This window comes from Haemaphysalis longicornis, unplaced genomic scaffold, assembly GCF_048455015.1.
Source record: "Haemaphysalis longicornis isolate Haplotype H1 unplaced genomic scaffold, Haemaphysalis longicornis Haplotype H1 scaffold_2, whole genome shotgun sequence".
Taxonomy (NCBI): domain Eukaryota; kingdom Metazoa; phylum Arthropoda; class Arachnida; order Ixodida; family Ixodidae; genus Haemaphysalis; species Haemaphysalis longicornis.
The window spans coordinates 126,819,012-126,960,653 of NW_027526295.1; the positions used below are offsets into that span (position 1 = coordinate 126,819,012).

A 141,642-nucleotide genomic window follows, 5' to 3' on the forward strand; every position below is an offset into this window, starting at 1 on the left:
AAGACAAAGCATAAATAAACAAACCCATTGCATGGTTCGTAGCAATATGAATCGATAACTTACCATACATTTCTTTATAGGCATCCATATACTACTTTTCTGTGGGAATCTACAGATGAAACGATACCTGCCTGAATGAATAAATTTTAAAGTCGTGAGTACAGCTCTTCCATCTCCAGTATCTGCAAAAACAACCGGTGTTTTCTTACCCAGCATTACTTTAGGTGAGGATGCTGTGACGGAGCCAGCTACAACGCAAATTTCTTCAAAGAACAGAGTTTATGGTGGCGAATTGGTGCTCCTCTAACAACGGAAAGAATATACACACGGGGAAAGAGCAGTTAGAAAAGTGACTTGCGCAGGGGAGTGTCGGCGAAATCCATGCGGCAATGCTTTCCTTGCGAGCATTTATCTTTAGGCGTTAATGCTTCGAGAACGATCGAATCAGAACTACAGCACTGGCGATCAAAGACGAACATCGCATTCTAGTGATGTTAGGAGACACACCCTTGATATCAAATGAGATAGTCTGCGCGCCATACAAAAGAAAGGGAACGAAACGCACGCCTCCCTTCAAACTCGGTGACGCAGCTGTGTCGGGCCACACCTCTGACAACAAAACGCTCAATTAAACAAAATCCCGTGGTATGTTTCGCGCCCATACAACGCACTCTTTCTAGCAGAATAAAGTGATGTAGCGAGCTCCGACTTGAAGATTTTGACATTTAGAAAGCAAACAGCAGGCGTGCAGCTTTTGTAGTGGAAAACCAGCGCAGGAAATTTGAATAAAAGGCAAGTCTGTCGTAGGTTGGCCGGAATTAGTGCACCCTAAACGAATATTCAAATGCTATGCTTCACAACTTTGGAAACGTTTCAGGAGCCCACAAAGGTAAGCCACCACGCCGTTTGTTCCCAATGGTGCGTCTCTGCTGTGGAGGCAGGAAATATAGACTAGGGTACAATAGGCGAGGTTTCTGATATTGATTACAGCACCCAGTAAAATCACTCGAGATATTATCGTCAATATCATTCAGCACAAGAAAGGTAGCCATCAAAGGAGGATTTCAGTGTTGACGCATGTGTAGTTCGCATTTTACGCCAGAACAATTGCATTGCTGAACGAGTAAACATTTCCCTGTTTGAATCTCAAAGTTTTTCCAGTCCATATCGTGTTATTTAGAAGTTATTGGCAACAGACTTCAATAGTTTCAAAAGAGTAATTTCGTGCTTTGAGTTGCCACGTAGAATCCATTGTAAACGCATAAAACAGTGGTGTTCTGCTGCTCAACTGCTTTTCGGGTGCTCCTGAATCCTGATAAGGCCGAAATACCACAAACCGGGCTTCAATAACCTCCACTCCAACAATATTGGAAATGTATGCATGTCGAAAATTATATAGAAAAGGTTTAAACAGTGTTGTCGGTGATATTGAGGTCGCAACTACATGTGTTTGCCCTTGTAATAGAGGCCGGCATTACATTCACAGGTCTAGTTTTTAGTGCGAAAACTCCTCAGCACCCGCTCCTATGGTTAATCCCAAACGGCAAGTTGTTTAAACTTATGCTGATGCAGTTTTGGCTAGAGCTACTCCACTGCACGAGCCCTAAATATAAGGCCGCACTGTAAAAAAAAGGTTCGTTTCGCGTCGGCGTCGCCCCTAGATGTAACCAAGCGGACGAAGAAGGCACCGAAGGAGGAAAGCGGGGAGGAAAGTATGGAGAATCTTTGACGGCAGGGTAGTATGCCACAACGCGCAAGACGTGTGTGACAGCTGCGCCTTCGCTAACAGTGGTGGTCGAGGGAAGGACAGAGAGAAAACATTTTTAAGGCGTTTAATATGGCTCAGGGATCGGTTGTGGCCGCTGGCTTGTTCCGGGCGGCGAGATCAGCAGCTGTGGTAACCAAGCACGTTTGTGCCTCGAGGTCTGAGCTCCCCAGCGCCTGTTCCCACTGATCATCACAGGAAATTAGAGGTAAGGGGTAGGTATGAAAGCATACGCAAATCCAGACATCAATGAAAGCAAGCTTCTTGTCTGTCCAGTTCACAAAAAGAAGAGAAGCCCAGCACGGGCGGCGTGCGGCACGTACAGGGTTCGCCCATAAGTTAACGGAGCCGGCCAGCGGTGGCCGAATAGCATCGCGACGCCATCCAGGAACGCCGACGAGAAGGAACTAGTGTCGTGCCGGGGATGCTTGCGCCTTGTAGCGGCCACTTTATTTGATATATTCAATCGCCGCTCTGCTTCCGTGTCTCAGTGGGCGTGACATCTTAGAAAATGCGGAGCACAATGGCGCTGGTTAAATTATCGCTCGCAGCAGTCAGCGGCGACCGCTTCCACCGCTTGTGAATTCGAGGAGGTATGCGCGTCGAAAGGTGCACTGTTACAAGAAATAAAGCGCAACAATCAATATATTGCTCAAGGGCAGGATATTAAAAAAATAAACCAACAACAAACTGCGCCTGCGGAAGACGCCCAGGGCAATGAAGAAAAATGACCATTTTACCAATTAATTCCGCTTCAGATATTGCGTCTTTGTTCGGGCGTATCTCGGTTGCGCTTAGGTATTTGCTGTAAATACTTAACTCAGGAGTGTTCCCTCGAAAGGTACACAATAAACGCGCGTACCCTAGAAAACTACGGGCCGTGAGCAGGAAGGACATGGGTATTTGAGCTTTATAGCGCGCCACAAGGCACGTTTTTAAGCATGGAACCTTCTCTAGCTCAAAACAAGAACACCATAAAGCCCCTCTCATAAGACAAAGAGGATTAAAATGAAACTCTCGCCCATAGAACCTAAGTCAAACTCAAAGTTCAGTATCCACTCTACCAAAGTCCAAAATTCCAAATGCCAAAGTTCAAATCCAAAATCCACTTCAGCTCAGCCAAATTGCAAAGGAAAAATTCAACCCTGCTTAGAATATGTATTTCATCGTCCCCATCATTACAATGGCTAGCCGCATGTGCTGCCAAACTACAATTTGCGTATTACTAGAGGTCTGTTAGGTGTGCACTATCCAATTCTTATGATGTGGAGTGTACGATTTACGTACGCTTTGTGAAATCCATTGTGTAAATTTGGCTTTCCTGCAGCGGGTTTTCCTCGAACGTAAACGCCATGAGTGCTGCCAGGAAGACAGCTGCAGATGAAGGCTGGGAGGAGCAACTTAACGAACGCGATTTTGCAGCTAAGCGCTGTGTTTTGAGAAATGTTTCACCCAGTCAGGCGTGACGCTAAAGCGACGATTAAGAATATGAGATAGGGCGGTGGAGCAGTACGCACTGAACGCCAGAACGCCGCTCTTTGCTTTTTGTCGGTGTTTCTAGGCGGCGGCGTGATACTATTCGACTACCGCTCCCATGCTCCGTTTACTTCTGCGGGGAATGGTACATCGATCCTTTCTCTTTCTCTTCGTTCAGTGGCTTATTCGAACCACGTGACATTTGGGCGAGAGGTTCAAACACGATTTAGAACAACATCCTCGGCGGCAGTGACGCGCTGTGAGGTAACGCCAGAGAAGCGCGAGTTGTCATGCATTTGCTGACCACGCGATCACTTCCTTAGACAAAGCAGCTATGACCGAAAAGTATAGGTCGGCTAAACAGAAAGAACCCGCTCAAGCTCATTTTTTTCATTAACGCTGTGATCTTATACTAAGAATAAATAACTCGTCTGTTCTCAAAATCACTCGTACTCACTCATCATATGCTAATTTGTAATCGTGCTTGCTTCTACTCAACTCATTTGTCCTCACGAGTATTTGTACTCAATCTGTACTCATGAGTACTCAATCTGTACTCATGGGTACTCAATGTTCTGTACTCATGAGTACGCAATGTTCTCTACTCGTCCGTACTCAATGTTCTGTACTCATAAATACTCAATATTTTGTACTCATGATTATACAGTGTTGTGTAATCATGCGCACTGAATGTTATGTACTCAAGAGTACTCAGTCTGTACTCATGAGTACTGAATCTTCTGTACTGATGAGTGCTCAATCTCCTGTACTCCTGAGTACTCAATATTCTGTAGTCATGAGTGCCATTGAGTAGTCAATTTGTGTTAATCACGAATACTCAACTTATCTGCAATGCTAGGCCTTGGCTCGAATGAAAGAATAAATAGAAGAATTAAAATATTTAAATAATCGGTAAAGCTGAGGTCACATATTGATCAGAACAGAGGAGCACGGGAAGAAAACGTCGGACGCGGTGCACTGTTGTAGGGCGACTCACTGCGCGAAGGCACATACACGTGAGAAAACAGAACGAAAGGTAAGCCCTCGCGTTGTGTCTTGGGTCTCCTCTTGTTCTCACGAATAATGAAACGAAATCTGGGCCTGGTGGGGCTCTCGGGTAGCTCGAGGCTTCTCGGTGCGGCCGTGGCCGTATATTGCGGTTGTCGGCCAGTCGTTCGGGTGGCAGCTTTTGTTGTCTGTTTTTATTTTCGGGCACGCTGATACTTTCCGAATCGTGCTCGGAATCGTGCTCCAAACAAGACCAAACCGCCGGCGCCCGACAGGCTGAAACATGCAGCGCCGCAGAGTCGCCTCTCCTCTTGCGTCGCGGTGGCTCGGTCGAATCATGCATTGGGTGAATGACCGGCAACTAATATGCTGCCACTTCCTCTTTACTACAACAACTGGCAATGTCACTCTCTGGTTGTTGCAGTGGACGACTACTTCACACTGTCCCTTAAGCTGCAGCTTCTCCACCGTATACGTGCGTAACGATACTTGAGACGGCGTGCACCTGACGTGGAGAACTATCGTCACAGCTGCGCCTGTGTAAATTTACATCTGTAGGGGTCTGCCTTCTACCACCACGCTGACCTCGTAACAGGAATGCGTTATGTTGACAAAATGATATAGTTCCCGCTCACTTTCTTTCTCGATTTGATTGATTGTGGGGTTTAACGCGCCGACGCAACGCAGGCGATGAGGCGCGCCGTAGTGGAGGGCTCCGGATTAATTTTGACCACCTGGGGATCTTTATCGTGCGCCGAAATCTCGTACACACGGGCGTTTTTGCTTTTCGCCTCCATCAGAAAAGCGGCCGCCGCGGCCGGGAATCGACTCACTTTCTTTCTCAGAACGTTCTACCGCATTAGGTCGTTTGTTTCATCTAGGCTCATTTCAACACATTTTCTGCAAATGCCCTAGCTTGTCGCACTGGCGGCACCTAAACTCTTTATACCAGCACTTACTTGCAGCCGGGTTCTTGCCCCACCGCTCGCCCTGCTTGTTCGGATGAGACTGACAGGGTGACTAGAAGTGTCGTAGCCCTTCCTTTTCACCCTTTGCCGGCTCTTCAGTACATGTATGTTGCCATCCGAATATTCGATAATGCCGAGTCTCGGGCTGCTAACTCTCGGCCGAAAGCAATTTTGCATGCATTATCAATCGTCAAGTTTTCCTCTCCGAATAGCTCACGCTTGGTGTCCTCATTTTTTACCCCTGCCACCAGCCTGTCCTGCAAAGCATCGTTCAAGAACTCGCCAGTGTCGTATTGCCTAGTTAGGTGCTTCGGTTCTACAATAAAATCTTCGACACTTTCTCGTTCAAGTTGAACACGCCTATTGAATTTGCAACGTTCAGCTATCACTGAACTCGAAGGACTGTAATGCCCTTGAAGCAACTGTTTAACCTCGGCAAATGTTTTGTTCGCAGTCATGCAAGCACAACCAAACTTTCGAGCACTTCATACGTTTCTGCACCAATTGCAGTTAAAAACACGGGCAAAACTTTTCCCTTTTTTTACGTCATTTGCAAATATAAAAAGCTCGAAGTGCTCAAGGTACAAGTCAAAGTTCTCAGTTCTCGGATCAAACTCCCTCAACTAGCACAAATGCGACATTTTGTAGATGCAAGGCACTCAACAAGTCTCCGTTTGATGGCGGGGTTTACGAAGTTACATCATGGTGGCGTTGGGGCTGTGATGTAACAAGGGCGATTCTTGATGGTCCATCGAAGATCCCGAGCCGGAGTGCAGGCGTAATCCCAAAGAAGGTGCAGCATTTCCTCCGTCGATAGGTCAATTCGCGGTGCCTGGCGGAGCCTGCTCAGTAGTTGCTTGGACACTTTCTTCTTAGACTACGCGGGCCGTCGACCATCCTCGTCGCCACATGAGATAACTTTGACACCGGTAGTCCCGACGAAGGATCAGCTTTTGTTCGGTGCTGACCATCTTATATGTATAGGACCGGCGTGACGTCACCGGACAGAACTGATAACAGCCAGATGGCTAAGCACACAGGCAAACCAACAGCGGCCGGCGCTATCAGCGCTCCTTGGCCGTCGCAATCACGTTACCACATATCACGTTACCACACTCCGGCATGTTACAAAGCATTTTTTTGCTACAAAGATTTGCAAACACAACAACCGGTTTACTTGCTGGAAGGAGCATTGCCACCTGATTTCAAATCGGTACTTCAAAACTATACCGTCCTCTCATCAGATGAAGTGAAGCTTGTTTTGCTTTCTTCCTACTAGAGACAAGGATAAACGTTCGTCGGTGAGTTACTCTCCGGACGAAGGATGTTTTTTACACTTTCAGCTTCTGCTGATGTTCACTGTGAGCGAACGTATACCACGAAGGTGGCAACGTTATGCTTTGAAGATCCTCAAACACCTGGCAATGTGCGCAATGGAGAACGTTCCTCTCTATGTGCTATGGCTTCTAAGCTATCCAGAACTTTTGCAGCGCATTTATTTCCTCGCTGACATCCGTGGCGAAGGTGAAAGTTGGTGCTGGCCGAAAAATGTTTCCTCCGTGTGCAGCCCAGCTGGAACCCAAGTGTTCAAATTCACACGTCTGTAAATGACCCAGGTAGGGGTGTTGGATTTTACAATAACAACATACGACCGCGTGTGCGTGTGACAACAAGATTTGAAGGGCTGCGTTTGTTGTCCAGCTGTGTTTGAAACAGAAATATAAACAATGAAAACAGTTAAACACTATGTACCCTAACGGCCCCGTGCAACCATGAAAATTGTATAACTCAACGTTGTTAAGAATAGATAACAGAATTGAACAGACGTGTTATCATCAGTGTTCACTTTCAGACATTGCACATCTTGTATTCCCCTACCATTTCGACAGACGCTATAGGGCTCTAAAAAGTTTTAATTAAGGGGTTTACGTGTTTGGGGAGGAAGTGAGTGCGTTTCCACACAACATTGCAGTATGCTTCTAGTGAGCCTGTATTCGGCTCCAATCATTGCGAAAGGCCTATCAAGGTAATCTTGATCGATTTGCAAGAGCATGAGCCGACCTTCAAACAAGCAATCACCGAGAAAAATTCCTTCACTAGTTTTCCCAGGCCAGTGTTTCAAAAGAAGGATTTTGCGGTCATCGTGCACAAAACCATATATCTCTACCCAGACGTAGGTTTAGGAAGAGTAAATGTAAATAGTTTGAAACAGTTCACCAAAAATAGCAAGGTAAACTAATTTTTCTCCCTGTAGCTACTTTTAATTTATAGTGTAATGTCTTGCCATTGTATTTTTGTTTATAATAAACATAATCATGAATAAATAATTAAAATTAAATAATAAATATAATAAACATAATCATGAATAAATAAAACCCACAGAACATTTCAGTATCTGTGAGCTGTATACAATTTTGCGATTGCTTGCGCCATATTTGTATGGGAACATTGTGTTGTATGCATATAATTTTTTTACCGGTGAGTTTTTCTGTTGCATGGTTTTCGCCTCCTGCAGACCAAGGCAAGGATTTAACGGCAGGCGGATATTTTGCGGTGCGTTCAGGTGGTACATTTGGTGCGGGACCGTCGGGCGATACTTCCCTCACGGCTACGTGTTCATTGGTGTACGAAGAACGAGAAGTGTAGTAGCACTTAAGCCTTCTGTGCTCAAATACGGAAAGCGCGGATGCTTTCGAGCTGTTGTGCGGCCGGGTTGGACTGACTCGTTCCCACCAACTTCGTTTTTAAGACCTTGCCAGTGATCCTGTAAACAAAACAAAGCGAGTGTACAACAAACTTGATTTAGAATATGGCCCATCAGTGTCAGAGTAAATAAAAACCATACCAAGGCGAGCGCAGAAGAGTTGATAGAACCCTGTTCTACTGGAAGGAATAGCCGATAGGCAGCAGGCAGGGAGTTGGCAGCGGAAGTTGCCATGGAAACAATTTTGTACATCCAGCAGACATGCAATGATACACTGCTAAAACTCGGTTACAAGTTTTGTTTGAATAAAAGGTTTACAGAAGACCGATATCCGTTTCTCGTTTTCATAAAATCTGCGTATGTTTAAATGGGGTGTGTTTGCCCAAGGAAGCAGAGGAATAGAGACCGTTAACACGAAGAAACTGCTTACACCAGCGACCCTCAAAACTTGATAAAAAGGAGCTTCACGCACTTCTTGTTGTGTGTTTGATTTTTGGATTTTTGGAGATAGCCCGGCACTTTGAGAAATCCAAGAATGAAACTGTGTTTTGAAACTTTGGGAGGTAAACATGTTACAAGGTATTTACTCACGACATTGTACTGCGGGTGTTATAGAAACATTATAAATAAGATTTCACGAAATCTAGCCTAGGAAATGAAGTGAATGTGTTCAAAGTATATGTCCGTTGCGCGAGTTGCCTTGTTTGAAAAGGTGAAGTATAAATGTCACGTATCATTTGACTACAAATAAATGCCTGACAACTGTTGCAAAATGCACCGGTCCTATTATACGTTTGCTACTGTGTGCTTAGGTCACATTCTATTCAGAACCCGTTTCAACTTCTACTGTCCAATTAAAGCACACGTATTTCGCTTGCTAACGACATAATAATTGACGGCATGCTATTGAAAGTTATTTGACTACAAGGTGCTGTAAACAACGTTTGTGCGTGCATGAATACTATAACGCCGCTTACGACTACATCTGCCGCTTTGCGTTCAGAACAGATTTTTATGCTCACATCAAAACCCCGTATGGCGAACAAACACAACTAACAGTAAGAAGACACAAAGCAATGGCCTCTTTTCTATCCCTTTATGTCTCGTGCCAGTGGCGTTCGGAAACCCCTTTTAATGAGGCTCTGAAAGAGGCTTCACCGACACATGGGTGTTCACATTTTCAGGTAAATAAATATTGTAGTAATCACCTGCCTAAAACATTTTGCTAAAGCGACAAGTATTAGTGGAGTTATTGCAAATCAAAGAGCGCATTTTCACCTGCGCCGTCATCCTCCGTAGTTTCGTCCCCCTCCCCGAGCCGCGCAAGCGTGACTGCCCAAAATGCCTCGCTTCTCGTGATGACCGCAAGAACATCCGGTGGCGCGCGTCGTCTGCTACTGCTAGAGTTCCCCTAGGGGAGCAGAGTTGCGCGTCCATCCGCCATCTTGAGTTCCAGGTCGTGCGGGAAGCCACCCTTCTCGAGTGAAAAAGCTAGCTACTGCGATGCTCTCCACCGCAGCGCCGCTTTCGACTGGGGCCCTCGGACTTTCTGCATTCTGCTTGGGCCGATTTTTATCATTATGCTTATGAATCCTGCACTCCGCTCACGTCTGGAAAAGCTGATGGAAGAAGTGGGGCGGGACTTTTACGCTTCCATACCGCACCGAAAGATCACGCGGAAAGAGAGCAATCCTGAAAACGCGCGTTCGCGGCGACGGCATATGGTAGAGTCAAGGTGAGAGAGAGAGAAAAGACCTTTATTCGGCCGAAGTTACAGACCGAGCATGTCCACCGCCTGGGCGACCAGTCTGCGCTGTTCTTCTTTTCCTTCAGAGCCAAGCCAGTCGGTCCAGGTGGTGATGGAAAGGGATGGGGAGGGATAGGAGTCGGATAGCTGAGCCACCGGGCAGTAGAATAAGCAATGAGGTAAATCAGCGTAGGCAGTGGGGCAGTTGGGACAACAGGGGTCAGACCTATAGCGATAGAGGAAAAGGCGGGAGAGAGTGATCAGGGCATTCATTTGGATGTGCCGGAGGAGTCGAGCCTCCGTTACGGTGAGTGATGGGTGAGGAGGCGGGTAGAGGCGTTTGTCAAGACGGAGATGGAGGTAGACCTCTTTGATGGTACGTCGAAGGGAGAGCCTCGCACCGTCCTCCGAGGGCCCGGGCCAGGGGATCAACGGTGCCCGATGAAGAGTTTCGCAGGCGAGTTGATGCGCCAACTCATTGCCGTCAATCCCGGAATGTCCCAGGACCCAACGGAGGAAAACGATGGATGGCTGTAGAGCGGAGACCGCTCGTTCGACCTCCTGTTGAAGGATAGAAGGTAGTGAGCAATTTTGTATCTGTATAATAGCGGCGTGAGAGTCAGAAAAGACTGTGTATTCGGGGACGGGGGGGAGAGAAGCAAAGGACTGAAGGGCATGGGCAATGGCGAGAACCTCAAGAGACTTTGCTTCCGGAGGGGGGAAGGTACGGGCCGCTAGTGTTGGTTTCTACTTCAGCAAGGTGAAGGTGGTACAGAATGTAACCACGCGAGCCTCGAGGCGCCACAAAGGAGGCATCTGTGTAAGCAATTCCCTGGGTTGCGAAAAGAAGAGAAGGATGCTGCGCGGCCGCATGACGACGACCTGCATGAAGGACAGGGGACATGTTTGACGGGAGAGGGAGAATACGAAGGTTGGGCGCCGAATTTGCGTCGGGAGGGGTAATGGGGGAGACGGGAATCGGAGATATACCCGCCTGAACCAGTAACCATTGACCTTGACGGGTAAGGGAGAGCCGAGAAATCTGGGAATCTCGATGGAGATTGAGGAGAGAGTGAAGGGAATGAAAGAGGCCCGTGGCAAAAAGTTTATCTGTAGAATTGGTGATAGGGAGGTTCAGTGCTGCTTTGTAGAGTCCCACCAAGGCGGTCTCAAGGGTATTGACTTGAGTGTTGGTGAAGGAGATGTAAGGGATAAAGTATAAGAACTTGTTGAGCGCGAGGGCGTGAGCAACCCTGCAGGCATTAGCTTCGTGAAGACCCGCCCGTCGAGTGACCACACGACGTAGAAGGTGGGTTACCGAGTGGCAGGTCGCGACGGCGCTGTGTAGGGCTTGTATGTTCTTGGCTGCATACAAATGAAAACCAAGAACCTTGCATTTGGTGACGACAGGAATGGGAGAACCAGAAATATGGAGAGAGATGAGGGAATTGTGGGCACGCTGGTAAGAGGAACGGTTGAGAAGGAGAAGCTCGGACTTTTCCGGAGCAGGGGAAAGGCCAACAGCGGTGAGAACCGAGTCGATGAGATCCAAGCCACGTTGCAGGGTGCTCTGCACATGGCCCGGAGAGCCAGATGAACGCCAAAGGGTGATGTCGTCGGCGTAAGAAATGTGATGAAGATCAGGGATTTTAGATAGTTGGGAAGCCAGAGGAGTCATAGCAATATTGAAAAGGGTGAGGGAAAGAACAGCACCCTGAGGAGTGCCTCGAGTGATGTGGGGGGGGGGGGGGTCGGATAGATGAGAGTCGACTTGAAAGCGAGCCACTCGGTGAGAGAGGAAGGAGCGGAGATAGGAGTACATGCGGGAGCCGCAAGACAATGCGGCAAGCTGTCCCAGAATTTGGTCATGGAACACACCGTCAAAGGCTTTACGGACATCGACGGTCACCAGAGCGTGGATTCGGGTGGGGGTGGAAGAGAGAAAGGTGTGCTGGAGAAGCAAAAACATATCCTGAGCACCGACACGGCGACGGAATCCGATGAGAGAATGAGGCAAGAAGTCCCTCTTTTCGAGAAATTCAGAGAGGCTAGTCAGAGCCATACGCTCAAGGGTTTTACCAACGCATGACGTTGATGATATAGGCCGAAGGTTAGCGATGGAAGGAGGTTTTCCAGGTTTGGAAATCATGGTAATAAGGGAAGACGTCCAGGAGCTAGGTAGGCTGCCACTGTCCCAAGCTTGATTAAAAATCTGGAGGAGCAACTCTTTCGCATTGTCGGGGAGGTTGCGGAGAGCCGTATATGTGATGGTGTCTTCTCCAGGAGCAGAACGCTTAGCATTTCCAACCAGGGCCGCCTCGAGTTCCCGGAGAGTGAAATGGCGGTCCAGATCAGAACTAGGTTCACCTGAGTAGTACATATAGCTAGGAGTAAGAGGGGGCGGGAGATAAAGAGAGGCTAGTTGGTTGAAGAGGTCGGAGGCTGTTCCTTGAGCAAGAGCTTTAGCTAAAGTTGGAGCAAGCGTGGGCTTAGTGCCTAGGAGAGATTTAAAAAGAGACCATTTCGATTGTGAGTGCAAAGCAGAGTCAAGATTTTCGCATAGAGCACTCCATCGAGAATGTTCGAGGGAAGCGCAGTGGGCAACAATCTCGTCTCGTAGAGCAGCGATTCTGGAAGCGAGCTGAGTATTTTGGGGTTGGGAACGGAAGGAGCGCTGCAGTCGTTTACGCCGGCGCCATAAACGGAGAAAGTGAGGGTCAGGGTCTTGGATTGGATGACGGATGCGAGCACGATGACTGCTGCTCGAAAGCGCAGCGACAATGCCGGACGTCCAGTTCTCATACGACTCAAAAGAGTGGGAGGCCAGAGCCGTGCGGAAGGCGTCCCAGTCAATGGGAGTGACGAGGCGACGTCGCGGGATGTGGGAAACGGATATGGAAAGATGAATCAGAAAATGGTCCCTGAGGAGGTTTTGTGACCCGCCACTGAACTGAAAGGGGCCCCCGAGAGAAAGTAAGGTCGGGTGTCATGGGCCGCTGTGAGGTAGTTCTGGCTCTGGTAGGGGAGCCCGGAGTATTAAGAAGGGTTAAGTGGCGTTCCTGTACAAGACAGTGGAGAAGGCGGCCAGGTTTGAGGGTCTGCGGGTAGCCCCAAAGAGTGTGAGGTGCATCGAAGTCACCCCCAAGGATTAAATTGGTGGTGGACGGAAGTGAGTGCAGGAACTTGCCTAGCGCACTGAATAAAGAGGAAGTTACAGGCGGGTTGTAGAAAGAGAGAAGGGCCAGTGAGATTTTAGAAGGATCATAATAGACCACGCCGACTAAATATTTGAGAAGGGTACAGGGTATGTCCAGTGGTTCCACGAGCATGTCACCACGCACATAAATGGATGCTAGCGGCGTGCTTGTAGCGGCATGATGGGCGCGGTAACCTGGGATGGCACTAGTGGCACGGGCCTCTAGTATCAAAAGAAAATGAGGGAGAAAATGGCGGTTAAGGAGGTACTGATGGAGAGGCGTCTTATTATTGCGTAAGTTTCGGCAGTTCCACTGCACTACCTCCACACCCTCAGCACTGGACATCTAGGTAGCGGTGGATGTAGAAGGACGGTCCTTTTTCTTAGCCGGGGGGGGGGAGTGATTCTTGTAAAGAAATAGCAATGGAACCAAAGGACTTAAGTTGCTCGGATTGGGCATTCAGCGCGGTAAGAACTTTGAGGATAGAGGTTTCGAGCTTAACCAATCGAGTGTGCTGGGCGGTGGACGTGCTTTCGACTAAGTCTGCCAAAGGCATGAGTTGGGTTGCAGAGGGAGCTGTGGTGAACGTGGCAAGGTGCTGATTGAGCTGCGCAAGTTGGGAGGTAAGACAGGTGGTGGTTGCTTGGAGTGTTTTGGTGAGAGACTGAATCTGCTGTTGCAATTCCTGGGAAACGCGCTGCTGCTCACGCAGCTGGCGTTCGAGCATCCCGAGTCGGAGGTCGAAAGAGTGACGGTTCTCCTCATTCAAGGACGGTGAGGGTGTAGCATTTGAGGAAGCGGGCGGTGGCACCGACGGTCCTTTCAGTTTAGCAGCGTACGAGCCCGGTTGGGATGTGACCGGTGAGTCAGATGCAGGTTTAGAGGACGGAAGGAAAGGGGTGTCCTGCGTGACCCGGAGCAAAGCTTTGCGGCGTTCAAACGCAGCTTTAGCACATGCACGTTGCTTTTCGAGGAGGAAGGGGCAGGTAGGGTCAAGAGAGGGGTGAGTGTTCACCTTGCAATGAATGCACCAGGGCTGAAAGCATACGTGGGTGCTAGGGTCAGGTGGTAGAGGGGCAGCACAACGGCTGCACTTGGCGGGAGCACAATGCTGCGGGCACTGGTGAGCCCGGTGTCCCAGAGCGAGACAGCAGGTGCATGTGGGAGGTTTAGGCTTGTGGGGACGACACCGAAAAGCAACACGTTTGAAATATACGAAGCGGGGGATTACGGTGCCAGCAAAAGTAATGAGAACTGATTGGGTGCTACCCATCATGCGTGCAGCAAGAATATCAGTGGTATACGACTCTATTCCTGCATAATCTGAGGAGGAGTGAAATGGCCGCCGACGTTATGGATGACACCAAGGCACGAGATGGGAGGGCTGCGAGCATAAGGTTTGATGGTGATGGTCTTACCATGAAGCCGAACGTGAGAGAGAGAGAGAGTAGGAGGTGAGCGGTAAGGGGGGAGTGAGTTTTAAGAAACACAAGGCTCTGAGTGGGCTTCGCCTGGAGGGTGACTTCTTCACTTGTCTGGGAGGAAAGTTGTGCAGCGGAGGCAATAGCGGTGAGCAAGTAGTACAGAGGTAGCTTGGGAGTAAGGGTGCCTGGAGGAAGTTGGATGCCGACAGTGATCAGTTCGGTGCGGGATCGGGCGGTGGAAGCGGGTTTACGGCCGGAGCCAACAGTGGTCCAGGCGTTTTCCGAAGATTGCGTTGTAGCGTCATCTCCTGGCGGCTGAGTGAGATCCATTTCGGCCGACGCGTCTTCAGTCGGAGGCACGGCGGGCTTAATGGAATGTTCTCGTCTATCATAGGAGGAGGCAGCACTACGTAAGGACTGGGTAACGGAACACACGGTAGAAGGTGTAGCTATGAAAGGTCCAGTACCAGCGGCAGCGTCCAGCGGCGACGCGGTTGTTGGGGGAGGAGGGCTCATGACTTGTTCCGCGGCCAAGGTCATCGTCGGAGACGCTATGGCGATGCAATCTGCTGTGAGGAACGCAGACGCCCACAACGGGGCCGTCGGCCCTGCGCTGTCGGCGCCACTCACAGCGTTCGGAGCAGGCATCGCGGCGTTTGCAGAGACGACTTCAAGATTTTGGCTTGCGGGGTCGGCCATAGGACTGAGTGCGATGGGAGAAGGTGCAGCAGCATCGGATGCCGGAGGTTGGAAGAACGGCGAAGCGTCGGTGGTGATCGGCTGTAGGGGCCTGGTGCTGTCTTGCATTCCCGGAGTGCCAGGGCGACGCTGTAGTCTTAGCGAGGCGACGCGGTGCTTCGGACTTTTGAATGGGCCTGGGTGGCCACCCCGTCGTCGGACCGGGACCCCGATGGTGGCTGGATGATCCTGAAGGCTTCGTGAAACGAAGGGTAATAACTGCGCTGGCGTGCAAGACCCTCAGCAAAAGCCGGGGCAAAGAAAAACGGAGCACGATATGCGGCTATAAAACCTGGACTGCGCCACCTAGCGGCCAGAGTCAAGGACAATTGAAATACGAATCGTGGAACGCACGGCCAAAGATACCCGTGCCATCACCTGACGGCGCCCGTCGAAAAGAGACCGACATCCGCAGTAGGGGTTTCGGGAGAAAGGGTGCGTGTCCCACGGCGATATGTTGCCCTCTCCTCGCTCGCACGTTTGCCTTGTCACGCTTGCGCACTTGACTGTTGCGAGTTACCGCCGTGTCGTCTATGTTTTCTCTACTTTCATCCCTGTTTTGTGAGAGCTTCCACCTTCAAGATGAATCGCTTCAACGTTGTTAGTGTGAGCATGTACATGCGTTCCGAACCGACGTCAGTTTATGCGCTCGTTCGCGCCAATGTCAAGCGTGGTGGTGTTTTGGTAGCGTCATTCATGCACGTCCACAGGCAGTTGTAGCATTCGATTCCACTTTTCCGAATGGTTCGAAACATTTATAACTGTAAAAAAAGCTGCCGAAGGGTTGCACGGTACGTAACAAGGACTATTTCATAGGGCGTTGTGCATTGCTTCCTTCGCGCTCCTGCCGCCCTCCCTACTCTTTCGTTCCGGGAAGCTTATACGTGACCCTATGTTTACACAACTACTACGCAAGTACACCATAACAGATAATACGGGCGGTATCGGAAGAGTAGTCCGACTTTTGGGGCCCTGTGTGCTTGCCCCCTTTTTCAATTGTGTATATGATTACGCAAAAAATTATTCCCGCATGTTTTCCCCCTGATAGACTGGAGCCCATTTTTGCCCTATAAAACCTGTTCGTTCATTTTTTACGTACTAATTTCTCTAAATTTCGATATGTCGATGGTTTGATTTCTGGCCGTGGCCGTACATCCCCCCACCCCAATCGTACCTTGTGTGTTGTTTAAGTGGTTGGGATAAAACTACGCTTACTCTATATAGAGACGTACCAGCTCTGTGAAATACCGACATCCTTTGTGAAATACGCACACTGCGCGGGATTTGAACCCGCGACTTTGATTTAGTTAGCGTGAGGCTTTAGTTCACTGCGTTACGACACAACCGGAGATCCTTTTGAAATAACCTGTATAGTACTACATTTATACCCAACCTTTGTGTCACATTTATGTTTCCATCTGATTTCAAGGATTCTTGGCTGGTTAAACGAACATTTCTTGAATAAGAGTGGCGAAGTAGGGTTTCATGAAGCCTCCCGTATAGCTGACCTTCAGGAAGCTGTTTCGGCTGCGGCTCTGATTTCACCCTGTGTGAATAGTGATCACCGTGTTCTTGTTTTACTCGTTACGCTAGAAACTTTCATCGAAACTGATTCTTGATTTCTTATTAAACATTCTGTAACTCCTCTTCTTGCTTTAACTGAGCTCATAATTTCTGCAAGCATTCCAGGTCCCACAGGAATATGCAGGTTGCAATTTCGGGAAACTGATTATCGCCAAAGCGAACGGCTGAAGCATGGCAAGCCGAATTACGGATTGCATAAACGCTAGTGTTAATTTATACGAATTTCACGAACCTTAATATGTTTATTACACTCTGGGAATTCCAAAAAGAGAGATGCATTCATTACGGCACGAATGTTGTTGGGGTGCGCCTGTTTTCGCTTCTAGATCGGTTCCCGGCGTCCGTTCGCCCAATCGGTATTGTCGGCTTCTGCGGCCAGCGAGCCAGTCGCACCACGCGGACTTTGGACGGGCCGACATGTTTGTGTCGCCGTGGGCGTCTAGTGACAAGGCGCTCTGCGAACTCGCAAGTCGGCGTTGCCGTCACATCGTCGTTGTGTTGGCCTAGCCAATGCGCCTAAACGAGAAGCGTGGTAATATATTAAAAAAGATAATTATGGACGAACAGCGTTAAGCGTTAAGGAGAATAGATGACGTGCATTCGGGTAGATGGCGGAGCCCAAAAAACTGTAGGAAAGGGTGGGCACGCTGCAAAAAACTTGCCAACGAGAGCGTGAGCTTTCCGTTGCCCTTAAAAATGGTATACTTGGCACAGATGACGCTGAACACCCAACCTAAAGATTGGGCTAGTTCATTTAGTGTGCTCAAAACGCCTTTCAGGGCCCCTTTAACAGCGAAGCCGTTCTTGGTCGACCCTGAATGGGACAAAATGTGGCAACACGGTCGAAGCGACGTGGGGAGGGTATAGGCAGTGGGGAGGACAGCAAGCTCCAAACACACATGCAGCAAGTTTACAGAATGTGTCAAGGAGACACGTATGCAGGCAACGCTTTTCTAAACTAATATATCTGCTGGCAATGTTTATACTTGGGAACATTTTTAAGCAAATGAAAACATTACACATTTTTGAGGTGATACATCAACGCACAAGCGATATTTGGATTGTTGTTTTATTTAAACATACATGGCTGCTTGATCTTTATTAAAAATAAAAACATATGCGGTAAAAATCACTCACGGCGCCTTCTGGCGGCAGTCTCTAAGCACAAAAATAAAAAGAAGTTCCAGCATATGGCGCGAGCAGTGCAACACGGCAAAAATGAATTGGAGTTAATGGGAGTCAATCTGCAGGCTTTGAGGAATGTATAAACTTTAGCCTTGCAATTAGGGAATGCCAGGAAGCTTCGCGGTTAACTTAAATGTTCGAAGGGTTACTTCCGTCAAGCTGGGTGAGTTTGTCTGTACGAATTCGGTGGCTTAAGATACACTTGCTTCCCTCTACTTTGTGGCAAATCTCTATTTCGTTTGCCCGGGTAAAAGCAATGGCGAAAGTTGACGCCGCAGTTGGCACCCCTGGCAAAGTTCGCTGGCCTAGTTCATGAAACTTAATTCCAATGTGCGTAAAGGCTGATGAGAGTGCGCCTTTGAAGAATTCCCGCTTTCTCTACCGCCCCAATAACTGATGGCGGCTACGTTCAGCGCACGATAACTCCTAACTGACAACAATCGCTCGACACTCGTTTGAAAGCCTTGACGCCGCACTGCATCTAAAACTGGAAATAGAATTCTAGCTTCAGTCAGTGACTGCCTTCAAGTTTAGTATGATTACCTTCTGTAGAGTCAGCATTAACGTTATTCAACCAATACTTTTCCATTACGGATTGATCAGTATTATTACTTTGCTTTTTCCCTGGGGGTATGTTAATTCCGAGTGTGTCGGTTTGCGACCCTGATCATTTTAAAACCAGGTTTATAAGGGATAATAGCTTCACTGTTCATCACTATGGGGAAAACGCATTTCTATAGCCGGCGAGATATAGCTACATGTTTCCGACCCCACAGGCTCGTAGCTGTATATTGCTCCGTAGCCAACTCAAGTAGAATTTATTGCTGTGGGTCTCCAGCTTCTGCTCACAACGATTTTTAACGGCAGGCTTAATTTGGCAAAATAATCCCACGTGTAACAGTAAACTATTGTATACGGCTGTACACAAGAGCGTTTGCGGCTGCCTATCTTAGCTCTATGGCAAACACTTTCCTATAGCTGACGAAAAGCAGCTGAATGGTCTGAAGTATACAGAAATAACAGCCAGCTATAGTTAGCCGAGCAAGTTTTTGTCGGGCTGGCGTACAAAATGTTTGACGCACGCGTTTATTTTGCCGTCTTGTGTGATGCAAATGTCCGTTCTTCAGCCATCTGAAGAGAATAATGCAGTTAAAAGGTCTAGCCTGCGATACATGAAAGACTTCAATAGCTTGCTATAGCATATTTATGCATTTATGCATTTATGTATGTTTCTGCATGGGTGCCCGTAGACCTTTCTTCTGTGGGAAGGAACAGAGCACATCAAACCTGCATGAATAAACATATCGTTGAAAACTGTGATCTAGCTTCCATCTTCCTTTTGGGCGACTTTTCTATGAAATCCATTGGATGACACGTGATCGCTTACCCATGTTTCTAACGATAACAATACAATGCGGAATTTTTGGCAGAATAATGTGATGGTTCGGGCCCCGAACGCAGTATTTTGACATTTAAAAAGCACACAGCAGGCGTGCAGCTGTAACAGAATAACCCATCGAATGAAGGCTGGTTAAAAGCAACGTCTACAGTTTGATAGCGCGGGAATATTGCTTCCTAAACAAATATTCAATCGCTATGCTGTACATGTCGAGAAACGGTTTCAGAGCCCACAACGGTAAGTCACGCCTTCCTGGCTTCCCAAGGATGCGTCCCCTTACTCCCTTGACAGGAATTATAGACAACTGTGTTATCACTACATCTTCCCATATTTCTTCATGCATCTAGTAAAGACAATCCAGATATTGTGCCTCAATGTTACTCAGCCCAAAAAAGTAAGCCAATACCGCAGGAATTTCGCACTGAATTAAGTGCAGTTCACCATTCTACACCAGGCCCATGCCACTCCTGAACCAGCAATTACGCGGTTAATTATATCTCAAAGTTGCTTTAGTTTATATTACGCTATAAATTTAGGCTAAAACACGAACGGCTGTGTTCAAACTGTATAATCTCACTGGGAATCTCCAAGTACAGTATAAATACAACAATATTGGAAACAAATACCTATCTACTGCTTAACTCGGAAATTTTAAGGAATTGTTAAAAAAACGTATAAGATTTCTGTCTCTCGTAGCGGTCAGCTTTGCACATATAATTCGCCTGTTTCTCATAATATGGAATGCCTTGACAACCCTGTCAGCGCTTTGGTTGTGTAATTGTATATACATTTGCACTCTGCAAACACATCACCTCCCTGCTTCTGGAAAAGCGTAGGAACACACATTTGCTCTCTGTTTGCTATAATTTGTATTCCCATGGCGAAGGGCTTTGGCGATCCGCAGACCGTCTGCGAGAAAACGTATCCAAACAGAAATATTTCCCGTCTTGCATATATAAACGTGATTTCTGTGTGTAGAATAAAAGTTTTTATCTGGAGAAGATAGAAAATGTGGTTTCTTAAACAATAGAGCATTCCCAAAGAAGACGATCAACCAGAAGCTGCCATGAAATTAATTGTTTAAGTTATGACAGACTTTTCTTCGCCAATTGTGCATCGCTTAGGAGAGTGTCCTACAGAATGCGCCACGAAATGTATATCTCCTGTATAACAAAAAGATACACTGTTAATGCGGACGAGAAACTACGCTGTGTCTTGTCTTCCTTCATTTGTCACTTTGTGTATGTAACGACAACTTATATAGGTACTGCACCCACTGTCTTGCATAGGCTGTCCAGGGAGGTTGAAAATAAAAACATTTGTGTTATTGACCCGATATTTTAGGAACTGAATCGCACATATGTGAAATGGGTATTGTTGAATACAGTTAAACAGCTACCGGCTGTACATCAACGCTTTTGAAAAATCTTCACATCTACACAAACATGCACCGCTGTGAGAGGGGGTGGCGTATAAAAAGTCAGAAACCAAATTACGAAGTTTTTACGGTGAAAGAGAGAGAGAGAAAGCGAGACAAGGCTCTTTATTCGAGGAGTGAGCCGAGATGTGAGCCGGAATTTCGACACCGAAATACTGATTGACTGATTGTAGGGTTTAGCGCGCCGACGCAACGCAGGCGATGAGGTGCACCTTGGTGGAGGGTTCGGGAGTAATTTTGACCACCTGGGGATCTTTACCGTGCTCCGAAATCGCGTGCACATGGGTGCTTTTGCTTTTCGCTTCCATTAGAAAAGCGTCCGCCACGGCCGGGGATCCAACCCGCGACCTTGTGCTGAGCAGCGCAACGTCTTAGCCACTCAGCCACCGCGGAGGGTACACCGAGGTACTACTCATTGCGGGAAGGGGGAAGAGAGGAAATAACAGGTCCGATAGATTACAAGGAAAAAAGTCGATATGTATATCCGCCGCAGCTGGTGTCCTCCCTTGCTGGTGGATGAGCGCAGCTCACCCGGCGAAACACGGAACTGCTGCGCCGCACACTTCACAGCCGAAATTCTAGAATCTGGGTGTCCGGCACTGCACAGCACTCCGCGACAAAGGTTTTAGTATACCACACTGCAGACGCCGCATCAGCCAGTTATTTCCAGAAAGATGAGAAGGTGGCGGAAGGACTCCAGGTGGATGAAGGCGCGCCCTTGGAAAACAGGAAAGCCTCCGGGCCCGCCCTAGGGAGCACCAGCTGCTGGTAATCAATCGCAATTTTGCAACTGAGCCAACGTGGGGTGAGCAAAAGCATAGAAGGGGTTCCATAGTCTCCGGTTGTGGGCATTTCGCTCAGACGGGCGACTCCGTGCGTTCTTCTGGTAACGCCGGAATGGTGCGTCACAGCTTTTATCGTGTTTTTCTAAGGCGCGAACTATCCACAGGGACAAGACAAAGAAGGAGACGGCGACACAAAGAGCTTCTTTTCATCTGTGTCATTGTCCATAATTCGCCCTTTCCACAGCCGTGATGTCTCGTAACCTCTCCCAAAAGCACCCCTTGCTCTTCTCGCACAGGAGCTGAAGCCTTTCTGCACCCTTTTTATTGCTTTGGGTCTTTTCACTCTCTCGTAAAATCCAGCCCAACGTGTGTTCACAAAGGGGTATTGAAGACAAAACACCCCCTGGGGAGCTCACTCGGCTAAATTACAGCCACGAAAGGAGGTTTTGATAAAATAAACGCGACACTTACTGAACATTTAGACTTGCATGCTACGGTGACATAATCTAGCGATTAGTTACGTGATAGGGGCCAGGAGGAAAAACCTAATTCTTAGTGCGTTAACTGCAAATTAGAATTCAAGTGATGCTACCAAATAGACCTAGAAGTTCCACTTCAATACTCCAGGGATGTTTCTTGGCCGTGTCTTTGGTAGCTCGCCGCCAATTGCACACCCAAGACGCTGTGGCATCCTTAAAATATGCAGAAATGACTGAAGAACAGACACTACATGTTTCTTTAATATATATATAATAATAACAGCAGAGTGGCTTAGGGCAAGCTTTGTCCATCCCTCGCACGAAAAGAAAACAAAGCCTCAAGAAAAAAACGTCCTTAGTGAGGTCCCGGTAATCGAACGCGGGACATTTACGGCGTGAATCCTCCAACTTAACCACTGGACCCGACTGGTACGTGGTTATAAGTGGCGGGGAATAATAACATGTGGAGCTAATTGGACAGAAAAAAAAACGCATCCTGTTGTCAGAATAGAACCTGGGTCCCTTGCAGAACGAAACGGGCGCCTACCGAATTGAGCTTTGGTCTCTTGGCGGGTGCTAAGCATATCCTTCGAGTTCGCAGCGCGGGCGTTGGCTTTGGACATGGCTTCGGGTTCAAGCACGGGCTAACGCGGTCCACCTTGTGGGAGATATGAAAGCCTGCTGACAAAACCACCCGGGCCTGCCGGCCATGGAGAACATTCAGCGGCAAGTTCGGAAATAAACGTGGGCTGCAACAGCCGGATCTCCGACGAAAGGAGGGGGGCAACCAGCTCTGTTGTTTCTTCACCCATGCACCATTAGTGCAAGCAGCGGCAAATTTTTTTTTGAGTTTGTGCTAAAATTGCTATCATCGTCGTAGTGAAAAAAACAGTTTATATTGTGAGCTCGTTTCGCTTCTCAATGTCCTCGTTAAATGAAAAAAGGCCGGCGCCCTAGGGCTACGTTTTGCTTACGTTTCTTTTAAAGCTGCCTGGCATTTCTTTAGCGCTTGATAATGTGTACATGTAAGACATATGCGAGCTACGCTTCTTCGTTTACAATTGTTCTGAGGAAGTGCTTCAACTATAGGTGAGAACACTGAACGAAAGATTGATGCAGAGAGATAACCAGACATAGAAAAAAAATGTGTGGGTTCATGAAGGCCTATATAGAATATCGTCGTTTTAAAGTACACCAAAAACCCACAACAAGGCCATCGACGGAGCGTCCGAGGAGGCATCCACTACTGAGGATCATATGTCCCCCTCTGAGAGGCGAGGTATCTTGTCAGGCCTCGGGAGAGAGTAGCCATGCATCCAACCGAGGTCTGTCCCCGGTGGCGACGGGAGCTTGGAATGCGTAGCACCACTCTTGGACATCAGGCGTGACCGGGGCGTGCATCGCCGCTGGCCAGGAGTTTGCTTCGGTAGCTGGAGGAGCTATGGGTCCCTGCAGTATAAAAAGACTTACTGTGTCTCTTTTCCGTTGTTTAAACTCTTCTCCCTGTTTTCTCGCGCTGTACTGCAGCTACAGCTACTCATTTGGTATTCTCATGTGTACTTCCCTTTTTTACTTTCGTTTTGGGTTTGGGTAGCGTAAATGCAGCGTCTCGTAGGAGTTTTTTTCTTGGTTAACTTTGTAAGATTCTTACACACACGGACTTTATATGCTATTTTTGTTAACGTAACGACATTTTCTGGCACTGTATGTTTCCATTACGCTTTGTGCAAAATTAGTCTTTGCGGCCCGCTACAATAAAACAAATTCTTTACCAGGGACAAACCGCATGTTCTGTTTGCATTGAGTACACGGAATAATTTCGGTGGCTCAAAAAATATATTATTCAGGAGAAAACAAGTCAAAACGAACAAACAATAATTGTATGTAAAAGACATCACATTGCAGCCATGCAAACAATTTCAACCTTAGCCTTGCTTGCATAAAAAAATAAATGTTTAAAATCACGAGCCAACAACATTCATCTATATTCCTGCTCCGCATTTTTGTCAGATACAGAATACGAACCGTGGTTGCTGTACTGACATTTCTGGTGTGAAGTACAATGGAGGGAACAGCATAAAAAATGTGTGTGCGGAATTGCAACTTTGTACTTCGAGATATTTTAGCGCACAGAAGGTCTTCAGCTGTTATTCGAGCGAACTGTTTCAGGAGTGTTAGTAAAATGCAAAATCGGCAGTCCAGCAGACCTCGTTTAGTGCAATCTTAAGTGAAAAATAAGGGCTTGGCTTGACAACAACAGAAACTATTCAAGAACCCGCAGCTGTGAGTTAGAGCCTCCTGTTTTCGCAAGGATGTCACTTTTTACTTTGAGAGCATAAATTATAGACGACAAAAATTGAATCCAGCACTTACCAAGTTCACACTTGATAGTATTCCTTAATATTGGTGGCTGCTTCAAGGTTACCAATCCTAGCTGTACTGCAGGGTTCAAGACTGTCCAGCACTCACTTCCACACCCGGACTGCTACATTTCTCAATGAGGAAAGGCTAGGGAGACTGAAACGGAACGCTTCTCAAGGTGATGTCTGTTTATAAGAAGTTAAGCGCGCAGAACAACAGGACGAGTGGTGGACGAGTAGATGCCCGCGTGGACCGCCCCGTAGGATTCGTTTAAAACGGACAAGCACATGGTGTATTTTTCATCTTATCATGATTTGGCATGTTACTGATGTTGCACAAATCAGCAATAAATTGCAGAAATATTCGCCAGCCTGGCAGTTTTATTAACATATAATACTTCATACACATACCCACTCTCTTACTTAAAAAAAACACATAGCATTGCTCAGGGAAACATGCTTTTTGTGATATAGAAATATGCGTTGCACACAATTCGCCTTTTTATTCTCTAGAAAGGCTACGCCATAATCTCGGTACTTCGGCCCTAGGGTTTGCGAGCACACTTGCAACTCCGCAAATGGATTAACTGCTGTACTGGTGGCAATCGACAAGAGGGCAGTTGCGCGATCATTGCTTGCGCCAGTTAAAGTACTCATGGAGGGGTGCTTCGACAATGCACCACCTGATCGGCGAACAAACCTCTCCAACGAAAAACGCTTGAGGCTACACAAAAATGCAAAAGCGGTTGGGAATAGAAAAAAACTTTGTTTTTAACAGATTGCTTAAGCGCAACCTTACACGTGCCAATTTACAATTATGCTCAGCACGATTGAAAATCTGTCGTGTAAGTGACATCATTCGATGTACCCGGAATGTATTGAACAATAAACTGGTACGTAGGCGGCGGCTTGCTGCTTTGAAAATTGGTTTTAAGTGCATTGAGGTATGTGTTGGATCACCTATGCCGGGCACGTAATTAGATATTCGTGCGGGTATCTCGGGTTTTTTATTGCCAGCCCACTATTGTCGATGATGATAATTAAAGGCTCCCAACGTACGCAGTCAGTGCTCTTGATGGTGTTGAGAGAGTTAAAACTCCGTTCAATACGAAGGGTTGAGCGCCAACCAAAGACCCACCTGCATTCTTTCTACTGACTGCCGCTAGCAATATCAAATCATCGTTTCAACGTAGATGCCCCCCCCCCCCTTAGCCAAAGTGCCAAGTTGTACCACATAACCGGGTCCAATGTTCGCTTCGCCTTCAAGCAAGCATTAGCCGAAATTATATTTCTTCAAGAATTTGCATTAACGAATACACAGTTTTGTACAGTTTAAATTACCGGTTTTAACTCACTCCTCCCCCCCACACACACGAACACGCACACGCACATGCGCACACGCACTCACGTACGCACACACACACGCACACGCGCATGCACGCACATACACACACACATGCACACAAACACACACACGCACACACAGGAACTGTCACATCAAATATAAATGGCAGCGTCTGGATATGAGCCGACAAACATTTATTCGTGGGTCTGTAGAAGTATGGAAACAAATGGTCCGTAAACTTAATGCACTCCAGTGAGACACGTTGTACTTAATACCCAGGGATTATTTTTGTTCTGGCGCCATGGCCATTCGTACAGGGCTAGCCCGGCATCGCAGCCGGAGATGCGCTTTCAAGCAACCTTCCTTCCTCCCCGTGCGTGAGCAATGAGCAAGCGGCGTTGTTATGGTGCTGGTTGAAACAGGGTGGCTGTACGCACTGCCCTTCACCGTAACCACACTACCGACCACGCTATGAATCCGTGGACTCAGCCACCACTCCGGGAATTTTGGTGTCATTGCAGCCAGAACCCTTCACCTGAGCATACTGACAAGAATTGGCAGAAGGTCGTTTCTGGTTGCTCCAGTATTTGGGAACATGCCGTCCGACATAATCCTGGGAGCAGACTAGAACCTTTCGAATGACGTGCGGGTACGCATCGAACATGCTGGAAGTTTGAAGCCGTCCACCTATTTTCGGAGAGCTATTTTCTGCTATCATTGAGGTTGGACCAGCCTATCTCAATGCTTTGTCGCGTTCGCTCGATCACCACAAAACACGATTCGCAGATGACATGAGCCCTGGCCTTTATTTTGATGAGTGATAATTCGATTTTCCTAAAATGTTTCTTGTAAAGTTTTAAAAGCACTTCGCCATGCGAAGGTCCTGGATAAATTAAAAGTACGAACGTGTGCAACGACGGGTGGCCTAAATAAATTGACAAGGCGATAGCTGCAGAGGCTGTTCTTAAACAATACGTCTGAAATCCTTAAGGTCTATGTTACTTTTTCTTCTAATTTAATTGCAAGTGCCTAGTTCGGATAGACCTCTGTCATTTTTTGCCAAAAATGCTGAACACAAGGCTTTGCTGGAACCAGAATTTACCACTGATAAACTTGTGACGTATTGATCAAGCGAGTTTTCAGCCATTTTGGCACAACTTATTTGTTCAATATAATAAAAATTGGCTCAAAGCTCACCCTCATGGTGAACGCAGCGCCGTTGTTGAAGGGTGCCCCTACTCAACTTTCTTGGGTGGTCGATAACACGGTCTATATTAGACAACTGCAGCAATGGAGTTTATTGGCACTGAGCTTATTGCTTCCACTTGCCTGTGGTCAATAATTTGAGTTGCACACTTGGTCTTGCACCAGATATTTTGTGTTCAAACTGCCTTAAATGTACAAAAATAATATCCTCGAACACATTTCAAATGTTACTTCATGCATCGGTGGAACTTTGACTACCATTCAATGCAGTGAACAACACCACTTTTCGTGCAAAAACAATTTTTACGGAGCAATTACAAAAGTCTTCTAGATACAATATTAAGGTATCAGTTCCTTAGGAGATATCAAATATGTTATCACACGATATCAAATATGTTTTGTTAGAACCACAGCTGTATTATACAAGGCCTGTTTTTTTCTGAACCCACTATAGTGCAAAAAATTACACCTAACGCAGTCATTCACGGGAAAATTTCGTTCTATCACCCTTGTGTTCTGGTTGCTTCTGTTTAGATTACAATTGGTCTTATTTACGTGCAAATACGTGTGCGTTTGCATAATAAGACTAATCGGGCCGAGTAAATTTTAAACACTTTTAATGACTTCGCCAAGGGAAAATACTTTTTGCTTTTCATTGTGCGGCAGATGCACGGTGTAAATGGCAGCACTTCTTTTGAAGCATATATATGTTCTGAAGCACGACGCTGAACACAGCTTTAAATAAAAAGCTGGTGACATAAAATTGACACTTGCAAGTAACAATTGCTATGCGCTGACCACACCCAATATGTCATAATTAAAAATCATACACTGGTATTGCATTAAATACATATTTAGTACGCGCTGCATATTGTCACGAAGACAAGGACGATGCAGTTGTCTTGAATGAGAAACACGTTTATTGGAGCGAACTTGTGCTCCCCTAACAACTCAAAAGAATACACAGGCGGCGAAGCAGCGGTCAACAAAGTGACTTGCACAGGCGAGTGTCGTCGAATCGAATGCTCCGGCGTCCGCACTGCAGGCTTTTTATCTTTCGGCGCGCGTGGTTCTCGAAACGTCGATTCACATCGAGAACATAGTAGAGCCAAGAAGATTATTCTGGGCTGTTCACGTTAGATCAGAATGCTCTCCCTATCACAACAGATAGCACATGCGGCACAGAAAGAAAGAATGCAACACGTGCTTCCCTTGGCGCAGAGATAACACAGACCGGCGCAGCCGGGCGGTAAAAGCAAAACACAAATAAACAAACCCAATGTATGGTTCGCGGCAATATTCACCGCTAGGACTAGTTCCAGAGCAAGCCTTCGTGTTTATTCCGTTTATGTTGCAAAGGGGCACATCAAAATGATACAGACTCCTTACATCTGCAGGGCTGCAATTTCAGTGTTGAACTTCAGGAACATGAACGCAACAAGCAATTGAACGCCATCAGCTTTAGCCATCAACCTTTGTAGTGAAAGGGCTAGGCCCGCTATCTTCTTGGGCAGCCACTACAGCTGCAGTTCCGCACGACTTTGGTTCACTGCCTTCGAACCACGTACATTGTTTGGGACCTCTTTTGCGCACCTATATAGATATTTGCCTTCTTTTAAAATGACATGCGGTATATAACCAATAAGGTTTCACGCCTTGCCAAGTATTTGTATAGTGCAAACTCAGCCTGCCTAATACATCAGTATGGGTTTCGCTGTTGTGTGAGTACCTAGTGTTCGAACTGGGCATCCCACCGCCGTCACCAAGGTTATCCCAGCATCCCAGCTTGTCACCGATGTTGCGAATCGGCGATCTTGACGCTGTCACCGCTGTCGGGACTGGGCCCTCTCACCGCAGCCACCACTCTTGCGACAGGCCATCCGGGCGCAGTCACCGCTGTAGCGGCGTTTCCTTGCTCCGTCCGCTATCAACGCGACGCAGAGCAGAGGGATGAAGTTCTCGAGCCAACAAAAGTTGAAGTAAGATCTATATACAGTATGTACAAGGGTAAGCAAACGTTACATGCCTCGCCAAAAGGCGACAGCACCTCTCCACTCGGTGCCTCTGAATAGTGCTGCCGGAAAATGCCGACGACACCGCCACCGGGCGGGTTTTATACCCCCGGAAGTTCGTTGGAAGCCCGAGAAGGTTGAATCGCTCCAGTCAGGACTCTAGCTGGCCGAAGTTTTAAATCCGACGAATCGAAGGGAAGCGGTTGCGTCAGCCGAGCCGGCACGATGGGGAAAGGGAGGGCGACGCCCATGCTGTCTCCGCGACACCACCTCCAGGCAAGCAGCAGCATGTCGGTCGCTGGTCATTCACCCGATGCATGATTTGGCCGAGTCACCGTGACGCAAAAGGAGAGGTGACTCTGCCCCGCTGCATGTTTGAGCCCGTTGGTCAGGGGTGGTTTGGTCTTGTTTGGACGTGGCGTGAATCCGCCCGGCTGTCGGCGCGTCGCCCCGTGCAACGAATTTGGGCCGGGCGCTCTGGCACAACACTAGCTAGCCATTACTTAAGTGTGCTGACAAATGTTGTGAAGCACGACGCTGAACACAGCTTCAAATAAAAAGCTGCTGACATAAAATTGACACTTGCAAGTAACAATTGCTATGCGCTGACCACACCCATTATGTCATAATTAAAAATAATACACTGGTATTGCATTAAATACATATTTAGTACGCGCTGCATATTCACCGCTAGGACTAGTTTCAGAGCAAGCCTTCGTATTTATCCCGTTTTTGTTGCAAAGCGGTACATCAAAATGATAGACTCCTTACATCTGCAGTGCTGCAACCTTACAGTTCATGCAACCTGTTGTTAAAGTTGTACAAAAAGTACCTTGGCTTGTCGTGAAATGAAAACTTGCGGTATCCAGTACACAGCTAAAAATAAGAGGTTTTGGAATGTCAAAATTACGAAAATATTCGTAGAAAATTCAGAGGATTTTCTAGTAATTCATAGTATTTTTATGCCGCTTGTGCAGATTGTGAGTTCATTACTGACAGAGTTGGCTATGAGGTGTCAATGACGTTGAGTTTTTGTATTGTTGTTAAGTTTCCGTTTGTTTCTTTTCGAAAACAATATAATTCATATACTATCATATCAATTCGGTGCCGTTTTGTGGGTACTTATGTTTTCCTGCAGATTGAAGGCGGAGTGCAGCGTTACCGTATTTTTGCTTTTTTTTATTCCTATTTTCACGGTTCTTTGCCGGGGTTTTTAAGTTAAAGGGGCACTGACACAAATTTTTGAAGGCGAGATAACTTCGGAGATAGATTGGTGGGAACACATTTACATCATCTGCAAAATATCAGCGACGAATACAGCCTAGAACATATTTAAAATCAATTTTAAAGTGTGCGAAACGCAACCGAGCAGCCAGCAGAGGACCACGCGCAATCGACATCCCGAGGATATATTGTAAATAAACAACGTCCAAACACGTCACGAGTTTGTGTTTGCCGCTTTCGCACTGTCGGCGTTTTCCGCCGGCTCGCCCGGCTCGCCGCTCCAATCGGAGGGCCGGAGGGCGGAGCTTCTGCTCTCGAGAACGAACGACCCGATCGTTGGCGGCGGAGGCGCCGTGATTTCGTCAGCTCATCGGGCAGCTGGCCGTGAACAAAGTTCTACAGCGATTCCAGGCACTCTGTTTCTATTACTGTTTATTACCATTGGATGCGAAAACGCGCCGGAGGCACGAAAAGCCCACTGAGCTAACCGCACGGTCGCTGTGCAGACGGCGGCCACGGCCTCGAAGTGGCCCAGGCCGGCGCAGGTAACTCGAGTGATAGCTTGTTACCGCTGCACGAAATTGTCGCCAAGTCCCGACCATGGTGGCTTACATAAGAAAGGAGTTAATGATGCGATGGCGGGTTGCATTAAAAATTGTCATCTGCGCCGCTTACGAGAGCGGCACTCGAATATCCGCCGCAGTGCTAAGCCGAACACATCTGTAGGCGGACCTGTAGGCATACCGGCCGGCTGCTCCCAGCGCGCGTCTTGCCACCCACCGTCTCGAGCGTCGCGCGTCGTTCTTTAGCCGCGGTAGCATTTGCACTCGCAGCGCCTGCGTCACATCCCCGGTAGCTTTTTAATTAAGCGCCTCACGAGATCAGTACGTGGGGGCATTCGCAGAAACTGCCGTCGATTCGACAGTGCTACGGTGGCTCTGCTCTGTGATATCCCTCCGACGGTCACGTGGTCAGCTTTGTTCACACAAAATCCACAAAATCCATCGTTTCGCGGCACTCGCTGAAACCGAAACTGCGACTGGCCGCATTGAAAATGCCTCTAATTAAACAACCGTCGCACGCTGAAGCAAATGAGGTTTCTACAGGTTATAAGTAGGTCACTAGCTACTTATCGCAACTAAAAAAACAAGATGCAAAATTTTTGTGTCAGTGCCCCTTTAATTCTTCAGTGTGTGGAGGATATGTAAAGATGATTATTAGTTTTTTTTTTATTTTGCAATTCTTTTGTCAAATTTCAGTTTTTCTATTTTCCGAGTTCTGTTTACAAACTCTGTTCGGTTCTCCATTTACGCGATTATAAGGATTAAAGGCGTTACTTCCGCCAGTTATGCATTCCTTGCGAATGCACGGCGGTGCCGGGTTTCCTCATTTTTTTGTTATTCTTATTTATATTAGAACGTTCTTTAGTGGGATTTCTGCTTAGTATTTTGTTTAAGCAGAAGTTGTAAAACGTGCACATTTTTATTTCAAATACCAGTGTGTTTTTTCTATTTTTCTTGTTTTATATTTTCTGAAAACGTTGTTGTGCGAATTATCTCTGTTGACGTTATTATAATTGTTGAATGCGTTACCTCCACCAGATACCCATTTCTTTGGAATGCCATGATGTGCACAGTTCGCTCATTGTTTGTTATTTTTTCTTGTATCGAATGTTATTTCGCGGAAATTTTCATTTACCCTTCTGTTTTCGGAGGAGACCTACAAGATTCATATTTTCGATTTCGTGATACAATTTTCGTACATTCTCTTCTTCTTTTTCTTATTTGGTTGTTCTTCGAAAATTTGCTCTATCAAGTACATCCTTTTACGCTACTACAGATATTGCGCTTGTTGCTGCGCCAGTTATAGATTTTTTGTGGGATTTCAGTGCGTTACATGCAGCTGGCTGTTGAGGGCTCGGTAAAGATTGCTATTCATTTAAATGTATAACTTTTACTACCCAAACTGAATTAGGAACTATTACTTCTTAAAAGACTCATAACTACAAATATTCAACTCTCCTCAACACTGAATTTCATAGAAACATATTCAGAGTAAACTAGCATATTTTTCCCCTTATTATTCGAACGCTGCTTTATGAGGGCGTATACGCTTGGACTAAAAAAAAACCTGAAATAAAAAAAAATGAACTATAAGGTGGTGTTTTACGCTTCCTTCTTGCTATTGTGTCATATGGGCGATGTTGCAACCTGCACAACTCAGTCAGCCTGTATATAAGTCAGTCAGTCAGTCAATAAATCAATCAATCAATAAATCGATCAATCAATCAATCAATTATTCAACGCCCTCTCGAAATCACTTTTGCAGCTCAGAAGTTGCGAAAATATTTTCAGACAGCCAAGGACGCAGGTTTTCTTGAAAGAACGAACGTTTATTGGAGGGAACGTGTGCTCGGTAAATACTCACTTATAAATACAAGCGGTGAAGGAGCACTCGACGACGTGACGCGAGCAGACTGGCGTCAGCGAATTGCGCGCCGTGGCGTCTGCTTTGCGGGCATTCATATTTCGGACTGATTGCGTCTCGAAGCGCCGAATTACATCGAGGACAATGAAGATCAAAGAAGATTATTCTACTCTAGTAAGAACAGGGCAAAACACTCTCCCTGTCAAATGAGATAACCCATGCGGCATATAAATAAAGAATCGAACACGTGCTTCACATTGCACACAGATAACACAGCCGAGTGCGCCAGGTGGTAAAAACAAACAGGTAAGTAAAGAAACCAATTGTATGGTTCATAACAATGTTATTCTGTAGCTATCAGATTGTAAACCCTAAAATGTCTTTGTCGGTAAAATAAAACTTTTAATATACTTCAGCAAACTATTTTCCGAAACTTCATTTGTTACGTTGCAAGTATACCGACAGCCGCTAAGAATAAAAGAAACGCAACAAAAGGTTTTGTATAATTGAAAATTTCTCCGTGCTTGTCTTCGGACTAGTCATCGACATGTCTAAAAACGCGCTTCACGCTCGAACCAGCTACACACTCACTGAATATATGAATGTTTGAAGAGTAAAAAAAATTAAAAATCTTAATGCATGAACCACCAATGCTAATCCCGTTTTATTATAAAAACACTCCTTTGCTAAGTAACCTACCTTGACGCCAAAAAAAACGTAGAGATTTTAGTTCTGTTCATAAAGTGTCCCACACGGTGCCCGTCAGTGGTGTTTTTGGTGCAGTTTAATAACAATTTCACAGGGAGTGAGCATACACAATAGAGAACGTTAAGAGGGCTTCTGTATTTTAAAGAATTTTTTCCTGCAGGTTACTTAAACCAAATGTCTTTGTTTTAGATACGGGCGTTGTAACGTACAGAAAATAGGTGTAAAAAGTTGGGGCTGAGGTCCGATTGAGTACGAGCCGGGATCGCACGCCGGGAAGAAGAAATAGCAGTGGAGTTGGGGGTATCGAGGAGGCCTTTGCGAACAAGGGTCGCCGCGCGAGTGAAAAAAAAAAAAAAACATCTTTACGAAATGAGGTTTATCCACTGACGACCATAATGTACCAGCGAATATAAAAGGTGAAGGTGCGATGGGGCAAACAGGACGCTCCTGGCCAGTGGCGAGGTAGCGGAACAAGCTTTGACGGGTGGCGTCTACTCGGATTTTCAAGTGGGGGGAGGCGCGGCCGACAAGTTTTTCAAAAGCTCAACGGCAGATTAACAGAAGTTCCAACAACGCTTTCAAGAATGATGGAGCCCTGTATATTGCTTTACTTTGTGAATAAGTAGTGGGCCTTTTATATTTTGAGGTTTTGTTTCCTCAAGACATCGCACGGCGCTTCTGCCAAGCCCCGTTAGAATACACGTGAACAAAAGAGGTTCGTTTTTTGTTGAAGCGGGCACAATCACGAATGACTTTTTTTTATCTTTTGTCAAAGGCGGCAGCGTTTGCAGCTTCAAACGGTCGCAGAAGCGTGGAACACTTTTACTCTATTGAGCTTTAAAAAGCGTACGAACACTCTTTTTTCTTAAAAGGAAGTCTTGTCCCACTCTCGCTGACGTTTTAGAGAAGCCGTTGGAAATTTGCATGAACATACTACCAATTTTGTTACAATTTGTTACAACGCTAATACCACGGTAAAATATAATAAGATTAGCTTCTGCTCGGTTAGTAAAGAAACATTGGGAAAAACAGATATTCTAACCGCAATGTTTGCGCCAACACATAAAGAAAATTACAGCATCCACGGCTTGAGCTTTTAAAAATAAACTTGGCAACGACGAAAAGCGCTCATGTACATTACACAGTGGTTCTTCCACTTCGTAAAAAAAAGCATGTCAACGTGAGTTTGGGCTCAAGTCATGTTCGCTACTAACTGTTAAGTCCTGTCTTTGAGGAGCAGAAAGGACGTAAAACTCTATATACAAGAAGTGGTAATCCTGATCTCCGAATATGGTAATGGTTAGAGAAGGGACGGCTCGTGTACTAACCTCCGTAGACTGAAAGTTTTACTGCAAGAGACCCGAAAGCTAAATGCAATGCGACGTTTGAATTTTCTGAATCTGAATTTTTAAGCTTGTAAGTGTGACACCCGTTAATCGGTTAGTCATAAACTTATATTGAGGTGTGTCCACGCAGGTCTTGAAGGAAATGATACACACTGAGGCTGGCGAAAAACGTTAACAATACGTTTAATGGGGTGCCTCATTGGCGCCGACTTCCTCACCAGGTTGGGCAGAATTGTTCGGGTTGCAGGGGTGGTAAAACGTCGACGGGACGTCGACGGGCCAAGTGGGTCTCGGCGCCAGATGGAGGCAGTGCAGGGCCGGTGACTCGAAAGGTCTGCGCTCTGAATCCGAGGGCAGAAACGGGAGGCAATACCGGACCGGTAGTTCGGCGAGCTCGAGCTGTAGGCCGCGGTAAGGAAGAGGAGTCCGGGAAGTACCGGTAGCTCGGCGGGCTCGAGGTGTAGACGGGTAAGGAAACGCTGGCAGCGTGCGGGCTCCCGGGTGGGACGTGCTTTCGGATTGCTCCTACAGCTGCGTCCGAACAGCAAGACGGTCGCCCGAAGTCCAACCATGATCCTCTCCGTTCACTCATCTTTATCTCCTCCTCCTCATACGTCCGAGCAGCGGCGGGGAGAAGGGAGAGAAGGGCCGGCCACAAGCCGTGGTGGACGATGCGGCTGTCCGCGACCCCGCCAAGGACGCTTCAAGGAAGGGGAGCTCGGCTCGCCCCGAGGCAAAACGGAAACATGTGTCCTTTGCGATGCGGCCGCGCTTTCCCACGGGAAAACTTCCTGCGGCCAAAGTTTTTCCATCTGCTCGGAGAAGTCTGGACACGCGTACGACAGTCACATCAGAAAACTTTGCATGTTGCAAAAATGCAACTCCAATAATGTATAATCCTTATCCAACCTTTATAAATATTGAAGTGTGCAAAAAAACAACTAATTGAGTCTTTTTTCTGCTTCTTAACGATTACCTCAAAGAATTGATTGATTGATTGTAGGAATTACCGCGCCAACACAACACAGGCGATAAGGCGCGTGGTAATGGAGGGCTCCGGATTAATTCTGACCACCTGGGGATATTAAACGTGCGTCGAAATCTCGTATACTCAGGCTTTTTTGCGTTTTGCCTCAATCAGAAAAGCAGCCGCTGCGGCCGGGAATCGAACCCGCGACTTCGTGCCCAGCACCACAATGCCTGAGCCACTGTGCCACTGTGGCGTGTGATTACCTCAATGTAGCTTTGCGGAATAAAATGTACACGCGTACGGTTTTCTAAAATTAGAAAAATATAAAGATAATTAAAACCTATATCTACTGAGCGCTTTCGGCAATTAACTTTCATTTCGAAAGCAAACCATCTATGTCATTCTTTACGCGATGACAACGCTATTGCCGCGTCGGCTCAGCCAGCGCCACCACGGAGCTGACTTGAGCTTTCCATTGCGTCGTCTTCCGTTTAGTTCTGTTGGGAAGATATTAAGCTAGGTTCAGACTGTTGTCGCAAATTTTGTAATATCTTTAAACAAATAATACTGCGTAAAACGCCGTTTTTTTACGTCCATAGCTCACGATTCGGCTGTTACGTCGGTAGTCTGAACATAGCATTGCAGTCTGCACGAGCGTATATTCTGCTTAGAGCACTGCATTCCAACACCGGCACGTGAAAAAATTTTTTAGGCTGGTTAAAGGAGCAGAAATTGTTTGAATAAGATATTCTCGTTCGAAACATGCAAAGCGTCTCAAATGAAGTAAACCCTTTTTCCACTTCTCACGTACGGAGTAGGGATTTAAACGGTGTTGGTACCAGCGTGTGGACATATCCCGCGGACATTTGAAAACCGTATGAAACGGCAGCACAAAGTGATATACGAGTGCGCCATTTATACTAATTCCTGCTGGTAATGTTAGCTGGCAAGAATTTAATCGGTGCAAAGCCTATATGTTCGTTTTTTATCTGCGTAAGGTTGAGGTAATATAGAGTTTCTTTGTCTTCTAGACTTTTGCTACATCAGTCATTTATGGCGTGATATTGTGTTTCAGGAATTATAAAAATGAATGCGAGGGAGTGTTTTCTGCGTGGAGCAGCAGTTTTTGTTGGATACGTCCTGTGCACTCTTCTACTATATTACATCTGTACAACTACTTCATTTGACAACCTTTTTGAAGGTGTACACAATGCAAGCCAAGGTAAAGCACGTAGCTCTACTTCTGATAAGACGTTAGTGATTTAATACTACTCCGTTAGTCAAGGATCGGTTACTAACAATTACTCGGTTACTTGCGGTTACTAAAGTTTTTTTTTTCTTCCTAACTATGCATGCGTTATTCTATAACTGATGAAACACGTGAAAGTTTTATCAGCTTTGCTAAATTTCCGCTATCTCTTTAACCAACAGGTCTTTCAACACACGAATCTATTGAGTATTGGTCGGACGACGCACTGCCACCCGCTTTCAAAATGGCCCTTGACGACTATGCCGCTCTGCCCCCTGACGATGTGAAAATTGTTCTGTTAGTTGCCTACTACAGATCAGGATCGACTTTCGTTGGTGAGCTCCTCTCTGCGGGAGCGAGGAGTTTTTTTCACTTTGAGCCTCTCCTAATGTTTACGATCAGCGGCCGCATTCAGCGTAGGTGGCAGCGTTACGCCTTCGAGTTGCTCGATGACCTAGCCATGTGCCGAATGTGGAACGTTCCTCTATACATGCTATGGTTTCAGAACCATCCCGAGTATCTGCATCACAACCATTTCCTTGCTGACATCTGCGGCGGAGGTGAATCTTGCTACTCGCCAACAAGTGTTGCCTCACTGTGCGCTCGAGCTGATACACAAGTGTTCAAGTTCACACGTCTGGACGTCCAGCAGGTTGGAATGTGCTTATTTACTATGAATAACTCGTATTGACATGTGAATGTAACAACGTTGCTGAATATGTGTCGTACTTGAGCCGTTTTTTTTTTCTTAATGAGCAATATAACCAAACAGAATTGGAGGAAACAGCGAAACTTAGCTAAGGGTCCTAATTGCAACGCAGTCAAAGCTACCACCAGAAGAAATTAAAAATGATGTTGTAAAAAACTATTATACTTATTTTAATGAACAATTTATATTATCCTAAGTAGTAAATTCATCCCGCCTGACAGTCCGAGCTATCAGACGGGAAGTCGCCAGCAGGCTACCGTGTTGCTTATATGATGGAAAACCAAACGCTAACTTCCATCAAGAAAAAGGGTTTGGTTCATTCTGATCCGTGAAACAACAGAAACTGGCTTATTTTCGATACGGGAAGTGATCTGCATACACCTTCACCCGCCGTTATCTCAGCTGTTTGTGTGACAGCCTGTCTTGTAGAGGAAAGGTGCCGAATTTTTCTTGTCACTGGGGTTTTATATAATTTAGGTTATGTTTCTGGATTTGGTTCATTTCAGCAATAAAACTCATTTGCCTAGCATTGCTTAAAAATAGCTGTAAACGGGAATTATTACAAAAAATGTGTTTCCTATCAGTACTGACAGAAACCTAAAAACCAGTTGTATACCCTAAAGTGGTCATTTATAACATAAAACAAAATTAACAAAAGCATTATCTACATCGAAAACTTCGCGATTTACGCACATTTTTATGTACACGCAGATCTTAGTAACATTTACTTTAATAAAAATTATGCGAAGTTTAAAAGTTTCCTAATTGCCACAGGTATGAAAAACACAGTCTAAACATTCCATGCAGGGTCCTGCATTGTGAAAGTCAACAAGAATCAACAACTTTAAATCTCCTTTTTGGGCTAAAACACCCCTTGAAAACTAGAGTTATTGCCGGCAAATAGCGGCTCTCTGATTTGCTTGTAGGAGCAAACACTTATTGCGATGAATTCCTTTACGAATGCGTTGAAACTGGCCATGAATGCGTTCCTGGCTGCGAATGAAACGACGGCGGCCAAGAGCCGCCGCATCTTTCAAATGACGTCGTTTGAGCGCGCATACAGTGGCTAAAACGTTAACGAGAGAAAAATTTTGTGAGCAAAATTCACAGTTCTCTCGTGGGTTTAGCAGACCAATTTGTGGCTGATGCTTCGTGGCCCCGTAACCTAAGTAGTGACAGCGCTCCATAAGTGCGTTCTGAACACATTTTATTCTCGCAAAAATGTTGAGAAACAAGTAGGTGGGTCCATTGGTCTTTAGTTGAGGCGCAGTGGTACTTCTTGCACCATACCAGTGTTATGAGTTATAGCATGAAGCAGTATGTAAAGGAAGTCAGCAAAGCCATGGCTTTCTGCGAGCGAAAAAACACGCTTAGAAAGTTGTAAATTTTAAGCTGACTGTTTCTGACCGTCCGCTGTGCTCCAATAGCAAACGTGAGCGTCATTGCGCACGGGTTGCGCGCTAGGGCTCTAACGGGGATGCCGGAGCGGGGCACCGCTCTTCTAGCCATTCCTCTTAGCGGACCGTAGCGGCAGCTTACGCTACCGCGCGGAATTCTAACATGGCTGCCCTCCGCGAAGGGAGCGCGCTACGGTGAACTCCGTTTCTTCAGTTGAAACACGAGCGATGAAAGCGCGAAAGCGCTTCCGAATAGGCAAAGGCGCCACGCACCTCAACTAGCCTTAGAGCGGAAGCAAAAACACCGACCCAAGCCCGAGCCAACTTGTACGCAGCACCGAGTAAGGCAGCCTTGTCTCGGCTACTTGAACGTTGTACGGATTGTTCTAAATTTTTTATGACTATTATACCACCTCACCGGCTACATTGTATTAGAAAGATGAAATAAGACACTAAACACGGTATTTTACTGTATCTCAGTGACCAAAGCACCGATTCTAATCTTTACTTTGGGATGACGCTTTGTTTACACTTGCACTAGTGACGCGAATGATTCCCCGTCGAGGGAGATACGGTTGTCATTTCGATAAAAGCCTTTCTCTTGCTCACGCTCCGTTTGTGCTGAGAGGGCCGCCGGGAGCATAGCGAACCGCCAAAAAACGGTCTGGTAAAACCCTATTATATTCGTTTTACACTTTTAACATGCGTGCGTAAATACTGTTAGAAATATATCCGATCTAATCGACTTTATTTTGGGATCAAATTACATTAAACTCAAGGCTGGAATTGAAGTGACACTAGAGATTGCGAGGTCAGGCTGGAGACGAGTGAAGGCGCCACTGCAAAATCGCCTATATTTTGCTTAGGTGGACCCATGCGGTAGCTCGGAACAAAGTGTTTTAAAGTTTGTGAACAGGCCCTGTGTTTTCTTGAACATATTGCCGCGAGCGAGTCTTGCTCATATTTTGATAACCGCGCACTGCCCCGCCCCCCTATCTTAATACTTCTAGTCAGATGCGTTTTCTAGTTTACCCGCGGAGTTGTATGTCGATCGTTTCGTCCCCATGGTAAAGTAATACAGAACGCAGGGGTAAGCGCAGGTTACCCAACCAACCGAGGGCCTCTATCGTTCGGTATGGGAACCAGACCGTGGCAGTTTCCAGACCCTATGACAGAGTGTGTTGCGAAAAGGAAGAAGACCGCTTGCAAATGTACAGATCATCATCATAAGTTAGTAGAGAAGGTAGATTAAACGGGTGATCTTAGCAGAGCTATGGCGCAGGTCTAGTTCGTCAACATGTTTGGTGCTGTGAAACCCGGGAGGAACGTCCTGGTGGACACCAGATGACGGCGCACAGCGACTTCGAGGCACGCGAGGCCCGGCAAACTGTTTGATGTCCTGATCCTGTGGGCCTTGCCCTCAAAGGGCGCCCCCAATGGCTGGCTCCTCTACGCACCACACCGACCACTGGGAACCCGGGAGTGTCCAGCAGCAGCACCGTATCCAGGACATTCATCCTATTGAGGACTGGGAGGCCGTGAGTGAACTGAAATGGCTGAGGGAAACTCTCCGGGCGAAGATATCAGAATTCGTCAGAACAACAGGCAACCTTTTTGACTCACCAACACCAAGAATAAGTACCCTTAAAATCCTCCTCGAATCTTTTACCGAAGTGCTGGACGACATAAATAATCTTGACAGACAGATACGAGATCTCCTAGATGTCGAAGATTACGAAAAGGATATCGAAGAGTCTGACAAATACTTATACATTATTTTCAGCGTGAAGTGGCTGCTTAATGACGAGATATCCAAGATGGGCTTGTTCCGGAAAAACATAATCACGCAGCTTCTCACGAAGGACCATCTTTCACGGAGACCTTCAGCCAGAACTGAAGTCGCACCCGTCCAAACATCATGGAGCTCCTTGGTGCCCTCTACAGCTGCCTGAATTAAGGTATCTGAGGGAGCAGACTCGTCACTGATAACGAATGCGACAACGGCGGAAACCATCCCACTGCCAGCAGGCGACTTAAGCGTGTCGACAAATGCTACGCTGTGGTCACGTAAAGACTGCGCCAAGAATGAAGAACTCTTAGTACAACCAACTGACTACGCTCCCCATCTTCACGAGCCTGCTTCAATTCCTCTGATCACGAACAGTAATGCCATAAGCGCTGACATGAACCGGCGGAAGGGGCAAAGACTTCGGGACAAGCCAAAAAAAAACAGAAAAAGAAGGGCAAACTAAAGACGAGTCACAGAGTTTTTTGGAAATTCCCCGAAACTACGAACCCATTTTGTCAGGCGAAGTGCAACTACGTCCTCCACATTTACAAGGCGTGTTCAGACAAAGGAGGTTCGGTCGAAACGACTGTGATCCCGGCCAAGACGATGTGAGAGACGACGCGACACAAACCGAACTTTCTTCCCTGCGGCATAACAGAGAGCATCGGTACCTTCATCGCCGATCCTAACGAAGACCGCCATTAAAAAGCGGCATCAGGCGTCAAAGCACCGATGGAAATTTATGCTGCTGACGAACGGTGACCGAACGGCTAGACGGATTCGAACCAGGCTACTGAACTGAGTAGAATTTTATTAAAGACGATAGTCTTTCTTGGGCTACTTAAACCCAGAAATTTTGGTCTGTCTGTATGTCTGTATGTCTGTCCGTCGGTCTGTCTGTTTTTTTCTTTATTACCAGTCTTCAACACACACTTACAACACAAAAAATAACCACACTGCATTTGGTACAACACACACCGACATTAACATACCAGCCGTGTCTCCGGCTAGGCTTTGTCATTTAATCATCACGTCAGAGAAATTAACGGCTCTAGAAAATCCAACCAATCTGGTACTGGCTGCTGGACTCTCAGCCCCTCAACGAACTGCGTGACACCCTCCCGCAGAAACTGCCGGGCCGGCCGGGCATCCACGTCGCCATGGAGCCACGCCATGCGCGCCCTCCATATGCTGTGAAGGCCCAGGAGCATTATTAAATCGTAGGGGACTCCTTCGTTATTCTCTATAGGTAAATACCGTATATAATGTGGGGTAAGTGGGAAGTCTTTGTGTAAAGTTCGCTGCATAACATTCCAAAAGTGAACCGCCATCCAGCAGTGTATAAAAACGTGGTCTATGTTATCCGGTTGTTTACAAATTGTACAGTCAGTACCCCACGGTGTATCTAACCCCTTTTCTTTTAACCATGTTTGCACAGTAAGTGTCTCCGAATGAAGTTTGAAAAAAAAGGACTTCACCCCCGGTTTTACAGCCATACGCTTAACTCTTTTCAGTACATCCTGCCCTGGGCCTTCTTTGTACAGTTCTCTATATCGCGGTATCGGGAACAGACTGTCGCAAACATCTTTATATAATTTTCAACGTGACACTGTACTCAAATATTCCATCGAAAAACGAGTTGACAGAAACCTAAATGACATGACAACTTCTTTAAAATATCCTGAAATCCTTCCCTGTATGTGCAAACTGGATACGACAAATTCCGGCTGTGCTTGAGACAGCCTCACCTGGCAAACTGTTCGCAAAAAAGGATCGCTTGTATCGCGACGAAAAAGGAACCTATTCACCAACTGTCGGACAAACAGGTGCGACAACCCAAGACCGCCCTCCTTGACGCGTAGAAAAAGGTTATCTCTACTGCACCTTTCCCATGTAGATCACCAAATAAACACAGCAAATGCACGATGCATTTTCTGTACATTCAAACGCGAGCAGTGCAACACTTGCATAACGTACCAAACTTTGGCAATAAAAAATAAATTACGAACAGTCGCTTTAGCAAACATTGAAAGAAAAACCCCTTTCCACTTTTCTGCCCTGTCGCGTATGTTCTCGTTCGGGCACGCCAATACGGTTCGCTGTCCTGGTAGCACTCCAGTGGCGTCCCTAGATACTTAACGGGACTGGTTTCCCAGCTCACGTTGGCAAAAAATTCCGGTGTCAAAGACCAGTCACCATGCCAGAATCCCAAACATTTCCCCCAGTTTACCCCACTACCTGTTATTGACCCAAAACGTTTAACAATGTCCACCGCTTTTGTAACACTATCCTTGGTCGTACAGGAAAGAGCAATGTCGTCTGCGTAGGCCAGAAGTTTTACCTCTGCCTCGCATAGCTTAAACCCGCGAATGTGTTCACTTTCAATTATATTTAAGCAGAGCGTTTCGATATACAGGCAGAAAAGAAGTGGGCTCAGAGGGCAGCCCTGGCGCACCGACCGTTCCATGCTAATGGGGGCCCCCAGCGTCTTGTTTACAATTAACCTCGTGGTGCACTTCCGGTACGCCAGAGCCACCCCCTCCTTGATGACTGTTCCAACGTTCACATGATCTAAAATCAGCAACAATAATTCATGGGACACACAGTCAAACGCCTTCTCCAAATCAAGCTGGAGAACAGCCACGCGAACTCGGGCAGCGTCGCAGCATTCCAGCACACATCTCGCCTTGTGTGTGTTTGAAAAAATAGTGCGTCCTTTTATGCCACACGTCTGGTGTGGCCCTACAATCTGCTTTATGACTGTTTGAATTCTTTGTGCAAGCACCTTCATAAAAATTTTGTAATCTACATTTGTCAAGGATATAGGCCGATATGCTGTAACCTGTTTAAGTTTGTCCGTGTCCTCTGTTTTAGGTATGAGTATCGTGTGCGCTTCTCCGTAAGAGAGTGGCAATGCCTTTAGTTCGAAGGCCTCGTTAAATAGTGCTGCCAAAAGTGGCGATAATTCGTTTTTGAAGGCCTTGTAAAAGGCTGCAGTTAATCCATCTGTACCCGGTGACTTTCCGTTGTTCAAACTATCGATTGCACATTCAACTTCTGCAACTGCAATAGGCTGGCTTAAACTTTCTTTGTAGTCTTCATCAATCCTTGGGAAAGCACTGATAAACTCGGTTTTAAAGGCCTCCACCTCAGCCCTGCGGTAGGCAAACAAATCTTCGTAGTAGTGATGAAAAGCCCGTTCAATCTCTTGCTGATCACCCGTCACCCGTCCTTCCCACTCTATCTCCCTTATATGATTACGTCGAGTGTTCGCCCGTTCTAAACCCAGCGCACGCTTGGTAGGGGCCTCTCCACCGGCTAATCGGTCCACTCTCGCTCTCACGAGGGCTCCCCGGTAGCGTTCATCGTCAAGCGCCTCAAGTTTCTGTTTCATTTTTCTGATATCCTCACTAAACACCCCAGGAGCATTGCACTCTTCACGGATAAGTTTTCTTAGTGTCTTTTCTATAATTTTCTGTTCGTATCGTACGACAGTGGACCTCTCAATGGCCCTTATTTTTACCTCCTGTTTACACCATTCCCACTGTTCACCGATTTTATCCCCTTCTATTTTCCGAATCAAACCACTCGCTTTTTCAAAAAAGATTTCATCTTTTAGTAACTTATCATTTAATTTCCAGAGCTCCCACGTGAAAGGATTGGTCCGTTTCTTGTACCCTAGATTAGACACCACCAGGCAGTGATCTGAAAATGGTACAGGCTTTACTTCGTACCCTTCACATTTTTCAATTAGATCACACGATACATACACTCTATCCAGTCTAGCGTGACTGACTCCTTGAAAATTAGTAAATTGCACCTCCCGTCCTCCCTCTAGACCTTCACCCACATCTACTAGCCCACAAGTATTTATTATTTCCTGCAGCACAGCCGTGCTCTCGTCACGAAATGGCCGATTACTAATCTTATCTCGCGTGGATAAGACGCAATTAAAATCCCCTAGTACGACAAGACGCTTGTCTGTCAACAGATACGGCCTAATGTTATCATAAAATTCAGCCCTTTATCTAACTTCATTCGGCGCGTGCAAGCACACAATTCGCCACTCTTCACCACTCAATACTACATCGCATACAACGAGTCGCCCTGACAAGCCAGAGCACACCTCTCGCACTCCAAGCCCCGGCAACTTTTTCACCAATAACATGCAGCCAGCAGTAAAGCCAACTGCGTGGCTGACGCGCACATAATACCGCGACGTGAAACGTTGCACCATGCCCCCGGTCTCCTCCTCCCCCTCTACCTTTGTGTCCTGAACCGCTAAGACGTCTACGTCTAGATCTGTTAGCAGGCGGTGCACGTGACTCTGCCGTCTTTTACTCGAAAGACCGCGGACGTTTAGGGTAGCTAGGTTCAGAGAAGACATTTCCCCGTGAAGAAATAGAAACCGGGGGCATAATATTCACCGCTCACATCCAGCGCGTCGCTCAGCGACGCGTTTGGGCCCTGGGTCGTCGAGCTGTTTTTGAGACGCTCCCGACGCCTCTATACTCCTGCGTTCCACCGCGACGCTTGGCATAAGCCGCGTCGTCGAGTGGCGTCCCGGCGTCGTCTTCATCGGCGGCTCGTCGGCCTGAAGTGCAGGGTCACTGACGCCACCCTCGGCAACGTCGATGTGGCACCGTTTGGTGACCGGGTTCCCGAGCACGTCCATGGCGTCGGAAGCGTAGTTGACCGTTGCCTGGGCGTTCGTTCGGGTGTCATCGTCTTTCGACAGGTCATCCGTGGGAGCCGAAGCTTGCTCCGGCACGTCGTTGTCTCCTCCGCCTGCTGTCGCTATGGCCTCGCAAGCGTTCGTTGACGTGGTGGCCTCTTCCTCCGTCTTTTCTTGATCCCCCGTGCCCTTGGCTGCTTCTTCGGCCTCCTCGGCATCCATGAGGTGTTCGGACTCATCGTCGTGACCCGGTGGCCCAACCGCGCTCGCGTACGAAATCGTGCACTGGGCCTCAGCATGGCCAAAGCGTCGACACAGGGAACACCCAGGCACCTTGCACTCCCGTCTCACGTGCCCTTCGCCGTTGCAGCGAAGGCACAGCATGGGCCGGCCGGGCACCACGACGAGAGCCAGTTCTCAGGCAACACGAATTTGGTGAGGTAGGTCACCGATCTTGACTCCTGACTTGAGCTTGAGAAGCACAGTCCTCGTAGCAGAAGTCTTTTCGTTGACGCCGGCGACCCGCCAGCGTTCCCTCGTAACCTCGCTGACTCTGCCGTAGGGCACGAACGCTGAACGGATGTCCTCGTCTGCCACCCCGTGCAAAAGCCAGTGGAGCTTCAACTTCACCTCCTGATTCTGTGGGTCGATGACGAGGCAGCGACGCCCCTTCACCTGCAGCTCCGTCGTGGTCAGCATTTTCTTTGTCGCTTCTGCAGTCCTAAAAGTTACAGCCCAAACATGATTGATTTGATAGGCACCCAAGGAAATTACCTCGGGCAGTGCACCAAGTTTGGCCAGAGCGTCCCTGAAGTCTTCGACTCGGTACGGTCGTCCCTTTACATCGGCGTGAAAAACACGGTGTTGAGCACAATGCGTCCGGTAGGCAGCGTCGGCAAGATAATCTGAAAATCCTGGGTTTCCTTTCCTTCGGTCCTGTTTCCGCGGTCGGCGTCGACCGCGGTTGCCGCTCGAAACGAGCTCATGATTTCACGACCGTTCGCCTCGGTGACCGGAGTCCGTCTGTCTGTCTGTGGCTCGATTCAGCCACCCGGCCAAAGCAAAACAATGTTTGCGCAATAGTCTTATATAGTCACAGCTAAATCTACCCGTCTATGTCCGGTGTAATGTTCATACTTGTCAACATTGTTGAAGAAGAACAACACATTACGCAAATATGAGACAACAAATCAATACAGAAGTGATATTTGCAGTGTTTCTTTATAAAAAATCAAACATGCTTGTCTTTTGCGAAATTAAATACTTCATCAACTGCAGAAAAAGAATTCACTCCGCCATCGCCTGCTGTCGCCCGCGCCACTATAGCTTCTGGCGCCATTTTAAAAAATCAACCGGCGACAGTTACGCAAAGTTCCACTAGATAGGTTTCACGTTCTGCTTGCAACGCACGTGGAGCAGGGAAACGCGGTTCTATAAACGTTGAAGTAGGGCGCCTCGATTAACGCTCGTCTTCGCCGTACGGCAGCGTTCGCATCGAGACACCCAGTTTGGAGCAGTGGAACGCGGGAAATTTAAAATGATTTAAGCAAACATTTGGCGTCTTTACCTTGGGAGGAGCGCGACGCAAGAGGAACAACATGAGAGCTGAGCGGGAAAGCGAAGGGAGGCATTTACTTCGCAAAAGCCGATAAAGACTATCGTCTTTTGACGGCATTTGCAACGAAAGGAGCAGATACGCCGCCAATTTTTTTTTTGAAAGTTTTTTCATTTCGTCTTTTTTATTCGTAGATGCAGCCCTATCGCGCGCGGGAGGACGTTGCGAAAAGGAAGAAGACCTCTTGCCAATGTACAGATCATCATCATGAGTTAGTAGAGAAACAAGATTAAACGGGTGGACTCAGCAGAGCCATGGCGCGGGTCTAATTCCTCAACAGAGGGTGCAGTTCTGGCACGCAGGAGCGTCTTCCTCTCCCTACAGCTTTACGAGGGAGAGAGAAAGGAGCATTCCGCGATTTGGATTTAGCTGATTGATTGTAGAGTTTAACGCGTCGACGCAACGAAGGCGATGAGGCGCGCCGTAATGTAGGGCTCCCGAATAATTTTCACCACCTGGGGATCTTTAACGTGCGCCGAAATATCGTACACACGGGCGTTTTTGCTTTTTGCCTCCATCAGAAAAAGCGGCCGCCGCGGCCGGGAATTGACCCCGTGACGCCGTGCGTTTAGATTTAGCTGCTAATTCCGTTTCGCATCCCGTAGATTTTGCTGGGCGACGGCGCCGCCGTTCTACAGCGAGCAACCATTGATGTTCCAGCCAACACAAGGGAAATACAGCATGGCTGTTTCAACATATTTCGCTCTGGGTGAAACTGGGGTTAATTGTTGGCCGTGGTAGCACTAAGCAATCTTATTTGATGGGGCGAATGTTCGATCGTGTCATCGCCAGCATACAGTCTTATTCTGTGACCGGATAGAATAGGGCGGTAAGAATAATGCTGGGGGAGGAAGGAGGGGGGAGGGGGGGCGTAAACGCCATGGCAATCCATCCGCCTACGCTCGACTGTTGGTGGCAGTTTGTTCACCGCTTCTTCCTCGCCTGTATTTGCATCTTTGTTACAAAGCGATAATTCGCTAAAATATACATTGTTTACTAAAGACAGCCTACACTGTCTTAGGCTATGTAGCAAAATCAAGGCTTTGTTAGAGGGGCCTCAGCAAGTTTTGCAGTTTTTAGAAACTTCTGGATTCCTCTGAGAATCTTTATTTGGGGGTCTGCACAGACGGTAGTTGTTGGTAACTGAGCTGCTCAGGTCAGAAGAGGCATGATTGACGCTAATTTGCAGTTGAAGCGCAGAAAATTCAAAGGGATTAGAAGAAAACTACAAAGATCCGTCATTGTGCTAGGCTTTGAGTATGCGGCCACGACGCCCAATCTGGCAGGGTCGGGGTGGGCACCTTATATATGGCACACCGTGGCCGAGGTTGGTCAACCCACCAGGCAGCAAAATGTGTTTTATTGACATTCCATTAGAGTACGAAAGGGGTTAGGCAGGTCAAAATTTTCAAATAGCGCTTATTTTACTTAAAATAATGGGAAGGTAACCATGTCATCCATGTAGCATAGGGCCCGTCTTCCACTTCAGGCGAAGCCGAATAGTATCCCTCACTCATTGCAATGTGGCAGGCGGGTCGCGGAGGCTGAATAGCATAACGTTAAATTCGTACAGGATATATATACTGGCAAAACCCCTTTTTTTCTGGATCGGCCTCTACGATGTACCTTTTCCAATGACCAAATCACAGGGTGCGGGAACAAAATCACTGTGGCTTGCAGGCAATCGAGAGTGTTCTGTATTTCTGGTAAAGCGTTCACGTCATCACGAGGCACCTTGTATAAACTTTTCCACCCGTTAATCTTACATGAGATCAAAGCATGTTCTGGTCTGTGTTCCGCATGCGCCGTTGCATTTTCCTGTCGACTGCGCCAACTCTCGGGCCGCTAGCACAGCGCACTAATAATATGCTGCTCCCAGGACGAAAAAAATAAAAAGGTCTGTAACCGGCGATTTCCAACGCAAAATGTCGCACAACCGTTTTTTACGGGAATAACAATGACGCAAAATGGCTACTGGAAAGCCGAACAGCGCCTTAAGAATTTTGTCCAATTATTTGTCAATTATGCGCCATTCAGTTCGCCAGAAAACATATGGTCACTGCCCAAAATGGTCTTTCGGGCGATACTTGATACGGTGTATGTGGTAGGGGTGCATGACAGCTAGTGTGGAAGCTGTCATGTCCGTAATTGTGCGCCCCAAAGAAGTGGGTGGACGGCCGGAGATCGAAAGATCGATTTCAATGAAGTAGTGTACGTTTCTCTCGGCCGCGTGGAAACCGGTGCCATTAACAGCTCAGCCGCAGACGGCAGAAAATGCTGGGTTAGTTAGGCTAATAGTCCATTGATCTCGTCTTTTGGCTGTTCGTCCAATGCACTAACACAATCAACATTTCGAACGCTACCAATACACTGAAACGTAGCAACTAAGAGGGACCCGAACCAGGGTAAAACAATTGGGTCTGTGAGGCCGTCATAAACGCTGAGCCCGGAGAAGTGCTGCAGGAAACAGTTACGTTTGTTGAACAGGTGGGAAGGCGTACACACGATATTTGTGTCAGTAGTAGAAAACCACAATAGCGTTAGGACAGCATACTCTTGAGGTAACTTCAAATTGTCCGCAATAACCACTTTTCCAAAAACGGCACCGGGCTTCTTTTAAAACGTTGGCATACACTAGGGGAGAGCTTTACGTCGGCGAAGGAGGAATTGGTGGCAGCTCTTTGTTGTGACACGAAAGTCCCCCAGTATTTCGTCATGCTCAGCACGATGCTCACCACAATATATTCAATGCTACGAAAATTGCCCTCACGGTAATGCGAGCTGTGCATGAACACACAGGTAACTGTGGTGCGTCGTTGCTTTAGGTAACAGTAGTACTTCGTGAGGCACCGTTACTCTTCAGGCACGTCGTCAAATGTATGCGCCACTAACAGGAACGGCGCCTCTGGCGTCAACAGGGGCAAACATTGCTACGTTTCAACGGTATTATCAATGATATTTCGGCGGAAGAAAGCCGTTCGGGAGCAGGTCTACGGAGGCAGAATTTTGCTTCCGGAAATGCGGAGCTGAGGTCCCTTTTTATCGGTGGTAGCAAGATCGCGTATCGGAGTCAGTGAATGGTGCTTCGGAGAGGTCGAGTGACCACGGGCGAACTCTCCGCTGTCAGGAGAGACAGGTGCTGTCACCGATGGCGCTGGGGCGTGCTGTGTGGGCTCCGAAACAATGTGGGAAAGGCCACGACGAGTCCTTCGTTCGCATTATGACGGGATGGCAATCCCGAGCTTGTCCATAGTGCGCCATGTACTGCCGAATGGAGACCCTGAATGTGTCGCTGCAGGCATGAGCCGGATGGGTGTGGCCCCCACATATCTAGAATTTACACAGACTACACCAGACGCATCGCAAGGTCTCTTCAGGGCAATAAGAAATTATATTGTCACAGTATTCTCGTAGGCTAGTAGAAAAAGCGGGACCTGCGCTGCAGTAACTGGTAAACGTCTTACACACTCTGGCGCCATTTTGAGATGATGGAATAAATTTCGCACCAGTTTATATATAATTTAAATTCAACCTACGTAGTCTTGATGAGCGTTGAAAAATGGAAATAGAAATTTGTGCCTCCACGCTGTCTAAGTGTTGCGAACTTCTTCGATCGTATTTGTACTCGAACTTCGTGTTTTGCACATCTAAATATTTAATTCACAATTTTCACGTGCCGTTGTTCTCCTACTCTACAGGTGAAACTTTGGATGACGCGACGGCCGGATATTGCCCGGCGCGTTCGGGTGGTGCATTTGGTGCGAGACCCCCGTGCCATATATGCCTCGCGCCGGGGTCTGCGTTGGTGCACGAAGAACCAGGACTGCAACAACCCCGAAGCTCTATGTGCTCAACTGCGCAATGACCTCGATGCTTTTGAGGAGTTGGCCCGGTGGGTTGGACCGAACCGTTCTCATCAACTTCGTTTTGAAGACCTCACCGGTGATGTGGTGAACGAGACGATGCTACTATACAGCAAACTTGGTTTAGAATATGGCCCATCGGTGTATGAATACCTCAAAATCCATACCAAAGCGAGGCCAAAGGATTTGAAGAACGACCATTCTACAATAAGAAATACCCAATTAGTAGCACACACATGGAAGAGGAAGTTGGCAATGAAAACAATTTTGTCAATCCAGCGGACATGCAATCACACGCTCGTCAGACTTGGTTACAAGTTGTTGTCGGACGAAGAGGTGCACTGATGCAGGTGTCATTTTCTAACCTCTTTCAATGTTTAATTGTTTTACTTGAGATGGAATGTTGCCCGGTGAGCAGGGGAAAGGATAGGAGTCTGTAACCACCAGTAAACTGCCATAGGTAAGCTGCCTAGAATACTAATTACAATATTGTTTCAGACATTTAGGGTTGTGTGTTCTATCTGAGATATCCTGAGGTTCCCACGTGCCTTGAGAAAAGCAAGAAGAAGCCTCCTTTAAAACTCTTCGGAATTGTAGTTTTGTTGTACATTAGTTGTTAAGCAAATAGTATAAAAGAATAAACAATTATAGTAACATCTACCAGAAAGTGAAGGAGTGAATGCGCTTGGAATATTGTTTTCCCGCCTTTATGTGCCTTCTTTGGTAAAGTCGAGCTTAAATGTCCAAAATATTTTCATCACGAGAACTACAGGAAAGATGTATGAAAGGAGGGACCCAAGAATGGATATATTTTTTCCAGTAAACTGTACGCCACATTTTAATAAGCGGCTCGGCTGAAAGTTACATCGCCGGCAAAGACTAAACTTCATATGCAGGTTAGAGAAGTATTTCAACTGGCACGCCGATCGTTTTTGACTGCGGCGGTAAAGCTGTACAGTGTTTTCTACGAAACAAAAAATGGTCATCGCATTCCTCCATCATTTCATTGATCTTTCTTCAGATGACGAAGCAAATCATCCAGACTTCAGCAAAAATAGGCCATTTATTACTTTTTAAATACACAATAAAGAAAACGGTACAAACTGGGCACAGTATAAAATGTGGGTAAGTGGCGTAGGGTCACAAAAATATGGTTTTAGTGATAGCATTGACGGAGCACCATATTTTATACTTGTACAATTTCGAACGGTATGCTGCAAGATTTGCGATATCTCATGTAAAGCTCGCCGCGTAGGCCCAACAAGTAGAAAATTCATACAAATACTTCAAACAATTTAAGATCATTACACTTGATATCCTTTGTGGCTCTAACGTGCCGGCCAAGTATAAGAGCATCGTGATTGCACATGTGGGCACAACATACAGTTTATTTGTATGAGTGCATGGCAACGTTCTGACAGCAGCAATTGTCGACACTTGCAAACTCCTGTCTTTGCATGCATGCTCTTACCAGTATGCCTGCTCTGACCACACCTCATTCTGTGAGCGATGCCACAAGCGCCGAGCTGAAAGCCGCAGGGCGGCCGTCTGCGTTGGTCCCCGCTAATGGCGTCACCATACCTATCCAGGGTGTTGAGAACACCGAGAGCTGCGGCCCGGCAGCCGCGTCGCCTGTGGACGCTCCCGTTTCTGGCGCCATACCTACGCCTTCTGTAGTGCCATCTAGTGAAAGTTTCGTGCCCCCCAGATCTTCCACCAGTGCTCTCACCTTCTATGTTTCTCCCGACCATTCCATTGTGCTCACGGCATGTCAGGGGAGCGGCGACTGCCAGAACGAAATAGCTCTTACTCCATCGCCGAGAGACATGTCGAATTAAACAAATAATCCAGGAAACTCAAACTAACGCTTACGACTTCAAGGTAGCGACGATGTACGCAACATTCCCAACCATCACGGTGGTTTAATGCCGCGATTGCAGCCGATTTACTTCTTCTTCGCTGCCGCAACGACACTTACTCCAGCTTTGTTGCGATCACGGTGAAGAAGCAAATCGGCTGCAATTGAGAAGAGTGTGTTTTACGAACACACGAACGGAACGCACGTCCCTTAACTAGGCGCCGCAGGTGAAGCGTGTCCCGCATTACGTGTTCTGGCTCGAAGGGGTGGCGTGATTACCCTCCCCGCAGTCGCGGCCGAGTAAGTAGGCCGTTTGACTATCGCGTATTAACCCACTGTCGTGGCAGATTGGCAAGTTGGCTGACTGAGCTGACCTCTCCAGCCCACATTAAAGAGCTCTCTCTCTCTCTGCCGAGCCGATTCTTACGTCCTGATCGTCGTTGGAGTTCAACTCTGTGCCGTCTGGGCCTTTGACGTTTCAGTCTTTCGCACATAGATTTACGGACATCTTTTCTGCAACTCCAAGTCTCACGCCTGGTGGGAAGATTTTTTTTTGGCCAATGTTGGCCAGTCTCCCTAAGTGGGTATGCTAGGATTGACGAACGGACGTTCCAGGAACGCGGCGAACAGTCCAGTTTTTTGGACAATATTAGCCAATCTCTCTTAGTGGGTATGCTTAGCTTGACGGACGTCGTTAGAGGCGCGAGTGCTCGAGAACTCAGCAAATAATTGTGGGTATTTTCAATCGCGACAAAAACACACAAAAAATTTGGTCAACAGCTTCGGTGATAAAATAACATCTAGAGTTCCGTTGGTCCCAGCCCTAAACCTGCCTCACCCACCCGCGCCATCCTTGCAGTAATCATTGCGGTAATTCAACTGCCTCCCGGCAACATCACTCATTAAGCTACCCTTTACGAATTGCGCACCGCCATCGGCTTTGCTGCCTCGTTATCCTCCAATACCACTGAAGAGCTCTGTCGTCTTGGACTGAGGAGCTACCCACCAACCAGCTTGATTTTACAGTTAAAGTTTTCTCCTGTCCGCGTAACATGCACCCCGAGTACAACTCCTGCAGCCATACAGAAAAACTCGCGGCCTACTCGGGATGACATTACATGGATTGAGCACAATTACTATTACTCTGTCGTCTTGGACTGAGGAGCCACCCACTAACCAAATCGAGTTTACTGTTGAATAAAGTTTTCTTCGGTCCACGTAACATGAACCCCGAGTACAACGAGAGCAAACGAAAAACGAGGGCCAAGGCGCTGGCGGAAATAGACACATGAGACGCGGGAGCCCGCTACGTAAACGCAACCCCGTACGAGAATCGAAGCAGTTTCGCCTTAACCGTGGTCTACGCCGAAGCAACGTCAGGGTGGCGGCCAGTACGAAGAGCGGCAAACCCGAAGAAGCTGAGGAAGCAGCCATGGCACTAACCTTTAAAGACCTAGGGTGCAGCACAACGCTCAGCGACTCAAGGCAAACGGTAAGGCTGTAGGCGGCCGATGAGGTGGTGCGGCCGAGCCCATGTTTATTCTGGTTGAGTTGGCTGTGCCATGGTCGGAACGAGGCGCATAGAACGAGGGGGCCCTTCTGAGACCGCGTGCTGAGTGCCGCGTGTCAGCTGGCCAATCTGCTGATGATGATCGTCGCGCTGAAGAAGATGATAGCGGCGCTACAGGGCTCCCCCCCTAGCACGTAGCGCGTTATGAGAAATGTGTGAAAACGATGTACTATGTACAGGTATGTACAATTTGTCCGTAGTCAGGAAGAGAGTCCGTGGGCAGTCAGTGGTCTAGTGGCCGGGGTTGAGTAAAGGGCACGGTCCTGGTCGTCGGCGAGGTAGCGTTCGGGTAAGGGGCAACCTCTGGTGGTCGAGGCTGGGAGTGCGGCCGCGGACGCATTGCGGGGTGCGAAGCGGCTGCTGCCATTGATGGTAGAGCGAGCGGCAGGCGTAACTTGAAGGACAGCGACAAGGTGAAGCGTGGTGCAGCAGAATGACGAGCGGAGTGCGGGCTGGACTGTGCTGTCGTGTGAGCTCTGGGGATGTGTTGCTGTCTGGGCAACGTGCGCATGCGCCGTGCGAGACGGAGCAGCGGAGGGCGCCAACGACAAGCGTCTCTCGAACTAGCGGTGGGTCGGGTTCTTGTCGTGCAGTGCACTCGCGCTGATTTCAACCGGGGTCGCAGAGCAGAGCGCCTGTCAAACCGTAAACCGAATGCGCTCCTGTAGCATGGAATCGGCCGAGGTGGGGTTAGCAGTTTGCGGCGCTTCTGACTGCATGGGGACACGAGATTGTTCTTTCGGTGACATTTGTTGGGACGTTTGTCCCGCAATTGCTTCTCCGGTGTCTCCGTCGTAGCCAGGGTGTCAGGTCTGTCGGAGGCAGTCTGAGCAGTTTCGAGTGAGGATCTCGAGCTGTTGTCGACTGCTGGAAGCTGTTCCACCACTGACGGGGGAGAGGGCTCGCATGTGCGGGGAGGAGAAGGGTCTGAAAGTTCATTCTCAGCCGTGCCGTGCGGAGAAGGCGGTGAAGTGTCCCAGTTGTTAGCGGCACAGCAGTCCACACCCGGGTGGGTTTGGGCAGGAGACGCAACAACGTGTGGGACTGCGCCATGGTGTGGAGTCGAGTTGACTAAGTGCAACGCCAACTCGGAAGCCCCGCAAGTCGAAGTCGGGGCTCGCGTTTGTTGGTCATGCGAGGGTGGACAGACCGGCGACGTGCAATCCACTGATGCCGTTGAAAGGCGTGGTGGTGTGGACGAAGGCGGTGCTATACCATAGTGGTTTAGGACCGCAGCCTTGAGATCGTCGTATGCACGTGGGCCTGGGGCCGGCAGCTGGATGCGCCCAGTGAGGTCAGCAGGTAGCTTCTCTAAAGTGACGCGGTACCTGGTCTCCTGGGACTGGATGTCGTGAACATAAAAATGGCTCTCCAGGATGACGAACCATGCAGCGTGGTTTCTGATGGCGCCAAACGGAATCAGCAAAGGAAGGTCTGGGAGGGCGGGGAACGTTCTTCGCGGGCCGTCGTCCGCGTTCTGGCTGGGGAAGCAGCGTTGCGAAGCCATGGCGAAGCCGCTCGTTCGGGTCACCAAATTGTAGGCGGCCGATGAGGTGGTGCGGCCGATGAGGTGGTGCGGCCGAGCCCACGTTTATTCTGGTTGAGTTGGCTGTGCCATGGTCGGAACGAGGCGCATAGAACGAGGGGGCCCTTCTGAGACCGCATGCTGAGTGCCGCGTGTCAGCTGGCCAATCTGCTGATGATGATCGTCGCGCTGAAGAAGATGATAGCGGCGCTACAAGGCACTTCGGACTGAGTGGTCACCAACGCTGCAGAGAAAATCCGTGAGAGTAGCGCCAAGAATTTTGGAAAAGAAGAAAATCAAGTAATTCCCGGCACACGCAGGAGAGCTGTCGGACGTCAGTGTAAACTACAACGAAAGCGCACACACCCGGGCGCGCGAAATACGAGGCCGCGCCGGGCCGAGGGAGAAATGGCCGTGGCCAAGCACGAGTGACCGAATGGCCAGGTACAAAGACGTAGGCTCTTGCCGCCCTGCAAAGGACTCGGCAGAGAGCAGGCAGTCATGTACATTCAGCTCCAGACGGGAATAGTCATGAGCACGTGCCTATTACACAAGATTTACCCGGAGACGCACACACACGACTGTCATAAAGAGACTGTATAGTTTTGGAATAAACGGCGGTGCTCAGCCTACCCCGAAGCTAGACGAAATGACACTCAAAGGAAAATGTACATTTCCACATCGGCTTTTTATGGACACTGCCGACACCGCGACCCTCATCACATCGCCTGGGACTGTCTCAACTTCTCGGAAGAATCCACGACAGGACCGCCGCCCGCCTTTGAGGAGGCCGAAGACCAAGACCTATAAATTTAGGCCGTCCAGTGGGTCATCGTAGCGCTAACCAGGCCCTAGCGACCTTATGACCGGAACCGAGGCTCAGTCCTGGCGGCGTCGGCGAGGGCGACTCCGGCGAAGTCTGAAGTCTTCGTGTAAGGCTTTAACCACCGGCCCAATAAAAAATTTTTTCAATCCAATCCAAATCATGCTCTTCTGCCTCCTCCTCTTAATTGCGGTTTTACTATAAGGCATATCTGAATATTGGGAGGATAAGGCTGTGGGAAATGTACCGAAATATCCCTCCAAGTCTGAACAAACATACTCGTGACTCGTTTTGCGCAATAGGACTCCATTTCGGTTAGGAGCTTGGTATAAAACCAGCACGCGCCTACACAGGTAGTAGCTATGGTATTTAGTACTCAACCTACATTTTTTGCGGCCCATAGTGCATGTCGGCATACGTTTATGCCAGGACAACGTAAAGTGATGAGACAGAGTACTTTGGAGCGTTGAACAAGATTGCAAAATCGATTATAGCTCATGCACGATTACCAGAAATCGTAATGCGTTTTACCAAAGCCGACAGCCCCGAAGGCATAGAAATGTTTTGTTCTTGCATCTTCGCGGTTGTCGGTTATTAGACTATGACTGTTCTCTTTGTTCGAAAGATTGCTGAATACAGAAGCTGGCACCTAGGTTCAACTCTTCGCGCTCCGCAATGCACCAGCTTCGCAGGAATTGCGTGAAGCCTGCACTGTTTCTTCCGGAGCTGTATCACAAACTGGACTTTAAATCACACCTTGCTCTAGCGTGTGCGTTTTGAAGTCTTTTATTGTGATAAAAAGTTCCGCATACGGAAAATATAGTGCGGAAAAGCATCGAAAGCCGCCTGACAGCAAAGAAACAGCAGGGAGAGCGAGCCCCAGTAAAGCAGGCAACAAATGCGATAATCCCCATGCCGACTTTACAGAGACGCGTTGTGCAGCGCCGCCCTCGGTTGCTCTCAGCTCCGATAGCCGTAAAGGCTACGGTGGCTGCATTGTGTGAGCTAAGATTCGTAGCAACCTAAACCGCAGGGGGAACAAAACCCCACAGCTGGTACGTGCAGCTCTGTAGTTGTTAAATTCTGTTTGAGAATTGTCACTTGCACATAAAAAAGTCTTAGAGGCTGATCTTTCGTCAACGCACCTGCTCAAGTATGGAGTGACACTCTTGTTGTAGTTAACATTACTTAACTCTATCCTTGCCGCATGGAGCAAGAATATATCTAGACGCCGAAACCGCGCATTGCGGCAAGCGCACGTGAGTGAATATAGATGTTTAGCTGACCGTTTTGCGCGGTCCGCTACACACCGATAGCAAGCGGGAGCGCCCTTGCTCACGCGTGGCGAGCTCCGGGGCGAGCGGCGCTAGCCGAGCGCGGCACCGCTTTACTCGCAGAGTTCGCGGAGGAGACCGCCGCAGCAGCTTGTGTTACCGCGCCGAATTCCATGATGGTTGGCCCCCGCGAGGCAAGCGCGCACCAGCGCACTCAGTTTATCCAATTCAAACGTGAGCAAGAGAAGGTGAAAGCGCTCCCTAATACATAGCTTGCATATTACGTCATCACAACCACTTCTTGTGACCCACTTCCAGCTTTTTCAGCGCACCCAAAGATAAGAGCACCAGATAAGTGCGCAGCCTTTCGCCGTGCTTGTGGGTCACAAACATGGCACCTACGCTAGCGTGAGTGCAAACCATCTATAGGCGAAGATGTCACACATCTCAGCGACGTCTATAGAACGCATGCTAAAAGTGTCAATCGATGCTCAGGCCCCCACATATGCAGCTCTGAGAAAGTCTTGTCTAGGCTATTCGAAAGTTGAACGGCTTTTTTTAAATCTAAGTAGGTCCATTAAAGCGTGTCAGTGACTTCTATAAAAATGAAATAAGGCAATAAACACAGCATTTTGCTGCATTTGAGTGCAAAAATTATCAATTGTTATAATTCTTTTCGATGAAGTTTTGGTTTACTCACGTACAAGGCAAGAAAACTGACTCAAATTATACCCCGTCGATGGAGATACGGTTATCGCTTAGCTACGAGTGTTTGTGCTGCTGACGCTCCGGAAGCGCAGAGCGGGCCGCCGGGAGGGTGCGGACGTCAAAAAGGGTCAGCTAAAATCTCACAATCCAAACCAAAGCGCACTCCAAACCTTCGTATTGGGGACGGCAAAGTAGCGAGGAGCGGAACTTTAAACACAAAATGATAGCGGCCAAAATTTATTGCGGGGCTGCGCAGTGAAACAATGCTCGAGGATGCCGCGCAGTTTTATCACCTGCGGCAAATTCGGCTAGTTTAACCTATAGGTGACCGCTGGTGACGTTATTTGGCCGCGCTATGAAGCCTTGGTTCACCTCCTTTCTTGTACTTACTCCGTCCTTCCGGTTAAAAACGTGCCATGAAACTCATTGCGACTCGTTTGGATATCTCACTACTTCATCTGGACCACGAAGCGCGAATCCAGGACTGATATTAAAGCGTTGGTCAATAAACCACAAGCGATATGTGCTTCTCTGGGTTGTATTATACATCGACACGAACGACGCCCCGAAAAATTCTTCGGGGCGCTTAAGACTGCTGATGTGCTTCGATGCCCAAAGCATGGCGCTGTTTATCAATCTCTTCTAAATTAGCCACTTGGTAATTTCGGGCATTTGTTCGATTTCGTTGCTACCTTTATCCTACTGCGACAATACATTCAATTTTTTGTCTTTTGGGGAAAATACTTTAACAGGAAGGCTGGCGACACTTCTCGCCATAGCTTCTTGAGAATCAGTTCTCTGTGGCTGGGTTGCACATGTTGGTTGCCGTCATGTGCGCCAATATGCTCCGCGTGGTATACAAACTTCTGTTGCTCCGCGTACAACGTTGTGAGTTGGCGCGGCGGTATGTAGTGAGCTCCGGCTCTGGGAACCTGGTTTTGATCAATGCAATCTAAACTTCGTCCCTCTTTTGCTCTTTCCACCCCGGGCCGTTTTTCTACCTAACAACCCGCACAACGATGGTTTTTGGCACAAAAGGAAATGAAATACTTTGAGTCTGAAAATCCAGACCAACTTGACGATAACAGCACCATTTGTATATGTAATAATGCTGTTTTATTGGTTTACTGAATGTTTATGGGAAGGCCTTAAACGCATCAAAAGAACTTATTGCCCTTTTGAACGTTCACATAATTTCGAAAAGGTTCAACCGATTTGCAGACATTCACCTATTGTTTGGTACTTGGAACATCGGTGTAGTCTTCTTTGGGATACAGCAGCGCTGCCGCGGCCGAGTGTGCATAAACTGGGTTAGACGGCTCGAATCCTTCGAATAGGCGTGGTGCCAACAAAAAAGAAGGCCCCTAGTGGGAGGTGTGTGAATGGCGCCACAAATAGACGCTGTGTTAGTGTCAGGGATGTAAGTGGGTAATAAGAAAAAAAAAACGGCCCCAAATCGCAAGGGGAAGTTCAAAGCACAGCCTGTCGAGATTCCGCTCTAATAAATACAATGGACGCGGTTCCTCCGCAATAAAACATACTTCGACAAAAAGGTCAGGTCTCCTCACTTCTACACTCACAACTGTGCATGCACCTGTATATATCAGTCATAGACATTTACAAAGCACACACATCCGTTGTGCATTTAGGCTACGGGCCCAGATGACAGCTGTGCCAGCTTATTAAAGCGGTAAGAATGCTATTCTATGCAGCCACGTAAACCGAGATAGTCTCTTATCGGGCCTGCGCCATATGCTACCCTCGCATAGCGATAGGAGGAGTTTTAACTGCTTCATTTCATTGCCCACTGAGAAAAGAGCCATGCCGTGGAGAAAAAGCGCGAGGAAATGCACTAGCCCTTTACAAAAAGTACAAAAACTGACACAGCAGTTGTCACAAACCTTAACAACTAAGTAGAAACTGTAGCTGCGTACGAATTCCAAAAGGCTGTCATATTTAGTGTGAGATTGTGCTCCGTTTTGTACGTGACGTTGGTGCTTACTGACTCCATCAGGCAAGTGGCTGACGCCGAAGCGAATTTTCAACACGAAGGAATAACGTATATTCCGTGGTTATGAACTGCCATACTTTGTAATCTTAAGGGCAAATCTGTTAAGCTAAACCTACTCATCTTGAAACTGCTTTTCGCGCGAAACAACTCAAGCAAAGGGTCGCCGTTTCCTCAAAAGTTCTGCAACCTGTTTGATGGCATGAAGCTGTATATAGTTACTTTTAAGGGGGTTAAACTTTCCGGCCATTTTTGATCCGTTTCTCCTTCCAAGAGGAACTCTGGAGCTACTGGCGTAGTCGTGGAGAAACTTTATTTTCTACTCTCCGTCACAACATTTGTCGATTCGATGTGCTAGGGATTGTATTAGAAGTTATATAGTCTAGTTGGCTTCATTAAGTGGTTGTAGAATCAAGGTAGAGCAGTTTTATGATTTCGTGAGCTTTTACCATACCAGCATAGTAGTTGAATTTAGAGACAAAATCGATGTGCAATGATCTGGATAATGTATTGCGTCGAAGGTTAGTCCCGTACTAAGCAATTGCTTTTTACGAAGGTGGACCTTGAACTGAAGCTTGGTTTGCAAAAGACTGCCGTGATGGTGTTCTCGTATGACAGCAATACTTTGGCTTTCGCGCACAGCTCAGAAATCGAGTCTACCGCACTTTTCAAGACTATGCATCGTGATGAATTTAAGGCGAGCAGCGCAGCTTGGAATTTCAACGGCAAGGTGCCCGTTGACGACAGTAATTATCTTTCACCATATCTGGGATTATTCTGCTTAACCTGTGTCCTGCCAGTACGTGCAGCAAAAACCAAGCTGCTGATAAGTTTCAGGTATTTCCAAGAAAAAGTGGTCGTCAACATACGAGTAGTCGGTCGGTAAGCCAGAATATATTTGTAGAAACCGAAAGCAACGTTTTGCCTTCACTGTACAGGCCGACCGACAATTAATATAATAAGTTTGATGTTCCTTCGACGGGCAACCATCGGCCGCTTGCACATTCTATTGCCGTTAATTTATTCTTTTCATCGGGATTGTCCACATGGGAAAACAATGAACAAACAACATATTCAGACTACTTCAAATGTTTTTTTTTTCGTTCAAACTACAACTTTTTTTTTTGGCTTAAGAGAAAACGTTGCCGTTTTAATGTCGGTTAGCCCGCAGTGGCGCCTCGCGCCAACGACATGCTCCTCTGTTCGTGTACTCACGCCATCTGAAACCTGCTACATAAGCACAAACGCCGTTTGACGTTTCTGACACGACTGTCCGCTTAGTATTTAAGCCAGTATATCCTACACACTTGAGCGTTCATAACAGAGATTGCGTAACTCGTTTCTTAACGAGGAAAAATTTCGTGCCGCGGTGAACACTTTACTAACCCCTAGCAGACACACTTGGTGTGTTGCTGCAGCTCCGACGGTAGTGTTGCCATTATCGCGAACGCTTTCCTCACGTAGAGCACGGTAAACACACTGTAAAATTGCCGCGACAGCGACCAGCGACACCACGTAATTACGAAACACCGCCCCAATGGCCACAACACAAAGGACGCGTCACCGGCAGAGCCTACAGCCAAGTGAAAAAATTCCACTGCACTTGCACGTCGACGACACGACACCTGCGCGCGCAAGACACGAAATTCCCTACATAACACCAGCGGCGGCCAATAAGAGCGGCATCTTTCGTTCTTGTTTTTTTTCTCTTCTAGTATCAGACCCTCTCTCCAACAAAGTTTTGCCTCGAATGGAGTCGGAAAAGAGTCGCACAAACGGGGACTGTCTTGTGTGACTTTCTGCCGGGACTCTTTACTGGCGCCCTTTTTTCTTAGAGTGCAATTGCGTGTCTGTGGTCGATTTTTGTTTTTTGGCAGAGTTTTCAAAGGTAAGACTTGCCACATTTCACAGTGCTCCACGTCGCTGGCGCACCTATTCTACTCACGTCTCATCAACTTTACCCGTACTCGAGGCCCCCTAAAGCAACCTTTGTTCCGCTGCTTACAACGTCAAAAAACGGCGCGGTGGTTATTAACTCGGCTCGTTACTAGAGACCAGGTTTCACGCCCTTACAACCCCCCCCCACCCCAGCCAGGATCGTGTAACGCCCTGCATTCCAACGAAAATGCAGACATCGCCGAAGTTGCACCTGTTTTTTTTTTAAGTGAAAGCTTATGTTTTCCAAGCTCTACTCCATAACTGTGTGAATATTTATTGTGTGTGTTTTTGAGTGCAACGCTGCGCTATCATTTTCGATCATTGTTAATAAATACCCTGCTTGTCAGCTGTAGTTAGGTGCAATGGCCCTTGTCAGGCTGTATGTAGAGCCTATATCTTCCGCTCCCGTCCCTGTAAAGACTCAGGACAAATAAATTCTTTCTTTCTTTCTACTCGCTATAATAGCGTAAATGGAGACAACTTGTCGCACGAAATTAAACAAAAATAAAAAAATAAAAAATACGGAAAATGGCCGAACGTGTTGCTTTATTTCCACAATAATGCACATTTCGGGAAAGTTCTACCTGCAATCGATTTAATATCGTAAATTGATCCAATGGGCAACATAAAATTCTGAAAAATTTTAAAAATAGAAAAACAAAATAATAACGGAAACTGGCGAACCAACGAGCGCCCTGCATTTCCAAAATAATGCATATTTTGCGAAAGTTACATATGTAATCGTTATATCAACGTAAATGGAGATAATCGGTCACACGAAATTTAAAAAAACTAGAAAATAAGAAAAATAATAAAATGACAGAAAATGTCAAAACATTTACGGCTGACATTTACAAAATAATGCAGGTTTCTCGAGAATTTCACCTGCAATCGCTATATTGCGGAAAACGAAATAAGTGGTCGAAGGAAATTTTGAAAAAATAGAGAAATAACAAAACTGTAAAATTCTAAAGGAAAATGGCGAACGGTGTATGCCTGCCTTTCAACAATAATGCAGATTTCGGGAAACTTCGAAATATAATTGTTATAATAACGTGAATGGAGATAATTTTGATAAACTAGAAAATAAAAAAATATCAAGAATTACTAATAGAAAAATGTATAACGCAAGGCATTTCCACATCAATGCATATTTCGCGAAAGTTCTACCCGTAATCGTATTAATAGCGTAAATGGAGATACCTTGATCGCACAAAAGTTTCAAAAAGTAAAAACCTCGAAAATATAATACAATAATGAAAAAAAACTACGAACCGTGTAACGCCCTGCATTTCCACAATATTGCACATTTCGCAAAAAGTCGTAATGTAATCGTTATATTAACGTAAATGGAAATAAGTGGTAGGATAATATTTTGAAAAACTACTGAATAAAAAATATAGAAAATTACGCCCAATGACAAAACGTATAACCCATGGCATTTCATAAAATGCAGATTTTGCGAAGGTTCTACCTGTAATTGTTGTAATATCGTAAATGAAGATAACTGATCGAACGAAATTCTTGGGGAATAAAAGATATATATAAAAATACGGAAATTGGTGAACCCTGTAACGCCCTCTTTTTTCACAGTAACGCATATTTCGCAAATGTTCCAATTCCAATCCTTATAATAGCGCAAATGGACATAATGTTTCTAACAAGATATAGAAAAACCAACAAATTTCAGTGTAAAAACTCACAGGAAGACAAGCGACATAAGAATGCTACCCATTAGTAGATAATTCTTTATTTTCTGCAGAATTGTTTGTACGTAAGGCTTTGCACACAAAAACCCAGTCCACTAGAGGCTAACGGCATACATGCTAATGTTTGTTGGTGCTGCCATTTGCAAACCCGCGATTTGTTTTGGTAAGATCGCACGTGCACTAACATATATTTATTTAACTTTTTAACCTGCTGATAACATTCCAACAAAATGAATAAATTTGTTCAAATTATGTTACTTTTGGTACGTGTAACGTAATTATGTTTTTCTTTTGGCTAGAGCAGCCCGGTTGTGGCTCTGCGCGTTTAGCCTGGCTTAGACACATCCAGAGATTTGAATGGTCGCGCTGCAAATACAAGAATGAGCGTGTACTGGGCGGAAAGTGAAGGGTGTCCCTACTTGATGCACTGTTATGATTGGTAGAACAAAACTTGCCCCATTCTCGATAGGAAGTGCCAAAGGAAGATGGTCGAGATTCCGCTCGAAGAGACACCGGATGCTGTTATCCGGTCATAAAACCTGCACCGACAAACAAGTTCAACGCTCCTCACTACCCCACTCACGACTGTACATGCACCTGTACCCATGCTTCCAAAGCGAATGTGTGCTGGCGGCAACGGCGACAGGTGTGTCAGGTTATAATGCTCGTACCAGGCTCTCCTATACCGCCACGGAAACAAGATAGTCCTTTGTTGGGCCTTCGCCATGTGATCACGTCAAATAGCGATCGGATGAGTTCGAAATCCTTTGTTTTATCGTCCACTAATAGCACAGCCATGCAGTGAAAAGAAAACGCAAGAAACCACACCTGCCCTCTTGAAAAGAAAAACGACTACAAAAGTACAGAGAGTGTACTTGTCATCAACCTTAACGACAAAGTGGAAAGTGTGCCTGCGTTGGACAGCGCCCAAGTTTCAGATCGCCTACATTTTGCTGCGTGCAGTTGATGCTTACTCACTCGATCAGGCAAGTGGCTGACTTGGAAGCGAATATTTAGCACAAACGTATACGATATTGACCTTGTATAGGTATGCTACCTATTCTAAATCTCAAGGGCAAACCTGTTAATGAAGAGCCACTGGGTTTTCAGCTGCTTGTTACAGAAAATCCCGCAACCGGATGGTCCCGGTCCTCTCTAATAATTTGAATAACGGCAGCTCGCTGTATGTAGATTTTTACCAACCCAATTTTGGTGTTTCGCTTTCTGTTTCGTTTTTTTTTGTTCGAAAAAAAAACTCTGACGCGGTTTTTGAATCTGTCTCCTCAATATAGTGGGAACTTCCTAATTATTCGCCCAGATTAAACTTTCAACTCTGTGCCACAAAATGCACCGGTTTGGTATGCAAATATTGGTACGGAATAATGATAAGTTAGCTTTATTAAAGGGATCCGGAATCAAGGTGGACAAATTTGAGCAATTGCTGAGCTTGTACCATGAAACAGTTTTGGTAGGAATGATAATAAATTTGCAGCTACAAACAACGGGAGGGTGCGTTTAGTTGAAATTTCGTCCCGTCCTGAGCGATTGTTCTTGAAGAAGGTCAATGTGAGCTGTAGGTTGGTTTTGGAAAGGTTGTAGTAAAGATGATGATGAAGACATTGATTGTGCAGAGAGGAAGGTTTTATGGCCGCTCGCCGGTGGCTGGACTCCTTAGTCCAGGAATCCTTCCCTACAGCTGCCAGACGCGCTCTGGCGACCAGGCTCTTCTGGTCTACGCTCACGCTGGTCAGCAGAATTTCGCATTGTGGTAAAGGTATTTCAGCATGGCGGCAATTTTTATGCTAGGACGCAGGACTAAACAGAATGCTCAGTGATGTCCTTAAGGAGTACTCAAACCAAATTCTGCCTTTTTGGTTTTTATGCAGCAGACAGCATCTCTTCTCCCACTAATAATGAATATCGAGCAAAACCGGCCAGCTAAGAGCGTACAAATAGTAACAATTCATTTGGCGTAACCAGCTTCGGTTTCGGTCGCAGGTAGCACAGACGGCAGTTGTAAGCCGTGCTGATGGTACTACGTCACGCTATTTTGGGCGCGTAATTGAAGGTCGTGACGTCAATCAAAAACCAGTGATGTCAATCGCGTTTTCCGCATCGTCTGCGGTGGTCTTACGTGGTCTGCTTTGCCCCGCCTGAGCTTGCGGCAGAAACCTCGCCGCAGGAAATTTGTAAATAATTTGTACATTTCTGTAATTAGACGTTGTTTACTGGTTTTAATTCTTAATTTGGACACATTTTGGTTCGCTCTTCGTCAAAATGTTGTATTTACAATAGTTTTTGAAAGCATACCCTGAATTTTTTGCCGGTTTGCCAAAGTTGATGATGCCGTCCAAGAGACCTGACCGTGCGAAACGAGACCACCAACAACAGCAGCACAAGAAGTGTTATCGGTTTAGGAAAGGGTTAACTGTTATCGGTTTAGGAAAGGGCTAACCGAAGTCGCACAAAATCGGCCGATTTTGGCCAAATCGGCCAAAATCGGATGGTGTTTTGTGACGCTGATGGCGATTTCACTGACACTGGCAATTATCAGATGGCTCTCGAGCTGGCAAAGTAAAATCGATTTTCTGTGTATTTTTCGACGCTGCTTGCTGCAAAAATTACTTGAAGGCGTCTTTACAAACTACTGAAGTGAATAATATCATTTTTTTAATTCTGAATTTTGTGTCAGTATTTCTTTAAAACGACAGACGGTGGTTGGTATTTCACCACAGAAGTCTCTGCGCTTTAAATGTTTTACCTTAACCTGAATTTCTCTGTAAAATATCTGTTCTGGCAGTACATCAAACGATGGGGCAAGCTGTTTATAATTGTTAAATATTCCTACACAAAGATTTTTGTATAAGTGTAGTGAATGAGCCAATAAATACTCTAGGCTACTAAAAACAATGTTTTGGGCTCCGCTTTACAATTCGACCGAAAACAACTACCTACACGTGTTTGAGGTTCGTCCAACGGGCATCCTTTGGATACCTTGCAAATTTTACTCCACAATCTGGTTTTCATCGGGATTGTCTACACAGGAAACCACAAAAGCAGAATACCCAGTCTTGTTCTGACGTTCTTTTAAACCGAAGATGAAAGGGTCACCCTGATGGCGGTGTCGTAGCCAAAATGCACAGCAGGAAAGCCAACTGCACACAATTGGAGGTCACATTCAATCAATCAATCAATCAATCAATCAATCAATCAATCAATCAATCAATCAATCAATCAATCAATCAATCAAAAAATATTTATTCCAGATAAAAACTGGAAAGGCTCCCAGTGCTAAAAGCTGCGTCACGCAGCTTGACGGGGCCCCAGAGGCCATTACAAGACATGTAGGTGACAGTAGGCAGTTATATATCATGGAACACAGCAATTAATATAGACACTGCAGTTGAACCAAACATTTACATTGTAACAATATGAAACACGTTGAGAGAAATACCAATTTTTCATGAGTAAACATACTCACGATCTATGTCGACAAACAGGATTGCAGAGGTCTCAACGAATGGAGTCCTCCAAGTTCCCAAAGCATTCGCGCAGACTCCTAAGTGTGAAATTATCAGCGCACCTGTATGTACTTAAAATGAATGGAAGATTATACTGAAGCTTTTGTAATTTGTAGTTTGTTCTAAAGTGAGGTATCATCCAGGAATCTGTGTTTTGTGTGTGTACAGGATGGGTGTGTTGTTTTCAGGATGCCACATTAGTTACAAAATCTCGCGATATGCCAGATGAGAAATAGCATAAACGTAGTAAACGGAAATAGTACATTTTATCAGCAGAAATAACATCAAAAGTGCGAAATAAATTGAGTGTTGAGAACAAATATGGAACGTTTGCAATGTGGTGGATAATTTTTTCTGCAACATGGTAATTTTGTCAGATTTGCCTGAGAAATTGTTGACGAAACTAAGCTGCAATAATCAAGATGCGAAGCAAACAGAGCATTATATACGTTTATCATTATTAAACAAGGTCGATGCGCTTCGGGTGGGTGGAATCGAACTGGGATCACTCGGCATATCCTTTGTGTTATTTTTTATTATTACATGGGAGAATACGTTCAGACGTGATAGCACAAAGGCTACATAGTCAAACAAACAAAATAATACACTGAAGTTAGGAGAAGCAAATATACATCAAAATTGAGGCAAACACACACAAGCATTCAAAAGAGGGAGCCAAGCAGCTTCCAGCACATACATGCCCACACTGCAGCGAACATGCAACACTGTACCACACCACGTGAGCTTGCCACAACACACCAGCAGCCCCCATTATCCGCACCCCCCCCCTCGAGCAGTGGGATACCGCGCTGTGCAGTTAGGACCCTGAGCACCAGCGACAGTTGGTGGACCGGGCACGCATGACCGCAGCCGCCGCAGGGGCCCTGGACTGAGGGCTTCTACCACTTTCAAGCGCGAGCCGCCGCGGTGGCTCAGTGGCTAAGGCGTTGCGCTGCTGAGCACGAGGCTGCGGGTTCGATTCCCGGCCGCGGCGGCCGCATTTCTGATGGAGGCCAAAAGCAAAAACGCCCGTGTGTACGAGATTTCGGCGCACGTTAAAGATCCCCAGGTGGTCAAAATTCATCCGGAGCCCTCCACTACGGCGCGCCTCATCGCCTGCGTGGCGTCGGCGCGTTAAACACTTCAATCAATCAATCAAATCAATCACTTTCAAGCGCGAACCTATTGAATAAATGTTTTACCGCCACCACCAGTCAGGTGGTTGGTCAAGCGAATTATACACACTAGGTACAAATGCCACAGTTTTTATTGGGTTCGTTGTGCGGATGTTGGCTTTGGACTGTTGCTGAGTTAAAGTGGACTTTGGCATTTTAAATCTCTTTCGTCTAACGATGGGTGATGGGAGGTGTGTTCAGCCTTCTCGTGAAATTTTCGTTTCGTGTGGTTTGCGTTTGGATTTGACTTGCGGCGAGTTTGCACTTTGGTCGTTGACTTTTGGAGTTTGATTGCAGCGGCTGTGACAATGGTAATTTGACATTTGAGTTTCGCATGCAAGAAGGGTTCACGTTTTAAGCATCGTCGTCCTTAGACGGACGGGATGTGCACATTGTTTCGCATAAATGACGACTACTTTGACTGGTTGCCAAATTTTTCCCTTTGGTAGTTTATAAATATGTACGTAGCAGCAGCGCTTCCTCCGCAAACTAATTTAGAGATGTTTACGGATTGTTTGTTGGAACAGCAGCATTATGACGCGTCTCCCTTCATTATCGGTGTTCCGAATCTGACATATATTACGCCTAGCCATAGTTATAAGGATTCAAATTGAATTCGGATTTTACTTTCAGCGAGTTGGCCCTTTGGTGGTTGACGCTTGGAGTTACCGCTCTCCTACTGCTTTTCTACAGCATGCCGGTCTAGCTACCTTCGAAAGTCGCGCAAAGCTTTTTCGCCTCAAATTTTTTATACCAACTACTGCACAGATCGTTGCGCATAAACCCTTACCATTACTCGACATTTCGTGATACCAGACCGACTAGAAGAAGACATGCATGGGAACTTGCTGTATATGCATTTATTAATACTACTTTTTGCCATTCTTTCTTTCCGCGCGCAATTTGTAAATAGAATACACTGAATGCAGTCATAACACAGCAGCCAACACTAGTAAAATTTATGGAACTAATTTAACAAGGTAGAATAAGATATCCTCATAAGTAATTAAATTCGTTTTGCCCTGCAATCCATCCGGTTCCGTTTGTCCACGGAAAGCATTTGCCTACACTTTTTCCTGAGCGTTTTGAATCCAACTTGGTGCGGTCTACACCGTGTTTTGTTTTTCTTATCTTGAGTATCCTTGATGGTTGACGTACATTGGCGTTGTTGTATGTTTATGTAAGAATATACTACTGCTATGCTTTTACTGTTTACATTATGTGCTCGTTTTGTGTAGAATTTTTTACTATCGGACGTTGATGAGCTGTGACATGTTGCCCACCCCTGTAATAATCCCCTTGGGCAATTTACAGTATTTTGTAAATAAATAAACAGCGCCAAAGTTCGTGCATAGGAAATGCATTACTGGCTTCCAGTTTACTGACCATTCGGTTAAGTGTTTTAATTTTTCTTGGTGCTTTTTTATTCTCTTTGTGAGGACAGTGTATCCGATGGGTTTGTTATTTTATTTTGATCGTTCACAACGCTTTATTTTATGTTTCTTTCTTTCAGCTTTCTTTTCATCTGATATTTTTTTTACGCAGATATAATAATTAAATGCGTTACTTTGACGGTTATGTGAAGTGGTGCAAATGCAAAGCGTTACATAGTAATGTTTTCTTCATGTTTATTATTTGCGTTTATTCTTTTTTGCCAGTGGCGTTTGGAAAGGGGAGTATAGAAGTTTAATTTTGTTGCAGTATAACATTTTTAATTGAGAACGTTTTGGCTATCTAGTTTTTTTTTATTTTCTGCGCTCAAGTAACGACATTTACACTATTATCCTTACCTATACAGAGACGCGCCCTATCGACTGACCAGTTCGCCAATACCAGCCGGAGCTACTGTACCTAGAGACATGAAATTTCTGGAATACAATTTAATCATGGAGCAGAGGCTCACTAAAGATGAATAAATTCAGATTCTCACCAACACAAGGAAATAAATTGTGTTTTCCCATTTTTAAATTTCTTACTTGTCCTTGAAAACCTCGAACTCGGTTTTACTTACTTGTGTAAACGGTACAAATGTGTAAAAAGTTTTCAAGGTGTTGCACGATCGAGCGCTTGGAGGTGACTAGGAGTTGGGAATTGAATTGGGTACTTTTACCAATTTCTCAATACATGCATTGGCCACCCACAGATCCACTTGCTTTTTGGTAAGAAATGTTACCCATAGGCGAGCGCAATACATTTAAGTATTTTGCCGTAGCACATCACTAAAAGGCAAAAATTATATTTTGTAATGCAGCGCTAGCAGTGTGGACAGGCCTAGTAGGTGATTTCAAAACCTAGACAAACGGCTAGTTGTAGAGACTTAAAATTATTGTCGTCATTTGTATCACGCTCACTATGCCTTGATATTTTTTGAAATTTGAGCCTCTGAGAAAGGGAGGAAGCCTGAAACATATTAAAGTAATTCCTGCTTACATCGCAGTCCGCTCAGATAACTGACTTATTTTTTGCTGATATAGGTAACCAATACGAACGTCTTCAAGTCATTTTATACTGCTTACCCACAGCCAACCCAATATTGGCGCGTGAGATTTTGGGTATATTACATGCTTTTACGGATCCTTCAGTATGCATTAGCGACTGCAATATCAGCTACTTTTGCCACACAAATGTTACCCACAACATGTTTGAAAACCTCTAAAGTATTGGGGGAACACCCACTAGTGGTGCAAGGCTGCATGAACAGCAGAGCTGGCGGCCCCTCTTCCTTCGTCGGAGACGTGACTGTTGCAGCTCTCATGGATTTCCGAAGTTTCTGCTGAAAGCTCCCCGCGTATGACAGGCCCGTATGATTTTGTGCGCAGGTTTTACATCTTTCCCAAAGTGGACCACGTAAGCACGTGCCAGAACCCGCAATAACCGGCTTCGCAAACTCGGCCTTTGTAGTTTGAACTCCGCGTCTGTGTTCCCCACTTCTGCCGAGGAAGCACGTAAACTGGAGAGATGAACAGCATGTGAGAGATTACTCTATGAACGCTGGCGTAATCTGGCCGCCCGGCGTAGGCCAGGTAAACCTCAAAGGTTGATCTGGCCGATGACGCGCGATCCTCACGAGGCGCATGGTCACGTGCGCTCGGTAGTTTTCTTGGAATTTTTTTCTGGTAACTCTGGACGACGGAACTAAAAGCTAAAAAAAGGCCTGCTATTAAAAATAGTGCGGGCTCCTGAAATCTACACCTTTATAAAAGCAAACACGCGTATGTTGTAATAGTCCCGCTCAGCTCAAAGCACTATACCTAGAGTTTTCAAATTTTGGTAAAACGGTAATAGTATTACGTGAAAGCTCAAACAATTTGAATCTTTTTCGACACCCGAAAATATTAAAAATAAATCGCAAATTAGTGTGGCAGCAAGAAGTCGTGAGGAAGTTGACTTCGCCGCAAAGCATGGTGTCTCTACTAGTGTTTAGAGACGCCGCAGAACGATTGGCCCGTGTGTGTGGGGGGGGGGGGGGGGGGTGGCGGCGGAGGGTTATCATTATCTAGCTTTCTAATAAAATACTAATATATTTCTTACGTACATTACCGATTATGTCGCAGGCCCTTGTCATATATCAAGCGGATTTCTGTCTACTTCGTAACGCACAAAAATGTCTACAAACATTTATGGTTTGTCCCAAACGATACCTAATGCGCTAAATCTTATGTGGTTGGCAAGGTACGGTGTGAAGCGTTTACATGATGTGTGTTGTATATTCGTTGTAGACTGGCAGACCCAGGCACACACTAGGATTGAACAAATCAGTTAACGTCGATAGGTAAGCATGTTCGAGTGAAATCAGGGAGGTAAACGGTTAGCGTTGTGTGGGACATGCCAAAGAACCCTTCGCCACTAAAATTGCCGACACGTTACATTGATGGGTGGTAGTCTAACAGGAAGCATAAATACGGTTTCTCTCATAATGCAGGCTGGGATATCTGGTTTTACTCTACCTACAAAACGTCTAGCGGACAGCGTTTACCGCAGCGAGAACAACGTGAGGGGCGCTCTTTTTCTTTGCAGTATCGTTATATCGTTATGAATTGTCCAGTTTTAGTCACTGCGATGCACTCCGCTGGACTACGTGGCCACATCTTCAAAAAACTTAAAATGCGCAATGAACGGGCACAGAGAAACACAGAAGACTGGACGAGCGCTTGTCCAGTCTGCTGTGTTTCTCTGTCCTCGTTCATTGCGCTCTTTTTAATTTTTTTGAAGCCATCTACTAACTCGCCCAACAGAACATTCCATTAAGTGTCCACATGTGTTTGTTCGACCGGTAACAGCGTTGAATGCCTACTGTGAAAACTGCGCCTAGGTGCTTCGGTGTACGAGCACGTGAATAGTGCTACGTGTGCATTCGCGTGCTATTACTAGGTAGGCGTGCGTGTGCACTTACAGTACAAAACTCGAAAAAGACATTCCAATTTCCGGCTCGAGAGATGGGCTTCGGTAGCGCAGGATTGTATACGTAGAGTTGAAGGCAATACGCAGGTGACTACGCCGAACCCGCCATAACCATCGCAACCCCCCCTGCGCCGCGGCTTGCCGCTTGCGAATGTTGGAACGGCTTGAATTATACCTGTACAGTTATAACTGCTTATGACTTAGGAACGTTGACATGCAAAGAAAGATTTTACGTGCTTAGTTGAGAGCTCATGTAAACGCTTCTCGTTCTGTTCGTTACTTGACTGTTGGTACATCCACTCACTCGCTGTTTACGTCATCTCTGTTCTGCGACTGATAGCTTCGTTTTTTATTATTTACTACTTTATTTTAAATGTACATCCCGAGCGACTCGCATATTTGTTTTGAAGGGACGCCAACCTATCTATTTACATCAACTTCAGTTGTATCTTCAGTAACCCTTTCAAACCTCTAAGCACGACAAAAGTCTCCAGAAAAAAAAAGAAAACCTGGAGTACAAGACTCCACGTTTGAGTATTTTGGTAGTCACTGGGCACAGGATTATAGTCAGCGTTAGTCCATTAACCGCCAGTTTTAACAAAAAAAAGTAATGGGGGAGTATCTGCTCACTTCAATGAAATGTCGTCTCAAATCCATTGCCTTATCCAGCCGCTGCACGTACATGCTTCGTCCTTTCGCCACCGACTTCGCCACCCACGCCTTAGGTTTCGGTTCTCCCTCGATCAGAACGGAAGAGTTTTGCTAAAGTAACTCCCATTTTCATGCGTCCCACTGCTCGCGCCATGTACGTGAACATTTTGTTGCTGTTGAACTTGGAACAGGATCGCCACGCCTGCAGGCTCACGTGAGCACTTTCTGTATTTTGGTGAAAAAAAAGGTTTTCAAGTGGCATTTCTTATTTGCTATTGCGAATATCAAGCACCCATTTATGTTTCTTTCAAATAACACGTTGAGTACCAGTTCCGCATTCATGTTTTGACCGAAACATGCATAATATTTTCTTTTTGCTGAAGAATGTTTTCAAGTGTGGAGTATGTATACAGGTTTAGTGATTTCGGCACGTTTTGCCTATATAAACCACTCGTTCTTGAATTCTTGTAACGTTTGCAGGAAGGCTGAACTGACGCTCAGACAGACAGACAGACAGACAGACAGACAGACAGACAGACAGACAGATAGACAGACAGACAGACAGACAGACAGACAGACAGACAGACAGACAGACAGACAGACAGACAGACAGACAGACAGACAGACAGACAGACAGACAGACAGACAGACAGACAGTAAAATAATTCGTCTCAAAGTAGCCCAAAGAAGACTATTGCCTTTAAAAACGAGGAAATGCTTGAAAACTCAACCGGCACTGTAAAAATGTCTAGTTTCGATCCCACACTACCCTAATTGGGGTTGGATGTGAGGACAATTTCAATATAACGGCGGAATTTTCAGCCCAGTTTACGCGAACAGGAGGACCAGTTTTTGCAGCTGAAGAAACCTTGCGCTCAATTGAATGCACAGTTATAGTGCCGCCGAGTATGACTGACTTGGCAGCTTTGCCTACCTATGATTTCAGATAATTTCGTGTGTGCTTGTTCATGTGGTGTGAGTATTTTTTAAAGGTAGGCACCGCAGCATTGCAGAGGCATTTATCTTGCATGCGTAGTTGCAGCAATATTGCATGTTTACCAAAGCCAGAATTAATTCGGAAGCTTTCGTCTAATCCATTGCTGCCATTTGTTTCATTCGAAAACGTTGAGGGTGGTGAAAATAGCACATGTGTGACTCTTTTATTTGGCTAGTCGCATAAAACCGCAATACATATTTCTCTGAAATCTATACAATTCTGAGCAACTGATGCATAGTTGGGTCTAACTTGGTCTTTTTGGGTTTTACAGAATGAAATTCAAAGCATTTGCACTGCTGTGGGCATCAATACTTAGTGTCTTCGCACTATGCAGTCTTTTTGTTTACCAAAACTATGAAATAAGTTTGTGTCATATGGCTGTTCCATTCAGAGAAGAGATTGATAAAGGTAAGAATTTTTACTTTCCCGCTATGAGGCCGTTCCAAGATAATGTGCGGCAATAATTGTATCCTCAGGTGTTGGTGTACCTGAAACCTTTATTAAAAGCGAAGCTTCCGGCCTGTCACTGTTGTAGTCTATAATTCAGCAGATGCACTGCAGGACAGCCAACCTTCTCTGACGATGATGATGATCGTGGGTGGAGCGAAGAAAAATTAAGATGAAAAATTATGGCTTCCTAAGGACGGAGTCGAACCTGGGTCCGTAGTGTTATGAAACCGACGTCTATCCAATTTTCCCATTGCGGCTCGGTCGAAGTAGCTTGGAACTGGACAAGAGTGCATGAACGCGCAAAATTAGACAGAAACTGCATTCCTTCCTTTTACGAAGACAATCGTGGAACGCTAGAGAAAGCCATATAATAACAGTATCAGTAATGCACTAGAGGGCCCTATCGCAGCGCAGTAAGCCATACAGATATAAAATACTTGATGTTTGTATTAATGTGGGGTGGTGTGGTCGGCTCGCGTCTGGGTTGGTTCGTTTGGTGTTGGAATCAATTTTGGAAAGACGGAGGAGTAGTTGATTTTTTGGTTCCATATTTCATAACTTGATTTATGTTATCTTACGCAGTTTATTCTCTTTTGTGAACAGATCTTTCAAACTACGACTCTCTTGACTACGGATTAGAAGACACTCTGCCACTTGCTTTTAGAAGAGCCCTCGACACCTACCCCGTCGTGCCACCTGACCAAGTGAAAATTGTTTTTGTAGTCTCCTACTACAGATCAGGGTCAACATTTGTCACTGAGCTCCTCACAGCCGCACCAAAAACGTTCTGTTTCTTCGAGCCTTTCGTCATGTTCACTATCAATGGCCGTGTCTCACCACGGTGGCAGCGTTCAGCCTTCAAGTTTCTCGATGAACTAACCCTGTGCCGCTTGTGGAACGTTCCCCTGTACGTGTTGTGGATGCACAACAGTTCTGATTTCTGGTTACACAATCCCCTTCTCGCGGATGTGTGCGGAGCCGGGAAAGCTTGCTACTCGCCGACAAACGTCGGGCTGCTGTGTACACGAGCCCATACGCAAGTGTTCAAGTTCACCCGTCTTTACGTTCATCAGGTTAGACCAACTTCTTTCTCTATAAAACCTTAATTTCTTCTGTGCATGAAACCGAAAAGGAGACAACCCGCGAGGACCTCCACGCAGTATTGTTTAATAAATCCCCTATATGGAAAAAAATACTTATAAATACAATCTGTCCTTAGCAAAAACTATTATTCTTTCTAGCTGATTTTGTTTGAAATTGTTTTTGCAGCAGCAGCAGCAACAGAAATATTTACTTGACTTCTGTAGTCAAACAAAGACTTGCGGACACTGCACACATGTTGCGCTATATGTAATGGGAGAAAATGCTTGCAATGGTTAAAAAAAATCTGTAAAGTCTGCGGGCTGTTTGACTTTTAGGGTGATTGCGAAAGCTTCTTCAGTCTAAGAGCCACAGGGCATAACGTAAACGAAGCTCCAAGGAAAATATGCGGTAAGTTGGGATGAGTCCTCAATGGAGGGACGCGAAACACGATTTCTGCTTTTTTTACTCCCACTTGGTGAATAACAAAGAAAGACGCGCACGCACGCACGCACGCACACACAAACGCACACACACACACACATACATACATACATACATACATACATACATACATACATACATACAAACATACATACATACATACATACATACATACATACATACATACATACATACATACATACATACATACATACATACATACATACATACATACAAACATACATACATAGATACATACATACATACATACATACATACATACATACATATAGTGAAATAGCAATGGGAAATGAGGGGCTCGGTGAATTAATACAGAATAAGGTTTGGCAGCCAAGAAAACCTTGGAAAGCAAAGGGAGGACCGCGGTAGGTCATTGAAACAGATGAATTTTTTGACTTAGAAAGTAAGTGGTGAATATATATATTCATATATACATATATATATATATTTATATAAAACGATAGGTTGGCAGTCTACAACGCCAAAGGAGGCATAGGAGTGTGGTTAGGCTTTTTTTTTTACTACGGTTATCACGTTAACATTTTTTCTTAAATATACGGAAGAAAGAAAGGAAGAAAAACACGCGCCCAGAGTGGGGACCGAACTCTGGGCGCGTGTTTTTCTTCCTTTATTTCTTCCGTATATTTAAAAAAAAATGTTAAAGTCATAACCGTAGTAAAAAAAAGCCTAACCACACCCCTATGCCTTCTTTGGCGTGGTAGACTGCCGGCCTATCGTTCTGTACTTCCTCAACGAGCCCCTCATTTCCTTACTATATATATATATATATATATATATATATATATATATATATATATATATATATATATATCTGCATGTGTGCGTGCGCGTGAATGTGGGTAAATGTGGGTGCGTCTTCGTGCCGACGTGCACCCAAATTCCATACATAAAGGCGTCATGAGCGAGAATGACTTGTACAGAGGGGAGCCTAAGAAGCCTTGTCGTTTAAGCAGGGAGAGGAGATTTGAACAGGCGGAACAATTTGGTTGTAATAACTACAAACATATTAGTGTTGAGGTGTCCGCAGGATTGCAGGTGAATGATGGGGCCCCAAAAATAAAGGAAATGGCTGCAGCATGAACAGGACCGATTCAGTGTTATATTTAAAATGTCAAATAATAGACGTTCTACAGATACCGAAATGTACCTTTGGTCCGCTAGCACCTGGGAAAGGTTCATAGGCGTTCAAAACACACAAAAATGCTATATACTTTCAAAACATACATGGCGCCGGCAGATGACACGAGAGGGGCTGCAAGTTAGCGCGCCAAGGAAGGCGCCGATATACAGAGGAGCCCTGGTTATCTGGAAAGAGCACCGTTCCTACTACAGCAACGTGCAGCCGTGAGAGTCAAGCGCCAGACACATGCTTGGAGACAGAAGCGTTCCTGCACGGGTTTTTCCTTCTCCGATACTGGTCCTGTCGCGTTCGTTCGGGTTCCTGACTACTTCCGGGCAGGTTTCCAGACAGGGTGAACGCGTGCGGAAACACGTCGCCCTACGCACATGTGTTTGACCCGATATTGAAGGTTAGAACATTTGTACAAGCAACAAAACAGGCTCTCTACACACGGTCTGAGCACCGTGCGTCCTAGGGAAGTTCATTATGTTCGCCACGCTTGCTACAAAGGTTCCAGAGAAAGTAATGTCCTACAACACGAACCCCCTCACATGGGAACTGCTTTCGGGTTTGAACGTTCTGTTCACTTGAAGAGCGTTAAAAAGTCAGCGCGATGCTCCCCGCGTTTATACAGTGAGAGCTTCGCGTGGCCGTGATTGCCGGAATTTATTCAAGTGAGAGTAGTCCCAGTGATTACTTTTATGCAGGTCACGGCTGTCTTGCAAAGATTTACAGTGCTGAGTACAGCGGCAAATTGTGAACCTATTGTCCAAGGTTGAGCAAATAACTGGCAGTGCTAGTTTCCTAAAGAAAGGGCTAAAAACGTCAGCATAATACTTCAGTATAGCTGAAAAGCCAGTTTTACTGGAAAAGCAATCACGTAACTGCGGAAAAAGGCGAATACGCAAGACAGCCAAAGAAACGTGTTGTAGTTTTCTTTAACTACGTGGTTATTTTTTCAGATATACCATATATACCAACTCTGCGTTCCGGTTTTGTTGCACAAAACGGATGAATATTTAAAAAAATGCGGTAACTGTTTTTTCCGGATTCCGCTTTCTTACCACTGCGTGAAATGAAAACAACTTGTACTCGTATATTTTGCTCATGCATGCACAAGAAACCAGAGAGAGACGAGACTAAAAAAATGCCAGATACTTGGGCAAGCCCGACTCCACAATGGAATTCCATTGCAAATGAACGGAAGATGTGTTAGCAATTATAAATAACTGTTTTTGTGTGCCGGTATTTCCCACCGGAAATACCTGCCAGGCCGCTGGCGGCAGGTTCTAATTCCGCTGGCGTGACTTTCAAGTGCAGATTCCTTTAGGGACCGGGCTTGCCGTGGTAGCTTGCTTGCTGTCGCGATATCTATAGCCACCACAGGAACTCTGCGTCACGGAACCAAAGTAAGCCTTGCGGTGCCACATGGCAAAACAGAGGCTTCAAAAAGATGTGAAAAATAAATTTAATAAAAAAACACATATCAGCGCGTAGCGACTTGTGGTAACAGAACTGCCATAAAAAATGAAAAAAAACCCAATCATTTTCCAACTGCTCCTGAATTCAGCACTCTGCATAACAAATGTCTGTGGTAGTAAAACGAGCCCCAGCAAAATCAACAACCACAAAGTTTACAGCTGTCCGCAGAGAGAGTTCAGAAACTAGCTGAAACTCATTACGGTGCAAAGGGTATGCTCAGGATGTTGTTCCTGACTACTATGGAGCGCGTGGACGAGCGTAACAGAAAGGATTCTTCGCCTAGAACTTCCAACTCATTTTCCAAGTGACTCACAAGAACTGACCATACACGCCACAGCAGTGGAAACATAGCCCGTTGCGGTCGGGCGCAACGACACGCGACACCACGATTTCGCTAGAATACAAAAGCACCAGCACACGTGAGGAAGTTCACCAACACGTCATTTGAACGAGTGTTCATCGAAGTGTGAGTCCGAACATCCTGCCTAATACAGTCCAAAACGTTGCCGCTACACGACAGTGAAACAAGGCATGTTTTAATGTTTCAGTGTGGCCGCAGTGCGCAAACCATGCGGAACGCACACCGCCAAGTCTGGGCAGACGGTCACACGTCGGGAGAACTTCCCGGCCACGTAACCGTCCGAAATCCCGAACATCACCCGGAAGTGCTGCCGAAGTCAGCTGATGCCAACGGACTCCGCGTGACCTTCCCAACCGTTGGTTGTCTAATTGAGTTATGGCCAATTTTTTGCACACTTACCCACTTATCCCTCGATTCAGCCTTCCAGTCAAGAGTGAACAGTATATATGAACAAGCGGTTTATATAGTCATAACCATTCGAAACAACTAAACCGCTGACACTTCTGACACATGTCCCCGATATTCACCTTGAAGATGTACCCGTTATTTACCTCGAAGAAGGTACACTTTGGAAGAAATCTATATACTTAACCGCCAGCTCCCGCGTCCACTTAGTTAGGAACGCTCATTGGGTTAGGTGTTACGATAGTAAGCGGAAACTATGTGGCCGCCGAAGAAAAATAAAAAAACCCGCATTCGAAATCGTGTAGAAAGGCTCGAGCACGTGCGATAATAAAGAAAGCACAAAAAGAACAGTAGAAGAAGTGGCAATTGGGCTAGTTGGTAATACATATGAAACATCTTGAAGGTAGCGCACTTGAACACGGACACTAGCGAAAGAAACGACAAACCACAGCGCTGTGGTTTGTCGTTTCTTTCGCTAGTGTCCGTGTTTAAGTGCGCGAACTTCAAGATGTCACAAAAAGAACAGCACTTCCGCGCATTGCGTGTCAGTCCCAACAAGAAACAAAAGATTAAAAAGGGATGCGAGCTATGCCAGTGAAAGGCGCGCGAGAAATACCAAGGCGGCAAAATAGAATTCCATTGAACAAACCTCACCCCGAGATGGGTGAGACACAGCGGGGAAGAGCGCAAGGGGTGGTAGCACAGGGCGTATGAACGGCGCCGCAGCCTTCATAGCGAATCAGTGCTCAGCACTTCTGACAGCTCTTACGTTGAGTAGAATTGCTTTAATTTTCTTAAGGGCAGAGCACTTAAGGCGCCCGCCTTGTCGTCGTAGCTCGTCCGCTGTAACGGAATAACACCGCATCACGCGCCCAAACAGGGCCACACGGCGTCACGCACCCGAGCAGAGGCTTCGAAACGATACCCGCTTATCCATCGATTCAGCCTTCCGGCGAAGAGGTAGCAGCGCACTTGATATTGTGGTTTATTCAGTAATAGCCATCCGAAACTCCTGAACCGGTGCATCCCCCATTATTCAGCGAAAAGAAAAGTGCGGGTAGATTGGAGGCAAATATATGTATTTAACCGGTAGTCTCAGCGTCCGTTTAGTTACGAACACTCGTTGGTTTGGTTGTTACGATAGTTAGTGAAAACATTGGTTATGTAGTCAAAAATACGACGCGTTGCAAACTGTGCAGTAAGTCTCCGGCACGTGCGAGACCAAAGCAAGCACAAAAATAACAGAACACCCGCTGGGGCCGTTGCAACCAGAGGGCGCGCGAGCACTGTGAAGGCGGGAAATTTTAAGCGCATTAGACAATACCTCTGTTCAATTCGTCAAGAGAGAAATAATGCAGGGATGGGAAGAGCGGGAGAAGTGGTAACAATAAGCTGACAACGGCACCACAAACCCTATGGAAATCAATGGTCTGAACTTCCCAGAGCTTTCACGTCGAGTGCGACTGCTTCAATGTTTTAGCAGTTTTCTCCCGTCTTTAGGCATTCAGAAGAATCTATGAAGACGAAGAGACGATGGCATAAAATCACGAAGCGATGTCAAGCCTGTACAGTTTGGTATAACCTTTAAAACCAAAAGCGACTGCTCCACATCACAAGAAAAGGAGCGAAGCTTTTATTTTCAAATTTTTCGGGTGAAGCTCCTCTTGCTCGGGCCCTCTCCCGTCCCTCGTTGCTGCCGTGTACCAACCGCTGATGATGATTGTGGCAGGATGCCCCTAGGGATTGGCCAACCAAAGATTGGACGAAGAGGTCAAAACGTTCAACGCGTTCGTTGCTACCCAGCAAGGATGACAGGAAGAAGAAGAGGTTGTTGTTCGTCGTCTGCGAGCTCAAGACATGTACCGGGGGTACGCGACGCAAGACGCTCTGCAGAAGGCGACGACCAAGGTGGCTAAAATGTCACACACCGAATTTGGCAACGTGCTCATGGCGGTTCTCATCGTCCCAAACAATCCCTACATGATCACCACAAACATCGACGTCGTCGACGGGCTCGCAAACGGAGCGGTTGGAAGTCTCAAGCTTTGCGAGTGAGGAGTGGTGGTCTTGACGCGGCAGCGTCCGGTTTCGATCCCACGACTCTCTGGCCACGACGGCAGGTACGTGGCGCTCTTCCCACTGCGCTACAAACCGAGACGTGAGCATGGCTACGAACGCGCCTTACGTCCTTCGCTCATTCAAATGGTGCGCGGTCAAGAAGACCTATAACAACGTGTCGAGTGCTATTGACGCGGCGGCGCCCGGTTACGATCCCACGACTCTCTGGCCGCGACTGGATGTACGTGGCGGCCTTCCCACGGTGCTACTAACCGAGACGCGAGCATTGCTACGAACGCGCCTTGTGTCCTTCACTCATTCAGATGGTGCGCGCCGTCAAGAAGACCTATAACAACGTGTCGAGTCTTTATATGACGTGTGGGCGAATGTTTCAAGGTTTTGCCGATAAGAATTTTAGCTTCGCCCCTCTCATCATCATTCACTTCGTGGAGATGGCGGGAGTTTTTTTATTTGTGCCTGAAAAATTCGTAAATCGTAAAACATTGTCAGAGCACTTTCTATTAATTCTCCGAACTAGGCAATGTGGGTGGTTTGGGGCTGTCTTTGGAACTTCCTGGGGGGTGGGGGGCGGGGTGTGGTGGAGGGTGCATAAATCTGCGGAGTCAGTGTGTCATTCAATCAGGCAGAACCTATGATTCTTGTAGCAATCAGAGCAAATGTGGGCAAACGCATGTGGTGAAAATTTACTTGGTGCTATGGTCTTCGAAAACAGAATGCCTTTTGCTTCTAAAACGGAATTCTAAAGCGGTATGGCTTTTCCTATCACTCTACTCCTTCTATGGATCGTTGTTTTTCTAGTGCAGGCGTGGTTGACCAGGCTTAGCAGAGACAGACACCGGCACTACACCTGATATCTAAGTAATTTTTTAATACGAGACACAGCTCGAGTCCCTGCAATAGTGTGGACGGACACTGTGAAGACTGACGATTTCCTCCGGCACCGTAAGCCCAAAAGCTCTCGCGCGCAATCATGTTTTTGCGTTTTATTTTTTATATGTCATTTGTTTAAATGCGTCGTTCTGACGAGTGCCCGAAGTTTTGGGGTAATGTTGCCCACAACGCAGGTTGTTTTGCCTCATGCGGCATATAATATTGTTACGTTCGACAGGACACACGGAATAAACGATGGAAGATGCGAGCGATGTATTTGCATTATATATACGATGTCCGCCATGACGGAGCCCGCGCCGCTGGGTCTTCTTCTTCATCGGAGGATGGGCCTATAGCTTTCCTCTTCCCGTCACGCATCCCCCTAATCGAAAGCAACCATCCCGGTTGAGGCCATAGCAAATGTACAGATGCGTTAACCATGCCCGACTAGACGAAAAATGGAGTACTCGCCCCCACGGATCAGTATGATCGTAGTGGTGAGCACTGGCCCCGAAACAGCAATGTCCACCGACGCAGTGAAGCCACGTCCAAAGTCCTCGAAGGTACGCCGGAGTTCAGGGCAGGGGAACGGCGTCGTCTTCTGTTCAGGTCACGGCAGGTCATGTCCGTTAGTCTGGACAAGTCATAGGCTGGGGACACGGGGCTGGGGAATGGTGATTTCATGGCTAACCGAGGCTGGGGCGGGCCAACGCAATCAAAGAGCTTTTGAACGATGTTCACTAGCCGAGACGAAGGGAAGCTGGGGCCAGGATGGGGATGACCTCCGCAACCTCCACCTAAACATGTTACCTGAAGGCAGGACACAGGACATGAACCATGGAAGATGGGAGCGATGTATTTACACTATGTACATGATGGAGGCCATGAGGAGGCCCGCGCCGCTGGACCGTCTTCTTCTTCGGAGGTTGGGCCGATCGCTCTTTTCTTCTTCTTCCTCCCGTGAGAATATATTCGCAGAGTAAATACTCCCGCTCCACAGCAGAAAACAGAGGATTGCACACTGCGCTGAAGGGCCGTCCTAGGAATTTGGATCTCATTTTTGTTAAAGTGCATGCCCGGTTTTTGGGTTTCAATGCCGGTTTGAGAAAACGCAACGACGAGATGTGGAAGTAGGAACAAATACCTGGCTTTGTTACAGTTTTTATGTCTAACTTGGCACGAAGGCACGATCCACCTTAGGAATTATTTGTTGAGTTATTCACGTTGAGTTGAGTTATTCACGTCAATCCTTATACATACTGCTCAACGTAGCAACATTTGAGCAGTTGTAATGAACACTATAGGAGTAGTGGACGAAAATATAAGGAGTTTTCCTAGGAAATAGTTCTTTTACGAAAATATTGAGAACACTATTTTATTAATTTTACAACAATCATACCGTAACAATAAGAGACAATAAAACAAGTATAGCCAATAAGTAGTTTACCTCTGATGCGTGGCATTCAGTTCTTGTGATACATTTGGGGGCATCGTTTTGGATTGGTATATAAAATTATTAATTCCTAACTATGCCTCAAAAAGTTTTGCTATACTCACAGTGGTGCGTATGTGGAAAAAGGAACGGCTTTCTACGCTTTTTAGATCTAGTGTAAGCAAGGGGCAACGTATCGCTTCCGGGTAACGTATAACAACTAAGACAACTAAGCCCGAAACGCGTTTTAAATTGGCAATATACGGGCAGTTTATCAGCCTTAAATCGCCTCGAAACACAGGAAGACGGAAGCGTTTACCGCGTTTAAGCGTTTACCGCGGGCAAACAAACGAAGTAAGGAAAGGCGCATTCTTCCATTCACAAACGTGCCGTGGCTTAGGTTCAATTGAGCGAACGAATTGCGACGACCCATCGGCGGCCGGCGGACTAAACGCTGGGCCAACTCACTCTGTCGGAAGGTCGGCGAGCCGTCAGTAGCGCCGTCAAGCCAAGTAATCTCCTCCTGACGTCACACGAAAATGCCACAGAAAATGAGCGAGGATGCAGAGAGGAGGACAGCATTTTCGAATTGATTTTTAAATTAAATAAATTCGCATGAACGCACTCAGAGTGGCCGAAACACGGCCTATGGACTCCGGACTACAATTTGCGGTAGTAATCCCGCAATGCTTACAAATCCCTTCAGTGTCCCTTTAGGGATGGTGGCAGCCCCATGAATCTTAGAGCCAACTCTTTCTATCCTGTTCGTCTTGCTTCAGTATTGTTTCTTTTAACAGCGGAACTATTGTTGCTGGCCTTATCACAAACCACCGGTCACCGTTACTCCCGTGAGCACGCGCCTCACGAGGAGCGCCGGCGTCGTCCAGGCTTGCGCGTGGCGCTCGCAAAAAATACCAAGAAAACAGTTCACGTGTGTCCGCCCTCATGGGGGGGGGGGTGCACAAGAAAGCTGGCGCTACGGACGCCCAGTTTGCGAAGCAGGTTGGCGCTGGTTCTAGCGCGTTCTGTCGTGCTCCATTTTGGGAGAAAGGTGAAAGCTTGCGGGAAAAATTATCTGGGCCCGCCAGTCATGCATGAGAAAGACGCCGATGTAGATATATATGACAGTGCCTGCTCCTACCGCCGTGAAAAGCGACGACGGAACATTTACCTAAACAATTTCAAAGCTAATGCAATGCGTGACAGTGTGTCATTCAGTACTTACATAAAAAGAAATCCTCCAGCTTCGCAGTGGTTCAAGCCATGAAAGACTTAGTGCAACCTTCGGCAATTTTCACATTTGGTGCCGCGAGCAGAGCAATGTATGTTCAAAATTTTCGGTGACACTTTTTCTTCCTCCACAGGTAAAAAGATGGATGGAACACCAGCCAGATATCGCCAAACGCGTTCGAGTGGTTCACCTGGTTCGAGACCCTCGAGCTATATATGCCTCGAGGAGAGGTCTCGATTGGTGCTCCGACAACTGGGCCTGCTATAGCCCCGAAGCCATCTGTGGTCAGCTACGTGCCGACCTGAACGCCTTCGAGAAATTGGCTGCTCAGATTGGAGATACTCGTGCCATTCGACTTCGTTTTGAAGACCTTGCAGTTAATCCCGTCGACGAGACAAAGCGACTGTACGCCAAACTAGGTCTCGAATATACACCTTCAGTGTCAAAGTTTCTCGAAGAGCATGCCAAAGCGAGTCAGGAGGATTTGAAGGACGCGTATTCGACTAATAGGAGGAATACTTCCGCCATTGCCGATGCTTGGAAGCGGAAGTTGTCGATAGAGCAAATTACGTCAATTCAACAAACTTGCAATGACACGCTGCTAAGGCTGGGATACAAATTGCTGTGAGCCCAGAAATCGCTTCGACTGTTTGTGCTTACATTTCATCACCATCTGGATGCCTTATATAAAGCGAAAGAATAGAGCGAAGGGAACGTTGTTAACCTCAGATAGGGAGCGTGATCACCGTCCACATGCTTTATACAAAGTGCTAGAGAGCGATGGGAATGTTGTTTACCTCGGGTAGCCAGGTAACATAGGTTCGTAAATGTTAAACAAACTCGAATTTCAAGCTTTCTTTGATCGCTAAGGTGAGGTTTTGGACGCTTTCTAGTGGAGATAAAAATAGTTTGACTATATGTTGTGAGAGGTGGCTGGCTTCATGCATCACAATCACCAAAATATTACGAAAGAAGTAACGCTATTCCCCTTCCTAACAAAACAATAAATGCGTATTTGTTTAGTCTTCTATTTATACAACATCGTTTATACTTCCTCAAATTAAACCAACATTTTTAGGTGTTTTTGCTTCGCATAGTAAGCGTGTGTATGGCCAAAAATGAATTTATTCCAAATTCTTTACCAGGCTTGGAGCTTGGATATTGCGCATATGTTCACGTATTATGCTCTTCGAAAGCTGTTCACATGTGTTTTAGCGGCCGGTTCGTCATTTGCTCTGTCTGCAAAGGCGCGTCCTGAGTTTCCCTCCCGGGATTACCGCTAGGAAATCTTCATTGGTGCACGGACACCATATCGACAGGATGTCTGAAGCATGGGCAAAGCATGCGATTAGCATGCAATGTCGTATTCGGGAGGATTCATTGGGTACATTGCCTGAATAAAGCTTGCACGCAAGGTTATCATGAGCGGGGGCATCGAAACGTATTTTTACAATAAGGAGTTGCTACCACAGACACAGAGGGGAGACAATTGCCAAAGATAGCCTACAATTTATGCATTGTTAAATGTGTAGAGCTTTTTTGCGGACGTTTGTGATTTAAGTGATACACCAGAGATTCGGAACCAGATTCCCATTCAGTTTTCTTACGTAAAGACCTCGTTGGAGGGAGGCTCGTAAATATACTCTGTTTTCCAGGCCTGCTTAACCAGCTTTGCACAGGTCAACAGCGTCCCACATAGCAAACTTGAAACCATCACTCTTGAATATTAGCTGTGGTAACCTTGAGGAAAGGCGAAATATATTTGATTTCCTTATTTCGGCAGGGTCCACTTTATCCAAAAAAATATTTATTCCTTAATTATGCTACGCAACAAATAGTGACGGAATCAATCTATAGCACAGCCACAATGGGGCGGACAGAGGTAATCATTCGCAAGGTTTAGGTCGCTTCTGCTCGTTTCTTTCCCACCCAGCGTTGTTGCCGAGTGGCGAAGGCATTCTGTTGCTGAGCCAAAGGACGCCGGTTCGATCCCAAACACTGTGACTGCTTTTCTCAAGAAGGCAAAAAGCAAGAACATCCGTGTGTAGAGATTTCGGCACACGTTGAGGATTTTCCGGTGCTCCAAATTATTCTGTAGCCCATCACTACGGAGCGCCTCACAGCCCAGTTAAATCCTTATTTTCGTTTCTTTTCCCAGCCAGTGTGCAGCGGTTAAATTTCAACAGTTCCCATTTCGCGTAAAAAAGAAATATGATTATTCCATTTGCAGGATACCACAAAAGGGAAGCAATTTCCTCTCCAGAACAAAATTCTATGATGCGTCCTGTAAAGGCAAGATGCGATACACCATAAACAATCCAGTCAAAAGAAATATGTCGTGAGAACTCATTTCTTATGTTAGAACAGCAAACTAACCTGAAAGCTGCACTGAGCACTATATACGAATATTTCCTTCAACTTGCTGCGCGTACAACAAAACCGGGTTTCAACCTCAGTGGTCTCCCCCCTACCTTTCATATCTCTTATCAGCCCTTCTAGGAATAACCAGCTTTCATACCTGACCTCCGCTCATTGTGGGCGATTTATATTACCAAGCTGTGCTGCCGTGTTTCGGCATCCACAATCACGTGGCCACGATTTCACTTGCCTGCGTGTTCCTGTCACCCTGAATTATATTAACAGCTCCTCCACTTTTGCGGGGCAACGATGCCATACACACTTTTATCTTCAATGCTATCCATCCTTTGCGTATTCTGTCGCCTATTCCTGGTGTCGGGTACACAGGACAATGTCTCCATGAAGCGGGATCCCTATAGACTCCGCCACACTACCCTTAAAACGTCACACGTGTACTTACACAAATGTCTAAATATCACCACTTTTGGGCACCTACGCACTTATGAGAAAAGATGTAACAAAAGATGAGACAGTTTACGGAGCGTAGCATATCTACGCAGTTTATGTTGTATTCTACGCGATATACAAGAAGAAAGGGGACAGAAAAAATCGCAACAAACGTCTATAAAGACGATTTATTTCTTTTGTTGTAGAGAATGCGAACGTACCAGTGCTGCGTTGTCAAACGGGTGTGCTCATATCGTTTGCGGTACCATGTTGAACTTAAAATTATGCCATGGTGCGTTTAATTTTCGTTCCACCTGACATCATTCCGCGCAACTTTCACTCCCTCCACGGAGTTTCCTATCGGCCGCTCCACTGCTGCGCATAATTGCCGTAGGTGACCCCTTTTCCCAGTTTGTGATGTAGTAGCAATATTGTTGCATTGCGGCAGAACAAATGTAACAATATCTGTCATACCTGAAATATCAATTACAAATATTTATAAGGAAGACAGAGAGAGCCCGCCCAAGATACGCGCCCGCCACTTCGTCGTCGTCACCGTCGTCGTTTGTCTTAGATCAAAGCGCTGTAGGGCTTTTGGCACATGCGACATCATCCCGTTCGAGAAGCCGCAGCAAACTGACGATTGTGGCAGGGACGTGAAATGCGATGACAATATAAAAAAGGCTCGCTTGCCGCCATAGATGATGATCATGTACCATGAAGCGTCAAAGGTTCTGGAGCCAAGTCAAACGAAAGTGCTTTGCGGACGGCATAATTTGCTGGTCTCGGCTGGGCGTCATCGGTGCTGCACGGGCTGGGGACGCGAGCCGGGGGACATTGTCGAGTTCGGTCTGGGATGGGCTAGGCTTCACATCGCGAGTCATCTAACCTCTACAGCTGCGTCCACGCCGATGTAATGCGACGCTGGGGGGCAGATTGAGGATGAAAACACAAACTCCACCAAATATGTTCACCCCTTCCTGCGCCGACGCCCCTTCACTGTACCCACAGGTCATGGCGGGTTATCTCAGCTCCCCTCATTGATAGATATAACCGGATGCCTAGGCCACTCCGCTTTACGCATTCAAAACAATTCTTTCTCTGTCGGATACAAGTCTGGTCTATTGTTCCTAAGAACCTTCATGTAAACGTCCTCCAACAACTTCAGGACCTATGCACCGCTGGCCACCTCGGTGCTCCCCGCAGCTACGACCGTGTGCTCCGTCGGTTTTCTGGACCGGCCTTCAATGTTTGGTTCGACGTCATGTGGGCATGAGTAACCTTTTCGAATGGCGTAAGAATCCTCTGGCAGTCGTTAGACTACCCTAAACCACTTTGAGCGTTGGTGTCGATATGCCCCGTCCATTCTTGAAATATACCTCGGGCAACCAGTGTATTCTACAGCTGTAAACACAACACAGTTCAAATTCGAGGAAAAAGTGTAGTTTAAACGATAGCGCCCTCATTTTATGGAAGGTCATGGGGTGGCACTGCTAGTGTCACAGCAGCTGTGATATGAGTTTCAACAGCACATGTCTTGTTCTGCGACTATGCCCTCTCAATGTTACGCTAAATATTGTCTGTTCGCGCCCTTCATGGCGAAGCTATGTTGACTACGGTTTTAGGGATATTTATATTTCCTCAACAATTCAGTGGCGGCAAAAACACATTGCGGCGATGCCAATTTAATTTGGAAAGAACCAGAAGAAAACCTACGTAGCTAGCGTTTCACCAGTTTCCACCAAACAGGTGAGGGACAATTGTACGAAGACATTAACAAATCCCAGTTTTTCACTTGTAACAATGAGTTTGCTTAGTATAAAGTGTAAACGTTAAACAATTGCCGTCTCCAGTCAAAAGAATATCGATGGGAAAAGCATTTTTTTATAAAATGCCTGTAACATTTGTTTTATCGAAACTTTCTTAGAAAACTTACATTGGCAATGGCCGATTCGACAACTCTATTGTTGCGCTGTTTCATTTATTTGTAACAATTAGTTGTTTAAGCGTCATGGTGTAGACGTCACGAAACTTCCACCTGCTGTCAATTTGTGGATATCTATGTGTCTGGTATGGTTACAGAAGACTGTTGCTACCTTTGTTTCATAAAAAAGACCTGGCGATAAGATAAGTGTCAGCCGTTCGGACGCCTCTAGTAAACGGCAAGTAAGATTTATTTACCCGAATTATTTATTTTATGGTACAGTGGAAAATCTTCTGGAATTCCTCTGTGCTCTCAATACGAGGTCGTATAGAGAACAAAATATACAGCCCCATGTTTGGTCACTACAATAAAGCTTTAGCCCCTCTAAGGTGTATTAAGTACTTACGAAGACATAGCGACTGCTATTAACAAGTGGCGAGAAAAAATTACCTGTGTGTTGTTCAACCATGTGTGGGTGTTATGTGTATTTTATGGTGGCTTCGCATGTCATTAAACTTCCCAGAGTAAAAATTGCCCACTTTTTTCTCCCTCTTTGTTGCTGCAGTTAAGAAGTATGGAATGCTCAACTTCTTTACGCTAATACTAAAAATGTGCTCTACTACTCGCATAATCACTGCTTCTTCGATTAAACACTGAAATGACTCTTATAGGCCACAGTACATATATATAACATACCTTTAAAAGTCGAATGCCGCAATATAAGCTATGCATCGACCTTTACCTATTCAACAATATCGATCTGTGCAATCCAAAGAATGCAAATCTCGTTCACATTCCCGAGACGAGTTACCATAAAGCGCCAGAAATGGGTACTTTTCTTTTTAACTCTAGTTACTTTGTCTTTATTAGCATTCTTGATATATGCAGGTTTGATTCCACGCATTCATTGAACTGATTTTTGTCTACGATCCGTCGGCCATTTTATTTGTGCAGGAGCTTCCGTGCGGAATGCCAGTCGCCTAAAATGGCGCATAATGCCAGTTGAGCAGTTTGTCTTTCATTTGCCTTTGAGTTCGGAGTTTCGCCCTTAGGTAGGAGTCACGCTGAGGGGTAAGAAAACAGCTGCGTTTATTACGGAACTGACTCATGTGGACGACATTCTAGCTCAACTTAGCTAGTGGATTCGGCCTCGTGCAGGGCACACGTCATCCGTATGAGGCACGACAGTTGGGCCATTTGTTTAGTCGAGTGGCTGCCAACAGGCCGTAACCGCAATAGGGGTCGGCGACTGACTCTTTGGATGGGTGAACTATTGGTATTCTGGGCAAAGAGCGCACTCAGCGAGCACTCGATAGACGTGGCTCGAGATCTTTGGAGGAGGCCTTCGTGCTGCAGAGGACACAGCCATACTGCTGATAATGATTATGCTTAGTTGACTATTTGTTTCGCACAAATATAAAATAATACACGTGCAAGCCAAACTAAGAGCACTGTAGGCCAGTAATTATTTACTGAACTTGGAGATTCGGATATTTGATGGTTGACAGCTAACCCGTAAAATAAATGCATATAAAATTTACTTGCTGGACACATTTCTCAACTCCGTGGTCGCCCAACTGTCTTCTGCTTTGTTAATGAAGAAGCTTTGCCTATTTCATGATCGAGCTGCTTTCTGCTTCTTTTTTAAACACTCCTAAGTTGAATACAATAGCAGAATGCCAGCCTGGCCACTTAAAGATAAGTGCACTGTCTCTGTGACGTTTGATTTAGTTTGGATGCTGACGTTAACTACCGCGTCTCATGGGGCCTTAAGAGATCATTTTGCACGTCAGTGGAACGTCGTATAAGACGCCGACCTCAGGGCACGAAGGGTTTCTTATTATTTTTCCATTCAACTCACAGCCTATACCTCGACAGAGAAGCTTTCTCAGTTATGTGTGCGCAGCACGTAGCCTGAGCTCATCGAGCTACATAAAGCCAGCCTATTTGAGCGACAAAAGCTTCCTCAGCTAGGCCGATCTACCTTCCGCCACATCGGTTAGAGCCGAGCCTGGGAGCCGCATACCCCATACCTTGAAGGAATACATCATGGTTGAAAACGCTCCACGTGGCATGCATTGAGCTTACGAAAGGGGGCGAAGGGAAGCCAGAGTTAAGCCATTGACAAGAGCCTATAGCAAGGGTAGCTCAGCAAGATATGTTGGTGCAGCGAAATACCAGACAAGAGCCAAGTGGCCCATGTGGTACGTTCGACGAGCAACGGAGTAGATGACTTTTATTCGACAAGGGTCAATAGAGATAACACCCATTCTGTGGAAGAGATAGCAGTCGCGTTTCTCCCCACCACAATACCAAATACCCAAGAACGGGTCACTGTCATCTCCGACTCGTAAGCGGCCTTGCGGCAGCTTTCAGAAGGGTCGTATTTCTGCGATGGCACTTCCTATACTGTCCAACGTTTTAAAAGCACAAAAACTATTATACGTCTATATGATATCAACAACTTAGCACGATTCTGTAGAGGCTTGTGAAGCGATAGATACCGCAGCTTGAGGTCATTAACGCCAGACTTCAACCATCGTAGGCACGCACCAGCCTACCGACAGCCACCCTTCCTTTCCCAAACGTAGCAGCGGAATACTGGAGCACTACGTGTTATCAAGAGGAATATACTTACCGCCCCACCAGAAGGTAATTAAAGAAGAAGCCACACAGTTCCGGAAACTCGGAATCAACTCGTTCCCACACACCACATAGCTCCACAGGATCCACCCCCTCTCTTCAGTTACGACGAAAACTTCTACTGTGTTTGACGCCCAATAACCTGTGTCACAATATATGGGGTATTAGGGCATCCAAAAATCCCCAGAGGTCTTCGCACCAATATCGGAGCAGTGGGAGGTCCTGCTGAACAGCAGTGTGCTAGAAAACCAGCGCGGCATGGTGACCATGGCCGTTCAAGGTGCAGCTCGACATGGCATCCCGGGATAGGAACGCACAATCAAAAATTAATGACTACGAAGAAAGCACACAGTCTGTTCGAATTAGAAAGCACCCTCCGGAAGGGGGCCCTGGCTGAAACTTGGCTGAAACTGCTCCCGCTATCATCTGCGCACTCAAAAATACCGTTTTCCCGTTAGCTCCATTCCACATCTGTTGGTTGCCGCGTCTATGGCTTTATATTACGTTTTTTTTGTTGTTCAGGGAGTGCTATATGACTTCGGTTCAATGTATTTTTGGAGTCGGCGAATAAAACCGTTCGAGGATGCACGTGTAATCAAATCGCAACGCGTTTGAAAACGAAAGTCCTGGTCTGTGTCTCTTGTGCTTAGAATAGCCTACGATTTCGATGGCAACCGCACAGTTATAAAACGCACAAATTTGCTCGATTTATTTAGGAAATCAGCTGCCGCCTTCGGCATGGGCGCGGGACATGCACAAAACGTGTTGGAAAATGATTTATTGTACTGATGCTACTTAGCCTAGTAGATAGTAAGGTTCGTGTGCGGGACTGACAAGGGCCATGGTTCCGTGCATTTTGGATCTGTGCATGGAAACATTTCTTGTGGCGACGTCAACCATATCGCCAATACTCAGCACGAAGTGGCTGCAACTGCGTGAGACGTCGTTAGGGATGACCACTGTCAGCTCTTAAATGAAAGAATTTGTTTCATACCTGTGACATAGATTGTGTGTCATCTCTAGGTCGTGTCCTGAAAAGTTTTGCAGATCATCCACCATCCCATTGCAGAACGGCTGATGATTTGTTCTTCTCTTCTTTTTTCCACTCCGCAAAATGTGAGTTAACAGTCAGTTGCTTTTCTGCGCAGTGTGTTATCACTTCGTAACCGTAATTATTGTTGATTTTGCACATAAATAGAAAGCATTTTTCTGATACCACAATCATTCGAATTTATGGAGATTACAAACTGCAATAGTTCCTCCGGTAAAGCATCCTAGAAGCCTATACTTCAAAAAGCCCATTATGGTAATGCGGATGGCTTCCGCCAGGGATAAATCAATAGTGGCGTCGTCGCCTCGGTGGGTTGGCAACTGGCAAACAGCCAGAGAAACACACCCGCTACTTTCACTGCGTGCTTTAGGTGAAGTCACAGTGATTACAATTGCAAATTGATATCTCCATGGCGGTGCAGCTTCGGCACGCAAGCACTGCGAGAAAAACAGCCAACTAATCTTGAAGGAGGTGCCACTGCTGTTATAGTGCACATTTTGGAAAACGTATCTTTTGTGTGGCGCACATCAGTGTGGAGACAACTGCAGTGGCAGCGCACTGACGGATGAGAACAGGATGTTTCAGGTCAGAAGTGCGGAAGATTTTGCTGCCAATGATGAAGAGGCGAGCTGGAGGAGAATGCATCAGCAGTGCGATTCTCTACTGCGGAAGCCAATGGCCGACTTCAATGGCGCCCGTCTCTCCTCCTATCATCAGGAAAGGCTAAGAGAAAGCCTTCCGTCACATTGGCAGGTTACAGCAAAAACTTACGGCCGTTGCCTTCCAGGAAGAAAGGCAGAAGGCAGTCACGGGCTTTTTGAGCATCGATTAGTTTACATGCACTATACTGCTTCCCAAAGGCAGTGTGCGGTCATTATTCTCCACTTTTGTTTATTCCAACATGAATTAATACAAACTCAGGCGGTTTCTCCTTGCGGTTGTAATTACCACACTTATACTCAGTAAATTCACCAGCGCGAATCACCGGAAATAAAACCCTCCCCGTACTGCGTGTAATTAAAACACCCAAGGTGAAATCTTTGTGCTGCTGCATTGAACCTCTAAGTATGCTGTGTCCACTGACTCCTTGGCCAACAACAATGATCTCTCAAAACCATACATTCAAAGATAAGACTCTCGTACGGATGCGTTCGTATGAATCAGCTACGTGTTATCGCGTTAAGGTTGACATCCGAATACCCCAATGAGCTCATCAATATTTTACGCGGCGGCATTCACCACCTGACCCCGCAACTCTCCGTATCCACCTATTTGTACGCGGTTTCATTTGGTAAACCGACGCTTTACTCTGAATGGTTTATTGACACCCAAGACAGTGGTACAGACGGGGTATGATTAAGATGGTTGTTGAGACCGTTGTTTTTAGGGGAATACATCATTGTCGCTTGGTGGGGTGCTCAAACAGAGCAGAAGATAAAGCGGAATCGTTAGGGAAGAAAGTGTATAAATGCTCTTTGAACTACTGCTGTGGGGCACCATTATGAAACATAAGGATATGTGCCGCAGCTTGTGGTCACGTTGTGGTCACGTTCAGCGCCGTGCGGTCGGTAGTAATGGGCAGCTCACTGGTCGTTTGAATGTTTCTTGGGAATTGTTTTGCCAACGCAAAAATATCTGCAAACGTCTTCGGTAGTGCATGGTAACAGAAAGGAAAATTCAGATTGGTGGGGCAGTATTTTTCAGGTGTCGAGAAGGTGTCCGAAGATGCTGAATTCACGATGACCTAAATTTTCATTAGTGAAGTTCACCCGAAGGAGTTTCCGAAAACAAACCTGCAGGCGTCTAGTCGGATAGACCAGATGGCCGGATACGAGGGGGAACATAATGACATCGTGGTGACTTTCCACCGCGGTGCCCTTGGCACATTATAATGTGGAATAAATGTGGTTTTATTCATTCATTCATCGTGGGCAAGAAGAGAAGCACTTCCTCTCAGCTCACAAGGATGCACGTAAATGTTAGTCGCACAATGTGTAGTCCAAAAGACATGACCCTAAAATAATAGAAATATTCAGATGTTAGAGAAGCATTTTTTCCTGGCCACCTTATAGCCAGCAATTTGCCGTACCAAGATACTGTAAGTACTACGTTGTGTAGTCCCCCGCAAATGCCTTGGAATGCACCGATATATCATCGTCTATGGGGAGCTGTCTGAAACCCTTTATTTAAATATTTTTCAGAAAGCTGCTGTCGCGACGGTGACAGAGATGCGAAGACACACGTCTGCACGCTACAGCCAGTGGACCCAAACTGGGGTCCCCGCTTTATTCCACGCTCGTGCCCAGCGCGCACCGCAAGCGCGTGGTCAGCACTCGCCACTCGTGGCTCAGCCCCAGCGTCATCGTTCCTGGAGTGTGCCCGTTTGCGGCAGCAGTCGACGCAAGCTGCTGGGGCGCCGCCACATAGCCCCCCCCCTCTTCAGACGGAGTGTCGGCAAAACGGACAGTCTTTGCGCTGGGATGTTCACGGGTGGGGCTGCGAACGGAGGGGAGAGTGGTGGTGTTCAGGGTGGAGTGGTGGATGGTGGTGTCGAAGGCAGGGGGTTCGGCCTCGGTGAAAGCGGGCTTGAGGCGATCAATGGAAACGACAGTGTCGCGGCCGTTAACGCGAACTGTAAACGTCTTTTCGCCGCGTGAAATGACGAGATGAGGGCCGGTGTAGGGCGGTTGGAGTGGCCGGCGGGCACTGTCGACACGGATGAAAACGTATTGGCTGACAGAAAGACTTGGGTGAATAAAAGTGGGTTTTGTGGAACACGGCCGTGGCGGTTGGGGACGAATATAGCTGAAAAACCGGATTAAATCCTTTACGTAGGATGGGCCAGGAGAGGAAGGGTTATCTTGAGGCTGTGGAGGGACCAGGAAGTCTGCCGGTAATCGCAAAGACGTGCCGTAGACCATTTGGGATGCGGCACAACCAAGATCATCTTTGATGACAGTGCGTAATCCTAGCAGCACAAGAGGAAGGCGAACTGCCCACTGCTCAGGTGATTCGTGAGCCATCAGCGAGGCCTTGAGCTGACGATGAAACCTCTCGACCATGCCGTTGGCTTGAGGATGATAGGCCGTTGTTTTTAGGTGAGTAACACCGAGTAGGCATGTCAAGCGGCGAAAGAGTGTGGACTCAAATTGGCGGCCACGGTCTGTGATAATCTCCAACGGCACGCCAAAACGGGCGATCCACATCGACATAAGCGTGGAAGCAACAGTCTCAGCCGTAATATCGTCGATTGGAAAAGCCTCCGGCCAGCGGGTAAAACGGTCGATCACTGTCAAGATGTAGCGCCAGCCCTTAGATGGTGGTAGTGGGCCAACAATGTCCACGTGAATTGTGGAGAACCTTGAGTCCGGTAGTGGGAAAGTAGCCAGAGGCGATGTGGTATGCCGAGAGACCTTGCATTGCTGGCAGGCGAGGCAGGAACGGGCCCAGGCGCGTACGTCAGTATTCATGCCCGGCCAGACGTATCTCTCGGCAATCAAACGCCGTGTGGCACGAACTCCAGGATGAGAGAGACGGTGAATAGAGTTGAAGGCAATGCGCCTGAGAGACGCAGGAAGGTATGGCCGTCTGCGGCCTGAGACCAAGTCAATGTCGCAAACGATATTGATTCCCGAATCAGGGCATAGAATGTCCTCGAGTTGCAGAGAGGAGCTGTTTGAAGAACGTAGAGTTCGGAGCTCCTCGTCATCGCTTTGGGCTTGGGCCAACTCCTGAGAACTGAAACCGGAGCGCTGTATGGCGGAAATACGGCTAAGGGCGTCGGCTGGAATGTTGTTAACTCCCTTGACATGCCGAATGTCCGTCGTAAACTCTGCAAGATAAGCCAAATGTCGCGTCTCTCGGGGAGAATATGTAGTCTTCGATGACTTGAAGGCGTTCGTAAAAGGCTTGTGATCGGTGAAGATCACGAAGCTGCGGCCTTCGAGGAAAAAGCGGAAATGCTTCACAGCGAGGTATGCCGCCAGGAGTTCCCATCCGAAAGTGCTGTACCGTTGCTCAGTGGGAGAAAGCTTCTTCGAAAAGAAACCGAGCGGGTGCCAGCTGCCGCGGATGTGCTGCTGAAGTACACCTCCAATCGCACAGTGGGAAGCATCTACCATCAGGCTTGTGGGAGCGTTGTGGCGCGGGTGCACGGGGAGGGTAGAAGAGGCCAGGCGCTCCTTGGTGGTAGTGAATGCGCGATCAGCAGCTTCAGACCATTCAAGATTGCACTCTGGAGACTTGGAAGTTTGAAGGAAAGTTTCGAGAGGTTGAACAATGGCCGCACATTCCGGGATGAACCGTCGGTAATAATTCACCAGCCCTAGGAAACGGCGCAGTTGGCGCAAGGACTCAGGTCGGGGAAAGTCGATTATGGCCTTCACTTTGTCTGGCAGAGGGCGAATTCCATTGCAGTCAACGAAATGACCGAGAAACTCCAATGACGGCAACCCAAACGCACACTTTTCGCTATTAAGGATGAGGCCATGCTCTGCTAGGCGTTCGAAAACTATCCGCAGATGGTGCAGGTGCTCAGATAGCGATGAACTGGCGACAAGAACGTCATCTATGTAGGCAAAAACAAAAGGTAGACCACGGAGGACGACGTCTATGAAGCGCTGAAAAGTCTGAGCTGCGTTGCGTAACCCGAAAAGCATCCGAGTGAATTCGAAGAGGCCAAATGGTGTAATGATGACAGTTTTCTTCACGTCATCCGGGGCTACGGGGATTTGGTGGTAGGCTTTTTGGAGGTCATGCTTTGAAAAGATGGTGCATCCACTGAGGTTATTGGTGAAGTCCTGTATGTTAGGTAGGGGGTACCTGTCGGGTACCGTGGCCACGTTCGAGGAGCGGTAACCACCACAGGGTCGCCAGTCTCCTGATTTCTTCGGGACCATGTGTAACGACGAGGACCAGTTGCTCGATGACGGGCGAGCAATGCCGATTTCAACCATGTGGTGAAATTCCTGGTCCGCGATTTTATATTTCTCTGGAGCCAGTCGACGCGCCACGGCGTGCGTAGGTGGACCGGTGGTGATGATCTGATGAACGACGTCATGCTTCACTGGCCTTGTCCAGTCTGGAGGGGCAGTCAGGGAAGGAAACTCGTTCAGCAATTCCCGGTACGGAGAAGGTAGGTCGCAAAGAAGCGTAAATGCGAACGGATGGACTGGAGGCGATTTGCCGATGACAGAAAGGCCGGTTGTGGCGTCCAGGATTCTTTTTCGGGCCATGTCAACCAGGAGGCCGAAGTGCGAAAGGAAATCGGCTCCTAGAATGGCGTGACTCACGTTGGCCACGAGGAAAATCCAGCGGAACGCACGGCGTAGGCCGATGTTTACCATCAGGGATTTTTTTCGGTACATGGGAATGCTGGACTTGTTAATAGCTTGGAGATGGCACAGTGGTGCTTGAGTGCGGTCACAGGAATTAGCGGGGAGCACACTCACTTCAGCACCAGTGTCAACTAGGAAACGTTGACCACTGGTTGCATCTGTGATGTAGAAGAGGCGACTGTCGCTGGCTTGGGAATCGGTCGCCGCCGCTAACGATCCCTCGTCCCGTTTCCCGGCCAGCCGCAAGGACGGGTGCAACGTTGCGCCGCTGCACCGAAGCGGCGATGGTACCAGCACAATGAATCAGGGTGTTGAGGTGGCTGGCGCGTTGTGCCTTCCTGGCGCAATACTTGCGGAGACGGGGTACGGCGAGAAGGGCAAAACCGGCGAGGTCGAGGGTTGCGAGGCGGCGGCGAGCTGTAACCAGCCGAGGCGACAAGCTCCTCCAAGTTTTGCATGCGCTCTCGGAGAGCGGCGAGGTCGTCGGACAGCGGTGAGGGCAAAGGAGTAGCAGGTGCCGCCACGGTGGTATGGTCGGAAGATTGAGCGGATGCCACCGTGGACAAAGGCGGATGCAACGTGGCGACTTCCATTATCTTGTCAGCATGCGCGGCCAACGCGGATAAGGGAAGGTCAGAAGCAGTCGCGAGGATCATCTGCACAGAAGAGGGGAGCCGTCGCAGGAAAAGTTCCTTCAACAAACGGGAGTCCGTGGCAGAAGGTGCGTCGCCGAGCAGGGTTTGCAGTTCGTGAAGGAGCTGCGAAGGTCGACGGTCACCCAACTCCTCTGCAGAAAGCAGCCCCTGGAAACGCTGCCGCTCCGAAGGGCTCGTGCGGCTCAAGATGGCAGCCTTCAACGTGTCGTAAGGGTTCGTGGTAGGCGGGTTGGCAAGGATGTCACGAACCTCAACCGCGATCTCAATAGGCAGTGACTGTTGTAGATGGTTGAAGCGGGTCTCTTGCGACGTGATGTGACTCACTCGGAAGCTTGCCTCGGCTTGAAGGAACCACACGTCGGGGTGCTTAGCGCTGAAGGGGGGCAAACGGCAAGCGACGGCGGAGATGCCAGGTGAAGAGGCAGCGGAGGACACAGAAGGACCGCTGGCGTCGCGGGGAGGGTCCATTCTGAGTACGTGGTTCCGCTGCAACGTCCGGGTCACCAATGTCGTGACGGCGACAGAGATGCGAAGAGACACGTCTGCGCGCTACAGCCCGTGGACCCAAACTGGGGTCCCCGCTTTATTCCACGCTCGTGCCCAGCGCGCACCGCAAGCGCGTGGTCAGCACTCGCCACTCGTGGCTCAGCCCCAGCGTCATCGTTCCTGGAGTGTGCCCGTTTGCGGCAGCAGTCGACGCAAGCTGCTGGGGCGCCGCCACACTGCCATTGTGGCTCAGTAGCTAAGATGTTGCGCTGCTGAGCACAAAGACGTAGGTTCGATTCCCGGTCGTGGTGGGCGCTTTTCTAATGCAGGCGACAGGCAAAAACGGCCGTGTGTACGTGATTTAGCCGCACGCTACAGATTACCAGGTGGTCAAAAATAATCTGGAGCCCTCCACTACGGCGTGCCTCGTCGCATGCGGTGCGTCGGCGCGTTAAACCTTAGAATAAACCAATATTTTGCCTCAAGTTTACACTATTTCTCCGGATCACCATAATTGATTTTTAGCGATCCAGCCATTATCGGAGCGACACATCAGGGTAAAAAAGTAAGGTCTTCAATCGCATGGTGGATTAATAGGCACATTTAGTGCCAGTGCCGCAAAGATGGTGTGCCAATTAAAATTGCAGATCGGCACGTCAAGACGTATAAGTGGATTACAGACTTTTGCAATCGGACGTTTTGTGATGTGTACCTACGGTAACGTTAGTGTAGCCCAGGGAGCTTACTTTACCGTGGTCGACAGAAGCGGCCCTTGTAAATTGGCGAGGCTCGACTTTCTCGCCTCTGGCTTACTGAGTTTCCCGACGCACTACGCTATTACGGTACCACATATGCAGCGCGGTTCATTGAGCGTTATCGCGGGTCTGCCGACATGATTGGTGCGAATGCTTATTGGACGCCATTCGCCCGTTTCAGCTTGCTTGTGGAATGCCGCTGCTCGCCATACTGCTCCTCAAGGTGGTTATCGGCCTGAGGACTTGTCAACCATGGCATTATCATGTATCAATCTTTCGTTATATCCTGAGGAGCAGGTGCTTCTTGACAGAGTACCTATCGAAAGTAGCGTGGGTGACACTGCCTGGAAGATGTCTTCGCCCGTATTACTAGTACGCTTCTTTAAAATCAAAACCTAGCCTCAGGTTATCGTGTAATGGGTGGCTGTATTGCAGTTTAACTGGAGGGCGCCGCCTTTGTGTCTTAAAATATTGCATTTTAATTAAGGTAAAAAATATGAGCTGCAAAAAAGATCTTAAGCATTATAGACACCAAAAAAATACCAGTCCCCGTTCAGGAAAACAAACAGGCAATTGGAAAAGAACCTTACTCAACTATGTTTCTACAATGAACGCAAAAAAAACTCAACGCAAGTAATCATACCACTCCCAGAAAATCATGAGCCAGCATACAACGACTGCAGTGCAATGAAACCCTCGTGGCGGCAACTGAAAATGAACAGAACTGCTGTCATTATTTGTCGGTATTGTTTTGTAGTCTGATTATATTGTGTAAACCAGTTTATTATAAGAAATACGATCGTGTGTGCAGCGGGCAAAATTAGATTGCTTAGCAAACGATTTTTTATGATAGAAATATTATGTATATAGAGAACGGCTATTAAACGTTCCATGTATGCTGTATTATACTACGCTCTCAAAATGTATCTTTGCGATTACAATCTGAGAATTCGTATTTAGTACGCCATAAAGCTCTTACATTCATTCTTGCATTTGAAGTGCCGTTGCATTTCAGTATATAAAACGAATTTCCCCAGAGCACCCTATACGCCTCGAGCGCGGCCTGTAGAGGCGCCACTGAAATCCCCCTTGCGGCCCGTTTCGAAAGCAGGCGCGGGAGTCCGCGCCCGGCTGCCCAGTGCCGCCGCTGCTTTTGCGGCACGTTCACGCCTGAGATTTACCGTTTTCGGGCGTTTGAAATCAGTGTTTATGTGGAGCAGTTACTCTGTTCGCAAATGGGGTGTGTTTACGAGAGTATAAATGTTTCTGGCACGACCTTAGTGTTGTATATTCGATCTGTATAAGCGCCAGGTGTGTGTCACAGGCCAGCGTCGCGGAACCGGCATATGATGGAGCCGATTGTAGTTACACTGACCTGAATTTACTAGCAGTGTCTCCGTAACCACCGGGTCCTCAGATGTTCATGATACGGCTATACACTACGATTTAAATCGGTTTTGTTCGCACTCAGCGGAGCACTCATACCTGACAGCACGCCAGTTACGTTTGCCAATAATATACCTCAGATATTGATCACCACCATTTACAAGCCAGTCTGTGTTAATTTCGGGAATATTCAACAAAAGTACGATGGACAATGCATAATTATACTCGGGGATCAGCACACGACAGAGTCGTCTTGTCGTGAGGTGAGCGCCCGCAAACATTTATCTGCTACATATCCTCTGCGAGCAGCGCGGAGACGGGCTTAGAATATAATCCGCGTCCACGACTAATCCTTCTTCGAAATATCGTCATATGGCACAGGGAGCCTGCAGAATAAAGCAGAAACTGAAATCAGAGGGCCTTATCACATACCACATGTGCACTCTTCCAACGACACCTTTCATCGCTTGTTGAACAGCCTACCCTGTATACTTCCAAAGATGCGTCCGCCGTACGATCAGCTGTTCGTTGAAGTTGAAAAACAAAACGAAAGTGAACGCGAGATTTGTGTGTGATTACTAAAACGTTTATTGCTTGATTCCGCTCCGCATTTGTACACAGCGTCCCCCTCCTCTCCCCCCCACCGATGTCTCACGAAATAGCAGTGCATTTCGCGTATAGTTGGCCTAGTGAACCCTACCTGGCTTAAGTTTCGCCGAACGTCTTTAGCATGTCAGAAGCTGCACTGTGTGTTTTTTTTTCATTTCTGTTAGAGCTATTACGTTTCTTAATTCCGCACTTGCACAGCATTTATTTTTCCGTGCTTTCATTAACTTGCCTTGGTTCTTGCTATATGGCGTGCGTGGGCACATATTTAACGATGCACAGGCTTGGAATATACTTAACATTTTCGCAGGGTTTATATCTTATAGAAGGCATAAGTTATTGTCCTGGATTGGGTAATCACATCCCCGAAACATATTTTTCTGCGACGTATATATTCGAAACGAAGACGCATTCGTTGTCCACGCAGCAAAATAAAGTCAACCTCTCATTGTGCCAGTATCAGGTCTAAACGAGGCGACAGTAGAATTCATTTGTGCCTGATGTTTTGGAGGTGACAGGGGTGATACGTTGCTGCCGTCGCCGACGCCTGGAAGAGCGGTGACGAAGCGCGCAGAACCGCGTCCCCGGGTAGCTCTTGCAGGCGATCGCGTACTCTACGAAGGCGCAGCTGCTTTTTAAGTGACCTAAACGTAGTATTTGCCTATAGAAGTCACCATAACAAGTTTTTTTAGGGCGCGGAAAGGCGAAAATAAGCGAAACAGAACCAAAACACGGCCCGAGCCCCTATCAGCCACGCAGCGCAAATCCCGTCAACACCGCGGAGAAGCGGCGGCAGGCGGCGCAGCGATTGCGAAGCTCGAGGCGTATATCGGTACTATATGGATGCCGCTAAACATAGTTTGTACGTATGTAGCTAGTACAGAACGCTTGGGTATTGAGACCAAGCGTGAAAACGGTCAGTAAGAACTTTACCTCTCCTCATCGTCTGAGATGTTTTCCAGCTGTTGCATTGATGTAAATTGTATTCAATTAAAGTATGTATTGTATAGAGAGACACATCACACAGTGGTGTATAGTGGAGGTGGTCCAAGAGTAAGAGACTGCAGGGGATCTCCTAGACTGCAACGGCCTTTTAAAGAACAAGGAAATTTTCCTAAGCAAGTAGTACATGATTCCAACAGGGCAACAAAAGGAACAGAAGAGAAGTTTTAACATACAAGCAACAACGTTTGACAGGCTGCTGTAAGCTTCGCACAAGGTTTACGGCAGGGGATAAAATATGTTGTGGTTCCTCATACGCTGAAAAATGATTTCCGAAAATTGGACGCCAATTCGCATTGTGGACCCGCGTGCAGTTTTGTATAGTCGGTATTTTGATTTGTTTTCTTTGTTTACAATAAAAACGGCCTGATTTTAAATAATACAAATTCTGTTGAAGGAGGGTTTGTATAGCAACAATGTGTATTTTACAGTATTTGTTCCAATAGTATGTGCCAGAGAAAAAAATTCAGATATCTGCACTCCGTGGATGATTGCGAGGGTGCGGAGTACGGGGACTCGAAATGACATTCAAGTTGCACGCCCCGGGTGACATCCGATTTGCGCCCCGAGCGTCATTCGATTTGAGCCGTGAGTTGCCCCTTGATTATTCCCTAAACGAAACTGCAACTCACGGCCTAAATCAAATATCACTTGATTTTCTCTTGACGGTGGTGTGCGCACGGATGGACGCGGGCGGACATTGGGTGGTCCTAAGTTCCTCCGCACCGTTACAGGCGGGGGAGTAAGCCGTTTGAACCTCGGGTAGTAACTCACGGCCGTAAACCAAGGGGTAGGACGAGTGACACTAACTCTTGTCTACCAGACACAGGCCGGAATCCTGCCGGAGCCTGTGTTTTTTTTTTTTTTTCAATTGTAAGTGCTATGCGCACGGACGAGGACGGACATTGTGCGGTCCTATGGTACTCCGCGCCTAATAGCGCTGGTTAGGCTCTCGGAAGATCGGTTTCAAGAGATGTAAAACTCCAGTCACATACAATACCACACAAGAAGTATAATTGCTACCTAGCAAGATTCAGTCCGTTTCGACTGAGCGGCGTTATCTATTCTTATTTTAAGCATCAAGAATACGACTGACCAAACCAATTTCTAATATTGCACTTCTAACTTCAGAAGTTATATAAGATGGATGACGCAAGAATGAAGCTGAACATAGGGTCCTTTAAAATTCTACTAGCATGAGTCATGTTTCCTTCTTGCAAGAAAGCAAATGTGCTAGCCTCTTTTGGAAATTCAGTGCCGACAAAAGCTAACTTATTTTTGAACAAGCTGTAAACAGTATAAAATAACTAGTACCATTTGGCTCGCTCTTTCCCTCTGGCATCCTCTAAGTTGTTTGGTTCCCCTTTCGATTAGTGATATATAGGTACATTTCTTCAGAATGAATATTCGAGTTTTCGTAATTCTAAGCATCGCATCCTGTGCAACCTTCGCATTTGCAACTGGGAAGTGCAGGACATATACAAATTCAATGTTTTCTTGTGGTATGAACTTATTTTTTGCTGCGATTTTGTTCCTGTAGGATTAAACAAATGCATGTGTAGTTTGGAAATGCGTCATAACAAGCCTGGCTGCAACAGATATGATACACTGAGAAACGACGGAAATGAAAAGGTTGGCGTGATTACCCAACACCGCAATTAATATACATCTGTGGAATTTGGAATCACTGAGGGGAATCTAGAGGGCTTAGAAAAAGCCTGGTTTTACAATAAACTGTGATGCGAGCTGAAAAAACCTGAAAAAATTGTTGTACAATGTCTGAGGTAGCGCTGCATACCTCCCAACCACCGACGCGTCACTATAGATCTAACAGAACTATATCTTTTTCTGCCTTATAATGCGGTTTCTTCCTAATGAAATGGCTTTATTTACCAGAAAACAGGCGGGTGTAAAGGCTGCAAAATTGAGTTTGTAAAGTTGAATGAGCAGTTCGCCTTTCTTAAACACCGTGAATTAGCTGCCTAACTGAGGCGCTTGCAAAAGCATGGCATTTTCCTCTATATTGTTGATGCACAACCAAAGAACTTTTTTTCAGTAAAGTTGCATAGGGCTGGTACAGTGATTTAAATGGTTGGTATCTAAGCGATACTGCATACATAAATACCTTTTATTGATTCAAGAAATTCAATGTAGACTTTTAAGCCACTGAAGACATTAGCAGTGATGAGTTCATAGAAAAGTGCCTGGACGATTTTTCAAACTGTAACAATGGTCTCTAGTACGACCTAAAGTGTAGTGCATTTTGAAGCCCGTACAACAATGTATTGAAGGTTCCTAAAGGCTAGAAGGTTGTGCGAAAATCCCCGTTAGAAAACACGAAAAACTTGGGAAGCTGCCAGAAAGCTGAAAAGGAAATGAAAAGCCTTTTAACAACTCCGCGTCACAATACAAGTAACGAATCGGACACGTGACCACACAAGCACTAACTGAAGTCCCCGCCACACACTCGACAAATGTTATGCAAAAGTTAACAAAAAATGTTTCGCGCTACTTTTCTTGAATGGTAAGCGACAATACGCAAGTGGGAGATAACATATCGATAAAACGTTCACAGCTTCAACGGCGTTCTGTGGTCCGTTGAGACGCAAGATAATAGTGGACTTCAGAACTTTGCTATTCGCTCCGAAGAAGCTCCATGCGCTAAGTAAAATTTGTAAGGAAGGAATTTTGAACTTGCTATTCAACAATAATAAGAAGGTGTAGCGCCGCTATCATCTTCTTCAGCGCGACGATCATCATCAGCAGATTGGCCAGCGGACACGCAGCACTCAGCACCTGGTCTCAGAAGGGCCCCCTCGTTCTATGCGCCTCGTTCCGACCATGGCACAGCCAACTCAACCAAAATAAACGTGGGCTAGGCCGCACCACCTCATCGGCCGCCTACAATTTGGTGACCCGAACGAGCGGCTTCGCCATGGCTTCGCAACGCTGCTTCCCCAGCCAGAACCCGGACGACGGCCCGCGAAGAACGTTCCCCGCCCTCCCAGACCTTCCTTTGCTGATTCCGTTTGGTGCCATCAGAAACCACGCTGCATGGTTCGTCATCCTGGAGAGCCATTTTTATGTTCACGACATCCAGTCCCAGGAAACCAGGTACCGCGTCGCTTTAGAGAAGCTACCTGCTGACCTCACTGGGCGCATCCAGCTGCCGGCCCCAGGCCCACGTGCATACGACGATCTGAAGGCTGCGGTCCTAAACCACTATGGTATAGCACCGCCTGCGTCCACACCACCACGCCTTTCAACGGCATTAGTGGGTTGCAGGTCGCCCGTCTGTCCACCCTCGCATGACCAACAAACGCGAGCCACGACTTCGACTTGCGGAGCTTCCGAGTTGGCGTTGCACTTAGTCAACTCGACTCCACACCATGGCGCAGTCCCACACGTTGTTGCGTCTCCTGCCCAAACCCACCCGGGTGTGGACTGCTTTGCCGCTAACAACTGGGACACTTCACCGCCTTCTCAGCACGGCACGGCTGAGAATGAACTTTCAGACCCTTCTCCTCCCCGCACATGCGCGCCCTCTCCCCCGTCAGTGGTGGAAGAGCTTCCAGCAGTCGACAACAGCTCGAGATCCTCACTCGAAACTGCTCAGACTGCCTCCGACAGTCCTGACACCCTGGCTACGACGGAGACACCGGAGAAGCAATTGCGGGATAACCGTCCCAACAAATGTCACCGAAAGAACAATCTCCTGTCCCCATGCAGTCAGACGCGCCGCAAACTGCTAACCCCACCTCGGCCGATTCCCTGCTACAGGAGCGCATTCGGTTTACGGTGTGACAGGCGCTCTGCTCTGCGACCCCGGTTGAAATCAGCGCGAGTGCACTGCACGATAAGAACCCGACCCACCGCTAGTTCGAGAGACGCTTGTCGTTGGCGTCCTCCGCTGCTCCGTCTCGCACGGCGCATGCTGACGTTGCCCAGACAGCAACACATCCCCGGAGCTCACACGACAGCACAGTCAAGCCCGCACTCCGCTCGTCATTCTGCTGCACCACGCTTCACCACTGTCGCTGTCCTTCCAGTTACACCTGCCGCTCGCTCTACCATCAATGGCAGCAGCCGCTTCGCACCCCGCAATGCGTCCGCGGCCGCATTCCCAGCCTCGACCACCAGAGGTTGCCCCTTACCCGAACGCTACCTCGCCGACGACCAGGACCATGCCCTTTACTCAACCCCGGCCACTAGACCACTGACTGCCCACGGACTCTCTTCCTGACTACGGACAAATTGTACATACCTGTCATAGTACATCGTTTTCACACATTTCTCATAACGCGCTACGCGCTAGGGTGGGAGCCCTGTAGCGCCGCTATCATCTTCTTCAGCGCGACGATCATCATCAGCAGATTGGCCAGCGGACACGCAGCACTCAGCACCTGGTCTCAGAAGGGCCCCCTCGTTCTATGCGCCTCGTTCCGACCATGGCACAGCCAACTCAACCAAAATAAACGTGGGCTCGGCCGCACCACCTCATCGGCCGCCTACAAAGGAATCGCCCGGCTCAGACGTAATCCATCACAAATTCAACACGCATTCGGGTGGCACTTCAAAACATCTCGTGCTATATTTTAGTCATTTACTAGTACCTGCTCTTTTTAATTCCCTATAAGCATACCAAAATTGTTCCCATACCGAAACATTGTGACCAGAACACGCATGAAACAATCAAGGAATTTTTTTTACTGGGGAACATTGATGTTTATGGCAGCCTAATGTACCAAAACATATAATGGCAAATCTGTATTAGCATAAAGTGATATGCAGCCGTCAGCATAAGTTCAGAAAGAAACTTTATTTGGCAACTTTCCTTTTAACTGAAGACCACTTCATGCGCCCGCCTTGTCGCCGTAGCTCGTCCGCGGTCACGGTATCAGGTGGCATCACCCACCCAAACAGGACCACACAGTTTCCCGCTTCGAAGCGGAGAGTTCTAAAACACCCCCTTTTGAAAAGATATATTTCTTATCAAACAATCCTGATACCCTCTTGTCCCTCGATTCAGCCTTCCGGCCAAGAGTCAACAGCACACTTGAGCAAACGGTTTATGAAGTCATGTTCATTCGAAACTACCGAACAACTGGCACTTGTCATACAAGTACCCATTACTCAGCGCAAAGACAACTGCAGGTACATTTGAGGGGAAAAATATGTAATTAACCGGCAGTCCCAGCGTCCATTTAGTTAATAGGGCTCGTTGGGTTGGTTTTCACAATAGTAAGCAAAACAGCGGCAGCGGAAAAAAACATGACGCATTGAAAACAGCGCAGTAAGGCTCCGGCAGGTGCGAGATGAAAGCAAGAACACGAAGAACAGTACTGGGACTCATGCTGTTCCAGGCAGTGGGCGCGGGGGCAGTGCGGAGGCGCGAAAGTTCAATTCTATTGTACAAACCTTTCGTTCAATTCATCGAGAGAGGAGGGAGACAGGGAGGGCAACCGCGTGAGTGGTGGTAGTAATACGGGAACAATGGCACCAAGGCGCCTCTGGCGACCAAGACACCAAGGCGCCTCTGGTACTTCAGACAGCCTTCATTATGAGTGAAACTGCTTTAATTTTTAGTACTAGTACCAGACGACTCTAAAACCACACATTCGCAGGGCTAAACTAGCGTAGTGCACCTAGGCTTTCCGAAGAGGTTTGAAAAAGCATCTCACCTAATATAATTCGTGAAAAAGAAGCCACATTTAAAAACTACTCAGTAACATACGAACTATCTTCTGAACTTTAGTATATATAGGCTCATGCTCAAATCGGTCACTGTCAGTCTGCACTCTAACTTGGAATATCTTGAGTACCGCTGGGTTCGCTACCAGGACCATTCTTGTTTCTTGTACTTATTGATTATATTCCAACCAAGATCACTCTGACTTTGACTGTTTCCCGATGAGTTTTTCATTTCATATAATATTCAAGCTGGAAAAGGCGAAACTGCATTTTACTAAAATCGACAGCAAATAGTGCGGTGATTGACAAATGGTCATAACTAAACAAAAGGCGTCTTTACCGAAAATGCATAGCCTCAGTTACTCCTACTGTATAATGCCACAAAATTAGAAACATTTGTATAAGCATAAATATTTGGGTTTTAGATTAAATCACATTTCCCCTCAAACAAACTGTCCAGGAAATGGAATAAAGACTTTTGGTTTTTAAAGCGCAACCTTTACTGGGTAACTCTTGAAATAAAAGACTTGCTGATAAAACTTTAGTAAGACCAACAATTTTACACACCATAGCAGTTTCGAATCCGCCTACACAAACTAACTGTTTTAAATATGAGAGAATTCAGGGACCAGCTGCAAGGTTTGTATTTCATAAATAGCACCTTGTGCATTTATGTCCATCATCTCATAGCCCCCCGCTTGAGCTAAGGACTAACTACGTTGGAATAAAGCGGCTGCGTGAAACTATTCACAATCAAATTGAAAGGGACAATGACGTGATTTCTAAACATCGTGGAGTGTTCATTTTTCAACAAGTTATGTCTACAAGCAGTTCTCCTGCCGCTTCAGCTCACGCATAAACAAGATATGCTATATCTGCTGTTTAAAATTATTCGCAATAAAATTGGTTATAAAGAGAGACTGAAGTGATTTGTGAAAATTGTCGGCTTCCATGCGTATATTGTAGTATAGGGCCCCTAGTCCATGTTTTGACCACTCTCGGTGCGTTTACGCCACTTTATATTGCAAAAAATTCCCTCTAAAGTGCAGTGCTCCTCTCTGCATCCTCCTTGCCAATTCCCGATGACGTTTCGTCGGACGATTACACGAGGAAGGCTGGGCTTGACTGCGCTTCTACGCGGCTCGCTGTAGCTGCAACAGCGTGAGTCGGCCGGCCAGATTGGGTCATCGCAATTCGTTCGCTCAGTTAAAAACCAAGCCACAGCACGATTTCTGCCTGGACGAAATTGCGTGCAGTTTATTAGCTTGTAGACTGTATGGGGCTTGGTAAACTCCATAAAGTGAAAGTAGTTCCACAACCGCGTACATGCGACGCTTCTCTGACTGCTACGCTAGTAGAAAACCTTAGGCCAATTAAACGGGGGGAAGAGTCAGAGAGGTCAACACAGGTGCTAAGAAATGAAAAACCGAAACTTTTGTTGTAAAGCGTGAAATCGATGTGCGGGAAACACTTTTCGTTCTGGGTGGAAGGGGACAGCGGTCAGCACCACGACCACCCACCGGCGGTAGCTTTTTCCGTCTGAGGAATGCATTCACTAGAGATACGATATTCGCGGACATTTGGGGAAACGCTTACTGAACAATGTTATTCAAAGAATAGTCATGAAAGCTGATGGGAATGCCGAAACTAACACAAATAAATATTTTATATCATACAAACTTGAGGGTACCAACGCTGACAGCGCGGTGGTAGTGGCTCAGTAGTCGGAAGCCACGGTAAGACAATCTTTTTTCAGTTGTTTTATTGCACTCATGTAAAGTTTTGTTAATTGAATCCACCGTTTTGCGACGCAAATTCCATCGCTCCACGAACGAGTAGGCAGACTGGGTGCACACCGACACTGACGCACTGTTGAGTTCATGTTGGCGTTGTGTTGGCATAAGCACCGATTGCCTGCGGGCACAGTGCTCAATCAGCCGATTCACGGACTGGTGCGAATGTTCGTCTTACAACACAGTTACAAGCCAGGCAAGCTACAAAGGTAGTGAGGAAGCGCCTTGCAGTTCAGACATCAATTGCTATCACATGACAGAGAACGCTAACAGTGTTTGTTCATCCAGGTTACACATTTTACACGGATCGAAACTGCGCGAGAAGCGCAAGTGTTCAAAATATGGTGCAAAAACTGTGACTTCTGTCTTTTGGGTGAAAATAATTCGTACACCCCTAAAGCGCTTGCAACAGCTTCAGGGTTACTTTTTTCCGATGTTTCATGTCTGTTATGTTCGATTCTGCTACGTGCATTCTCTCTTTTTTCTACACAACAATTGCCGATGCAAAATAGCGCTCAACCATGGGGTCGCCCACCAATAAAATTTCGTTGAGGCGTCATAAATAAAGCGCTGAACTGTATCCAGCATGAATGCACGACATTCACAAAACGTTTGTTTTCAATTTAAAATCGAAATGGCCGCAACAGTATCACTTCGGATCGGACTGACAGGTGCGAACTGGAGAACCAATTAAGAACCCTCAGAGCGCAGAAGGTACGTGATTATGTTGCCGACTTTTTTTGCCGACTGTTGGCTGCTTGCACCTTCTGTAATTTTCATGTAACCCGCCTTACTCAATGCTTCCGGGCCTGTAAGGTATTTTAAATAAATAAATAAATAAATAAGGGTTCAAAAGACAAAATGTGTGTTTAGTTTACTCTTTACAGCGGAGGCCGTTGTATTTAAAGGGTGACGACAACAACAACGGTTCTTCGCAAAATGGTACATTTCATAGTTGTGTCTTCCAAGTGCGACAAAGGCAGGAATGTTAAGCGCACCATGGCCTATTTTGGTGTGTTAGTCCTTCTAATTTTAACACAAGGCAGCGGGTAATATATTCTTTATATTTCAAACTTTTATAGCTTGCTTTACGGTAGCTATTTTTTAAAATAGCATAAAGTTTCTGTGTTTTGTTCACGGTTTAAGGTAGTGAGCTGTTTTGCTTGCGAGTCGTGAGTCGTCATGTCTTTTTTCTCAAATACGCGACATATTTCAACGATACTCCCTTCCTTGACCATTTACATCCATAATACTGACCCCTGTGAGACGGGGTTAAGTAGTGAAGCCTCATACAGTTGCTACACTTATCACAGGTATAGATTTGTGACCTCAACTAGATTAGAATGAATTTCTTGATAATTTCCTAAGGTAATCTTTGTGTCGTAGGACGTAAATGACGTCAAGCAATACAGTCGGCGCTACGGGAAATACCTCCGCAAGAATGTCCGCATGCAATGTGAGGAACAGTGTAAATGTATTATGAAGACGAATATGAAGTCCTGACGAATATGAGGTCCGCATTTCGCTTTTCTACAGTTCCGTAGCACACAGCGGTTGCGCTGCTGGTTTGCAGTTCTTACCTGCTGTGTATGCAAAAGTGAAATAATGGGAACTGCCCATGGCTTCCTTCGGCAAGAAATGGCTCCATTCCAAGTAGTCAAGGTGGTTGGAAAGCAATGCTTCAAACCACACCTAAAACACTTGCCCACGTGACGTCACTTATATTTACACACGTGGCTCTACAAAGAGTGAAACCACAGATTTTCTCAACCGTCACCTGGAATTCGCATGGGCGGCGTCCTGAACGCAGCTGCGTCGGCCACAGCTGGGCTAGAGCCGCGGACGCCGCCCCGCTGTGTCCCCGCCGTGCAATGGAGGCCATGTTACGCAAAAACACGCCCAAAGCTACCGTCGCTAATGCAAACGACAAAGCCGCCCCGGCGACGCGCCCGCCGTTGTGAGCGGGCGGGGAACGTTGGGTAACCATTCGCTGCGCCATCTGCTCTGTGCTGCGTGATTTAAAAAAGCCCTGCTCATCCCCATCCGCGTTGAGAGTTTCTTGTCCCCCACGCCACGAAAGAACCGTTGGCTCGTACAAGTAGAAAACTTTGCTTTAAAAATGCCTCTGAGCGTGGCACCCGAGTTTCGAAAAACAGATACAAGAATTTCCGAGGCGAGATGTCATAGTTTCGACAGATAAAAATTCCCCCAATTTATTCTCGTATTGTAAAATTCACCGCTCGCTTTCTCATATCAGTGCTGCAAAAGAAATACCGCTGACCGCAGCTCTTCTATATTTATGCGCTACAGCGCTCTCCACTAACCATCGGTATTTTTCGGGTGCCGTTTCGGTGGTGCCAACCACCACTCTATTTTTGACTGCTCTGCTACCCGCTGCTAGACTTTCTGGGCAGAACCTTGGTGTGCGTAGCATTAAGAGCTCTGTATATAAAAAAAATAGCAAATCTCTTCGGAACACATTCTGTTGATGCCAGGTCGTAGTTCATCGAATTACCCCCGGTAGAGCCCACATACAATGACACATACGTAGGCTCACGGTGTGTAGGGCAGTACAACGCAAATAAGGTCAAGTGTTTTGTCGTTTTTGTAAATATCTATTCATAGACGGCAAGAGAATTTTCCAGAGCAGCAGCTTGTAGGAAAAGTTTAAGCGTTGTATTTGAATTTTGTGGTATTTAAACTCGATATGCCTATTTCGCGCCCGCGAGGAGCACACGTTGAGCTAAATAAGTGGAAAATTGAGTATGATGATACCAGATGTCTACCATCTCTTTTCATCGGTGTTCAAAGTATGGGGTAAGAGATTTTACGTAGTGCACGCAGTGAAAGTTTTTCGAAAGACGTTATCTAATGCGCGTCACTATTTTTACGTATATCGATGACTACCCAGTCTTTGTGAGCAGGGGTATTGAAAAGTACATCACAGTAAAAAAAGTAATTGAAACCTTCCGTTACTTTAAAAAAAACTAGATTGCCCCAGGAGGTGCCGAACGACAACAAAATTCGCTTCTTGGTTCTGCAGATTCCGTTTTTGGAGGCACAGATGTTTGTGAGGGCGAATTTAGAATCCTTTTCAAAAGCGCAAACACACAGGTAATAAAAAGACGTTGGGCGATGACGTGTGCTTAGGCGCCAGTAAAAGAATCGTACATTCATAAAGTACAGAGCCCTAGCGAAATGCTCATCGGGCAAACTGGCCGGTATTCGAACAAGAGTGCAAGAAAGCACACATGGGCTGCAACAAATAATGCATTTGGTAACTTTTCAGAGCCCTGAAAAAGATAAAAACATAGAGTTTCGCACCTGGTTACTAGCCACAACTTTCTTGCAGAAACCAAGTGACAGGATTGAGCGCGGAATTCTTGATGCATACTTCCCCTTGCAGACGCGAGACCCCCACATAGTGCACCGTAAGAATTTCGGCACCGATAGACTTTTTCATGTTTTAACTTGAAGTGGCGTAACATGGCTACTAGGTATTTGTAGGTAGGCACAGTCATTTTTAATAAGAACTGCTTGGCAATATGCCAGTGTTTTCTTGGATGTGCTCAGTTTCTTGTCCTCACCCGCCGCGGTGTCTCAGTGGCTAAGGCGTTGCGCTGCTGAGCGCGAGCTTGCGGGTTCGATTCCTGGCCGCGGCGGCCGCTTTCCTGATGGAGGCGGAACGCAAAAACACCTGTGTACGAGGTTTTGGCGCGCGTTAGAGATCACCAGGGGGTTAAAAAAATCCGGACCCCTCGACTACAACACGCCTCATCGCCCGCGTTGCGTCAGCGCGTTAAACACTACAACCAATCAGTTTCTCCTCCTAGTTCTTTTAGGCCGTTGTTACCCTGAACTATGCTGGAAAAGGATTATTCAAAAATAAAAAGGAGAAAAGTTTCGATGAGCGCACAGCGACACTCGGACACGGGAGGCTCGGTAGACTTGGAGTATGGTATTGAGGCCGAAATTTGACCGGGAAGCCATTGCTGAAAAAAATGATGATTAGGGCTTATGAAACGGGTGACGAGGAAGATGCTGCAGCGATATCATGTGAGATGACCAGTTCTGAATTAGTTTGGAAGCGTAGATGATGCTGGAGCACAGAATACGCTCAGTTTAAAAGGCTTTCAGGAGGAAAAAATGGGGTGTTTTTGCACGTCCTTTACAGGCAGCGGGGTTGCAGGAATATTCTAAGCATCGGGGCGTGTAGACTCTTTGCCTAAGTTTGGCGTGGCGTAATTCTCCACAATGAACGAGTATATATCTACCCCTCATTTCCACACAACCTACCAAGCTTGAATGATTTCGAGGATAACATACAGCACGACTGTTGTTTTTGCACACCCGAAACCTCACCCACGTCTGCAGATCGGCTTCAAGGGGCACATTGTTGACGTGCTAATCATAGGTTAACAAACCATTGAGCGTATCACGCAGAAATCATACGCCTACACCACATCGACGTGCACATTAGGTGAGCTTCGCGCGCACGACACGCCTTCAAGAAGGTACTGCCGACAAACGATGACGACCGCTGAGGAAAGTTTGCTCCTTTAAAAATGTATTGATTCAGCTTTGCTGGCCATACGTTTTCACAGAGTGCAATGGCTCATCATTTGTTTTGCTGCTTACTACCTTGCAACCCTGCCATCTGCTCACTTTGTTGTCTTCTGATACACTAACTGTGCCAGAACATTGTGTTTCATGCGTGGCCGTTCACCGGAGGTCTTTGTAACTGATGACATGCACCTTGGTTTTATGATATTAGCCAAATACAGTACCTAGAAATGGATGCTTTGCGGCAGCGGCAATGCGATCTCCGTGCCGCATTGTCGCTACATTTTCTCGACTGGCATGAGAAAAAAATGGCTACCCACTTTTCCAGCCTGCATAAACAACGATAACACTTATAACAAAGAAAAATGAAGGCATTTGCTGGTATTTGCTTCTAGAAGAATATTTGTGCTTCCTTGGCCGCGATCTCTTGCCAGGTTTGGATACCCCTTTAAGTTTTCTTATAGGGCTAGCCCGTCTAATGAACACTCGTAGTTCTTGCCTCACTCAGGCGTTGCTGAGTGAGGTTGTCTGTATTTGATGCTCTTTGGAGTCTTGCTTGGTTAAATGGCCATTTTTTCCTGAGTCGCCTTTGCCGCGGCGAGAATGAAGGTTTGCCTGGAGCATGGATTTGTCTGCACAAGTAAAATGCATTGGGTAAATCACCTGAGCAGTAGACATAATGCCGTACGCACGCCCAGCTTGCAGTGTGTTGGATGGGAAGTGCTCGCTTAAATGTGCACTTTTTCTGTTCATTCGGCATATGTTATTGGGACCTTTTCATGCGCAAGCAAGACTAGCTTCCCTAGCGGATAAAAGAGCACCGACGAAATGCTTGAGGTCAGAGACGTTTCTCAATGCACACAGCTGGAGATAAAACTGAGCGGCCAACAGGCTGCTTCATGTTCAACTAATTGGCATGGGCGGAGTTTTTTTGTTCATGTCGCTGCTGGAATTCGGAGCGCGGTATATGATCGAAGCCTTGTGCCATTGAACTTTTTCTCCTCTAACAGCTCGAGTACGATGGTGGCAAAGTTGAGAGCTGTTGTTACCACAAAGCAGCGGTAAGTGAAAAAGCGCTGGCCGTTACTTGAACGTTCATGGCTGTTTGTCGGAACTTTGGCTACAGCGTAAAGGTTTGATATTCGTGACAGTTCTTTTGTGCACAGAGAAGTAATCGCTTATGTATGCGTATTCATTTTTTCGAGCATCATTATTGATCGTTATTGTAATTTACGTCCAGATTAAGTGCTGGTTTCCTGAAGGGCTCAAAGGTACCGTGATGACAAAACATAACTCCGTTGTATTCGCCAGAACTAGAGGTTTACCTGCTCAATTTAATCCAATCGCCATTAAGTATAATCCAAGCGTCAGCCAATTTAATCAAGCTCCATCTAATTTAATCCAAATGACATCGAATTTAATCCAGGTGCCAGCAAATTTAATCCAAGTGCCAACCAATTTATCCAAGTTCCAACCAATTTAATTCACCTGCCTGAAGGTTGTTCAGGCGTGCTTTGTGCTATATTAGACGCAGCTTTGAGGGCTTTGATGGGCATGGTGTGATCAAAATCTGGTGTTCTTTGATGCCTTATGTGCAAAATAGCCTATGCGCGCAGCCTAATGGACATTTAATAACACCCGGAGACCAGGAGAGCGGTCTCGTTTGATCGGTTGGTGCAGTGTGGTGATCGTCTGCGAGATCGTCAGAAGTACCGTCTGCTCGCGTATTGTTACCCCGGCAGATTTGCCAGCGTATGTTTACGCGAGCAGATGACGCTTCTGTCGCCACCAGGCGATATTTTTGACGATCTCGCAGACGACATTTCAATTCGGAAATGATGCTTAACGCTGCAGAAATGCTCTCAATTATTGAAAATCAGAATGCAGAGGGCATTTAAGTGATGTGTCTTTATCAAAGGAGCTTCTGAAGGCATTGTTACGCGAAGATCAGACGATACTTCTGACGTGTGTTATTGACGGCGCTCTCGTAGACGACCAGCTCACAGCGACGCTCTGCGAGTGTTAGTAAATGTATGTTAAGCTGTTGGCATAACCTATTTTGCACATAGGGCATCAAGGAACACCACGTTTTTATTAAACCATGCCCATCAAAGCTGGAAAACATGCTCCTAATTTCGCACAAAACACCATTGAACAACCTTTAGACAGCTGGATTCAATTGGTTGGTACTTGAAATAAATTCGCTGGCACCTGGATTAACCTAGACGGCGTTTGATTTAAATTAGATGGAACTTGGATTAAATTGGATGGCGCTAGAGTAAACGGTATGGCGATTGAATTAATTTGAGTGGGAAAACCTGTAGATGTCAGTACTTCGGGCAGCTTTTCTTCATCCACGAAGACGTTTTTTAACAAAAACGCTAAACAATCTCCCGACTCTTTTGCCGCACTGACGTAATGTCGGAAGGAGTAATGTGATACACGCGAGCGCAAGAACATACCTGTCAGTGCAAACCCCAAGGAAACCGTTCACCAGCGCTCACCTCCGGGTATATGCTGTCGAACTTGTTTGGCTTAACGTTAGATGGCCCTGGCGTTGTGCCCAACGATCAGCAAACGACGCCAAATAATTGAACTCCAAGCTGCAGTTTCCTGCTTACGAAGTTAGACCTCGAACCGTCGTTTCAGCTGACTGTATGTGAAATCACGAGAAAGGAATGGACAAGGCTGCTGCGCTGGTCGCTGTTACGCGTCGCAGCAAATGTGGGTTTTGTGGTCTTGTGCTGCAAGAAAAGCGGGACCGTGGCGTTTTTTTTTATCAAAAAGAAATTCGTTCACTACTCTAAATACGACTTGGGATGATTTAGATGTGTAAATTTCAATGACAAGAGAAGCTTTTTGTCAGGCGACATACTAGTAAATAGGAATATGGAGGAAACGTACGCTAAAATTTTATTTCCCTCAGTCGTTGACGACGTTCATTGCTAAAAAGAGCTTTCCGTCTCCGACACAAAGCGTTCATGGAACGGTAGGTATAAATAGTGCCATGGTTTAACGGTGTTGAACCAAATATGCGGAGCAAAGGCTGGCTGTTTGGTGAGAGTACGCAGTGAACTGACTCCCACTTGTTGCGGAAAGCAAGATACAGACGCCGCTTGTCGCTGCGGCCGCCGTAGGTGCGAACGTGCAGAGAACCTAAATGCAGCCATCTTTCTTCAGTTTGTCATATTCTGGAGGAAGGCGGCAACTCTGGTGGCAACTCTTTCGTTATCCTCCTCTCCAAATCCATAGTTTTGGAAGGACATAGCGGTGCACTGCTTTCCCTGCGGATGGTTCAAGAGCGTTGCCTTGTGCTTTGCATAAGCCTGCTCCAATTCTTTCCTCTACCTCCACGCGACATCCCTCCCCTTGGAAGAAACAAGTGATCAGACGCTTTCACTGCGCAAGCGCGAGGCACTGCCTTGACATTTGCTGTGCCCGAAGGTCAGGTTGACGCTACAAGGAACAGCCGTTTTCTGGGTTTCACTTAAAGTAACAGGCTTCGCTTTACAACATTTTCAATTCCGCACTACAAAATTGCTTTTCGAGATGTACTGTGAGGTTATGTGCCTGTCTGGGTTCTCAGAATAAATATCCCGTTCGTAAGCCGCGGGGCCGCTTTTTCTCCTTTGTCTTGTCTGCTTGGAGTCACTAAAGATAACGTAGAGCAATACAACCCACTATTTGGTGTGAAATTGTTTAAACCTTCATTAATTCAATTGCATTCTTTGGGGAGGCCGAGATGAAACATTAAGGCAATGCATAATTATGTGGTGACAGCTCTAGTGGCTGTTGCTGCTACCGCCAGTCAAAGTAAGCTCTAAATCACTGCATCGGCTTTCCCCGGCGCATCCTCCTGTTGCCACAAAAATCTATCCCTCCTCAGAATTTCTTTCGGCATCTTGTCCGAGTGCTGTGTTGTCGCTCTTCCATGCTACGTTAAGGCAGCGATTTTGTAATTGGTGTAATTTTGTTTTTGTAATTCTGCCAGCTACCTGCTCACCGTGAATGTGGCGGCAGATTATTGACGCTTACTTCACTTTCAGTTTTTCCGGTCGTTTCTGCTTTTTGTTTTCCTACTCCGTCTTCTGGGAAAAACAACAATTCCGAAAGCAAACGAGAGCTATCCAAATGGTCTGCACTCAGAACAATTCAGGAAAGAGCAGGTCAAGAAACAGAAGCAGCGAACAAAAATATCTATTTCTGGCTTCATCTCTAAGAAGGCAGAAGATTATGAACTTTTGCTGGGGACATTGCGGGATGCGAACAGATGGTCATTTTAAATATAGATACAGACACTTCATACGACGTCGCAGAGCAAAGCGGGGAGACGTGTAAAGTTTACTACAGCCTCAGATGCTTATAAGTTAACAAAAATTCAATAGAGTGAAACGTTTTTGAGAAGTTTTGCTGCCCACTTCAACGGCTCTCCTTAGATAAAAAATCGTCTCAATTCTTTTATTTCAATATTTTATTGACGCTATCATTCAGAAAGTTGTCCAGTAAACTCTTTGTTTTTGTTTGCTTTTTGGCAAAGGCGCCATAGTCTGAATATTATGAAGATACACAGCCAACATAACCCACCAGTCACAAGTTCGCTGCTGTAGCAGATATCGAATGGTCTCCTCAACGAAAACTGAAACGCACCAAACAAATCAACATCAAGTTTCGTTGGGTCCAGTATAGGGATTTGAGACGCGGTGGTATAAATATTGTCAATCGAGAGCCCTTATCCCTTGGAAGAAATGTGCCCGTCTTACAAGCCATTGGCATGAGTCAGCCGAGCGTAGCAAGGAAATGTCCGTCTTTAGGAGTGTGGTGATGCAGTGACAGCGGCACTTCCACGGCTGCTACGGCGTCATTGTTTACAGCAATGAGCGACCCACGGCTAGGGTATTCCGTTCCTTTCCTTCCCTTTTGGAGTTAACAATACAGTGGTGCGATAATTTCCTTTCAATAACGTCGTGAAAATCCTTGCACCCTCTACTTCCTAGTAGAACAAAATTCACCTAAGTTTTTAAAGGAGAAGGCTTAATCCAGTTTCCCCACACAATCAAACCGTTTGCACCAAAATGCACAACTTGAGGCGTTAATGCTTTATTGAACAATGCCGTTTACGGAGATAATTGCTGTAAAAGAATCTGAGGAGGGAAATTATGCAAAAGGTTTTATTGAGCAACAAGATGAAGAATTCCTGAAGCACCAAACATACAATGAGCAGAAAACTCAAAATTATAAAAACAACTTCCAAAATAAATTTTACAATTTTATTATGCCTGATAGCTCATAAAACATAGATGAAAATACACAGTCGTGGAAACCCAACCAAAGCGTGAATATAAAAATCGTGAGTCGACCAAACATCGAACATTGTGCATTCGCACCAAAGCCCTTTCGTTGAAAATTAAACATATTTAAACGTTAATAATGCGCAACTGAAGATACTTCGCCGAATAAACTTTTGTCAACAGAAGTAAAAAGGTAACAACTAAAAAAACCATCTAACGGCACTAGAAATGTTGTACCGTGGCAACAGGACAATGGACAGAACCGTGGTTGATGGTGAAACTATGTGTTTATATTTCTGCCATCAGCCATACCCTGTCGCATCCATCTTCGTCAATGGAGTCTGTCACACCATTATGCGGCGATTTCCTCTTCGTCTTCGCCACCTAACAATACGTATATTACACCGCGCTCGCAAAACAAAGCCACGGATAAAAAGAGCCCTGAAATAACAAACCGAAACGTGAATAAAACAATAAAAAAACACCAAACGCCTAGCGCCATGCCTTTGCGTAAATGTGTGCAAGAAAGTGATGAACTCTACGTATTCAACCTGTGATAACCACTATAGAAAACATCGTTCAAGAAAAAATTACCAAAACCAAACTTCAAACATAACAAAGCACAAAATTCACGAACACAAAATAAGGAAATTAAGGATATGTATCTTGCACACCGCGGTCAGAAAGCGATGGCAACAAAAAACACAAAAAAAAAACAAAGATGGAAAAACCCCTCGGACACCTATAAGCGCCACCCAAAGTCTGACATGTGAAAGCACAAACGTCCAATCGAACGCCGCCGAGTGCCCTGTGCTATTCTCTGGCCCATGCATCGCTGCGGCAGGTAAGCGGGGCGCGTTTTCTGTGTCTCCAAACACCGCACTCACAGCCGCAACTGCGACTCTTCGCTTTCCCCATGGCCATCTATTCCCGAAAAGCGCTCTGCTTAACGTATTTTCAACGAAGCTTATTTAGCTACGGCTTCGTGAATTTTTTCTGTTTGCGAACTAAAGCTCCCAATGATCCGCTTGTTTTCTAAGCGCGAGGCGTTATATAGTGTCATAATTACAAAATGGGCATCTTGATTTTTCTACTTTTAGCACGGCGTCACTGCCAAAGCCTCATGCAATTCAAGGCAAGGTTTAGACCATAAGCGTAAGCCTAAATGCATATTGTATGCATTTGTATGCATATTGTAAGCATATTCTATAAATTGTATATGCATATTATTAGATAGGTTATTTATATGATTGTCAACCTTAGAACATAATTTACACCTCACATTATTAGTTTCAATCACTAGGATAGTCATTGTGAATGGATTAGTGATCACTACGCACCATTTTCATGACAAGTACAGTCAAAATAAAGTGTGTGCGTGTGTGTGCGCGTCATTCCTAGGGACGTTAGCTTGAATGAACACGCAATATTTCAGTTCCCTACTGCATTGTAAAAAAGGCTGACCAACGAAGCAAGTCGCAGTCAATAGAGTTCACTAAACGAAACACGCTTCCCTGGATATCGCGATTGAGCATACTTCCTAGCGTAGTGACGTTGCGCTACTGCGCCACTCCCAATTGCTAGGCTTGATTGGCAGAGGGACCGGACGGCACCACCGTCTTTCTTTTGGCTGCCTAATTGAAGAAATGCCTTCTGCACTTCTGCACTTAGTGCAAATCGGTGAGACCTGAACGTCAGTAGCAGTTCCGGTATGTGAGTGTTCAGGTTTGCTCCCGTTGTGCCACAGTTGTTCAGTGAGGGGAAATGTCCAGCGGGTAATGATGCGTCAAATACAACTGCAAGGTTTGTAGTTGTGCGATGTATTTTCAGAAGTTGACTGTGGGGCATACAGAAAATACTCTTTCCCTATTCTGCTGTAAAGCGTGTCTTGGAAACCATCTCTATATGACCATCAACGAGGTACTGCGGTTTGGATTTGTCGTACCTTTATAAAGGTTGCTTCTTTATCAGACATTGTATCCATGAAGTAATCGTGCCATTGCCACGCCACGGGGGTCTCAGGGAGAGCTTTTTTTTTCGATTGACCTTCTCGGAAGAGCAGCTTCATAAGGTACCCAATTATGATAACAGTTGATTGGAATTCCTCCACTACATGGTTTCTGATATTGCTGTTTTCGTCTGTACACGTACCTGAATTCTCTAATTCCAAAAACTTTCGGGAAATGCCATCTTGGAGACAATCTTGCTCCATCCGGTCGCTGTGACTGCGCAAGAAACACACCATGCAGTTAGGCGGTCCGACTTTAATGGAACTGTTGGTAGCCCTTTGACCACCCAGCCGTAAATTGTTTTCACGGCCACAAGGCTAGACGTAGTGTGGCGCGTAAGTTCAGCTGTCCAAAGAAGCCACTTTTGGTGTGCTCCGATGACAATTACAATACGGTTGTCGCCAGCGCGCGAAGAAAATTTACCTCAATGACCAATCTTTTTTCACGCTTCTTCAAACTTTACATAAGGAACGCCAGTCAACCAGGACTGAATATCCTGGCATTTTTGGGGGAATTTTCTAATTCTCTAATTCTCAACCACGCCGAGCAGTCATTCTGAATGGTAATACTGACTAGTTGGAGCCGAAAATGCGGCATTTGCGACTTTTGTATCCACGAGTGTTTCCAAAAGTGTTAATAGAGGCTAATTTTCCCTACAAGTGGGAGCTTTCTCTTTCTTTAGCTTTCCTTGAAGCATGGCTTGTTGACTGATATTAACTAAGGCGCTCTTGATGTCCAGTCAGAATGCACCGCCTGTGTATATTACAAAGGCGATCAGTGATCCCATTCTTCAGCAACAAAAGAATGTTTTGTGTGGACAATTGGGGGCGGCATCCATACGTGGTATTTATTTATTTATTATTTATTTAAAATACCTTACAGGCCGCTGTTCAGGGCATTGAGTAAGGGGGGTAACAAAGGAAAGAGTTACAGATCATTCATCACAAAATCACGAGTTAACAAAAATACATCAGAACAACTTATGACGGCAAGGTTCGCAATACACGTGCAATTTCGAAAACTATAACAAGAAAAGAAAAAATTCAATATCATATCGCACACACATAAACTACGTATTGGGGAAGTAGTGTCTATTTTCTTCAATGTATGGGGAGAGGCAATTATGTACCACATGTTCTAGCATCTGTCTAACAGAAAAAGTAAAGGAAATACGTTTCCGATTACCAACAGTTAGGGGTAATCCAGGTTCGGCGATCGAGCTGAAATCAGCATACTTCCGCTAAAGAGGAATATAGCCGGCTGTCACATGCTTATTAGTAAAGTCTAAAAGGATGTCTAACGCTGCGGCGTCCAGGTTACGAAGTTACTGGTTTGGAATTATTTTTTTCTCACGCGTAGTATTTCTTATTAACCCTCGTTCTGCCCCTTCAATTTCCACTATGGTGACAAGGGCGTCATTTCAGGTTTGGGAGCTCCAGTGTATTGCTGAAGACGGAACGGGATCGTGTTTAATCTTGCCAGGGCTTCTTGATTTCCTCGAGATCTTCTTCCTATCAACTGCGGGCAACGAATTTACATCTACGTCGCAGACATCCCTACGGCACGCACAGCAACAATGAAAATCAGTCATCTTCGGTCGACCACAGTCAGGACAATACCCAGGGTACCCTTCATATAATCTGTAATACCACCGCTTCTCTTCAGCATAGCGATGAAAGACCTTCCTTCTCCACTGGAAAACATCCGAGCCTTCGCCATGCACTGTACGGAGAAGACCTCACCCGCTGGACTTCCACAGAACCCATACGTGAGAAGCAAGATGCCCTGCAAGCAGCCATAGAAGAGGTGCAAATTCATCGGTGGACTAGAGGTATCGAATGCACACAGGCAAAGTCAGCACTTCTTGCTCTCAGTAGTGTCACGGCTCAACAAAAAAAGCGGTGTATCCCGGACCCATAACTGAACATAGCAGGCAAACCGGTTCCAAATATATCCAATGTGCGTGTTTTGGGACTTACAATCTCTCAAAATGCACCCCATAGCCCCACTACAAAGGCCACATAGTCAATTGTTTCACTTAACACAGCGAATATCACATTGACGGTTTGGATTATAAGAGCCAGACACCTTGCGCATGGTAAAGGCAACGCTAGTCAGCGGGATCACCTACGTGACACCGTACTTCGCTCTCAAACAGACCGAGAACGCAAGATTGATTATCTTTACCCGCCAAGCCTGTGACTGCCATAGGAATGCCCTGGAAGACTCCAAGACATCGACAAAGAAATTACTACAACTTGGATTGCACAATACTTGGGAAGAGATAGATATACTTCTGAAATAAAACTCCTCAAGGCAACGCACACAGGACGAGCCACAGTAAGAAGGTTGAAATATACAACACCACCAACGACATGACCACAAGGTTAGGATTCCTAGCTAATTGGACAGAACATCAGGGTAACGCCACTACCACGCCACATGCACCCAATTCACAGTCAAGCTCGCCGAATCGCATGAGCCCGAGTCATGATTAAAAAATGGTAGCATCTCCAATCCGTGGGTGATGGCGATGGTGCGGAGTACGGGGCCTCGAAATGACATCCAAGTTGCTTCCCGAGTGACATCCGATTTGCTCCCTGACCGTCATTGATTTTATTCCCTTTGCCTCCGCTTGCCGCGCTTTCGTATTCGGGGAAGCTCGTTGTTTTCGTAGACGTTGAGCAGCAACGTGACGCTCCTTACGTTCGTTTCAATCCATGGCGGGAAGACGGTGAGTGATTTCCGGATCCCGCATATAGACGCGGTGCACCGATGCGCCATCTCGTGTTTAGGCATTGCGCCACCTAGCGTAGTTCAATTCAGTCACTGTGTATTACAACTTCTTCACAACCTGCCTATACGGGTGTTTTTGTGCGTTTTCTCGTTGATAGGTTATGTTTGTGCCTGTTTTAGAGTGTTTTGGAGTATTCTTGTACGCTGTTAGGAAGTTTCCGCACCGATTTTTGTTGATGGTGGTGTGTGCACGAACACGGACGGACATTGGTAGGCCCTGAAGTAATTCGCACCATTACAGGCGAGGGAGTAAGCCGTTTGACTTTCGGGTGGTATCTCACGGTCGTAGTCCAGTGGGTAAGACGATTGACACTAAATCTGTCTGGTCTACCAGACACAGGCCCGAATTCTGTCAATGCCTGTGTGATTTTTTTTGCGGGTCTAAATGCTATGAGCACGCACGCGGACGGACATTGTGAGATCCTAAGGTGTTCCGCACCCAAAAAGTATGGCCAAAACACGAATACAAGGTAAACTGACGCGTCCCCTTAATTTCAGCGGCCAGCTCACTAAGTATGCGTCAACAATTCAACAGGTCAAGAAAGGACCTCCCTCACTGTCCATGCATCAAAGACAGGAACCGCAGAGGAAGTAGCTACTGTACTAGTCGCAGCGACGAGTGGAGACGCAGTCGTAGTGCTTACGGATTCGCAAGGAGCATGCCGCAGTTATCTACGGAAAGGCATTTTCAAAACAGCCCTGCGCATTGTCAGAACCAAGGGTCAGCTACCCGATATAGGAATGATATTTGCAGCCGGACACACATCCCCCGCTGGTAATAACGTGGCTCTTGCCGCTGCCCGCGCGCATGTACACCAGTCACATGTACAGCACGCACATGTATGAGGGCCAAACATCACCTGCTTTGCAAGACGGAACCTCTCGTAGAATATGGAGATATGCTGGCTCACCATCGTCAAAGCAGAATAATAATCCTGGCTCCAAATCCCGAGTTATTCGCACAACAAGCCAACACCCTCTGAAGGATACTAACTGCGATCATCATAGCACCATTCTTTATGTCATCTACCCCACCCTTCACCAGGCCTCCTGTAATTTCTGTCCTTACTCGCACCCTATACCTTCAAGCAGGGTACTGCAGACAAACCTCAGGCCTACCCCTTAACCCCTCTTCTCTTACGAGCAGTGAATTGTCTGCCTGAAAATTTTGGACCCTGGGACCCGGCAAATCTTGATGAAGAGGGCCTGGCCTGCCAGGCAATGCCAGCGTCGCCTACTAGGGACACCCTCCATGTAGCGGGGGCCCTAACAGCAGCACGGGTGCTCTAGAAATAAAAATTTATTCCTCTTGCTCCTCTGGAGATGTCTACGCGTAAAAACTACTCTGAGTGCCGCCGTCGATTACGATACAACGGAAACTCCTCGCTCCTGGGAGCGAGCCAGTACAAGAAAGGCATGCAGTAGTATGATCTTGCTATGCTTGAGGTTTGTGCCCGAGTCCACAGCCGTGTGGTAGTCTTTATGGGAATCAGGCTTTGATGCTTGATTCCCATATGCTTGTCGACTACAAGCATAACGATGAAGAATACCTCCGCTGACATTTAGAAAATAAAGTGTGCTGTTGACAGTCCTTTGAGTGGTGTCCCTCGAACGTTCATATGAAGCAGCGGGCATCTCTTTGACGAATCTCCCACTGCTCTTGGTCCGTTATCGTTCTCCTGCATCGCTTAGTTTTAAGACCATTAATTCGGAAATACAGCAGTAGTTTCTTTTCACGTACAAAGTTTCAGCATTTCAAAATACCGCCACTCTTGGAGGTCGTGGAACAACACTGTTAACCTTGCTAGCATAGAGCGCCAACAGATTAATTTCAAACTCAGCCTTCGATTCTATCAGTTGGGACTTCAATTGATGAATTGGCTGTGTTTTCTGACAGCGGATCAGTCTGTGCAATACTATCTGAGTCAAGTACAGACGTGTTCTTGCTTTGAGTGTTAAACTCTTTTCGCCAATTCTTATCGATGGAACTGCATTCTTAACTGTCGACATACCTGCAGTCTTGAACTACTTTTAAATGCAGAGCATTTCTTTAACTCACGATGTCACCCGGCGTAATCGGCGTGCCTCGGCGTCCGCAACAGCCGTTCCAGGTGCGCCCTCTCCCCCACTTCACCTCTCCCGCATCACGCTACCCTCCTCGCTCTCAACAACAGGTCCGCACCCCTCCCCCTACACTATATAAAAAAATAATACCGGCGCCTGGTTTCGATCCCACGACCCTGCGGGCGGAACGCAAGGTACATGGTGCTCTACCCACTGCGCCACAAAGCCGACACAGAATGGAAGGCTACGAACGCGCCTTATATCCTTGACTCATTGAAACTACTTCAAGAAGCTGCTGATACAACGCATTCACTACTACCAACTTCCCAAACACCAAACGTTAACGCAATACACCCACCTCCTATGCGACGCATTTACTCGAGTCCCCCTCGCGGGGAGTTGGGCCCTTTCTCTTTTTTAGCATTTATGCTGTGCACAAAAAATATGCTCCAGCGCGGGAAGCAAGGTCAATGAGTGGTAACACTTCGCGCTTCAGCGCAAATTCTATGGATAGTAGCTCAGAGGATTTGTTCCGCAGCGTTTGGACCTTCCAGTCCAGGCCACCTTTACGGTTGGGCGTTGGCTTGTGGCGGACGGTTGCGAGCATTCTGCGCTGGTTGAGTCATACTCGCACAGTTGGTTCAGCTGCCGACTAGCGCAGCTAAAGTAAACAAATAATATCTCTGCATGTACAACAGCACAGATGCACGCGTGGCGCTTTTGACCCCGCGCAGGTTCTATTTCCTACTCCAATCGTACTCTACGCCTTGTCATTCGTCAAATTCCCGCATTTGCTTACGCTGATGCATCTATTAGGGGAATTGTAGTAAAACCCACACGCGACGAATGTAATGAGTATAAGTTGAATAAAAAGGAAAGAAAAGCATATCGTTCCAACTCGAGCCGGAATCAACCAGCGGCATTAGAAAAACGAATCCGACTCATCACCACCGTGTTGCTCTACACCCCGTTTCTCGAGCATTGTCTTTTAACAGCGAAGCTGCTGAGCAAAGTGTACTTTTCCGTGCCCGCCGTTAAAAATACCATGAAACCGCCGAGGGCGCTTGTGAGCACGGGCACGCGAGCGCGGACCTCGCGACGACGGCTCAATGTCCCCGGCGCCCATTTGCAAGTAAAAACTACCCACTTAGAGATATTGGCCTAGATTGCCTTCCCCCCCCCACCCCCCCATACCCCAGCGTTACGCAAATCGTTACGCATTTGCTCAAATCATGACAACATTTGCTCGGAACGAGAAAGACATGTGATAGCGCACATCCCCCTAAGGTGAGGTCTAATGATTATCACTTCCAAAAAAATAAATGAAGCTTCCACTTTTAGCAACAATGGTAAAGTAAATGTCCTTTCTGCAGCTAAGAAGAAGCCAACTGGTACAATCACGGACTTAAAGTCATGTAATGATGTTGAATGTTGCGTACAGCTTCACTATGTCAAGTCTTACTCGTTAGAGTGAGCTTCCTTCATTTTTTATTACACGGAAAACGTTTGTGACGACTTAAAAGGTAACGGTTATAGTTATGCACCGTGGCTTGCACTGCTTGGAGTGCCCGTTGTCCATAAATTAAAATACCAGCAACTGCTGACCAAGCCCATTCGCTAAACATGACACTGTGACACCTACATAACCCGTTGACGAAATTGACGGCCAGCGGCATTTTATCCACTTCTTTTCTAAAGTGCTCCTGTATTACACAGTCACATTTTTAGAGCGAAGCTTTCTGTAATTACGCCAAACGAAAGTCCGGTGGTCACATGTATGCAGAAAACTTATCCGCCGCAGCCATATGCACATGCGCGAAAAAAAAAAACAGGCTGAAAAGAAGTTAGAATGGAAGAAAGAGAGATTCGGTGGGCTTGTAAGAGTAGGTGACGTGGATACACTTTCGCATCAACCGACATTTTTAAGTGGTAAGGGTACACTGTATGGAGGGGAGAATATTTCCGCTTGCTTTAGAGCGTGATCAGAGCGAGCTACCTCATAAAGCACAGCTCAAGCGGCAGCGGTAGGCAGGAGTGGCGGCAGCGGCGGGGGCGGAGCACCGTCAACGGGGCAACGCCAAGCACTGACCGCAGGTAACTTTGAACTGGGTAGGCCCCTGCGTGCTAGGCCCTCACGTAGAGCAGCCAGCTTTTGACGAGCCTTGCTAGGACCAGGAAAGGAACCAGATAAAATTTTTTAACACGGTACATATCACAAAAAAATACTTTAACGAACCATACTGGGCTAAGCACGTCAAAACGCTGGCTGCACGATAGAGCTTCGTGGGTAAACCATCTGCATAAAAAGCATAAGCCACGTTACGCAATCAGAGCAGATGCCTTGGACGCATATGCTCTAGCGCTTCAAAGGGAACTCTTCACGTAAATTAAATACACACTAGTCCTGCTCCGTTGCCACAAGGTTATCAACATATTGCATTTTGGGCTAACTTTGATGGTTAGTCCTAAGAAGTAATACCGCCACACGCTTCACCAGACAATCTGAAACGCAATGAGCTATTTCAATTGAGCAAAGTCAATGTTTTCCCCGTTTTGTCTACAACCACATTTGACCTGCGGTTATAAACAATTAGATTTTGGGCAGCCAATGTATTTCAGATTTCCATGCCCGTTCAGCTTAACTCTTGCTGGTCCTAGGCATAAGTGACCTGCCATACGAATTAGGCCTACCAAGCTTGAAGTGAAGAGGCCGGGAAACGTTCACCGTCACTTTGCAGCGCTTGAAAGAACCGCTGAGTTTTGGCGCCTAATACGTTTCCTTTGTGACCTTTGGCACGGCTAAGAAGACTTCCTTCCAATGACGTGTACAAAACTGCGCAAACAAAATGAGCGGTCAAGACGTCCAGGCCGAGCATTTTTGTGCTCGTACACAGCTCGCAACATATCGATGAAGATATGCCCGCCAATGCAGCTGTTTGAGAATGACACGTCGCATGTTCTTTCAGAAGGTAATGCCTTTTTTAATGGGAACGAAGCAAGACCACCGCCAAGCAAGAAAAAAAGAGCGCACGGGAAATGTTTCGGAGGGAGGCCATATTAATGGCAAGTAGCTATATGACTATACCTAGCCACTCATAGGTTGCTCTCTGTTAAACTAATCGCAATAAGCGAAGCCTTTAAAGCACATAGGCTTCATGACTCCACTATATGTCAGGCTAAGATCCAAAGCTAAAACATTTGCATATTCAAACCTTATCATAAAAGGACGTAGCAGCATTGGCGACAAATTCAACGGCTATTACAACAACAAAGCGTTAAAAGAAAAGTGGGTTCGGTTATACGTGTGTTGATGGCTGCTTGTGGGGTCTCACGCTTCGTTGTAACGGTGTGGTACTTGCGTTAACTGGTTCCTCAAATGTAAGGTTAGCTTGACATGATGGCTTTTTAACGTAATGCTAACGGTTTGATGAAACATACCTTTTAGCTTCCAAGGCGAACTAATCATGCAGCACAAAATCAGCTTTTATCCTTTTGCATTGGGGGTGAACTTAGGTTAAAATGCGTTCCAACATTGCTCGGGGTAATGCCGTGTTGCACAAGTGAACGGAAACAAACGTTTATAAAATACTAAGGATTAAACGGGCTGAAGAACAAGCCATAGCCGAGAAAGCTAATAATGCTTCTTTCTAGCAATTTTACCTTGCGCGAAATGTCCAAGATGAGTGCGTTTTTGTAATTATGACTTAAGAAAACAGTGATTTGAATGCCTAAAATAATGCCACGTTGTGCGCGGTGGATGAAAGGTTTCCACGGCTATGTTGACGTAAGGCAGTTCGGCCTCAGTTGTCATTTTTGTTAGAGTAATCTATGAAGCAACAAAACAGTCTTCATCATACACATGGTGATTTCCGCGTCGTTTTTATTAAGCTATATTTTAGCCCAATAAATAACACACCCTGTCGCTAAGATACCCCTTGCCAAATTGAGAAAACTACTACACAGTATACAATATCTGCCAAATTTTGAGAAATACTACGAAGTATATTATATGATATCATACAGAGCCAGTAGTAGCCAGTGTAATGCTGCTCTTTGGGGCCCACCGTTGAGGCAAAGAATTCGGCTTCCTTTGTAAATCGTTCGGGAATAACATTTTCGGAATACGAAATAATATACCGCCCGTGATTCGCTGCGAATGATGAGCAGCTCTGATGGTCGATTCTATTACCTAGGTGCACTCATGTGACACGTCACTTTTCAGGATCTAACATGCCTATTTTTTATTGTAACTACTACAATGGTTGCACAACGTGCCATGGTGGCGAGCAGACTTCCGTGGCTTGAATCCATAATGATAGTCATAGATGTATTCGAGAGAAGGTGATGGAGTTTATCCCATCATCAGAGGTAAATTAAAAGCGCAACAAAAATACGAGTAAGAGGACTATACACACAAGCGCTGTGTGTCTCCGCATAGCACCGCACACAACGCCTCTGTGTCGCGTTCTTTCTGTCGTCTTCGTTGGTTGGGGTGGGAATTAAGGCATATGGAAGGCTAACTTAGCCAAGCACCAAAGTTATTAAGAACAATGACGGTGTGCGCTGTAGCTAGCTGAAGGACGTGGCAGGAACAGGCCGGTGGCGCGGTCTGCAGCCACGGCTTCCACTGATCTCACGACTAAATCTCTAGAACCTATCCCTCATCTGGTTTATGGAATGAAGCCTCAAGTTGACGTCGCTGCATGCAACGTACAGAAGCAACTTAGAAGCGCGTAAAGTAACACGTTGGGTGGTTTGGTCGTGGCGTCACTTGACGTTTCTCCCACTTTTGCCTCGCGCCGTAAAAATAAACTAGCATTGACCATATATCAGAATGATATTTGCAACGTTTACCAACAACATTAATTGTCCTCTCGTAACTAGTACACCCAAAAATATATTTGGCTAGAATATATTTAACAGAAACTGAAACAAGTGTGCCTGTAGATGTGCCAGGGACGCTGCCAGTTGCGTATCTGCTATCAGCGCTGTCACCTAGACCAGTATGCCGCGAACAATGCTCGAAGCCAGGTTAAAAGAACTGTGAGATAAATAGATATGCTACCACCGTCGGCAGGCGCGTATGCGTGTTATGGCGCTTTCGTTTCCCGCGGCTGCAGCAATACGGCGCTCCGATATATTCCGGTCACAGCCGCTGTGTTCCAATTGCTGCTGATGGCACCTCTACTTTGTCCTTGCTTTAAACCATTGAAGCAACTCGCTCTGGATGGTACCTGCTCAGTTGTGGCTTCAGTGTATCGTGAGAAATGGACGAGTTCAATTTCCGCGCATTTTTTGTCTACAACACGTTTACCTATCGCGCAGAAGAGACTGAACATCTGTGGTAGCATCACCGCATCTAGAAACGTGCGACTAGCTGCTGCCAGGCTCTTCTAGAACTTGGGGGTCGCTGTCCTCGCCCTCAACTACGAACTCCATCTGGTGGAAAGGCAGGGTACATGAGCGTTAGCAGCAGCGTTGGGTTCGCTGGCTTCGGCCATAGCAGGAAGGTAGGAGCGGCGCGCTGACAAAAAGACGCTGGGCGCCGAGCAGCACGTGGCCGGTGCAGTGGTGAGTGCACGTGCAGGGCATGCGCACTTGCGCAGCGGTGAGCAGCAGGCCGACCCCTCGGGGACCAGCGGTGGTCGCCTAACTCTAGGTTTTAGGCTTCCCCGAGCCGCGGCGTGGCCGGTAGAAAATCTCTTCTCTCAAACGTGAAAATCACTCGAGTGGTGGGAAAACTCACTGCGCTGGTTCCCGCGAGGTTATTGTCCAGACTTGTTTTTTACCCACTATATCATTCCTTAATTTTCTTCTCTTCTTTATCTACTCTATATTCTTCCTTTATACCTGCGATACTTTTGTGGTGCGGGTCTGGAGTCCCTTCTCCATCTCACAATCTGTCCAGACTTGTGAGGTTGGCATCCGATTCGCAGGTGCAGAAATGTCAAAAAAGAGACATTGAACGCAGCGATGTGGAATTGAATTTGCACTGCTCGGCCGCTTCGCGGCGAATCCCTAACACCGAGCAGACCCGAGAAAACCAAGCCGGTTTCGACTTGTTGGGGAAGCCCTTCTCCTAAATCTCGCCGCGTGCGAATGTGTTATGTTTGGGTCTGAAGCGACTGTTTTAACGATATTTCCTTTTGTCTACACTGATTCTGTTTTGTTTTTTATCATGAATTAAAAGTGTGCGAATTTATTTTTGTTACGCTCACAACCTAGTGACCGCGGTCACCACACACCGAGTTTCGCGTGTAACAGCCAAAACCGCAGTTCGTGATAACTGCGGTTAAAATTATGAACCACAGTTAAAATTAACTGTGGTTACTTCCGCCCTGTCACTAGGGTATAAAACTAAAATAGAATGTTCTCCTCCCAGGTTCTTCGTAGCGAAGCAAAGTTGTTTTCTAAGTATAGGAGCCGGAGTGCTTGTTGGCTACGTATTGTGCACTCTTTGTACTTCCGGTTTCAGCACTACGTTTGGCGGGTCGACGACTGCGGAAATCAGTGGAAGCAACGGAACCGGTAAGTAAAGGCGGCCACCAACTGTGGAACAGTGATAGTCGCCATGCGGTTGGAGACTGATTATTAGGTGTTTTTTTAACTTCGAAATAGTCCCTTTATTTACTGTGAAATTCTTCTTTTTCATGTTTCGCCATGGATATACGAAACAGAAGGCCATACCAACAAAAGTGAAACCAGAGCTGCTCGACAGTCCGACAACTTCCGAGATGAACCACTCCCAACTGCGTTCCAAGCTGCTATAGAGACATATCCTGTCGTGCCATTTGCTGAAGTGAACATCGTTCTGGTTGTTTCCTACTACAGATCGGGTTCGACATTCACTGGAGAGCTCCTGTCGGCTGGGCCAAAGACGTTCTTTCATTTTGAACCCCTCATGATGTTCACCGTGAGCGGCCGTTTGCGCCGTAGCAGGGAACGGTATGCGTTTCGTTTACTCGACGCGCTGGCAATGTGCCAGATGGAGAACGTTCCACTCTACATGATGTGGTTTCAGGAGAAACCCAAATACTTTCAATACAATCGTTTTCTTTGGGACCTCTGCGGAACCAGTGAAGCCTGTTTCTCTCCACACCATGTCGCCTCACTCTGCGCAAGGGCCAAGGCACAAGTGTTCAAGTTCACACGACTTCACATCAGTCAGGTGTGGTTAACTATTTTTTTTATAAACTTCGGCCCATCACTAATTAAGTGGAACATTTACTCTACACCTGGCGATATTATTAGTCTTTGAACATTTCAGTAGTATAAAGTTATATAAAACAGTTGTGAAATGCCGCGTCATCATCTGGTAATGTACTCAGATGGAACGAATTTCTGGGCAGAGATTTATTATAATTCCTGCACTAACAATAGTGAATTGCTACAAGCCTGAGTCACCGTGTAATAAGTGTAACGAAAGATTCTGTGTGTTGTGTATTTATTTATTTCGGAATATTAGTAATGAAAATAACTTGCCGCGATGGCTCAGTGGCTAAGGCGTTGCGCTGCTGAGCACGCGGTCGCGGGTTCGATTCCCGGCCGCGGCGGCCGCTTTTCTGATGGAGGCAAAAAGCATAAACGCCCGTGTGTACGAGATTTCAGCGCACGATAAAGATCCCCTGGTGGTCAAAATTAATCCGGAGCCCTCCACTACGGCGCGCCTCATCGCCTGCGTTGCGTAGGCGCATTAAACCCCACAATCAATCAATCAATCAGTAATGAAAATATCCGCCTCTTGTAGTATTTTCTTTATACAACTGTGGGCTAAAATTTGTCAACCACAATTTGCAACAAAAATGCAGAACTAATCTTCAACTGAGCGGGTTTTATACACTATAATATTGCGTAATTCTCACTGAAGCATCACGTTTCTCGGTTGAAAAAAATTAGTTTTTCGCAGATATGAAACAAACAAAGTGGGCGCGATCTTTATATTGCTTGCGAGCGCGGGCATCAATTAGGTGTGTGTACGAGAGTGCACCAGCCAAGCGTTCTTATCGTCTCCGACGCTACATTCCCTTCCCGGATAGGTGCCTGCACGCTGCCGGCACCGTATAAAAGTTTGCTTGGAATGCTCCTTCCGTTGTATTGAACTACTTATAAAGCTCCCTCGTTCGACATCTGTGATTCGCCGGTTGGATTGCAGATCTTAGAGCCAACAGCCATGGTTTGAACACCAGAAATGCTATGTTCCTCCAGAACCCCTAAATTTTTATTGCGAAATGTACTCTTCACTCAACTATACGCATCCTTATTATAAATAAAGGCGGTTTGGTACCTTTGGAATGGTTTAGGAGCAGCCTGCAGCGTATTAACTTTCTTTTTAAAGTAGTGTTCTGCATTGTACTGGCAGTTTGGGGCTTGTACCTAGTGCAGAACGACATATCTCATCTTCACCGCACAGTTCAACCACGAACGACGGTACGCATACTGAACACAAGCGGGTGTGCAGATGCTTGTTTTCGGCATTTGATGTGAGCGCGTGTATTAAGTGTAATGAGCTGCCCATCAGATTCCACGCTCCGGATGAGTTCGGGCGCTGGGTCCTGTCCTTTGCGCCGCTGAAATAGCCTGGGTAAGTGGTAGGGGAAAGAGAGAACAAGCCTAATTTACCGACCTAAGCCGGAGTTGCTGCTTAGCGCAGTGGCAAACAGAGATAGCATAATAGGGCGAGAGTATGCGTACACCCGCTGGTATAAAATCTGATGAAGTCCAGCTCTACCAGAAAATCAAGCTAGAGATGAACAACGCAAGGTGATAAAGTGAGGGCGGTAGGCAGGGAGATGGGATGTTTGCGTCAGATGTGCTTTGCCAGACATACACGTCACCATCTAGTCATCTGGCTGAAATTAAAGAAACCGCGCCCAAACCGTTGAGTTTGCTTATTCAGAAGCACAACCAGCACGGAATGTGCTCCTTGGTCATAACATTGAAGTTACTGCGGTATACTTTTTAAAGAGAACTTCAGAACAGCCCAGGAACAATGTCCGCAAGCCGTTTTTTTTAAATGTGGAGCATTTCTTAGGCTCGCCTGGTCCTCCGTCGTTGATGGCGGCGCCGTCCACACGCTCACTGCGCATGCGCAACTCTCCTCCTTACACCCACAGCTCCGCGATACTACACTATAAAAAAAGAAATAGCGGCGCCCGGTTTCGATCCCACGACTCTCTGGCCGCAACGGGAGGTACGCGGTGCTCTTCCCATTACGCTACAAATCCCGGACAGGAGCAAGTGCTACGAACGCGCCTTATTTCCTTGACTCATTCAAACTACGTCAAGAAGGTACTGATACAACGAAGGCACACGAAGCTGAACGTCAACGGAAACGACGAACTGAAGACTTTAGAGGGGGATGCTGAATTTCCCGTGGGAAAGCTGTGGCGGGAAGAGCCACGCGCCTTGCCGCTCAACCAGCCCCGTCCGCAGCGCCTCTGATGCTGATTGTGGCAGGATGCCCCTAGGGATTGGCCAACCAAAGAATCCATTACGAGATAGGTTCGTGTTCAACCACCGTCGTCATCTTCCCGTAGGGGAACCGCCGAAGAAGAACAAGAACGAGAAGACAAAGCTGCGAAGAGGAGGGCGTGGACATTGCTCTCAGCCGGTGCACCAATGTCAACAACCTTTACCTCACCAAAGCTGACGAAGACTACCGATTCTACCACAGAGACAACATCGACAAGAACATGATGGACGAGTTTCGGCGCCTCGAGAACCACCGCCTACTCACCGTAACACAACAGCACTTGCGTGCCTTTGCCACCGGTATGGACCCGGACGCGGAATTCCCTCTGGCGCTAGTAAAAACCAGATCACTCAACATAACGGCAACACAATGGAACCACACGGAACCGCAACGATGCTTCGCATCCTCATCAGGGTTCCCCACGGGAAGATGGTGTAATTTTTTTTCATTTTTTGCGGAAGTTTGGCAATCAGCATAAAGAACTATCTAAACCTATAGATTCTGAATTCACGGGGAAACCCAACAAGTGGGCCGTGATGTGGACCCTGTGTCCACGAGGCGAAGTCCAGGGGACGCCGGTGCGCGGGCTGTAGGAGGCGAGGTGCACGAGGGGTAGTATTTGCAGGGCAGGGCAGCTTCGCACCAGATGCTGTCCTGTGGTCTGCTCAGCAGGAGCGAGGTAGAAGGGGCTCCTCGAGTCATGGCGGCGGCAAGGTCCTCGTCAGAGTCTGCGTGACGGCCATCCCCAAGGGAACGCGTATGAAGAGGACCTCATCTAAGCAGGACAACACGCCAGGGAGATTGGTACCACGCTGACGTAGGAGTGCGGGCACGGTGCGCCGAAGACGTTCTTTCCCACTGGTGAGGCGAATAGCGGCTGAGGAGTGTGCCAGTGGAGCGGGATATTGCGTTTGCACGTGGTTCGTACCAGCCTCTGCAGCCTGCATTACAGGGTGGCTGTTGCGTGTACGCCATGAAATGTGAAATGTCCACTATACCCTGATTTTAAAACACAGGTCCGTTAGACGTGAACGTTTTTCAGAGCTCTCAGACAGTAGCGGATAAGTCAATGTAAATATGTCGACCAAATAAGTCAAAGTACAGCTGGCTGCAGCAGAGAATGCCGCCCTGCGAGGACCTCTGCTTGGGTGGATGGCCACTTTTCCCTCGTGGTGTAGGTGCACGTAATTGGGTTAGGAGCCATGTTCGCCTAAACTACAGCTGTATAGAGCAGAGTATCTGTTGCGCTCCTGCTCGGTAATCGTACAGTTCCTATTTCCGGAATTCAGGAATGATCGAGGATGGCCACTACTCTGCTTAATCCGGGCGTAAGGCTAGTGTACGAGAAAACCGTGGGGATAATGATAGGCGGCCATTGGAACGTCCAGTGGCCACCTATGGCCAGCTAAGTGCCACTTCTGAACTACTACGCGGCGTAGTAGTTCAGAAGTTGTACTTAGCTGGCCCAGGCGTGATACGGAAGACCTGTAAAGAGAAGAAGCAGGAGTAGCGAAGTCATGAATAAAACAGTGAAAACAAGAGAACAGGCGCAGACAATACCGGAGGTCATTTGATTCCAGTGTGGTGGCAAAATTTATAACAGTTGAAATATGGCTATCATTGGGCTACACTCCCTCTTGGCTAACGACGGGGCCGAACAGACCAACGATCTCGCCTGACGAACAGCATTTCCTCGCAGAGCAGGCGTTTCACAGCGCAGGCAAGCCTTCTAACATTTCAACAAGACGCTTTAGCTTTATTTATTTCTTAAAGCGAAGCTTTCTACACCTCACTGATGGCGTAGGTCGTGCTCGTAAATACGGACTGCAGGAAAGTCAAATTTACTCGACGGGGTTTACAAAACAATGATAATAATAGGCGAAAGCACATCGAGCACTTCAAAAAATAAAAAAAAGTTTCCCGTGGTTGGAATCAAAAGCTAGGTCTCTCGCATTATGGAGCTAACGTGCATTCAATTGGGCCATTGAGACACAGTTAAACCAATTTGGAGTTTAAACTTCGATTTTGACTCAGGTTGCATGAACGAAAACGTCCCGTTTTCTGAAGCCGAATCCCATTTTGAAGTTTATATATCTTTCTCATTCGCTGTGTAGCATTAACTCTTCCTATATTACCGGCGTATTTAAAAGTCTGAAAGGCGCCATAATAATTCTGCAGGGCAGTGGGCGTGGTGAACGCTCTCGTTTCTTTTACCTTCACGCTCAAAGATTTCCCAATAACCGGGCTCACGTCCAAGCTTCGAAAATACTCAAATGCAAGTCCAGTCGAGCGCATATAATGCGATGTGGTTGGTTAAAACGTTCCTTAATTAAAAGCCACGCTTTATGAACTTATTACACGCAGAAGTGCACCAAGACATCCTTCTACTCCACCAACATAAGTGGTGTGGACCACTCGCGAGATGAAGGATGGCTGACATTGTCTTTGTGCCTGTGGTTTATTTTTCGTTGAAATATTCTTCAATTAGTGCTTATTCTTTGTACGCGGGATGCATAACTAATCCAAATGTTTGCTCCTTAAATAGGAGAAGCTGCTCCACAAACTGACTCTACCAACAAAGCAGCCGTAACATACTGATGTTCTGAAGGAGTTTTAGGGCGAAAATTATCCAGTCTTCCTCCATAAGTGGCGCGGTCTGGTTATCTGCCAGCTGGTTCTGCTCACGCAGAACCGAAGTCACGCCGAAGCGCGCACTCGGTGTGGCGTTCTGGTTACGGCACCTCACGGCGCACACATCGTGATTAACGGGGAGGCCATTTCATCAAATTTAAGAATACGATTGAACTAAAAACTGTGCAAAAGAACTGACGCTTTCCGCCTTAACCAGAAAGACGTCATCCTGTTCGTAGTCATGAAAGCCACGCATTTGGTTCGATTGTGCCCACTAGCAGAAATTCAGTAATCCCTGGTTATAACGAAGTCAGTGGGACGGCGAGAAAGTTCGTTATAAGCAGTATTTTGATATAAGCGACCACTCAAAAAAAGATAAACTAGTTGAGCTTTAATTGCAACACAACTGCAAGGAATCAAAACACAATGTATTTAGTGAAGCAAAGCTTTATTCAGGTGCAAAAAAGGCGGTGAGGTTTGGATGTTTCGAGTTCTTGCCGGGCACGGGCAACCCCTTCTCCAATTTGAACAAACATTGCATGAGTGCATGGTCGCCGCCCATAAAAGTGGCAGTGGGTGTGGCCGATTTACAGGGGGGGGGGGGTGTCACGGAACGCTACGCGAGTTTGCGCCGCAAATTCCTTGGCTCGAGTCTGAGGTAGTGTTTGTCGCGCTCAAAAAACCATTACCCGCTCATGCGGGGTACGCAGCGCAATCATAAAAACTGCCCTGTTTTGCA

At 46.7% G+C, this 141,642-nt stretch overlaps 2 protein-coding genes across 5 annotated transcripts in view; both read left to right on the forward strand.

Annotated features, from left to right (window-relative positions):
* Window positions 1-736: 736 nt before the first annotated feature.
* Window positions 737-76,142, forward strand: LOC144169200 (uncharacterized). 4 transcript variants are annotated; one of them, XR_013322384.1, is made up of 6 exons: window positions 737-889; window positions 36,571-36,717; window positions 36,927-37,396; window positions 50,628-51,917; window positions 75,222-75,358; window positions 76,004-76,142. XR_013322384.1 is itself a non-coding variant. In XM_077698240.1 (4 exons), the coding sequence occupies exons 1-4, from the start codon at window positions 19,393-19,395 to the stop codon at window positions 37,288-37,290; spliced, it is 381 nt and encodes a 126-aa protein (XP_077554366.1). In that variant the 5' UTR covers window positions 19,295-19,392; the 3' UTR covers window positions 37,291-37,381. The 4 variants fall into 4 exon arrangements, 1 of the variants encoding a protein (XP_077554366.1); XR_013322383.1 differs by lacking the exon at window positions 737-889 and adding an exon at window positions 19,295-19,432; XR_013322385.1 differs by lacking the exon at window positions 737-889 and having other exon boundaries at window positions 36,594-36,717; window positions 37,250-37,396.
* A 55,566-nt stretch (window positions 76,143-131,708) lies between these two features.
* Window positions 131,709-141,642, forward strand: part of LOC144168279 (carbohydrate sulfotransferase 4-like) — a 12,365-nt gene continuing 2,431 nt past the window's right edge. The window contains exons 1-2 of the mRNA XM_077697292.1: window positions 131,709-131,769; window positions 135,478-135,968. Of these exons, the coding sequence (XP_077553418.1) occupies window positions 131,709-131,769; window positions 135,478-135,968 (552 nt within the window). The remainder of the gene's footprint in view (window positions 131,770-135,477; window positions 135,969-141,642) is intronic.

Bases quoted from the DNA above. Each gene is read 5' to 3' on its own strand.
- LOC144169200 (XM_077698240.1), top strand. From the start codon at position 19,393: ATGCTGTACATGTCGAGAAACGGTTTCAGAGCCCACAACG. The intron at 36,718-36,926 runs GTAAAGCACGTA...TTTAACCAACAG, and splicing joins TGTACACAATGCAAGCCAAG to GTCTTTCAACACACGAATCT. The intron at 37,080-37,249 runs GTGAGCTCCTCT...CTATGGTTTCAG, and splicing joins ATCAGGATCGACTTTCGTTG to AACCATCCCGAGTATCTGCA.